The sequence below is a fragment of the Coregonus clupeaformis genome, chromosome 14 (assembly GCF_020615455.1).
Source record: "Coregonus clupeaformis isolate EN_2021a chromosome 14, ASM2061545v1, whole genome shotgun sequence".
NCBI lineage: Eukaryota > Metazoa > Chordata > Actinopteri > Salmoniformes > Salmonidae > Coregonus > Coregonus clupeaformis.
Window position 1 is genome coordinate 14021306 of NC_059205.1, and position 144179 is coordinate 14165484.

A 144179-nucleotide genomic window follows, 5' to 3' on the forward strand; every position below is an offset into this window, starting at 1 on the left:
TATGTTAGCACAGCTGAAAACTGTTGTGCTGATTAAAGAAGCAATAAAACTGGCCTTCTTGAGACTAGTTGAGTATCTGGAGCATCAGCAATTGTGGGTTCGATTACAGGCTCAAAATGGCCAGAAACAAATATCCTTCTTCTGAAACTCGTCAGTCTATTCTCATTCTGAGAAATGAAGGCTATTCCATGCAAGAAATTGCCAAGAAACTGAAGATCTCATACAACGCTGTATACTACTCCCTTCACAGAACAGCCCAAAATGGCTCTAACCAGAATAGAAAGAGGAGTGGGAGGCCCCAGTGCACAACTGAGCAAGAGGACAAATACATTAGAGTGTCTAGTTTGAGAAACAGGCGCCTCACAGGTCCTCAACTGGCAGCTTCATTAAATACTACCCGCAAAACACCAGTCTCAACGTCAACAGTGAAGAGACGACTCAGGGATGCTGACCTTCTAGGCAGAGTTGCAAAGAAAAAGCCATATCTCAGACTGCCCTTCTTAATCTTTTATTTTTATTGGCCAGTCTGAGATATGGCTTTTTCTTTGCAACTCTGCCTAGAAGGTCTGTGTGTATGTGTGGAGAAATACCAAAAACCTAAATGTATTCAGCCACCAATTATTCTGTTCATACATGAACTATTCAAGAAAAAATACTTTATTTTTGTTAAATCTATTGGCATTTTCAACATAGAGTGGGCTTGCGAAAGTATTCACCCCCCTTGGCATTTTTCCTATTTTGTTGCCTTACAACCTGGAATTAAAATGGATTTTTGGGGGGTTTGTATCATTTGATTTACACAACATGCCTACCACTTTGAACATGCTAAATATTTTTTTGTGTGAAACAAACAAGAAATATGAGGGAAAAAAAGAAAACTTGAGCGTGCATAACTATTCACCCTCCAAAGTCAATACTTCGTAGAGCCACCTTTTGCAGCAATTACAGCTGCAAGTCTCTTGGGGTATGTCTCTACAAGCTTGGCACATCTAGCCACTGGGATTTTTGCCCATTCTTCAAGGCAAAACTGCTCCAGCTCCTTCAAGTTGGATGGGTTCCGCTGGTGTACAGCAATCTTTAAGTCATACCACAGATTCTCAATTGGATTGAGGTCTGGGCTTTGACTAGGCCATTCCAAGACATTTAAATGTTTCCCCTTAAACCACTCGAGTGTTGCTTTAGCAGTATGCTTAGGGTCATAGTCCTGCTCGAAGGTGACCCTCTGTCCCAGTCTCAAATCTCTGGAAGACTGAAACAGGTTTCCCTCAAGAATTTCCCTGTATTTAGCTCCATCCGTCATTCCTTCAATTCTGACCAGTTTCCCAGTCCCTGCCGATGAAAAACATCCCCACAGGATGGTGTTCTCAGGGTGAAGAGAGGTGTTGGGTTTGCACCAGACATAGCATTTTCCTTGATGGCCAAAATGCTCAATTTTAAACTCATCTGACCAGAGTACCTTCTTCCATATGTTTGGGGAGTCTCCCACATTACTTTTGGCGAACACCAAACGTGTTTGCTTTTTTTTTTCTTTAAGCATCTGTACTTCTCCACAACTTTGTCCCTGACCTGTTTGGAGAACTCCTAGGTCTTCATGGTGCCGCTTGCTTGATGCCGCTTGCTTGGTGGTGCCCCTTACTTAGTGGTGTTGCAGACTCTGGGGCCATTCATATATACTGAGATCAAGTGACAGATCATGTTACACTTAGATTGCACACAGGTGAACTTTATTTAACTAATTATGTGACTTCTGAAGGTAATTGGTTGCATCAGATCTTATTTAGGGGCTTAATAGCAAAGGGGGTGAATACATATGCACGCACAACTTTTCCGTTATTTATTTTTTTGAATTTTATGAAACAAGTTATTTTTTTCACTTCACCAATTTGGACTATTTTGTGTATGTCCATTACATGAAATCCAAATAAAAATCAATTTAAATTACACGTTGTAATGCAACAAAATAGGAAAAATGCCAAGGGGGATGAATACTTTTGCAAGGCACTGTAATACAAACCTGTGTGGCAGCCATTCTATCACGTCGGAGAGCCAAAAGTCTCTCCTCATCCTAATTTCTGTCTCTCTGCTGCCTGCCGCTGCTTGTCTGTCCTCTGCCCCTGGCTTTCCCTCTGCCCCTGCCTCTTGCCCTGCTAGTCGGACTACTACAATCAACATTGTCCAACGCAACCTGCGCATACAATGAATGACGTTAGATATTAGATGTCCTGCTATGTGAAATACTTTCCTACATACATTGGCTTTTACAAAACTATTTTAAAAGGTTGAAACTATTGGCTTTGGTTTAGCAAACGTTACAAATTGTACAACGTTGCTATTTGGTATTACAATCCAAATACTTTTTGGAGTTTAACGTTTTAGCAAACTTTAGCAAGGCTAGCAAGAGAACCGACAGAACACATCACGGAAACTTGACAAATTGTAAAACGTTGCTATATGGTATTACAATACAAATACTTTTTGGAGTTTAACGTTGTATTTCACCTCCTCACTCAACATTCTGTGTGTCCAGTGGTTAGCAAGTAGACTGCTGCTGTAGCTGTATGAAATGGCTGGCTGGCTGGCTGGCTGGCTGGCTAGCTAGCTAGCTAGTTATGCCTATGTAAACAAATCCACACGTTTTAGAATGAAAGGGAGAGAGCGTGCAAAGGGGAAAGTGACTCTAGGCTTGTTGAGAAAGGGGGTGGGGGAGGGGAGGGGGAGATTTGTTTCAAAATAGCCTAACTGTTGTTGTAATTCGCCAAGCTTCCACAATGTGGGAGAAAAACAGGGACATCTCCTTTAACCTCCATCAAATGTTATTATGGCATCCATATTGGATTTTGGATGCCATATCGGATTTAAGGCTAAATATAAAGATAATCTGTGATGGCTGAGCCCACTTGTTTTCCTTAGAGCCGATTACAATAGCTACAAAAAAAAATTATTTATTAACTGTATGCATTTTTGTCATGCAGGACCATACAGCTGAACGAGAGCAAATTTGACTTGAAAAGTTGTCTATTGAATAGCTACCAAAAAGTGAAGTTTACATTCATCATAAATATTCATAGTTGATATTTCTGCCTTTTGTATCTGTGTATTTACAGTTCTATATTTCCAAAATGCTTTAAGATATCCTAATGTTTGTTTCTGTATGAAACAAACATTACAGCTACAGGACTGTTTCGCTAGCACAGACTGGAATATGTTCCGGGATTCATCCGATGGCATTGAGGAGTTTAGCATATCAGTCACCGGCTTCATTAATAAGTGCATCTACAACGTTGTCCCCACAGTGACCATAAGTATCAATTCAAATCAAATGTTATTTGTCACATGCGCCGAATACAACAGGTGTAGTAGACCTTACCGTGAAATGCTTAATTACAAGCACTTAACCAACAATGCAGTTTTAAGAAAATAGATCATCTGCACTGAGCTAAAGGCTAGAGCTGCTGCTTACAAGGTACAGGACACTAATCCGGACGCTTATAAGAAATCCCGCTATGCCCTCCGACAAACCATCAAACAGGTAAAGAAAGCGTCAATACAGGACTAAGATCGAATCCTACTACACTGGCTCTGAAGCTCGTCAGATGTGGCAGGGCTTGCAAACTATCATGGATTACAAAGGGAAACCCAACTGAGAGCTGCCCAGTGACACAAGCCTACCAGATGAGCTAAATGCCTTCTATGCTCACTTCGAGGCAAGCAACACTGAACCATGCGTGAGAGCACCAGCTGTTCCGGATGACTGTATGATCGCGCTCTCCGTAGCCGATGTGAGTAAGACCTTTAAACAGGTTATCATTCACAAGGCCGCAGGGCCAGACGGATTACCAGGACACGTACTCAGAGCATGCGCTGAACAGCTGGCAAGAGTCTTCAATGACATTTTCAACCTCTCTCTGACCCAGTTTGCAATACCTACATGTGTCAAGCAAACCACCATAGTCGGTGTGCCTAAGAACACCAAGGTAACCTGTAGCACTCATCTGTAGCCATGAAATGCTTTGAAAGGCTGGTCATGGCTCACATCAACACAATCATCCCCCAGACACCCTGGACCCACTCCAATTCGTATACCGCCCCAACAGATCCACAGATGACGCTATCTCTATTGCACTCCACACTGCTCTTTCCCACCTGGACAAAAGGAACACCTACGTGAGAATACTGTTCATTGACTACAGCTCAGCGTTCAACACCATAGCTCCCTCCAAGCTTATCACTAAGCTAAGGACCTTGGGACTGAACACCTTCCACTGCAACCGGATCCTGAACTTCCTGACGGGCCGCCCCCAGGTAGTGAGGGTAGGCAACAACACATCCGCCAATCTGACCCTCAACACGAGGGCCCCTCAGGGGTGCGTGCTTAGTTCCCTCCTGTACTCCCTGTTCACCCACGATTGCGTGGCTGCGCACGACTCCAACACCATCATTAAGTTTGCTGACGACACGACGGTGGTAGGCCTGATCACTGACAACGATGAGACAGCCTATAGGGAGGAGGTCAGAGACCTGGCAGTGTGGTGCCAGGACAACAACCTCTCCCTCAACGTGGGTAAGACAAAGGAGCTTACCGTGGATTAAAGGAAAGAGGGCCGAACACGCCCCCATTCACATCGACGGGGCTGTAGAGGAACAGGTCGTGAGTTTCAAGTTCCTCGGTGTCCACATCACTAAGGTCCTATCATGGTCCAAACACACCAACACAGTTGTGAAGAGGGCACGACAACGCCTCTCCCACTCAGGAGGCTGACAAGATTTGGCATGGGCCCTCAGATCCTCAAAAAGTTATACAGCTGCACCATTGAAAGCATCTTGACTAGCTGCATCACCACTTGGTATGGCAACTGCTTGGCATCCGACCGCAAGGCGCAACAGAGGGTGGTGCGTACGGCCCAGTACATCACCCTAAAAATTGTCAAAGACTCCAGCCACTCAAGTCATGGACTGTTCTCTCTGCTACTGTATGGCAAGCGGTACCGGAGCACCAAGTCTGGGACCAAAAGGCACCTGAACAGCTTCTACCCCCAAGCCATAAGACTGCTGAACAGTTAATCAAAGACTACCCAGACAATTTACATTTAGCCCTTTTATTATTTAATTATTTATCTTTATTGTTTTGCACTGACTCCCTTGAACTGGCTCTATGCACACTCACTACATTCTACCCACACACTCACACATACTACCCACACACTCACACATACTACACTGACACTCCAACACACACACACACACACTACATACGCTCACACACACAAATCACACATGCATATTGACGCCACACACAGTCACACTTTCACACTTCACATACGCTGCTGCTACTCTGTTTATTATATATCCTGATTGCGTAGTCACTTTTACCCCTACCCACGTGTACATACTGTATTACCTCAATTACCTCAACTACCTTGTACCCCTGCACATTGACTCGGTACTGGTACTCCTTGTATATAGCCTCGTTATTGTTTTTATTGTGTTACTATTTCCTTTTTTATTTAGCAAATATTTGTCTTACTTGTTAACTCTGCGTTGTTGGAAATGAGCTCGTAAGTGAGCATTTCATTGTAAAGTCTACACCTGTTGTATTCTGCGCATGTGACCAATAAAATGTGATTATGTATGTACGGCAGACAATTGACTACTTGTATTCCAAATTTTAGCAATATCAGAGCTTGCAATATTGGGTTACATGAGATTATGTGGCCCACCCCCACCTCCAGCAAGGCATTTTTCTGCACTGTTTGAGTTTAGGGGGTGTGTCACAATATCTATCAATTTAACCACTTTTGCAGTAAAAAAAATTACACAACCATCCATTTCATTTATGGGACCTTAGAGATATGGAAAAACATGGTTGTGTTATACCTCGGGTAGGGGTATCTCAACATTTTGGGGGCATTGCCCTTCTAGACCTGTCTGCTGCCTTTGATACTGTGAACCATCAGATCCTCCTCTCCACCCTCTCCGAGCTGGGCATCTCCGGCGCGGCTCACTCTTGGATTGCGTCCTACCTGACCGGTCGCTCCTACCAAGTGGCGTGGCGAGAAGCTGTCTCCGCACCACGTGCTCTCACCACTGGTGGCCCCCAGGGCTCAGTTCTAGGCCCTCTCCTATTCTCGCTATACACCAAGTCACTTGGCTCTGTCATATCCTCACATGGCCTCTCCTATCATTGCTACGCTGACGACACACAACTAATCTTCTCCTTTCCCCCTTCTGATAACCAGGTGGCGAATCGCATCTCTGCATGTCTGGCAGACATATCAGTATGGATGACGGATCACCACCTCAAGCTGAACCTCGGCAAGACGGAGCTGCTCTTCCTCCCGGGGAAGGACTGCCCGTTCCATGATCTCGCCATCACGGTTGACAACTCCGTTGTGTCCTCCTCCCAGAGTGCGAAGAGCCTTGGCGTGACCCTGGACAACACCCTGTCGTTCTCCGCTAACATCAAGGCGGTGACCCGATCCTGTAGGTTCATGCTCTACAACATTCGGAGAGTACGACCCTGCCTTACACAGGAAGCGGCACAGGTCCTAATCCAGGCACTTGTCATCTCCCGTCTGGATTACTGCAACTCGCTGTTGGCTGGGCTCCCTGCCTGTGCCATTAAACCCCTACAACTCATCCAGAATGCCGCAGCCCGTCTGGTGTTCAACCTTCCCAAGTTCTCTCACGTCACCCCGCTCCTCCGCACACTCCACTGGCTTCCTACGGAGCTGTGAGGGGAACGGCACCTCCGTACCTTCAGGCTCTGATCAGTCCCTACACCCAAACGAGGGCACTGCGTTCATCCACCTCTGGCCTGCTGGCTCCCCTACCTCTGCGGAAGCATAGTTCCCGCTCAGCCCAGTCAAAACTGTTCGCTGCTCTGGCACCCCAATGGTGGAACAAGCTCCCTCACGACGCCAGGACAGCGGAGTCACTCACCCCCTTCCGGAGACATTTGAAACCCCACCTCTTTAAGGAATACCTGGGATAGGATAAAGTAATCCTTCTACCCCCCCCCCCCCCCTTTACTCCAAACCCCCCCCACCCACCCCAAAAAAAAATATCCCACTGGCTATAAGGTGAATGGACCTATTTGTAAGTCGCTCTGGATAAGAGCGTCTGCTAAATGACGTAAATGTAAATGTAATTGCTACTACCCTAATAAGGGACCAGGGCTGGCAAAAGGGCTGTCTGGCCAGGACACCACCAGGGAAGCACCCCAGTCGAGCAAGACTTGAGCGCAAAAGATTAGTCAAAGAACAACCACAGTTGTTGTTACAACTGCTGCACCATGGCATTTTGCACTGTGACATGATCCAACAGAGATGATTTTGACACGTGAAAGAGTGCCCCCTGTTGGCACAAATAAAATTAGAATCTGGGAAAGGACATTTTCAAAATAATGTTTAGGTATCTTATTTATGCAAATTCACAGTGAATAGCGTTTATGGGTAACACTCCACCATCGAATGTATGAATAAAATCAAACTATGTAATAATTAAATTCAGTTTACACTTTGACTACTCAGACGTTGGTTGAAGGAAGGCGTTGCTGAAGCGAACTATTGAGGAAAGGGAAAATGGCGGACCTCGAAGACGTTACGCTGGACGGGAGGCCGCTACAATCTCTACGGGTGGCGGATTTGAAAGCTGCTTTAGAGGAGCGGGGGCTTCCTAAAAGCGGACAGAAAAATGCTCTCATTAAGAGGCTCAAAGGGGTGAGTTTTGTTAAGGATTTGAGACCGTTTATAACCTGCAGTCGCTAAACCTCGGTGTTGCTAGAGACTGGCCGATGCTTGTCTTGCAGGCCGGAGTGCTTGCCTAGTTTATAAAATAAAATAAAATAGCTACAGTGTGCTGTTTACTTTGTGTGGTCATGTTTTGTCGTCGTTGGAAGCTTTGTGCTATGTTGTACCATTTCAAATGGCTTGTTCGTTGAATAAGTTGTTAACCAAAGTTTAAATGGACGTGTGTTGTTTATGTGAGACACGGCTGGTAGCTAACGTTAGCTGCCAGCTAACAGTTACTGGTAGTTTTGTCGGCGGCGGCACGGTCCGCGCTTTGTTGGTGTGCACGAGTTGGGGGGAGGTTATACAACGTGGACGCGCCTGTAAAGTAGCTCGCTATCTACTGTACTAGAAGCTAGCAAGCTTTGGGAGGCACTAGTAAACAAAACAATTAATGAATGAATAAAAGTAATCTAAATGTTTTGGGGCCCCGGGTCTTCGATGAATTAGTACTTCATTGTATAATTAGAATATGTAATGTTAGCAATACAAGTGAATTGCAAGCAGCGTGAAATGCAACAGCTAGCTAGCAACCATTGTCGTTTTCAAGTCTAGTTAAATCAATCCTACTAGCTAGCGTTAGCTCTCAGTTGAAAATAAAAGTATTTGTATTTAGTCGATATCGGCCAGTATATGCTTCTGCTACTACGAATATTTTATCTTGACTTTGTTTTGAAGGAATAACTTGCATGGTTGTCTGCCCTGTTAATGTGAATGCTTTCTAATGAGTCCATCATGTAGCTAACTTAACAACATGATTATCAGATGCAATGCAACATACAACAATTAATAATAATTTAGCCAGTTTCCAATTTGTGTTTACTGTTTTGTGTGTGTGTGTGATCATTATGTTTGTGACAGGCTCTCATGCTGGAGAACCTCCAGAGAACCTCACACCATCACATAGGACTGCAGCCAAACTCCCAGGTGAGAGTTACAGTATGAAGAAGTTGCATGTTTTAGCATGAACCATAACAATTCAATCAGCTCCTTGTGTAGGTATTTGGCAGTTTCTCTAATTACTTCTTCAATATTTTTATTTCTTATGGATCCCCATTAGCTGTTGCCAAGGCAGCAGCTATTCTTCCTGGGGTCCAGCAAAATTAAGGCAGTTTATACAATTTAAAAAACATTACAATACATTCACAGATTTCACAGCACACTGTGTGCCCTCAGGCCCCTATTCCACCCACTACCACATATCTACAGTACAAAATCCATGTGTGTGTTTATAGTGCTTATGTTATCGTGTTTGTATGCATGTGTCTGTGCTTACGTTTGTGTTACTTCACAGTCCCCGCTGTTCCATAAGGTGTATTCTTATCTGTTGTTTAAATCTAATTTTACTGCTTGCATCAGTTACTTGATGTGGAATAGATAGTCATGGCTCTATGTAGTACTGTGCGCCTCCCATAGTCTTTTCTGGACTTGGGGACTGTGAAGAGACCTCTTGTGGCATGTCTTGTGGGGTATGCATGGGTGTCCGAGTTGTGCGCCAGTAGTCCAAACAGACAGCTAGGCGCATTCAACATGTCAATACCTCTCATAAATACAAGTAGTGATGAAGTCAATCTCTCCTCCACTTTGAGCCAGGAGAGATTGACATGCATATTATTAATATTAGCTCTCAGTATACATCAAAGGGCCAGCCGTGCTGCCCTGTTCTGAGCCAATTGCAATTTTCCTAAGTCCCTTTTTGTGGCACCTGACCACACGACTGAACAGTAGTCCAGGTGCGACAAAACTAGGGCCTGTAGGACCTGCCTTGTTGATAGTGCTGTTAAGAAGGTAGAGCAGTGCTTTATTATGGACAGACTTCTCCCCATCTTAGCTACTGTTGTATCAATATGTTTTGACCATGACAGTTTACAATCCAGGGTTACTCCAAGCAGTTTAGTCACCTCAACGTGCTCAATTTCCACATGATTTATTACAAGATTTAGTTGAGGTTTAGTGAATGATTTGGCCCAAATACAATGCTTTTAGTTTTAGAGATATTTAAGACTAACTTATTCCTTGCCACCCACTCTGAAACTAACTGCAGCTCTTTGTTAAGTGTTGCAGTCATTTCAGTCACTGTAGTAGCTGACATGTATAGTGTTGAGTCATCTGCATACATAGACACACAGGCTTTACTCAAAGCCAGTGGCATGTCATTAGTAAATATTTAAAAAAGTAAGGGGCCTAGACAGCTGTCCTGGGGAATTCCTGATTCTACCTGGATTATGTTGGTGAGGCTTCCATTAAAGAACACCCTCTGTGTTCTGTTAGACAGGTAACTCTTTATCCACAATATAGCAGGGGGTGTAAAGCCAATATGATGGTTATGGGCAAGGACTTTTTAAGTCTTATGGTCTGTCTGATTATTTCAGATTGGTGAAGAGATGAGCCAGAACAGCTTCATTAAGCAGTATCTGGCAAAACAGCAGGAGCTCTTGAGGCAGCGTCTGGAAAGAGAGGCCCGGGAAGCAGTCGAAGATGATGGTAAGTTGGCAGTGCACCCCCTCACCTTTACATGTTGGCTTGGGGTTTAAGCCTGTGTAGTTTACATGTCAGTTCCATGCCTGTGCTGAGCACGCTTCCTTTATAAATCAAATCAGGTCGGGTACTTTGCCTCATTACATATCACTACTATGTTTTTCCAGATACAGACCAAGAGGACCACACACAGGGCAATAACAGCTCTGCCTGTGCTGCCCCAGACCAGGTTAGTTGCAGACTAATCGCTGTATTCTTTCTGTTTTTAAGAGTCTCCAGGGTGGTAATCATTTTTCCGTTTGCATTCCATTTTATAACTATAAAGAGAGTTTCTATTGGGCAAATTCATCTAGGTCCCTCCCCGTTTTCCTTCCTTTTGCTTCCGTTTAAGAAACGTTTTGCAAACAGAATCTGTGTAATGAATACACCCCTGTTGTACAACATGCATGTTTGAGAGAAGCTTGCATGTCTGAGAATCTTGCATGATTAACACAATCTTGCATGCAATTTTAATGTATGCCTGAACAATTGCATGCATTGGAGATACTCTGGCATAGCCTTGCAACAAACTCAATCTCATCTCCCTTTCCGTCCTCATAAGGATGACGCACCCGTGTTGGTTGACCAACACAAGCCGCTTGGCCCCTCCGAGGGAGAGGGACTAGCAGGCCCGGCAAGCGAGGGAGAGGGACACAGGGCCAAAGACGGCCATGTGTCTGGTCCACCTGCCTCTACCTCGCCTACCTCTGCCCCTGCTGCCGTGGCCTCTCTGTCTGTGCGTGTAGCTGGTGGTGGGCAGCGACAGGAGAGAGTCCCAACCTCTAGCCAAGTCCCAGCAGATAGCGATGATGACAGCGACGGAGGTGACGAGGATGGTGAGGATGAGGACTGGAATAGCGGTGCCAGGAGGAGGAATCTAGGAGAGCCACCAAGAGGCCAGCTGGCAAGAGAGAGGTCTGAAGGATCCCGCCAACCCCCACAGCACATCCCTCCCCTGTTGTCTCCGCAGCTTCGACAGCCTACCCCTCCTCCCTCCCCTCCCCCAGAGTTATCATTCCCACTGCCTGATACCCCTAAACAAAGCCCCCCTAGTCCAGGTGAGCTCCCGGCTAGGCAGCGTACTTCCAGTACATCCAGCTCTGGCTCCTCTAGCAGTGGCAGTCGTAGTAGCAGTCCAGAACCACAAAGCAACGCAGAGCGCAAGCCTGGCCCACTGACCCTGCTGGCACGCAAGATGGCATCAGAAGGGGCTTTCTCTGGAGTTGGGTGGCATGGACGTGGGGAGGCAGAGAGGCAGGACAACAATGCTGCAACTGCAACAATATTTCCTGGTAGAGGTCCTCAAGAGGGCACAGTGTCTGCCATCACCCACACAGCCAATGCTGCAGCCAGTTTGCCCTTCCCCAGTCTGGTTCCAGTCACCAACCAGGGTGTACTTGGAGGCCATCTCCCCCACAGTCAAGTTCCTGTGAGTGTGCTTAGGCCCACTATAATGGAAGAGAGAGATGCTGCATGGCAACAAGAAAACAAGGAAAGGGAGCTGCAGGCAGAGAGGGAAAGAGAAAAAGCCCTTGAGCAAGAGAGACTTAGAGCCATGGAGCTGGAAAGACAGAGAATATTTGAGCAACAGCGTGCCATGGAGCAAGAGAGGGAAAGAGCTTTGAAATTAGAGAGGGAGGAGAGGGAGAAAGCATTGGAGGCAGAAAGGAAGGAGAGGGAAAGAGCTTTGGAGCAAGAGAGGGAGGAGAGGGAGAAAGCCTTGGAGGCAGAAAGGAAGGAGAGGGAAAGGGCTTTGGAGCGAGAGAGGGCGCAAGCTCTTGAACGAGAGAGGGAGGAAAGAGAGAAAGCTTTGGTGGAAGAGAGAGAGAAGTCTATGGCAAGAGAGAGGGCCCTTGAGCTTGAGAAAGAGAAGGCTATGGAGTTAGAAAGGCAGAGAGCCATGGAACGAGAGCGAGCTTTGCAGCAAGAGAGAGAGGAGAGGGAAAGAGCAATAGAAAAAGAAAGAGTTAAATCTTTTGAGCGGGAGGAGAGGGAAAGGGCTCTGGAGCGGGAGCGGGAGCAAGCTCTTGAACGAGAAAGGGTGGAGACAGCGAGAGCTTTGCAGCGAGAACGGCTGGAGAGGGAGAAAGCCTTGGATCAAGAACGGTTGGAGAGGGAGAAAGCTTTGGAGCTAGAGAGGCAGAAAGCTTTGAAACGGGAACAGGAGGAGAGGGAGAAAGCTTTAGAGCTAGAGCGTATAGAGAAGGAAAAGGCTTTGGAGCAAGAGCGAGTTGAGAAGGAGAAAGCTTTGGAGCTAGAGAGGCAGAAAGCTTTGAAACGGGAACAGGAGGAGAGGGAGAAAGCTTTAGAGCTAGAGCGTATAGAGAAGGAAAAGGCTTTGGAGCAAGAGCGAGTTGAGAAGGAGAAAGCTTTGGAGCTAGAGAGGCAGAAAGCTTTGAAACGGGAACAGGAGGAGAGGGAGAAAGCTTTAGAGCTAGAGCGTATAGAGAAGGAAAAGGCTTTGGAGCAAGAGCGAGTTGAGAAGGAGAAAGCTTTGGAGCTAGAGAGGCAGAAAGCTTTAAAACGGGAACAGGAGGAGAGGGAGAAAGCTTTAGAGCTAGAGCGTATAGAGAAGGAAAAGGCTTTGGAGCAAGAGCGAGTTGACAAGGAGAAAGCTTTGGAGCTAGAGAGGCAGAAAGCTTTGAAGCGGGAACAGGAGGAGAGGGAGAAAGCTTTAGAGCTAGAGCGTATAGAGAAGGAATTGGCTTTGGAGCAAGAGCGAGTTGAGCAGGAGAAAGCTTTAGAGCTAGAGAGGCAGAAAGCTTTAGAGCGGGAACGGGAGGAGAGGGCAAGGGCTTTGGAGCAAGAAAGAATTGAAAGGGAGAAAGCCCTTGATAAAGAAAGAGCCATGGAGAAAGAAAGAGTGGAGAGGGAAAAAGCTTTGGAACGTGAGAGAGAGGAGAAGGAGAGGGTTTTAGAACAGAAGGCCCTGCAGAGAGAAAAAGTGGAGAGGGAGAGCACTTTGGAACAAGATAAGGAAAGGGCTAAGGTGGCTGAGAGGGAGAGTCATCTTCCTCCATGGAAACGTGGTCGTGAGATTGGTCTTACCCCCCTGCCCACTCCTCCCCTCTCCACAGGAGCAGGTAGAATGGCGGCAACAGAGGAGGGTGGGAAGTCCCACGTGCCATCCCTACCCCAAACAGCATCGAGAGACAACCAGCCAGCTGAATCTGGTACGCCCCTGTCACCAACTATAGCAACGCCTCTGTCACCCCAGTCCTCCTTCAAGAAGTTCCGTTTCTTGAGAGACCCCCCAGTTCTATCCCAATCTTGCTCTGCATCCCTGGTCATCAAGAGGCCCCGTACGTTCTCTGACAGCCCCCATCCTCAGGCCTCAGCTCTCCAGTCCCCAAGAAAACCTGGGGAACAAGAGCAGGAAGGTACTCTGCAGGGGCCCAATCCTTCTGCTGGACAGGCAGTACCACAGATGCCTGCAAGACAGGGGGTCCTTGTTTCTGGACCACCTGCAGCAGACACGACAGGGCCAGAGACCCCAGTGATTGCCACGCTAGGCAAGAGTCCTGAAGAAGAAAAGGCTAAGGAGCTTGCGTCAGAGGAGCAGGTCCTAGCAGATAAGGAGGAGACAGACAAGCAGGAAGTGGGAGAGATGGCCAGAGGTGAAAAAGGGGTGGGTGCAGGAAACGTCCCCTCGGGTCGAGCAGAAGCTGTGGTACCTCCCTCACCCCCACCGGAAGAGGGCAATGTAGACCGGGGAAGGGAGAGAAGTCAAAAGAAAGAAGAGAAGCGGGGAAGACAGGCTTCCTCATCTAGTGACTCCTCAGATTCTGACTCTGGGTCATCCTCCTCACATTCGTCTGGTTCATCTTCGTCCTCCCAGGGCAAAACCCGCACCACTCCCAGTGGTAGAAAGGTGAGTGGTCTATAGGTGTTCTTTCACTCAATCCGTGAAACAACAATGATCAAACCCCAACAGCAATATGGGAAAGTAATGTTCATTAACCATGTAGTACTTGGGATTTTCTTTTTAGGTTTCTCTTTTGGTTGTTTTTGTTTTTTATTCTGTCAGGGCCTAGGTTTGACAGGACCACCCAAGCAGTGACAATCAATGGTACATTGGAGATCAGAATATGTTATTTCATTCATGTTCAAGGGAACCTTGTCCAAATGATCAAATCAATCTGTTCAAGATGTTTACAAGAACGGTTTCTGATTTATGAATAACATGGTTTTCTGTAGTAGTGAAAGATGGAGGCAAAATGATTTTTCAGTGAATATATGTTGTCACAAAGTACGTGGGATAGGCCTAGGTGTGCTTTTGCTGGGATCTCTTTAGGTCTACATGCTGCACTTGTATATCACACAATGAACATAAGAAACAATTTACCGCAAAACAATGGTGACAAAAGATTATATGATTATTAAGTCCATTGTCATGTACTGTATGTCTTACTTAATAGCCTAGTAGACAAGCAGAGACGTAACTTAAGGAGACCTAATGATGCTAAAACACAAACGCCCATAATTCTTATCGTAACAATATGTTGGTTAAATGACAGAGATGTGTGCTTATAACTGTGACTCGCCTGCTCAAATGTATGATATTTTGCCCAATACATAATTAATTGACCTGTTATCTATCCTTTAGCCTGAGAAACCTCAGACAAACACCATATCCCAGGATAAGGAGACAGTTAGTCAACCTGAGGATTCAACTGAGGCCCCAAAAGCCCCCCAGCGCAAAAATCGAGGATCTGGGGAGGAGGAAGAGAAGGACATGACCATCGATGGAGCCAGACACAGCAAGGTTAGCTGAGATTTAAACTGTAGTCTCTTTATTCTTTACAAATATCTAAATCTCTTTATATTTTCCCCATGTTTTTGCAAAATGGTTCTTCCCCTCTGTAACACTACTCCCCTTTATGACCATCAGAAACCGTTCCTTGGAAAACCTGCTGGAGAGGGCAATGAGCAGAAGAAGGACAGCGAGGGAGAGAAGGAAAAGACGAACACTACAAGGTCTGTTTACAAAATTGCTGCGAAAGACACACACACACACACATATATAAACTCAGCAAAAAAAGAAACGTCCTCTCACTGTCAACTGCGTTTATTTTCAGCAAACTTAACGTGTAAATATTTGTATGAACATAACAAGATTCAACAACTGAGACATAAACTGAACAAATTCCACAGACATGTGACTAACATAATTGGAATAATGTGTCCCTGAACAAAGGGGGGGTCAAAATCAAAAGTAACAGTCAGTATCTGGTGTGGCCACCAGCTGCATTAAGTACTGCAGTGCAGCTCCTCCTCATGGACTGCACCAGATTTGCCAGTTGCTGTGAGATGTTACCCCACTCTTCCACCAAGGCACCTTTAAGTTTCCGGACATTTCTGGGGAGAATGGCCCTAGCCCTCACCCTCCGATCCAACAGGTCCCAGACGTGCTCAATGGGATTGTGATCCGGGCTCTTCGCTGGCCATGGCAGAACACTGACATTCCTGTCTTGCAGGAAATCACGCACAGAATGAGCAGTTTGGCTGGTGGCATTGTCATGGCATTGTGGTCCTCTGTAGCTCAGCTGGTAGAGCACGGCGCTTGTAACGCCAGGGTAGTGGGTTCGATCCCCGGGACCACCCATACACAAAAATGTATGCACGCATGACTGTAAGTCGCTTTGGATAAAAGCGTCTGCTAAATGGCATATTATTATATTATTATTATATGTCAGGATGAGCCTGCAGGAAGGGTACCACATGAGGGAGGAAGATGTCTTCCCTGTAACGCACAGCGTTGAGATTGCCTGCAATGACAACAAGCTCAGTCCGATGATGCTGTGACACACTGCCCCAGACCATGACAGACCCTCCACCTCCAAATCGATCCCACTCCAGAGTACAGGCCTCGGTGTAACGCTCATTCCTTTGACGATAAACGCGAATCCGACAATCACCCCTGGTGAGACAAAACTGCGACTCTGGTGAGGACCTGCCTTACAACAGGCCTACAAGCCCTCAGTCCAGCCTCTCTCAGCCTTTTGCGGACAGTCTGAGCACTGATGGAGGGATTGTGCGTTCCTGGTGTAACTCGGGCAGTTGTTGTTGCCATCCTGTACCTGTCCCGCAGGTGTGATGTTCGGATGTACCGATCCTGTGCAGGTGTTGTTGCACGTGGTCTGCCACTGCGAGGACGATCAGCTGTCCGTCCTGTCTCCCTGTAGCACTGTCTTAGGCATCTCACAGTACAGACTGCAATTTATTGCCCTGGCCACATCTGCAGTCCTCATGCCTCCTTGCAGCATGCCTAAGGCACGTTCACGCAGATGAGCAGGGACCCTGGGAATCTTTCTTTTGGTGTTTTTCAGAGTCAGTAGAAAGGCCTCTTTAGTGTCCTAAGTTTTCATAACTGTGACCATAATTGCCTACCGTCTGTAAGCTGTTAGTGTCTTTTAAAGTTTTTGAAATGCTGTGCCATTATGCAGAATTTAAATTGTACGGCCTTTTAATTTGCAGGGATGGGCACTCTCGAATGTCTTAATTATAGACTGCCCTGACTTTCTGTCTCCTATTTCTATCATGTTAAATATTAGCCACATTCAGTATCGACCGTCAGTAGGCCTAATAACAACACATATTCGACTGCCAATTTACTGTTAGTTCCCTTCAGTTGGTATAGCCTACATTATCATTCTATTTAATTAGATTGTTTCGTGTTCCGTCATTTGCTTCCTCTGTAAATGCTGTCACAGCCATGTGGTTTTTGCTGATGATAATTTAGTAACAGTTAATAATATAAAAAAAGACATGGATAATGAAATCGGAGCGCAGACCAAGCCATAACAGTTTGAACCCCACGCATGGCGCAATACTTGGCTGTGTCATCGCTAGGGCTGTGGTGGTCATGACATTTTGTCAGACGGTGATTGTCAAGAAAATAACTGCCAGTCTCACGGTAATAAACACATTTAGCATATCCTGGCTTTCACGCATAGCCTACAAGCCACTGATGCAGACCTTTGGAACATCTACATTTAAAAAAGTCTAAATCCATTTAATATAACCTATACCATCACAATAAATCCATTATTTATTTTAGACAGGTCTAAAGAAACATGGTATGAAGAAAAATGAACTTCTGAAATAGACTACATTAACAGACAAGATTTGCTTAGAATTCCGTGGCATTATTTTAAAGTATGAAGAATACAATTGAACATAGCTGAATTAAATGGAAAGGATATTTTCTCCAAACGATTTGAGGGAGTGCGCACATGCAGTTATTCTGTGTTGAGCGGTTAACAAAAAAACAGATACTCCTATATGCTTAATTTAGAGTTATTCATGTACTTTACTTGTGATACAAATGTTGGGCTATATGTTACAATGTTTAATACCTTCTAAGGCTGCATGATGCGACCTAATGAAGATTTGAAAAAAGTTGCATGAAGGGCATGAGCTCTGCTTTGTTTTTTGCGCAGACTGTACACACTTCATCAGTCTCTCATTCACAATTTGACAAGCACTTGATAATACCTCAATTCCCGGCGGCATCCCCTTTGTGTGGACGTAATGCCCCCCCAAAAAATCCATGCCTTTTTTGGCCGTTGTGCCCTTGGGCTGAATATAATAATTATAATTCCCTTCTCCCGGCTGCGTGCCAAAGCACCTCTCACTCACATGGCTCTCTATCACATGATCGGGTCTTTCTCACAGGCTACAAGTGAAGACAGACGCATCGGAGACGCAACTGCACACGTCCTTATCCAATTCCGAGGCGCATATTGAAGATATTGGAAGAACTGTCCACATTCACTTTTCGTCAGCCAACAAGATGAGTAGGCCTAACGAACAGCAAAAGCAGTAGCCTACAGTGCCTTGCAAAAGTAGTTTTTCCTATTTTGTTGCATTACAACCGGTAATTTAAATGGATTTTTATTTGGAGTTCATGTAATGGACAAACACAAAATAGTCCAAATTGGTGAAGTGGAATGAAAAAAATTATACAAAATAAATAACTGAAAAGTGGTGCGTGCATATGTATTCACCCCCTTTGCTATGAAGCCCCTAAATGAGATCTGGTGCAACCAATTACCTTCAGAAGTCACATAATTAGTTAAATAAAGTACACCTGTGTGCAATCTGTGTCACATGATCTCAGTGTACAGTGGGGGGAAAAAGTAATTAGTCAGCCACCAATTGTGCAAGTTCTCCCACTTAAAAAGATGAGAGGCCTGTAATTTTCATCATAGGTACACGTCAACTATGACAGACAAAATGAGAATTTTTCCCCCCAGAAAATCACATTGTAGGATTTTTAATGAATTTATTTGCAAATTATGGTGGAAAATAAGTATTTGGTCAATAACAAAAGTTTCTCAATACTTTGTTATATACCCTTTGTTGGCAATGACACAGGTCAAACGTTTTCTGTAAGTCTTCACAAGGTTTTCACACACTGTTGCTGGTATTTTGGCCCATTCCTCCATGCAGATCTCCTCTAGAGCAGTGATGTTTTGGGGCTGTCGCTTGGGCAACACGGACTTTCAACTCCCTCCAAAGATTTTCTATGGGGTTGAGATCTGGAGACTGGCTAGGCCACTCCAGGACCTTGAAATGCTTCTTACGAAGCCTCTCCTTCGTTGCCCGGGCGGTGTGTTTGGGATCATTGTCATGCTGAAAGACCCAGCCACGTTTCATCTTCAATGCCCTTGCTGATGGAAGGAGGTTTTCACTCAAAATCTCACGATACATGGCCCCATTCATTCTTTCCTTTACACGGATCAGTCGTCCTGGTCATTTTGCAGAAAAACAGCCCCAAAGCATGATGTTCCCACCCCCATGCTTCACAGTAGGTATGGTGTTCTTTGGATGCAACTCAGCATTCTTTGTCCTCCAAACACGACAAGTTGAGTTTTTACCAAAAAGTTATATTTTGGTTTCATCTGACCATATGACATTCTCCCAATCCTCTTCTGGATCATCCAAATGCACTCTAGCAAACTTCAGACGGGCCTGGACATGTACTGGCTTAAGCAGGGGGACACGTCTGGCACTGCAGGATTTGAGTCCCTGGCGGCGTAGTGTGTTACTGATGGTAGGCTTTGTTACTTTGGTCCCAGTTCTCTGCAGGTCATTCACTAGGTCCCCCCATGTGGTTCTGGGATTTTTGCTCACCGTTCTTGTGATCATTTTGACCCCACGGGGTGAGATCTTGCGTGGAGCCCCAGATCGAGGGAGATTATCAGTGGTCTTGTATGTCTTCCATTTCCTAATAATTGCTCCCACAGTTGATTTCTTCAAACCAAGCTGCTTACCTATTGCAGATTCAGTCTTCCCAGCATGGTGCAGGTCTACAATTTTGTTTCTGGTGTCCTTTGACAGCACTTTGGTCTTGGCCATAGTGGAGTTTGGAGTGTGACTGTTTGAGGTTGTGGACAGGTGTCTTTTATACTGATAACAAGTTCAAACAGGTGCCATTAATACAGGTAACGAGTGGAGGACAGAGGAGCCTCTTAAAGAAGAAGTTACAGGTTTGTGAGAGCCAGAAATCTTGCTTGTTTGTAGGTGACCAAATTCTTATTTTCCACCATAATTTGCAAATAAATTCATTAAAAATCCTACAATGTGATTTTCTATATTCTTTTTCTCTCAATTTGTCTGTCATAGTTGACGTGTACCTATGATGAAAATTACAGGCCTCTCTCATCTTTTTAAGTGGGAGAACTTGAACAATTGGTGGCTGACTAAATACTTTTTTCCCCCACTGTATATATACACCTGTTCTGAAAGGCCCCAGAGTCTGCAACACCACTAAGCAAGGGGAACCACCAAGCAAGCGGCACCATGAAGACCAAGGAGCAAAGTACAGATCAGGGTTGGGTTATAAAAAAATATCCGAAACTTTGAACATCCCAAGGAGCACCATTAAATCCATTTTTTTTAAATGGAAAGAATATGGCACCACAACAAACTTGCCAAGAGAGGGCCGCCCACCAAAACTCACGGACCAGGCAAGGAGGGCATTAATCAGAGAGGCAACAAAGAGACCAAAGATAACCCTGAAGGAGCTGCAAAGCTCCACAGCGGAGATTGGAGTATCTGTCCATAGGACCACTTTAAGCCATACACTCCACAGAGCTGGGCTTTACGGAATAGTGGCCAGAAAAAAGCCATTGCTTAAAGAAAAAAATAAGCAAACACGTTTGGTGTTCGCCAAAAGGCATGTGGGAGACTCCCCAAACATGTGGAAGAAGGTACTCTGGTCAGATGAGACTAAAATTGAGCTTTTTGGCCATCATGGAAAACGCTATGTCTGGCGCAAACCCAACACCTCTCATCACCCCGAGAACACCATCCGATGTTTTTCATCGGCAGGGACTGGGAAACTGGTCAGAATTGAAGGAATGATGGATGGCGCTAAATACAGCGAAATTCTCTCTTCCAGAGATTTGAGACTGGGACGGAGGTTCACATTCCAGCAGGACAATGACCCTAAGCATACTGCTAAAGCAACACTTGAGTGGCTTAAGGGGAAACATTTAAATGTCTTGGAATGGCCTAGTCAAAGCCCAGACTTCAATCCAATTGAGAATCTGTTGTGTGACTTAAAGATTGCTGTACACCAGCGGAACCCATCCAACTTGAAGGAGCTGGAGCAGTTTTGCCTTGAAGAATGGGCAAAAATCCCAGTGGCTAGATGTGCCAAGCTTATAGAGACATACCCCAAGAGACTTGCAGCTGTAATTGCTGCAAAAGGTGGCTCTACAAAGTATTGACTTTGGGGTGGTGAATAGTTATGCACGCTCAAGTTTTCTGTTTTTTTTGTCTTATTTCTTGTTTGTTTCACACAAAAAAATATTTAGCATGTTCAAAGTGGTAGGCATGTTGTGTAAATCAATGATACAACCCCCCCCAAAATCTAATTTATTTCCAGGTTGTAAGGCAACAAAATAGGAAAAATGCCAAGGGGGGTGAATACTTTCGCAAGCCACTGTAAGTGGGAACTCCTTCAAGACTGTTGGAAAAGCATTCCAGGTGAAGTTGATTGAGAGAATGCCAAGAGTGTGCAAAGCTGTCATAAAGGCAAAGGGTGGCTATTTGAAGAATCTCAAATATAACATATTTTGATTTGTTTAACACTTTTATTTATTTTTTGGTACCATAAAATGTCTGCAGCATTTAAGGTCCCCAAGAACACAGTGGCCTCCATCATTCTTCAATGGAAAGAAGTTTGGAACCACCAAGACTCTTCCTAGAGCTGGCTGCCCGGCCAAACTGGGCAATCGGGGGAGAAGGGCCTTGGTCAGGGAGTAAAACAGTATGTAAACATTATTAAAGTGACCAGTGTTACATGTTTATGTACATAGGGCAGCAGCCTCTAAGGTGCAGGGTTGAGTAACCGGGTGGTAGCCGGCTAGTGATAGTGACTACATTCAGGGCAGGGTACTGGGTGGAGGCTGGCTAGTGATGGCTATTTAACAGTCTGATTGCCTTGAGATAGAAGCTTTTTTTCAGTCTCTCGGTCCCAGCTTTGATCCACCTGTACTGACCTCACCTTCTGGACGATAGCTGGGTGAACAGGCCATGGCTCGGGTGGTTGATGTACTTGATGATCTTTTTGGCCTTCCTGTGACATCGGGTGTTGTAGGTGATTGTCTGGAGTCCCTGACACACATGTCTCGTATCTAAGCCGTTGAATTGCGACTCCACTTTGTCTCTGTACTGACTTTTGTATTCAACCATATTCCCAGTCCACCTTGCTTTTGTATTCGACCATATTCCCAGTCACCTTGCCGTGGTTAAATGCAGTGGTTCGCGCTTTCAGTTTTGCGCGAATGCTGCCGTCTTTCCACGGTTTTTGGTTTGGGTAGGTTTTAATAGTCACAGTGGGAACAACATCCCCTATACACTTCCTGATGAACTCAGTCACTGTGTCAGTGTATACATCAATGTTACTCTGTGGCAACCCGGAACATATCCCAGTCGGCGTGATCAGAAAAAACAAATCGTGAAGCATGGATTCCAATTGGTCAGACCAGCTTTGAATAGACCTTAGCACGGGTACTTCCTGTTTGAGTTTTTCCTACAGGAAGGGAGGAGCAGAATGGAGTCGTGATCCAATTTGCCAACGGGAGAGTGGGTGAGGGCCTTGTAGCCATCCCGGAAGGGATAGTAACAATGGTCAAGAGTTTTTGAAGCGTGAGTACTACAGGCATTGTGTTGATAGAACTTCGGTAACGTTTTCCTCATATTTGCTTTGCTAAAGTTCCCAGCTACAATAAATGCGGCCTCAGGATGTGGTTATCATTTTGCACAAAGTCCAGTGTCGTTCCTTGAGGGCCGTCGTGGTATCTGCTTGAGGGGGAATATACACGGCAGTGACGATAACCGAAGATAATTCTCTTGGGAGGTAATACGGTCGGCATTTGAATGTGTATTCTCGGTTGGGTGAACAAAAGGACTTGAGTTCCTGTACTTTACCACAATCACACCATGAGTAGTTAATCATGAAACATACACCTCCGCCTTTCTTCTTCCCGGAGAGTTCTTTATTCCTGTCTGCGCGATGTACTGAAAACCCAGCTGGCTGTATGGACGGGCCAGTATATCCGGAGAGAGCCATGATTCCGTGAAACAGTATGTTAAAGTCCTGATGTCTCTCTGGAAGGAGATCCTCACCCTGTGCTCGTCTACTTTATTGTCCAGGGACTGAACATTAGTGAGTAATATACTCGGAAGTGGTGGACCCTGAGTCGGACCGGCGGAGAAAAGATATTCGGAGCGGACTTCTAGCCTCTGGGATAAGTTCAATTGCCTTGGGGGGTACGAACAAAGGATCCAATTCGGGAAAGTCGTATTTCTGGTCGGAATGCTTGTGCGTTACCGCCGCTCTGATATCCAAAAGTTATTTCCGGCTGTATGTAATAACAAAAAAAATACATTCTTACAATAATGTAAGAAATAACAAAATACTGCAGTTGCTTATGAGCAAGAAACAGAGCTGCCATGTCTATCGGCTGAACTTTTGTTGCTCCTAGACGTTTCCACTTAACACAATAACAGCACTTACAGTTGACCGGGGCAGCTCTAGCAGGGCAGAAATTTGACGAACTGGAAAAGGTAGCATCCTATGACGGTGCCACGTTGAAAGTCACTGAGTTCTTCAGTACGAGCCATTCTACTGCCATTGTTTGTTTATGGAGATTGCATGGCTGTGTGCTCGATCGTATACACCTGTCAATGGGTGTGGCTGAAATAACCAAATCCACTAATTTGATGGGGTGTCCACATACTTTTTCCATGCAGTGTATATATGACAATTTTATCAATATTAAAATTGTGTGATATGACAGCATTTTGAAAAAAAACGCTCTCCCCAGCGCCCCAAGTCGAATGGTTTTGACCGCTAAAGTTTTGCCTCACTACACACTCCACTGCTTTGATAGGTGTAACATTTAATTTGCTCCATGGCTCAGGCAGCCAAGTGGATACAACTTTGCAGCGGTTTCTGATCAATAAATAATGCCATGCTGGTGGGTGGTAACATTCAAATAAAACCCAGCCCTGAAACGGAACGTAGGCTGACATTTTTTTCATGTCATATCATAGGAAAAGACACCGCATTCACACACATTTGCACGAAGTAGGCAGTTCGGATTTGTCACTTCAAGCCCAAATATATCATACTTTGATTAAAACTATGATTTATTGACTTAAAATAGTTGTGCAACATCATGGGTAAGCTCTGGCCTTCGTCTTTCAGCTCGAAAAAGTGGATTTCTACTGGTGTGGGCATTTAAATCAAAATGCGTAAAAAAGGAAAAGATTTCCTAAGTCTGAATTGGGCCCTATGGGAATAGGATATACAAGCAATATGATAGTGTCCTGTCCATACATAAGGGCCTGCCTAACAGGGTGCTCCATACAGATTGGTGTAGAAGAGAAGAGCGCTGCAACATCTGCAGCAATTTATACATATGACTAAATAAGGCACAAATCCCTCATTTGCATAATTTGCTTTCTGAGCATAAAATATTAGACCTATATTTTGTGCTAAATCAAATCCCAGAAATTACTCTATTAGAATGTAATCATGATTGTTTAAACAAATAATTTGATATGAAATTAGGGGTAGGCTTACAAAATAGCCAACACATCAACATCTGTATGCTTATGATTGCCATTCGTGCTTTATCTATTTCCAATTCATGCAGATTCTGCAGTCTCTTTTTTGTTATAAGAAAAGCAGGGCATTTCGGAATATCCTACTCAAGCGCAATCCCCTTTCACTTGTATGATTCATTCCGTCTAGGAGCAGCACAGTACAATGAGAGCGGTGACCGAATGCCCCCATTACCACTCCCGTCCACATTGTACACACACACTAATACTTCACCCGGACATGATATAATTTGATACAAATCATTATATCATTCTGCCAGGTTAGGTTGGCCTACTTTGCAGTCAAAATTCATTGGGAAGACAGGGACTTCAATTAGGCCTATGGCACATCAAGGGAACTGTAGCCTACTGTTCAAACTGATATCATTTGGACATTTTGCAAAGAAAATCTTTCCAGTTTCTTTAGAGTTATTGCATTTTCTCCCCGGTCCCTAAATGTGTTTGCTCCGAGAAAGAAGCAGAGATGACAGAACTTTACCAATGTCAACTAGATAGAATGAATGCTTCAATTATGACATTCTGGTGAGCAAGGGTTTATTTTTATTCTTATAAGGCAACATAAGACAGAAGAGAAGCGGCATGTATCTAATTATAGACAAGTTGACTAACAAGCCTACCAAAATGTCGGAAATAACCAGAAATATCTAAATCAGGCAAAACAAATCCTGCACCCCCTGTAAAAAAAAATGTTCAGCCGTCTCTGACTGTAGCCTATATCGCATTTTCTTTATTAGCGTGTTAGGGCCTCCGATTTTCACTTTATCACAAATAGTCAGGTGGTTGCAGATGGATTATTAGCAATTGCGGGCGGGTTTCATCACCAACTGTTTCATCACCAATTGGTAGATTTAAAAATACTCTGATCTTGTAGATTATTTAGGGTTAGGAAAGTATTTATAAAAACGCACAAAAGAAACTAAACGGTGGTTTGATTTATTTAGAAAATTGACATTCATTTCTTTAACCCATGGTAATGTTGGAAGATTAAGGTACATGGAATTATAATAGGGAGCATAGTATACAATAGTAGGCTATACCCTTGTCTATTGCCTGCACTAACCATGGAACTGTGCGATGGCTAGGGCTGATACAATGACCGTATTACCACCACACCGGCGGTCACGAGTCATGATGGCAGTCAAATTCCATGTGACCGTTTAGTCACGGTAATTAGGCTTCTCCAAGCTCTGATGCTGCTGATGGTCATTAGTAGCCTACCAAACTTGCTAACTGCCTGGTACTCAGCACTCTATTGTCCCTCTAATCACTGACATAAATGCAAATGTTATAAAAAAAATCTAATCAAACACTGCATGTGAGCCCATGAGCTCATTCTACACTACCGGTCAAAAGTTTTAGAACACCTACTCATTCAAGGGTTAATCTTTATTTTTACTATTTTCTACATTATAGAATAATAGTGAAGACATCAAAACTATGAAATAACATATATGGAATCATGTAGTAACCAAAAAAGTGTTAAATAAATCAAAATATATTTTATCTTTGAGATTCTTCAAATAGCCACCCTTTGCCTTGATGACAGCTTTGCACACTCTTGGCATTCTCTCAACCAGCTTCACCTGGAATGCTTTTCCAACAGTCTTGAAGGAGTTCCCACATATGCTGAGCACTTGTTGGCTGCTTTTCCTTCACTCTGCAGTCCGACTCATCCCAAACCATCTCAATTTGGTTGAGGTTGGGGGATTGTGGAGGCCAGGTCATCTGATACAGCACTCCATCACTCTCCTTCTTGGTAAAATAGCCCTTACATAGCCTGGAGGTGTGTTGGGTCATTGTACTGTTGAAAAACAAATGATAGTCATTGCAGCTAAAGGTGGCACAACCAGTTATTGAGTGTAAGGGGGCAATTACTTTTTCACACAGGGGAATTGTGTGTTGCATAACTTGGTTTATGAAATAAATATGTAATTGTTGTGTTATTTGTTCACTAATGTTCCCTTTATCTAATAGTAGGTTTTGGTTGAAGATCTGATAACATTCAGTACCACAAATATGCAAAAGTAGAGAAAATTAGAAAGGGGGCAAATTGTTTTTCATAGCACTGTATGTATATGTATATATGTGTGTATATATATGGGTATATATATATGTGTGTATATGTATGTATGTCTATATATATGTGTGTATGTACAGTGAGGGGAAAAAAGTATTTGATTCCCTGCTGATTTTGTAAAAACAAAAAATGCAGAAAAATACGTGTCAAAAATGTTATAAATTGATTTGCATTTTAATGAGGGAAATAAGTATTTGACCCCCTCTCAATCAGAAAGATTTCTGACTCCCAGGTGTCTTTTATACAGGTAATGAGCTGAGATTAGGAGCACACTCTTAAAGGGAATGCTCCTAATCTCAGCTTGTTACCTGTATAAAAGACACCGGTCCACAGAAGCAATCAATCAATCAGATTCCAAACTCTCCACCATGGCCAAGACCAAAGAGCTCTCCAAGGATGTCAGGGACAAGATTGTAGACCTACACAAGGCTGGAATGGGCTACAAGACCATCGCCAAGCAGCTTGGTGAGAAGGTCACAACAGTTGGTGCGATTATTCGCAAATGGAAGAAACACAAAAGAACTGTCAATCTCCCTCGGCCTGGGGCTCCATGCAAGATCTCACCTCGTGGAGTTGCAATGATCATGAGAATGGTGAGGAATCAGCCCAGAACTACACGGGAGGATCTTGTCAATGATCTCAAGGCAGCTGGAACCATAGTCACCAAGAAAACAATTGGTAACACACTACGCCGTGAAGGACTGAAATCCTGCAGTTGCCCGCAAGGTCCCCCTGCTCAAGAAAGCACATATACACGTGGGTCTGAAGTTTGCCAATGAACATCTGAATGATTCAGAGGAGAACTGGGTGAAAGTGTTGTGGTCAGATGAGACCAAAATTGAGCTCTTTGGCATCAACTCAACTCGCCGTGTTTGGAGGAGGAGGAATGCTGCCTATGACCCCAAGAACACCATCCCCACCGTCAAACATGGAGGTGGAAACATTAGGCTTTGGGGGTGTTTTTCTGCTAAGGGGACAGGACAACTTCACCGCATCAAAGGGACGATGAACGGGGCCATGAACCGTCAAATCTTGGGTGAGAACCTCCTTCCCTCAGCCAGGGCATTGAAAATGGGTCGTGGATGGGTATTCCAGCATGACAATGACCCAAAACACACGGCCAAGGCAACAAAGGAGTGGCTCAAGAAGAAGCACATTAAGGTCCTGGAGTGGCCTACCCAGTCTCCAGACCTTAATCCCATAGAAAATCTGTGGAGGGAGCTGAAGGTTCGAGTTGCCAAACATCAGCCTCAAAACCTTAATGACTTGGAGAAGATCTGCAAAGAGGAGTGGGACAAAATCCCTCCTGAGATGTGTGCAAACCTGGTGGCCAACTACAAGAAACGTCCGACCTCTGTGAATGCCAACAAGGGTTTTGCCACCAAGTACTAAGTAATGTTTTGCAGAGGGGTCAAATACTTATTTCTCTCATTAAAATGCAAATCAATTTATAACATTTTTGACATGCGTTTTTCTGGATTTCATTGTTGTTATTCTGTCTCTCACTGTTCAAATAAACCTACCATTAAAATTATAGACTGATCATGTCTTTGTCAGTGGGCAAACGTACAAAATCAGCAGGGGATCAAAAACTTTTTTCCCTCACTGTATATATGTATATACATATATGTGTATATATATATATGTGTGTGTGTGTGCAATTTAGCAAACATTTCTAAAAATCTGTTTTCGGTTTGTCATTGTGGGGTATTGTGTGTAGATTGCTGAGGCAAAAAATGTATTTAATCCATTTTAGAATAAGGCTTTAATGTAACAATGTGGAAAAAGGGAAGGGGTCTGAATGCTTTCCGAATGCACTGTATATCTAGATAACGGGTTCAGAATATGGATCAATGAAGAAAGATGTAAATAATTGGTAGGTTAAAACAAATATTGTAAATTATTTAGGGTTAGGAAAGTATTTATAAATCATACATAAACAGGGTTGGAGAGCCTTTATATAGCACAAAATATATTGGTGAATCAAAAATAATGATTTGATTCATCCTGAAAGTTGCCATATTCAATTGTTCAATCCATGAAATATTGGAAGGCGAGAAGTGTACAATTGGGGTTGAAAAAAAAGTCAGTCGTCGTGAACCGTGTGCTAGGCTCCATGTTAAAACTGCTATGTATGGTCTGTGTTCCATAATGATTCAATTAGGCTACATGTCCCAAATTATTGCACAACTTGTAATACGTTAACCTAAGATGATCCACAATTGCTAGCGACTCTCAGGAACAACCACACAGACGTGACAGAGGAAAGAAAGGTATACTAACGATGTAATGGAATGATGCAAAGTGTAAGATACAAATTGATGGAAACTAACAGTCACTGCACTAAAGTGACATTCATTATGTATGTGGATATTATTGACTGTGGCTACTGATAGTGGAAAATATTTAATGTGATTAGAAATTGTAAAAAAAAAAAAAATCTGGGCATATAATAAAAAAATTATAGACCGCATAAATCAACTCTGTAGGTTCGGCTCTACGGTCAGTGCTCACTGGTTTCTATAGGTTACAGCCTCGGCCTGGGTCTCCAAATTTAAGCCCCGCAAATTATGAAGCCATAGGCTTACAATTCTGAATAATGACACAGCTATTTTTTTATTACATTTTTTAGTCATTTAGCAGATGCTCTTATCCAGAGTGAGTGCATACTTTTTTTGATTTTAATATATTGTTTTTCATACTTCACTGTGGAAAAGAGGCAGAAATACCTGTCATGTTGACATACCTTTCAGTTTGCTGAAATATGACTGGTTTCACATTTGTCTCCAGAGATCAAAAGGTAAAATAGATATAAAGTAATTGTCATTTATATTTACAATCCTCTTATCCAAACGGATTACTCATTTACCTAGCTCTTATTAATAGCTCTTACCAATTTATAAGTTACAGTGCATGGAGATTGGTGTTATTTCTATGTTCTCTTTCAGTAGACTTGGTTGGACATCTCACTATGGGACACGCCTTCTTTTGCAGGTTATTGGTTGGAGCCTTATTGAATCACGCCTAACAGGCCAATCAGAGCTCTGTTAGTGTACACCTCACTTGTCTATATAACACCCTGCAATGCTCTGGTTTCCTCATTCTTCACCTCTACACAAGTCTCTTTGGTTACTAGACCATTAAGCAGCTTTCTTCAGAAAACTAGCTCTCGACTTAACTGTTCCTTTCGGTGTGCGTTACCACCCCACCACTGATGGTTGAGAGGCTTCTTTTCTATTTTCAGGAATTCTGCTACCAAAAATAGCACGTGCAGTTGACTGGGGCAGCTCTAGCAGGGCAGATATTTGACGAACTGACTTGTTGGAATGGTGGCATCCTATGACGGTGCCACGTTGAAAGTCACTGAGCTCTTCAGTGAGGCCATTCTACTGCCAATGTTTGTCTATGGAGATTGCATGGCTGTGTGCTCAATTTTATACACCTGTCAGCAACGGGTGTGTGGCTGAAATAGCCGAATCTACTAATTTGAAGGGTTGTCCACATACCTTTGTATATGTAGTCTATGTAACCCCGGTTCTCTGAAGGAGATGAGGTAGACATCTCACCAGATTGCCCCTCTTGCACAACTCGTGTAGGAGGTAGTTCTTAGAATGAGGAATCCAGAGCATTGCAGGTTGTTATATAGACACACGAAGCTCACCCACAAAGCTCTGATAGGCGTGATTGAATAAGGCTTCAACCAATGATCCACAAAAGAGGGCGTGTCCAATAGTGAGATGTCTCCTTCGGAGAACCGGGGTTACATACCGTAACCCAAAGTTTTTGCACTTTGAACCGACAGGTTGCTCGACCTTATTCATCGTTTCTGTGCGCGTGAAGGTGGTGGAATTATGAGGGAATTAAGTTGAGGTCTGAATACAGCGTATCTGTAGACACCTCCATTTCTTTGATCACCACCCAAAACTCGTACCTTGTTGCCACTGACTTTTCCTCATGCGTAAATTCAAGGTCAACACGCTAGAGAGAAAGGTGCATAAAAAGGGAATATAGTTAAATTTACGCCCGCATGTGACTCGGGTCTGAAATCCCTCCATAATGCATATCTTTGGACCCCATTGTTCTGAATACCTTTTTGCAACTAACCGGAACCACACTTTACCCCCTCTTCATCCTTCTATCTCTCCATCACTCCTCTTCTTCATTTCTTTCATTCTCTCCATAGGGAGGTGAAGGAGGCTGCCATGACTGAGCCTGAGCGGGCTCCTGAAGGCAGTGAGGAGGTAAGGCCACGGAGGAACACTGGGACTTCCTCACTGTACCATGGCTCTCTAAAGAGGGGTGTGCTCCAGGCTTGGACTGTCACTGGCCAACCTGTGAGGAGACCTCCCTCCAGTTGTCAGCCATCAAACCTAACCACTTTAGTGAGAAATTAGGTGTTTGTTTTTGGTCATAGTTTTAGGTTGTGCTATTGGGCGCATCCATGCTCCATCTTCTCCAGTTAATGATGTCTCTCGTTTCCCTTTTGCTTTATACCCCATCCCATTGTAGACAATTAAGTGCTTTTAGGTCCTGAAAAATGCTTAGTGATAAGACATAAGAAGCACATTTCAAACATTTCTAGATGAAAACTAACAATCTGTTTTTTGTAATATTTACTTACTGGTTTGGTGACCCTGACCCTTTTTTAAAGAGATTTGATGAGCTAGTAAAACATTTTTTTTAGATGTGTTTTTGAACCTTTGCTGATGCTGTCTCAGACAGAAGCAGCAGGGGAGATGCTCTTACTGTGGCTGATGTTTAAAACCCCATTGATTGCTTTGTTATAAAGGTGCTCATGCCTCTTCCATTGCCCCTAATGGTACCTGCATACTACTTCTGCCACTACTACTGCTGCACCTGTTCCAATGTCCCCAAGAGCCCTGGGTATCCCACAGATAGGCCCCTGATTCTGCACTGCAGTGGAACAGCTGTGGCAACAAAGGCCATGGCACTTGATTGGACTAATGGGCTGAGGGTTTAGGATGACTGATCTCGTCTGTCTGTCACCAACGCCTGGCTCAACTGGCTCATACACCACCTGTATGGCCACATACAACCTTCACAGTGGGTCTGAGTGGAGATAAGGAGGCTGACACTCAATAAGACTGTTTCAAATCCTTCAATGACAAGCCTGTGGATGGCTTCGGATGGGGTTGCTGCAGTACATATCTCTTCTCACCACCTACAGATGAATATGCTGCTCGATGGACTTGCATGGACCGTTTAACTGGTCAATATTTTTTCTTTTTCTGGACTAAACCGTTTCTCTGAGAAAGGACAGTTTGGATGTTCTGAGTCATGAGGACAGCTTGGGTCTTCTCTTCGTGGCTGTTTTTCAAAGACATGATCTTGGACATTTTATAACTTTCTCAATGGCAGCATTTCTTTGGACTCACTACCAAACATGTCTGACTGTTAGCTGGAAAAGGTACTTGCCAATTGGGTCCCTTTTTTCTGCTACTACCTGGCACTCAACAGATGGTCTTCTGATGCCCCTGTGAAAGAGGGTGTCTGCTGAACTATGCCCCTGCTAGTTTTTGGAGTGACTCTTGTTCAACATTGACTATCCCATCTCCATTAAACCTCAGCCGGGCAGTATCCCAACAGAAAAGCATGACAAAGATCTGAAAGACTGATGCTTGAGCGCTAAGGACTTGACCCCAAAACGTTTCCAAAAGCCACTCAAGTCCTACCCCCACTGATCTACAGAGCCCATCCTGCCAACCAGCTGTCAGATTTCCACCCAAACTTCACAACCACCTTTGATTGGACCCTTGTTGCCTAGATACAGTACATGCAGTCGAGATTGGGCCATATCCAACCCAGTAAGGATCAGGTGTCAGTGGTACCAGGGAATAAGTAGTCATTTTCTCAATGTTATTTTCTACAAAGAAATACACAATATTTAGAAAATGTATAGTTTTAGTCAATTCCCTTCTCTTAGCCTAAAATGGGGGAATTGACTCCGACATAGTTGTCAAATGAATTAATTTACATATTTATGGCTACTGCCGTTTTGAATGAAACTTGTTGTAAACCACCCAATATTATAGTCTTGCTTTATGGCCCAGTAATCCTGGCAGCCACTTAGTTTACCAGCTACACCATTCAGATGTGCTGCTATGAAAGTTAAATGAAATGTGAGCCATTTAATTCTAAGGAATTTAAACTGCAGTATTGCCATCAGGCTACTATCTGTCTTTCTGTATGTGTGATAGAGACTGCGGCTCCATCCCCGAACACCTTTCTACACCAAACATAAACTGACATTTGGGGCCCCAGTCATTAATATTACTACATATCTTAAAGCCATGCACACAGTTTTGAGACCAAGCAAAGATGTTATCCTCTGTCTGCTCACTACAGTGTGCTATTGACAGCCATATATTGAGATTCAATATGACTGGTGCTATTCATTGTTTGACTATCATATGTTGAGATGGAAAGTGACCTAGACTGGAGTAGCAGTCTCTCTCACCTAGTTTCTCTTCCCTTGTTCACCCACACATTCTCTCTTGTCCTGTCTTCCCTTCAATCTGTCCATGCACCTCTCCATCTCTGCCTCTCACCTTTCCCCTGTACTTTGGGGTGTGTTTATTTATTTTTGTTTCAGAGTCTGACACCAAAGACATTCGCAGCCCGTAGGATCTCCCTTAGCAGTGAGTATACCTCCCTCTACCCGCTCATGCCTGTTTTGGTTCATTGTTTTCTTCAGCCCAGTAGGTAGACTTGGTTTTTAGTTTGAGTTTGCCCGTGTGAGTGAGAGACAATTATAGATGAGGTGCTTGCATTTGTGCGTTCGCGTTTGGCCATGGTGCAATCCCCCTTTGTCTTCCAGGTAGCAAGGCCTCTCCAGGTGTTGTCAGTGCCGAGGGCGAGGCAGAGTCTGGGGCCGGGCCCGGGAGGAAGAGGAGGTGGGGTTCCAGCACTGCAGTCACAGCCAAGAAACCATCCATCAGCCTCACCACAGACTCTCTGAAGGTACAGCATCATCATCACTACACTGCTAAATATACTGTTGGACATATTACAAACCATCTAAACACAGCATCATAATGAATACTAACAAACCTTTTACTATCTGTTCAGTCTTGAAGCTTCTCTCCTTCTCCCATCTGTAATATATTGATTGTGCGGCCCAGTCTCTGATCCCAGACATCAGGCTGAGTCCAGGCCAGGAGGCTGTAGTGGATCTGCACCCAGAGGAAACTCACCTCTCTGGGGGAGAGGAGGACAGGGAGCGGGGCGAGCAAGACTTCAAGATCAGACGCACAGTCACACAGGTCAGGGTTCTACTTCACTTGTTCTGTGGACTGTACATTTATCTTGATTCAAGAAGTAGTAATGTATTACGGGAAATTGGTTCTGCGGCGGTCATTCATAAAGGTGCATTCAGTAAGATTTACTATAACGGCTGACATTCGTAATTGACCCAAAGGTGTATTACATTGTGAATGTCTTATTAAAACATCTGTGTGTGCCGCCTCGTCTTCCCCACTCACTTCCAATGTACTGTGTGTAGGTGGTCCTGTCCGAGACCCAGGAGAATGGACCGAAGGAGTCAAAGAGGAGTGAACACAAGGATGAGGACAGAGAGGATGGAGGGGAGGTTAAAGGCGACAGAGAGAAGATGGACAACTTATTCCAGAGAGACTCCATGGAGACACAATCCCCCTCTCCTCCCATCCATGACATGGAGATGAACACAGGTGATAGATTGATCCAAAATGAAAGATCAACTTAATGATCTTATCAGATTCATCAAAACCTCTAACCCTGGGCTAGATTCTAGCCTTTGATATGTTGTGAGTTATCAGGTTGATGTATCTCTCTGGTCTCATCTGTTCAGTGAGCCCCAGTGACACCCTGATCCGTCGCTCCATCAGTCAGCAGAAGTCTGGCGTGTCCATCACCATAGACGATCCTGTCCGCACAGCCAAGCAGCCTTCTCCTCCACGAGGCAAAGTGTCCAACATCGTCCACTTGTCCAACCTGGTTCGGCCGTTCACCCTGGGTCAGCTAAAGGAGCTGCTCAGCAGGACTGGCACCATGCTGGAGGACGGCTTCTGGATTGACAAGATCAAATCTCACTGCTACGTCACAGTACGTCTCTGTCTGCTGGCCGTTATCCTGAATACAGGTCTGCGTCTCAACTGACATCCTATTCCCCGGATAGTGCACTACTTTTGACCAGCCATAGGAGGCTCAAAGCTGGTCGAGGCTGGTGCACTTGACTATAGGGTGTCATTTTAGATGCAGCCCGGAACTCCTCCTACATCTTCCTATTCTCTGTGTCTTATCTAAGGCAAGCCTCAATGTTCCTAATGGATACCCGGTTTTGCTCCCTTTTCTTTCAGTACTCCATTGCAGAGGAGGCAGTGGCCACTCGTGCAGCACTACATGGGGTGAAATGGCCTCAGAGCAACCCAAAGTTCCTCAGTGTGGACTTCAGTCAGCAAGAGGAGGTGAGACTAACTTTGCCCTTGTAGTTCTGCCCTACCTGATGATGTATATAATTTCCCAGTTCTCTAATATTTGAGTGATTATGATCTTCCTTATGTTAACCTTCCTCCTCGTGTGTGTGAGTGTAGCTTGACTTCCACAGAGGCTTGCCTCCCCCTGAGAGGGCTGGAGAGGAGGAGCGGGGGGCTGCGTCGATGCCTGGCCGAGGTCGGGGGGTGGCCCTGCCCCCTCTCCTGCCAGAGAGTGACCAGTGGGCGGAGCGAGAGCGTGAGATGGAGCGCAGGGAGAGGACCCGGGCGGAGAGGGAGTGGGACAGGGACAAGGTTCGGGACTTTGGCCCAGGAAAACCTGGAGAGGAGGCGGGCCCCAGACGATCGCGCTCCAGAGAGAGGAAGCGCAAGGAGATGGGCAAGAGCAAGGAGAGGAAGATGGACAAGAAAGGTGAAGAGTGAGGATGGAGAGATGGTGGTTTAGAGCTGTGCCCTGTTGGGTCAACTGTATGTTTACTCTTTCTGTTTGTGTTGTTTCTTCAGAGAAAGCTCCAGAGGAACCCCCTGCCAAACTGCTGGATGACCTGTTCAATAAAACCAAAGCAGCCCCTTGTATATACTGGCTCCCTCTCACAGAAGAGCAGGTCAGTTATATACACACACAACTCAACTATCTGAACAAGATTTCTTATTGATGATATGGGGTCCACATATCCTTCCTTACATTTGTTGAACGTGTTGATTTAAATTGTTTACAGTCCACTCTTAACATTCTCCCTTGTTCTGTCTCTTTCTGGCCAGTTTACACAGAGGGAAGCAGCCCGACAAGAGAGGATGAAGGAGCGAGAGAAGAGGAGGAAGGCGCAGCAAGAGGAGGAAGAGAAGAAAAGGGAGGAAGAGCGCAAAGAAAGGATAAAAGCAGGGAGTAGCGCATCTGGCGAAAGAGGCGAGGGGGACAGGGACAGAGAGCGAGACAGGGAGAGGGGCAGAGACAGGGACCGAGACAGAGAGGGTGACAAACGCAGAGAAGGCAGCCACCGCAGACCAGGGGGCAGCAGTGCAGGGGTGGGCAGACGCTCCCGCAGCCGCAGTGATCCTCCACCTCGTGACAGACGACGCTAGAGGGAATTGGTGTGGCTGGAACTGTCTAAAAATAACCCCCCATTCCCCATCACTATATGTACTTTGTTAGAACTAAGACCCTACAGAGGACCACACACACACACACACACACACACACACATAGGGACCATGGTTTGAGGAGTGTTTCCCCAGACTGCAGTCTGTCTTGCTCCTGTCTGAAAGTTTAGATTTTATTTGTGTTAATTTTGCCTAAGTGTATTCTTATTAGTTTTTTTTAATATTCTTGGCAGATTGGCAGTAAGGCAAACAACCCTTTTCCCCCAATTTCTCCCCCATGCATATCTGAAGCATAAGTGCTCTATGTGGAGGTCTATGCATACACACACATCAGTTTTTGTCCTTCCCCTGTGTTGTGTATTCCACAACTGGTTTCTGTGGGGTGCTTCGTCATGGCTGCATGCTGTCCAAGTCTGCCGTCCTCCGCCTTGATTCCTGGGGAGGACTGACGGTGTTGCGCAGAGTTCTGTCTTTGTTTAGTTTGATGGATGAGAGACTATATTCTCTGCAAGAGATTAGAAATGACACAGGCCTCACTGATCTGTCTCTTAATCTTCAATACGCTTCTTTCTGTCCATCCTTTGCCTTCTCCCCTCCCCCCCACCCCCCCTCTGGTCAACGCAGGCAGGAAAAGGGGTGCGTATTAAAACGCCACACAAACGGTTTTAATATTGTTTTTTAATCATTATTAAAGTTTACTTTGTTATTGTTTTCTTTTCTTTTTTTTGATTACTCCTGTAAGTGGTGAATGTACAAATAAATAAAAAATACGTTTGAAAAAGCTTTTGCACTTGTTTTCTGCAAGATAACTTATATCAGTAGGAGATGCACTTATTTTAGATGATCATTGTAACAAAACAAAAACTGAGTTTAATGAAATTACACACATTACATGTTCCAGGTAACTTAGCCATTTCTTAGTCATTATTACTATGCCGCAGGAAAAAAAAAAGATGCAGTAATATTGGAGATCCACAAGGTGTCAGTGATGCACAATAGGGCTTCATAATTGTACACATTTGTTGGAAGGGCTCTGCAGTGAAGTAGATGAAGAAAGGCTGATGAAGGTGAGTAATGAATAGTAATGAAAGGTTTTCTGACGTAAATGTGCCTTTTACTTTATTACTGAACGCAAAAAGCTCTAGATGAGAAATGTCATGGTGAGTCAATTGAGAGGCTGCAATGGAAACTTATTTTAATCTCTCCCTCTGAATGTTTTAAAAACATAACCTCTTACTCACCCAATTTCCTCTCTCACCCTTCCTCTTTTTCTATAGTGCATCGTGAGGTGCTCTCTCTTCCTCTGGCCAATCCCTGCACCTTCTCTCAGGCCTTGACTTTCTTCCTACTGAGCTCAGCAGAGCTCCTCTATAATTAAAGCACTCTGGTCGCTGAGCGGAACATTTTTGTGCCCTGATGCAACTCTGTGCCGGGTGGCTCAAGTGAACTGGGCTGACCCTCCTGTCTCCGGCACCCAGGCCCAGCCAGCACACGCTATGGAGAAACACTTTAGAAATTCGAGAATTGTGTATGACACATATCTTTAAATGAAGTAGTTAACTAAAGGGACAGTGTTTTACTCGATTAACAACCCCGCCACGTGTGCTCATTTATGTATGAAGACTGAAGGATGAGATGAGAACTTGTTCGTAATTACCAATATTAGCAGATGAGTGTTGTGTGTGTGTGTATTTGGAAGTAGCAGTAGAGAAAGATTTGAGGTTAAAGGTAGGGCAAAGTGTTGACAGTGATGGTGGGTGTGGACATTTGTAGTTTTGTGTCCCTGCGGTTTTGACTAGAACAAATAGATTTTGTCCGATTTGACTTTTCGTAACAGGTTAAGAGAACTTACAAAACAGGTTAGGAGAATTAACGTAGCTGGTTAGGATAATTAGGTTAAGGTTAGGAAAAGGGTTAGGGTTAGCTAAAATGCAAAATAAAAATCAACTTATGACTTTAATTTGACAAAAGCTGTACCCGTTCTAGCCATGACATGTGCCTGGAGCCTGTTGCATGAGACAATAGTTAGTGAGCCTGGGAGAGTTTGGCAAAGTAAACCTCTGTGGAGAGAGGGAGTGAAGAGGACAAGGAACTAGGCCCGCTGGCCAAGTAGGCTAAGTGCTACAGGATAGAGCGCTGACCGGCCACGAGGACGAAATGGATACTTGGCTATTTTCGCCCTGTGGGTTGCCAGTAGGCTGACTCGGTTTAGTTCCCTGAGCACAGCAACTTTCTGGTGTGGGAAGAAGGAGCTCAAATGCATGGCTCTCTGGTTGTAGCTAGGTCTAGCAGAACCTCTGCCCACCTCTGTCTGGGGTATACTCCGGTCAGTACAGGCCCCTCCAGTCCTCCCTGGAGACTGAGCTGAGCCAGATCAGTCCATGCTGATGACTGGGCAGTAAAAACACAGTTTAGGCCCTGTAAGCAGCCTCCCCGGCTCAATGAAACCACATGGCCCTTTGTGTTCAGACCAGCTCTCACAGGAACATGAAACTGACAGGGGCCCCTGGCTCCATTTTCAAAGGCTACCTCTGATGTGGCTTCTCAGAACTTTCTCTCAATAGGATGTCAGGACAAAACAGAGATAAGGAGCAGACAACTTGAAAGACAGTGATATCTGGGTAATCGGTTGTCTTTGCCACATATACACGAGATCTAATGCACCAAAAATAAATGTTCACTGTGTGTATGCACTCATTGTATACCTATTACCTTCTCTGCCTCCTGTTCTTTGTCTCTCCCCCGCAACTTAGTGATGAGAACCAGATGTGGGCTATTGCATTAAAGTGGAGGTGGAGGAGACAGAATAACTGACTGAGCACAAGGTTGTAACGCAGTTCATTAACTAACGAGAGAGAGAGGTGGAAGGGTGGTAGAAACAGCATGAGGTAAAAGGGGTCTCTCTGCCCTCTCATATGGTCTAGACTAACATTGTGTGTATATTTAGCTGCCAGATTCAAAGTGCCAGTCGTCCAGACCAGGCCCAGATTGAAGCAGGGGGGTTTCCTAACGGATGTGACTGGGTCAGAACGAGGATGGCTGGGGTTTGGGGGAGGAGGGAAGGAGAGAGAGTCTGATTCAGCAGCTCCTTATGGGAAGTCTCTTCCTGCTCAGTTTGGGGATAAATGCACGATGGGGTTAGAAGAGTATACACTGTAGAAGAACCTACGTGTAGAAGAACCTGTATTATTTTCACACAATACTTTTGGCTATATAAGAGCTCACCACACACTAGTCAAAGTGCAGACAGACAGTATGACTTTAATTAATGCAGCTGTTTCGCCCATACCAAGATAGCTGTATGCAGATTCAGCACTGGTGGGAGAGAGACATACTGTATCACAAAGGAAAACAGAGAAACTATTAGAAATCAAACAGTTGGTAAGGAGATATGAAGTTCTTGAATTGGAGAAAAAAAGGAAGATTAGCACAGCTGCAAGAACACACACACACATGCAGGCATGGACACGCACGCACACACACACACACAAACACACACACACACACACATACATAAAATGCAGGCATCCAAGTGAGCGAAAGAGTACATTTTCCCAGTTATTTTTCCAGTGAAACTAATAGAATACTTAATAGAAGACTTGCAAGAGAAATGAAGCGAGACAAAAGGAGTGTATATTAGACATCTCATCTTTCTTTCCCATCCTCTTTCCGCCCTTTTTCTTTTCCATTGAGTCCAGCTACACACCACAAATACTGTATGCACACAGAGCAAATACCATACAAACAAGTGTAGGTGTCTTTGTTTCTGTGTGTGTAAGCGTTTTTGTGTCAGTGTGTCTGTGCGTGTGAATGAATACGTGTTCGTAATATCAGAGCTTGTGCAGGATGTGACTTGGCTGTGTGAAATTGAAGCCATGTGTAGCCTATATACTCACTCACTACCAAGGGCTTTTACCCTGTGTAAGTACTGGAGGAGAGGTTTGGGATACACTGTATAAGTACAGTAAATTCTATTAGTTATATCTCAGGATAGTTAACAGTAATGGCGGGGTACTCAAGTACTATTTGAGAAGGTTTGGTCACACACAGTTCTTAGGTGGCAAAGGTCAGAATGGATAATGTCATTTATCGGCGTAGTAACAAAGCCCCACCTCACAACCCAAACTGCCCACTGGGCACACACTGATTGAATCAACGTTCTTTCCACGTAATTTCAATGAAATTACGTTGAACGAAAGTGGAATAGACGTTGAATTGACATCTGTGCCCCGTGGGTGTTCAAACTGTTCACACCCCTTTTGTTGGCGGAGAGAAAATGTTGCAGTTTTAAAGCAAATTTCCTGCAATTCTACACATTTTGCCATGTCTTATGTGTGTTCATATCATACCAGTGGTTGAAGCACGACTGATTTCCTAAACAAAAGACAAAATAATTTGTATTATTACACCTGTTGAGTATTGCTGCATTAATGGTTAATGAGTAGGGCCTTGAGTTTTCCTGACCAATTGACCTGACCAAAACAACTTCAGTTCCTAGGTATAGCCTACGACTAGGGCCTGAGTTTTTCCTGGTCAAGTCTTGTGGTCAGCAAAACCTCTGGGTCCTATTCATGTTTCGTCTGGCCAGACTGTGATGTCACACTGTGGGCAGACAGAGTGTGACTTCCTCATCACCAAGGCCCATTCATTAGCAGGTCAGCTGCACAGCAACTAAAACAGCCACAGGAAGTCTCTCCTGGAGAGATAGAGAGACTGGGAAAATAGAGGGAAAGCAAAAAAAAGGGAGAGCAGAGACACTGTCTGGGGTGCATATGATGTGGGTTGGTGTTGGACTGCAAGAAACGTAGGCTCCATAGAGAGGGAAGAGAGATGGGTGGATAGGAGAGGGGGATTAAGAAAATAGTGTGTTTTCATCAAATTGGAAAGAGGTGAAGAGAGAGATGAGAGATGTATGATGAAAGAGGGTTGAGTGAGGAGGAGGTATTGAGCGGAGTGGTCTTTGTTAAGACTTGTGAAAAAAAGTGAGTCATTTAGCAGAAAGGGAAGAAACTGTCTCCAGTTACACAGAGAAAGAGAGAGGAAGAAGAAAAGAGGAGGAGAGAGAGGGAGAGAGAGAGGGAGATGTGGGGAGGAATATGCTGAGGTTGTTTTTCATACTGCAGAATTAGCTGGGAAAAGAGAATGTGCACCCACACACACAAAAACACACACAAATGCATGCGCACACACGTCTGACAAGGACAAAGCACTCTGGGTAGTATGTGTTTTATGTTCTCCATGCCTTGCTAACTTGTCAGACGTGTATGCGCATGTATTTGTGTGTGTGTGTGTGTGTGTGTGTGTTTGTGTGTGTATGTGTTTGTGTGTGTGTGTTTGTGTGTGTATGTGTTTGTGTGTGTGTGTGTGTTTGTGTGTGTGTGTATGTGTGCACATTCTCTTTTCCCAGCTAATTCTGCAGTTAGTATAGCAAGATACAGTCATAAACTCAACATACACAATGGAAATACCCACTCCAACCCCCCATCCTGTTGTCCTGCTGGGTGTCTGGCAGTTCAGATGCAGTCAGAATTCCAGATGTTGTTCATGGAATTCTGAATCATCTCTGGCTTCCAAATGTGACTTAACCCTCCCTCCCCCTCCCAACTGAGTGAGCCTCGTGACTCTCTCCCCAGTCCAAAACTCAACTCCACAACATACTGTAGCAGATGGAAAGGCTGGTCGACCTAAATCATTTTAACACAATAGGAAAATACAGTACCTCATCAACGTAATTGCGGCATGTTTTAATCATAAGATATCATATGTTAACTAGTAATTTTCTCTCTCTTTCTGCCCTCTCCCATGCACATCAGCTGTTTGTCAAAGGCCCATTAGCTGAGAGGAAACGCCTTAGCCTGTTGCTTCGAGATTTGATTGCCTGCTTTATTGGCTCATATAACACATGCACACACACACACACACACACACACACACACACACACACACACACACACACACACACACACACACACACACTATAGCCAAGATAAGTTTTCCTGCTGTGAACGCCAAAGGGTTTACACAATCCTCTTCATTCCTGGTTTCACTTAATCCTTGGACAGAGCCTTTATTTTCCGACCCAGTTTCAGGCCTGCCAGTTTCCAAGCACCAGTGGAGCTTTCGGGGAGCAAGAACCCTGGAGGTAAAGGAAGAGCGAGTATGATAGTAAGGTGGATAAGGAAGTGCTATGTTAAGAGGTAACGGTGAATACAATACCAAGGCGATATTGAGCTTCAGTTAGGATTTTACTTGCGTATGTTTTTACAAAGTAATTTGTTAAAGGGCCTCGGAGTGTGTGTGTGTGTGTGTGTCTGTGACTGACCACTTAGTGCTGAAAACCAAAATAAAGAACAGATATAGCTAGAACTTTTGAAAACATTTTATTTTAAAGAAAAGTATCAAAGTGAAAAAGACAGGCACAATTTTATTCAAATAGTTTAGATAGTTATCATTATTATCATACAAATTAATATAATTATTATTGTTTTAACTACTAGTAAACCCTCTCATCCCTGAAAAATAAAAAAACAGCACCATGAATTGAGAACTGTAAACAAGTGCATTGACAAAAAGGAGTCATTTTCATATCTTCAATTTATTGCATTGAGATGGAAAAACAATCAAGTTTCAAAAATAATATCCCCATCCCATTCACTTCCCCCAAAATGAAATATAAAATTAAGGCCACTTTCTAAATGTAGTTCCCTGTCCAGCAGGACATTTAATGACAATGTACACAGACACATTCTATACATGGAGAACAACAATAACAATAGTAATAGACATAATAATAATGACAACATCGTTGATAATAATAATCATAATAATCATTAAAACACTGCATGACATAAAGGAATATTAATGACACAGACAAATTGCTCAGCTTTCAAATTAGTGTTATACATGCTTCATTAGGACACTGTTAGTGTATCCTTTCCCTTTAATGTTCCATACTGGCTCTCTTAAATCGAGATATCAAATTGTGGTAAGGATGGACTGGGGGCACGCATAGACTCTTATCTGATATATACCCCCTCTCTCTTCAGACTGTTCATAGTTCATGTGATATAACTGAGATATAGGAGACAACACTTAACGGGTAAAAGACTTTGACAGAATCTAGCATAATCTACTATCATGGAGCAGAACATTACATGACATGGAATGATGCTGATTGCATTTTTTAACACATTAGACACTAAAATGGGCAGATGGAGGCACTGAACATAATTATGTTCAAAGCTGAAATTCGCAAGGACACAAACACTGACGACATCCACTAAAAAATGACATTTAAAAAGGCTAAACAAACTGCGATGAGCTGGAGTCAACAACCACAAAGAGAGCGAGAGAGAAAGGAGGGAAGAGAAGAGGGGACGGAAATGGAAGAATAGAGTGGGAGTGAAAGAGCAAAAGGAATCTCTTCCATGTTTAAGTTGGTAGTGGTAGGAATATTTTAACTATAGCTAACAAGTATATCTTGCTCTGGCTAACCCTCGTTCACAGTCCACAGATCAGTTGACTTTAGTTCTCTCTCTTTTTATCTCCACTAGCATTACTCTCCATTTGCTCTCTTCTCTCCCATACAGTCCCTCTCAACTCTTCAGCCTCCTCTCTCTCCTCTCTCTCCTCCCTTTCTCTCCTCTCCCTCTCCTCCCCCTCTACACCTTGTCCAGTAGGGAGCGTTGGCAGTAGAGGAGATGGCGTGGGGTGCCGTACCTGCGGAAGAACAGCAGTGCCCCCAGAGTGAGGATCACACACACCAGCAGCATGAGGGGCACCACCACCGCCGCCGCGCCCGCCCCTCCGCCAGATCCTCCTTCCTCCTCCACCTCGATGATGATGACCTCTGTCTCATCTCTATCCTCCTCTCTGTCTTCCCGGTCATGTCCTCCACCCCCTCTTCCTCCGTCGGTCTTGGGGTCTTCCTCTGGACAGCCCATCCAGTCTTTAAGAGCAGACTTGGGGTATCCAGGCTCAACACGAAGCTTATGGTTGTTGAACTTCCAATACTTATTGGCTTTGTAGAAGTAGGTGTGTCCTGAGAGCCAAATACAGTGGGGAGATAAAGATGTAAAATAAGAAATACAGAGTTGGGATAACTTTATCCATTGAAATAATTTTTTTAATTTTTTTTTAAACGTTGTTTTCTTTAGATTAGGACATATAAAAGACACGCACAAAAACACACAGGAAGGTTACCTTGGTCCCTGCTCATGATGCCAGCTTTAATATTGTCTGGGACGCCCTGCCACACATTGATGGGTTTGGGGTATTCAGCGTCCACAGAGCGTGAGTCCTCATTGTAGCGATAGTACCTAACATGGGGAGAGACAGACATTTTTCAGTGTAACATGAGTGCATCCGCATATCTCCAAACCTCTGGTCTGTGCTGACCACACACCTACAGGTCTATTATTCTTCCAAAGATGTGGCTGCTCAGCTGGTGTGGTCTGAGTTATGAGATGTAGGCTAGGTGGGCCACTGAAAGACCAAACCTCCCGGAGACAGAATTATGTTCTGGTTCTCTTAGCTAAGCCTCTTAATTAACTGAGTTCAGCAGGATAACCAATATGCAATGAATAGTATCATTGTATCATTTCTGTGTTTCTCATTGCTGGTTTTGATTTCTTCATCTCAAATGTCAGAGACCTCTTACAAGCAAAAGTGGCAGTACTTATTTTGGGAAATTTGCAAACATCTTTTGGCCAAATAGCAATTTGTGACAGAGAAATATGATGTTCCCTTTCAGTCAGTCAACTTTTGTACAACATACAGTGAGGGAAAAAAGTGCTCCTAATCTCAGCCTGTTACCTGTATAAAAGACACCTGTCCACAGAAGCAATCAATAAATCAGATTCCAAACTCTCCACCATGGCCAAGACCAAAGAGCTCTCCAAGGATGTCAGGGACAAGATTGTAGACCTACACAAGGCTGGAATGGGCTACAAGACCATCGCCAAGCAGCTTGGTGAGAAGGTGACAACAGTTGGTGCGATTATCCGCAAATGGAAGAAACACAAAATAACTGTCAATCTCCCTCGGCCTGGGGCTCCATGCAAGATCTCACCTTGTGGAGTTGCAATGATCATGAGAACGGGGAGGAATCAGCCCAAAACTACAAGAGAGGATCTTGTCAATGATCTCAAGGCAGCTGGGACCATAGTCACCAAGAAAACAATTAGTAACACACTACGCCGTGAAGGACTGAAATCCTGCAGCGCCTACAAAGGTCCCCCTGCTCAAGAAAGCACATATACAGGCCCGTCTGAAGTTTGCCAATGAACATCTGAATGATTCAGAGGAGAACTGGGTGAAAGTGTTGTGGTCAGATGAGACCAAAATCGAGCTCTTTGGCATCAACTCAACTCGCCGTGTTTAGAGGAGGAATGCTGCCTATGACCCCAAGAACACCATCCCCACCGTCAAACATAGAGGTGGAAACATTATGCTTTGAGGGTGTTTTTCTGCTAAGGGGACAGGACAACTTCACCGCATCAAAGGGACGATGGATGGGGCCATGTACCGTCAAATCTTGGGTGAGAACCTCCTTCCCTCAGCCAGGGCATTGAACATTGGTTTTGCCACCAAGTACTAAGTCATGTTTTGCAGAGGGGTCAAATACTTATTTCCCTCATTAAAATGCAAATCAATTTATAACATTTTTGACATGCGTTTTTCTGGATTTTGTTGTTGTTATTCTGTCTCTCACTGTTCAAATAAACCTACCATTCAAATTATAGACTGATCATGTCTTTGTCAGTGAGCAAACGTACAAAATCAGCAGGGGATCAAATACTTTTTTCCCTCACTGTACTATGTGGAGTCGTACGCTGGCGACTTCGGTTGAAGGATCTACAATCACGCCTGACAATGAAATCCATGCCTCACTGGAAGCCCCGCCTTCGACAGGTGATAAGCGTGAGGCTCGGATTCATTCTTTCAATTATTTCGCTCTTCACCTCGGTGTGAACAGGAACGATTCACGCTACTAAAACAAACAATTGGAAAACAAGACTGTATTACGTTGCGCCAACTAAACTGTCTCATAGTGGTAGAGCGTGCTCACCCCCTGGTTGTTGGGTGCTGAAGTTTGTACTTGTTCTCATACATTTCCTAATCAAGAACAATTAGTTACTCTTCAATTTGCTGGTGCAATGACTAAGATGGCTAAGAAAGCGACCGAGAAGACGATGGCGAAGCCAGGTTTGGGGTTGAGATCATGCCCCCAGTCATGCGGTTATAGCATTTCTCTAAAAGATACTTACGATTACCGATGGCGACTTTCCTTTCCCAAATGCTGGTACCTCGGCTGGGACCGAGGTGCAGGAAGCAGAGAGAGACTTGGAGCTGTGGTCAGAACAGGTGGAACTAGCATCCCAACAGTGAGACGGCTGGTTACATACAGGACCCAGGTTCAGATGACGACTTGGTGTCTCTGGACGGCTCCGGGGACGAAGAGGACTTAGTTCTGGGATAGCCACCTCCTCTCGCTACGGGAGTAGCGGTGGAAAACTTAGTATCCAACGCATCGTTCATAGAACTGTGCCGCAGGACGACTATGTGTTTGGAGGTGAAGTGGGCATGTTCATCCCTGCAGTAGAAGGCATCAAGGTTCGGTTGGAAGTACCTACCCCCTGTGGCTGCCACAGTCAAGCACCACCTACCCCTGTTTCCTGATTTCGTCAAAGAATTGACAACAACCTGGTCCAAACCGCATTCAGCTAAGCTGATGCTGCATGGGTGTGCCCCCTTCATGGATCTGGAAAGGATGGAAGGGACAGGGCTGGTGCACACGCCTCAGTTGGATGGCAAGCTAGCTGGCTACCTATCCCCGTTGGCTAACAAGGGCGTGGCTAATGCGAATCCTACGCTCCCTAACAACCACTGTTTCGGCTGCTCAGCTGGAGAAGGTGTATAGTGCAGAGGGGGTGGATGCCTGATCCCTGTTGTCTATCACTATGCTGCAGGTTTACCAGACCGAGTTTCTGGAGGATCTGGGCATGGCTTTGGCCGCAGGAGAGCCCCACGCAGAGCTCCTCGATATCCGTGTTACGGTCGACTTCATTCTGCACATGTCCCGGAGCACCGTTCTAGCGCTCAGGAAGAGAATGGGAGCTACTGTGGTGGCACAGCATCATCTTTGACTGACGCTCTCGCAGGTGCCGGAGAGTGACAAACAGATGTACCTTGATGAGCTGATTTCTCCCACAGGGTTGTTCAGTTCGGCCCTGGAGGCTATGCAGGCCCAGTTCGAGGCCAAAAATAAGCAGGAAGAGAAGAAGTTGCACGCTTATCTCCCTCGGAGGTCCTTTCGGGATGCTGAGGGGGAACCTTCCGGAAGGCTGACAGGCGGAGCTCCGTCGGCTAAGCAGGCTGCCCCGGGGGCCGAGGATAGATGATACAGCCTGTATTCCCTGGTTCCGAAAAGAAATGTTGGTTTACGCCCAATTCTAGTAATGTGTGCCCTGAACAACCATCTCAGAGTTCACAAATTCAAGATGCTCACAAACCAGAGGCTTTTACGATCCGTGCATCCCGACAATTGGTTCACTACCATCGACCTTCAGGATGCGTACTTTCATGTGCCCATGTACCCCAGTCACAGAAAGTTCCTGAGATTCCATCACGAGGCGATAGCCTACGAGTTTTTGGTACTCCCGTTCGACTTGTCCCTCTCGCCTCATGTTTTTTCGAAGGTGGTGGAGGCAGCTCTGGCACCCATGAGGGGCCAGGGACTGAGGGTATTGGCCTATCTGGATGATTCAAGGGAGTCAAGGGAACAAGCGGTGTTACACACATCCATGACATCACGTCGTGATTGACCAATCAAAGTTCAGTATGGTTTCCAGCCCCTACTGGATTGGCTGTTGATACCTAGCACTACCTAGCCTGCTTGCTAGCACTAACATGAGGGCGAAGCAAGAGTCGCTATCCGAATTTACACGTTAAAAGGATCTCGGCCATAACCCTTTTGCAGCGCATTCCATTCCTGGGTCTCGAGTTAAACTCGTGTGTAAATCGTGCTTTTCTATCCTTGGAGAGGGGGTCTGGGTTCCAGCTCTGCTAGGCCCAATTTTGGATGGGGCGCACAATACATTTTCGCCAGTTCCTGAGCCTACTGGGGATAATGGTTCTATGATTGTGGTCCTTCCCCTGGGACTATTATTGATGCCGGCCGTTCCAGCGCTGGGTGCTAGCAACGTGCTTGGATGCATCTCGCCACCTAAGCCAGTAGATTCAGGTGTCCCCGACATGCCTTCGTGCACTGGCCCAGTGGAGGGATCCCTGGCTGTTGTCACAAGAGGTTCTCATGGGCCAGGTGTTGTTTGTCCCGCAAGGTGGTCATGACAGATGCGTCCCCCCCAAGGGTGGCGCGCACTGTGCGAGGGTTACTCAATTCGGGGAGTATGGACGGTGTCACAGAGTGCCCGGCATATCAATTACCTGGAACTTCTGACGGTGTACTTAGCGCTTAGGCGCCTCCCGCGTTTGTCGGGCCGGCATGTGCTGGTCAGATCCGACAACACGATGATGGTGGCATACATCAACAGATGGGGTGGACTTGGTTCCTCCCCCTCCTCACCTTGGCTCGCTCCCTGTTGCTGTGGAACAGTGTGCATTTGCTCTCACTTTGGGTGGTGAATGTTCCCGGTTGCCTCAACTCGGGTAGGATCTGTAATCAAGGGGGCCCTTCTTCCTCAGGAGTGGAGACTATACCCATGGGTGGTTGCCCAAATATGGGAGAGGTTTGGCAGGGCCGACGTAGATCTTTATGCATCACGAGAAAATGCACAGTGTCATCTATGTTTCTCGATGAGGGACCCGAGTACCCCATTGGAAACGGACACTCTGGCGCCCGAGTGGCCTCGGACTCTCCTTTCCACGTTTCCGCCAGTGGATCTGATTCAGCCCACGTTGGAGAGGGTGCGCCGGGAGTGCTTATCATTAATTCTTGTGGCTCCCTGTTGGCCCAGGCAGCCTTGGCTTGCAGAGATCATTCGCCTTTTAGGCGCGGACCCGTGACAACTCTCGTTGCGCAGGGACCTGTTGTCCCAGGCGCATGGACAGGTTTGGCACTGAGAGGCCGGAGATTTAGTTTTTTTGGGCCCCTGGGAGGGCCAATCTGATGGCTAGTGTTTTACCTCCGAATGGTATTGCTACCATTCAGTCTGCATGGGCAACCTCCACGAGAGGGCTGTATGCGTATAATTGGCAAGCGTTTGAGCTCTGGTGCCAAGATAAAGGACTTGTTCTTTTTCAATGCTCTGTGTGGACAATCCTTATGTTCCTACAGGAGCTTTTTCGAGCAGGGAAGTGAATTCTCCACGTTGAAAGTGTACATGGTCGCTATCTCAGCATGTCATGTGGGAATTGACTGAGCTTCACTGGAGGTTCTCCCCCTGGTGATGCGGTTCCTGAAAAGTTTACATTGTCTCAGACGGGTATCTAAATCTATTGCTCAGACATGGGACTTGTCGCTGGTATTGGAGGTGCAGTGTGTGGCCTCATTTGAGCCTCTGGAGTCGGTGGATCTGAAGATCCCCTCCTTTAAAACCTCCCTGCTCATGGCTGTGGCCTCGTCTAAAAGGGTTAGGGACCTCCACGCATTATCCGTACAACCTTCAGGGCGACTCTAAGGTGACATACATTCAGCTTTACGCACATATATTGAACTGACCCGGTATACCCGGTTATGTGACCAGCTTTTTGTCTGTTTTGCTAATCCTGCTAGCGGCAGGGCGCTCTCTAAGCAGTGTCTCTCTCACTGGCATATATCAGCATTGGGCAAGGGTTAACTAGCGTGCCCACTCCACCAGGGGTTTGACAGCGTCTTGGGCATTGTTTAAAGGGTTGATCAGAGTACACAACAGAACAGTGTACTGCCTACACTCGGTTTGTTGTTTTTATTAAACAGTTTTCATTAAAGCGTTAAAGCGTTTGTATTGCTACTGATTCCGCGACGCGGTCAGCCTTTACGGTTGGGACCGCAAGTTTGTGTCCCGGATTCCTGTTAAGTAGCAGTTTGCTGCTAGCCATCATGAAAATGGAGCAGGCTAACGCTATCAGTGCTAGCCCACTGGTGTTTATATCCACGGCTGGACGCAAATGCTTTAGGTGTGAGATGATTTCCACACAATCACAAGATGAAGAACTGGAAAATGGACAGGGATTTGTCTGCCCTAAATGCACCACCATCAAGCATCTTAGGGAAGAGATCATCGTCTTAGCTCGGCTGCGAGAAAAGGAAAACCTGCTTTCTAAGTACACCGACCTTGCTGTAACCCAGGCAAACCGAATCTCAGTTTTAAATGCCTCCTATAGCAAAGCTGTCGATTAGTCGGGAGGCGTTGATCTGTCCCAATCCAACAAACAGATGTTAAGCTCAACTCCGCGGCCCATGGGAGACTGGACATCCGTAAGGCGTAGGAGATCGGGGAGGCAGTCTGGCCACCCATCTATCCAAGAAGATCAGATCCAGCTATCAAACAGCTTTGCCCAGCTTGAGACGGACCTACCAGCCCCGGGAGTCAGCACGGATCCTGGGTGTATACCAACAGCCGGCGGCCACCCAGTGGCATCCTCCCCCAAGGCCACCACAGTTCAGCAGGTCGTTTCCTCATCAGATTCTGATAAATTGGAGACTGTCAGAAAATGTGGTTGTAACGTTAACAATTTGGTTGTTATTCTATTAGTTACCCTCAGGCAGATGCCCCATGGGCAGAGTGGCCCACACTCATTGAATATGGCACTTTTAAATGTTAGAGCAATCACTAGTAAAACCTTTTTGTGAATGACCTCTTTACTGAGCACAGAGTTGATTGCATGTTTCTCACTGAAACATGGCTGTCTTCAGACTGTAGTGCCGTTCTTATTGAAGCCTCCCCCCGGACTAAAGCTTTTCATACTCTATCAGAAATGGGAAAAAGGGTAGAGCATCTCATCAGGTCTTGCTTTTTTTACTAATGCTCTCAGATGTAAGGACATTTCATTTGGCGACTTTGGGTCTTTTGAGCATCATGCTATACTGTTTAAATGTCAGCCACCAGGGCTGGCCATAACCCTGTATAGGCCACCAAAGCACTTTCTTTACTGATTTCTCTGAACTATTGTCTATTGTCCTTGAGAACTATGATAAAATCATTGTGTTGGGTGATTTTAATATTCATGTTAACAAAGAGGCTGACTCCAAAGCCATTGAATTTCTGAATCTTTGAGCTCTATGGACTTTATCCAACATGTTACTGTGCCCACCCATAACCGCGGCCATACTCTGGACCTGATTATTACCAAGGGGCTTTCTATTGACATAGCCTCTATTGAGTGTATGAACAATACTCCATCACCTATTCTGCCTTCCTCTTGTGATGATTTAGTTGATAACTTTAATAGCAAATTAGGGGCAACAATTGATGCCATAGCTCCAGTAAAGTTGAAAAAGGCCACATCCAAACGGAGAGAAATTGCAGAAAGGCAGAGCAGAAGTATAACAAGGCAATTAGAAATGCCAGATGGGCTCATTTTTCTAACTTGATCACTAATAATCAGAATAATTCGAGTGCTCTTTTTGACCATTGTTGGCTTGATAAATCCTACCCCTGCAAATCTATGTGAACTTTCCTCCACATCTAAATGTGATGAGTTTGTGGCATATTTCAGAGATAAGATAACAAACATTAGGCTGGGTATCAGTCAAGCAAGACCTGATGAGATGTTTGATGATATGTGCCCTAGCCTACCACGCACTCTGGATGTATTTCCCCTGGTTGACACAGACTGCCCCTGGTTGACACAGGTTGCTCAGGAAAGTGATATAACAACTTAAGCCTTCTACCTGCCTTCTCGATCCACCTTCTTCAAAACAGTTTTTAATTGTATATCTGAAGAAGTACAAGCTATTGTTAATCACTCCCTGTTCACAGGCACTTTCCCCACTGCACTAAAAAATGGCTATGGAGAAAACCCTTCTGAAGAAAAGTAATCTAGATTATTCAGCTCTTTGCAATTTTTGGCCAATCTCCAACCTTCCACACTTAAGCAAAATTCTGGAGAAATTGGTTTTCAAACAGCAAAATTATTTTTTAAGTGCCAACTGTATTTTTGAAAAATTCCAATCTGGTTTTCGGGCCCACCACAGCACAGAGACAGCTTTAGTTAAAGTGGTAAATGATCTTAGAGCCAACACAGATGCCAAACAGCTCTCTGTCCTTGTACTCTTGGATTTAAGTGCTGCATTCGACACTGTTGACCATGATGTCCTTCTGGACAGACTGGAGAGGTTGGTTGGCCTCTCTGGTCCAGTTCTAAATTGGTTAAGGACCTATTTAACCGGTCAAGAGTTTTTTGTCACCTTTGGTGAACATAACTCAGAGAAAATACATATCACATGTGGCGTTCCACAAGGTTAGATTTTGGGTCCGGTACTGTTCAGTTTATATACGTTACCCCTTGGCAGCATTATCAGAAAGCACAGCATTGATTTTCACACGACTTTACATTTCTGTGTCACCAGAGGATTTTAGCTCAACAAATGATTAGCCTGTATTAGTGATTTAAATACTTGGATGGCTTACAACTTCCTCCAGCTAAATCAAGACCGAGGTACTTATTGTTGGAGCCAAAGCACAGAGAGAGAATTTGGCTGCACATTTTTAATTCACAGGCAATAAAGATAAAACACCATGTAAAAAACCTAGCTGTTATTTTAGATTCTGAACTCAATTTCGAATCACACATTAGGAATGTGACCAAAATAGCTTTTTACCACCAGAGGAACATTGCCAAGGTGAGGCTGTTTCTCTCTCAGGCTGATACAGAGAGACTCATCCATGCTTTTATTACAAGCAGGCTTGACTACTGTAATGCTCTCCTGTCTGGTCTACCCAAGAAAGCCATTGGTCAACTGCAAAACATACAGAATGCTGCAGCACGGGTACTGACCAAGACCAGACGGAGAGCACACATTACACCGGTTTTAAGGTTTCTGCACTGGCTGCCTGAGAGTTTTAGAATTCATTTTAAGATTATTCTATTGGTTTTTAAATCAATACACAATTGTGCACCCCAATACATGTCAGACATGCTTTTAAGTTATGTACCCAGTAGGTCCCTCAGGTCCTCTGGCACCGGCCTTTTAACTATCCCAAAGCCTAGGACCAAGAGGCATGGAGAGGCAGACTTTAGTTACTATGTCCCCAGCCTCTGGAATAGCCTGCCAGAGAACCTGAGGGGGGCCGAAACTGTGGACATTTTTTAAAGAGATCTTAAAACACACCTTTTTAGCTTTGCTTTTCCTCAGGGTGCTTTTTAGTCGTTCAAATGTATTGTTATTCTTTTGTTTTTTATCTTCTTATGTTTGTTGTGCAGTAAATATTTCACTTTTTATTTTCATTGTTTTTAGTAGTTTTTTCCTGTGAAGCACATTGTGTTGCATTCCATGTCTGAAATGTGCTGTATAAATAAAGCTTGATTTGATTTGATTTCACTATAGGAGATATTTGTGCTGCGGCGAGTTGGGCATCACCACACACTTTAGTGAGGTTTTATTGCTTGGATGTCACTGCTCCCAGTGTAGCGCACAGTGTGCTTAATGCTGGGACAAGTAACTAGGCAGCGCGCCATGTGCACAATACCCAGACTGCTGCATCTGGCGGGGTCAGGTCTGGGTGGTCTGCCATGGGCCATTTCATTTAGTATCCGTTGGGGTCGGCTTGGGGCGTGATTATATTTCCCCATAGTATGTTGTACCGAAGTTGACTGACTGAAAGGGAATATAACATTAAGACTATAACTACTGTTCCCTGAAGGAGGGAAGCAAGGTACAACACCTGTTAGGCCCCGCACCGCCCGTTCCTGGGCTCTGTGAAGAGCAGTATTAAATTGAAAGAATGAATCAACGCCTCAAGCTTATCAACTGTGGAAGGCGGGGCTTCCAGCGAGGCACGGATTTCATTGGCCTTGTCAGGCATGATTGTAGATTCTTCAACCAAAGTCGCGAGAGTGCGACTCCCATAGTATGTTGTATTTCGTTTCCCTCCTTCAGGGAACAGTAGTTCATGTCATAATGTTATGTTTTCAACGTTCTTTAGTTTAGTGTATACATTTCCACTCTACTCAGTCATGTCATGTTGATGTATACAAACACACACAGAGACATTCAGATGCGAAGAGACTGACTTGTTTCCTCTGAAGAAGTATGTCTTGCCGGTGGGGGTGTAGAAGAGGGCGGCATCTATTTTGTCTTTGGGTAGACCACTGCCCATCTCCTTTAGAGACTTGGGGTAGCCATCCTCCAGAAGAGATTCCTTGAAAACCCAGTGCCTGTCTCCTACACAGAGAGAGAGAGAGAATCTGAATGAGTGGTTTTCCTCAGTAAGAATTACAATGATGTCTTCTACATATACAGGTCTATAGAATAGTATTGTGAGTGGGTGGTAACAGAGTAAAGAGTAAAGACAGATTTACCCTTGAAAAATACAAAGTTGCCATCATCCCTTTCATAAGCAGCATTGATGTTTGATGGCAGGCCTCTCCAGAAATGGCCTATTGGCATTGGGTATCCGTCCAGAACCGCGTTGTTACGGACTCTCCAGAACCACTTATCCTGAAGGAGAGAGAGACATGGTTAATACCTGTACAAACTAAATATATGTATATATATATTTAGGCAATACGGCCCGTTGTTACGGACTCTCCAGAACCACTTCTCCTGAAGGAGAGAGAGACATGGTTAATAACTGTATATGGCCAATATACCACGGCTAAGGGTTGTTCTTATGCACGACGCAATGCAGAGTGCCTGGACACAGCCCTTAGCCGTGGTATATTGGCCATATACCACAACCCCCCGAGGTGCCTTATTGCAATTATAAACAGCTTACCAACATAATTAGAGCAGTAAAAATAAATGTTTTGTCATACCCGTGGTATACGGTCTGATATACCACGGCTGTCAGCCAATAAGCATTCAGGGCTCAAACCACCCAGTTTATAAATATATATATATATATACATATATATACACAACGACAAAGCTAATTTCAGCTATACATATCTGTAATTAATTACCTTGAAGACAAACATTTCTCCTCGGAGGATGGCGATGGTGTCAAAGTGTCCCTCACAGATGTCAGGGCCAAAGCGAGGGTTGTATGGGGTGTGAGTGGGTTTGGGCGGGTGGTGAGGGGAGCGTGGGGTAGGTGGAGGAGGGCGGGGGCCACCACCTGATCTACCACCTGCACGGTAGAGGAAGAGAGTAATGTAATCCTCTACTACTATCATTACCTTGGCCCTTCATCTTTTTTTGTGATCTGACTAAAATGAAATTTGGGCCCTAGTTATAGCCTAGATACAGTATAACAACTAACAGTAATTATAATGAATTTCCTCTTAGCCTGTGCTCACCATAGATTTGCTGTATCCCCCTGAGGTCATCTTCAGGCAGCTGGAAGTTCTCTGTGTCCATCCACTGGTAGAATGGAGCCATGATGGCCGAGGGGTCGTTGGAGTGCTCCAGACCCAGGGCATGACCCAACTCATGTACCGACACCAGGAACACGTCATTACCTAAGACCAACAGAACCATGTCATCACCATCACATTAAATTGTCCCATGAAATTCAAGCTTGTTATAACAATGGTATGTGTGCATCTATAAAAAAAAAAAGCACTATTCAAATTGAACTGACTGGGAACATCTAATGTATTGACAAGCTATCCCTGTGGTTTTAAATAGCAGGCCTCTATCTCACCATCAAAACGAAAGAAAACTGTATATCATGCATTTTCCCCACACAAACACGCCCTGGGGATAAGTTCCAAAACACACACATTGGGGCCTGCTGATGGTGTGTTTTTGTGGCCTGCTGCTCACAACTGCCTGAGGAGCATGGTAACTCCCAACCCAGTGAATTTCCCATCATAACATCCCTCTCCCTCTTCCAAACACTCAAGGTCACTCACCTGACAGATCACTGTTGCCGACCGTCCAAGGCTCTGCAGAGTCAAAGTGAGTGTCTCCCCCTATGCCGTTACCGGGGAAGTAGGCATGTGCCAAGAAGCCCCCCTCGCCGTCGAAGGGACTGGAGTCGCCATGGAAACCCTCACCAAAGAAGAGCATGATGTCGGCAAAGTCCTCCACCTTGTCCCGTATGTGACTGTAGGGGATCTCCCGGAAGCGTAGAGGGGTCACACTCTCCCATACCTTGAAGGCCTTCCTGATAGCCTCATGGGTCTCATACTCCCCCACCTTAGGGGTGTAGTTCTGTATACTAAGAGGGAAAGAGGGAGCACCGTTAGAGAGAGAAGAGCACAGTTTGTGACAGAAAAATATAGAAATTGAGGGAGTAAGGAGAAGACGGGGAGTAAAGAGGGAAAACAGTGATAAACTTTACGGCATAATAATAAACACTTTACATAACTTCACCATATGGGTTGTGGCTGTTCTTTTCATTGTTACCCTACACATGCAATTGGAGTTGGAGGCATAACTTACCAGAAGGTGAGATCAGTCTTATCCCATTTCAGGCCCTGGATAGCGTAGCGCTTCTTTCTCAGGTTGCTCTTCAGCTCAGTGCCGAACTTGTCTGGAACGCCACATCGTGGCCGCTTCATTGCCCTGGCAAACACAATTCAGGGACTGGTCACACAGAGTCGAATAGAATCTCTGTCTTGGAAACCCGCCTTTGATTACGATAACCCTGAATCAGTGATTTCACACAAGTAAGGCTATTCGTTTTTAATGGCCTAGTTATAAGCTCCTGGTCCTACAAACAGGGTAATATGGTCCTGAACCAGCAACAGTTGTTTAGCGTGAGAGGCACTCACTCTACAGTGTTGGTGTCGATGGAGCCGGTGATGGTCAAGCCGTAGAACCTCTGCATGGCTGTGATGGCCGTGGTGATGGAGTGAGGGGAACGGGCAGCGTGTGTCCGCAGGTCACCTGGGGGCAGGTAGCCATACTGCTGCAGCCACACCTAAAAGATGGAACAGGAAGAGGTTGTAATGTTAAAACATGTCCTGGATGGTTGTAGAATGAATATAATACAGATAAGTCAGAAATACTGTATACGGTAAAGTATATGGATTCTGCTTCAACATCTATCTTTGCATCTGTAGGATATGAATGTTGGCAAATAAGGCTGAGTAGACTTGATGTACATTCCACAATGACATAAACAACAAATAATCTCAAATGTATGTTTTCATATGTTTTGGCTTGCGTGAGAAGCACAAGGTCCACAAACTGGCGATGGTCATTCCAATGAGTAACTATAAAAGTATTCAAACATAAACAGTATTCTTCAGTGACTGTGTCCAGACCAATGAAAGTAAGGCCAATTTGACAGAAGCTGACACACTGAAACCAAACCAGGACAAAATGGCCCCGTACAAAGACAGCTCAGATTTCACTAAAGCCCTTGTAGGGAAAAGCCCAAATCTTGGTAGACAAAACTTAACAGTGAAACTAAAAACATTCTGTAGGTAAAAGATTAACCTACATCCCTATAGGTCTAGACTGGCCTCGCTTTCCAGGCTTCTACTTGTGCGATTACAGTGTCTGGCTGCACTAGAGAAGGGGCCAGATGATTACAGTATATATTTGACCTTGCATTTCCCTGAAAGCTCATCACTCTGGTGCCTCCCACTCTTTATCTGTGGCAGAACCAGTGGCTGGGTTCCAAACCTCTCCCACACAATTTCAGCTCTACCCCCCCCAAACAGGAGTTGGAAACAACACTGTGGCTATTGTGAGGTAGGTAAACCTGAGACCCACCCCTCTGATATTCTCTACTGAACACGCCCTGACTCGAACATTGTCAATAAGCTAGCACACACCCAGGAGGTGTTTTTCACAACTTTAAAATATGCTTTGTTTGGCTGCATGTTTGACCTTCAACTATTCAGCTCTTTTGTTGCGTTAACAATGTCAGTCTCTTGCGAAACAACACAGTCAGTCAGTAATTGTACTGGGAATTTCTCTGTGATCCCATCCAAACCTCAAAGTCAAACCCCCCCCAGATTCCCGTCTCTCTGTCCTCTTCTCTCCACACTCCTCCTCCCACTCTCCCTCTCTTTTCTCTTACGGAAAACCCAGAGCCCTGAGGGTAAATAATTGTGAACAACCACACCCAGTGCACAGTTAGTACATCGGTTGTGTACAGTAACTGCCTGGTAGGTTGTTGTACATGTTCCAGGAACATAATGAATATAATGAACACAAAAACAATACTTTTAAATGAACTAGTCATTATGTAATTTTAGAATTTTCTCTGTATCAAACTGTACTACAGTGATATGTCAGCAGTTTCATTATACTGTAGCGGGTGATGTTGGACGTAGTCAGGCGCAGGAGAGGAAATCACTGAATAAATGGTTTATTCAAATAAACAGAGGTACGCAGCTATGCGTAATATACACCAATGCGGTAAACGGCGTACTGGGGAAGACAAGGCACACGGGTGAACATCCCGGCGATACACAATACAAATCTAGCTCAACTGAGCTATATATCCTCTACATTGAACAATCACACTCAAAGACAAGGGGGCAGAGGGAACACTTATACAGGTACTGATGAGGGGATATGAACCAGGTGTGTGTAATAAACAAGACAAAACAAATGGAATGATGAGATGAGGAGCGGCAGTGGCTAGAAGGCCGGTGACGATGAACGCCGAAGCCTGCCCGAACAAGGAGAGGAGGCAGCCTCGGAGGAAGTCGTGACATATACTGTGTGTGTGGGTGGGGGGAACTCACTGTATTACAGTATTGTAAATACGTATGAAGGAGTGAGGTGGAGAGAGGTAGAGGAGCGTCATGAAAGAGAGGGGGATGGTGAAGTGTGTAATTAATGGATTATGATTATATAAATATAATGGAGGTGGGAGGACATGTCTAGAGGAAGAGTTTGTTTCAGGACAAGTTTCAATTCTATGTTTGGTATAAGGCCACAGCAGCTCTTTCTGAGGCCACTATACCTTTCGTTCGAGTCTTTTATCTGGGTCATTCATAGTGTAAAAAATTTAAATAATGTAAACAAGTGTAAAAAATGGATGTATGCGCAAAAGAGCCATTCAGTAAAACGGAACACTTGTTTCAACCATAAGCCTAGTGAGTCCCACTCCTCCCATACATGGTCCCATTGGTGGATCCGTAAAAAAACGTCTTCAAGTGTTATTCACTGTAAGGGTATGCTACTTCTAACTGTAGCACTTTTGATCACTGAAGCCTAAAGAGTGGGCAGTTATAGTGGTCACTTTATTTACTTTAGTTGAGTGAGTCAGACCTAGTATTTAGACTTTTTACATAGACAAAGTAACAAACTAATAGGCCTACACATTTTAGAGGTAAGGATATGACTTCCCTGACCTTAAAAATGAGAGTTCGAAGGATGTGTGTGTGTGTGTGTGTGTGTGTGTGTGTGTGTGTGTGTGTGTGTGTGTGTGCGCGCGCACTGGCACCCCTGCCTAGAAATAGAGAAAGATGACTGAATTACATTTCAAAGAAGAAGAAAAACAAACATTTTCTCTTGGCCAATGGAAATAAAACTCTGGTCAACAGTGCTCCAGATTACTGATCGACTTAGTGTGCCCCAATGACTACACACAAACATAACAACAGATCATAAGAATGAAGGCTCATTGCTCATAGCTAGAGTTGAAGTCTGAAGTTTATATACACCTTAGCCAAATACATTTAAACTCAGTTTTTCACAATTCCTGACATTTAATCCCAGTAAAAATTCCCTGTCTTAGGTCAGGTAGGATCACCACTTTATTTTAAGAATGTGAAATGTCAGAATAATAGTAGAGAGCTTTTATTTCTTTCATCACATTCCCAGTGGGTCAGAAGTTTACATACACTCAATTAGTATTTGGTAGCATTGCCTTTAAATTGTTTAACTTGGGTCAAACGATTCGGGTAGCCTTCCACAAGCTTCCCACAATAAGTTGGGTGAATTTTGGCCCATTCCTCCTGACAGAGCTGGTGTAACTGAGTCATGTTTGTAGGCCTCCGTGCTCGCACACACTTTTTCAGTTCTGCCCACACATTTTCTATAGGATTGAGGTCAGGGCTTTGTGATGGCCACTCCAATACCTTGACTTTGTTGTCCTTAAGACATTTTGGCACAACTTTGGAAGTATGCTTGGGGTCATTGTCCATTTGGAAGACCCATTTGCGACCAAGCTTTTACCTCAAGACTGATGTCTTGAGATGTTTCTTCAATATATCCACATCATTTTCCTTCCTCATGACGCCATCTATTTTGTGAAGTGCACCAGTCCTTTTTTGTGGCGGTTTTGGAGCAGTGGCTTCTTCCTTGCTGAGCGGCCTTTCAGGTTATGTCGATATAGGACTCGTTTTACTGTGGATATAGATACTTTTGTACCTGTTTCCTCCAGCATCTTCACAAGGTCCTTTGCTGTTGTTCTGGGATTGATTTGCACTTTTTACACCAAAGTACGTTCATCTCTAGGAGACAGAACGCGTCTCTTCCCTGAGCGGTTTGACGGCTGCGTGGTCCCATGGTGTTTATACTTGCGTACTATTGTTTGTACAGATGAACGTGGTACCTTCAGGAGTTTGGAAATTGCTCCCAAGGATGAACCAGACTTGTGGAGGTCTACCATTTTTTTCTGAGGTCTTGGCTGATTTCGTTTCATTTTCCCATGATGTCAAACAAAGAGGCACTGAGTTTGAAGGTAGGCCTTGAAATACATCCACAGGTACATCTCCAATTGACTCAAATTATGTCAACTAGTCTATCAAAAGCTTCTAAAGCCATGACATCATTTTCTGGAATTTTCCAAGCTGTTTAAAGGCACAGTCAACTTAGTGTATGTAAACGTCTGACCCACTAGAATTGTGATACAGTGAATTATAAGTGAAATAATCTGTCTATAAACAATTGTTGGAAAAATTACTTGTGTCATGCACAAGGTAATGTCCTAACCGACTTGCCAAAACTATAGTTTGTTAACAAGAAATTTGTGGAGTGGTTGAAAAACAAGTTTTAATGACTCCAACCTAAGTGTATGTAAACTTCCGACTTCAACTGTAGATACGCAATATACTGACACAATGATCTGGCCCACACAAGACACTTGGCTTAGGAGCTACTGAACACACTATGACAAATCACAACACACACACATCATCAGAGTCATTCATCATAAATGTGTGTGTCTGGGTGGTGTTGCAACATTATCATCATAAATATTCTATGTGGATGTTACTGATAAACCTCCCTGACCTCTGACTCTTCTCTACCTAAGTGTGTATGGGATTACCAGCGGTTGTCTATGCAAACAGTCCTCTAGCTAGCCAACATCAACAAGATTTTTTAAAGTCATTTAGCAGACGCTCTTATCTTTTTTTTTCTTCATACTTATTGCCACAGTGAGACCAATACAAGGTGTTTTCAAGCAAAGAGGAAATCCTCTGCCACTTTCTTGCTCTCACTGAGGCCACTGGATATGAAACACCTACCTTCCATGCTCTGACTGGTACTATGGTCTTTAAACAGCTGCATTGAGCCCAGTCTAATTGGCTATGACACAGAGCTGCAGATCTTGATTTACTGTTCACTTAGGGTATTATCTCTCTCTCAATACTAGTGAGCGTTCTGGTGCAAAGATTATGGCCAAACATCACTCAAATTACCGGTAGTATTATATGTGCTTTGTTGGGCTCCGGGCAGCCGAGCGGAAATGGAGGAAAACTAGACTCCCTGCGGACCTGGCATCTTTTCACTCCCTCTTCTCTACATTTTCTTCATCTGTTTCTGCTGCTAAAGCCACTTTCTACCACTCTAAATTCCAAGCATCTGCCTCTAACCCTAGGAAGCTCTTTGCCACCTTCTCCTCCCTGCTGAATCCCCCCCCCCTCCTCCCTCTCTGTGGATGACTTCATCAACCATTTTGAAAAGAAGGTTGACGACATCCGATCCTCGTTTGTTAAGTCAAATGACACTGCTGGTCCTGCTCACACTGCCCTACCCTATGCTTTGACTTCTTTCTCCTCTCTCTCTCCAGATAAAATCTTGCGACTTGTGAGGGCCGGCCGCCCAACAACCTGCCCGCTTGACCCTATCCCCTCCTCTCTTCTCCAGACCATCTCCGGTGACCTTCTCCCTTACCTCACCTCGCTCATCAACTCATCCTTGACCGCTGGCTATGTCCCTTCCGTCTTCAAGAGAGCGAGAGTTTCACCCCTTCTCAAAAAACCAACACTCGATCCCTCTGATGTCAACAACTACAGACCAGTATCCCTTCTTTCTTTTCTCTCCAAAACTCTTGAGCGTGCCGTCTTTAGCCAACTCTCTTGCTATCTCTCTCAGAATGACCTTCTTGATTCAAACCAGTCAGGTTTCAAGACTGGTCATTCAACTGAGACTGCTCTTCTCTGTGTCACGGAGGCTCTCCGCACTGCTAAAGCTAACTCTCTCTCCTCTGCTCTTGTCCTTCTAGACCTGTCTGCTGCCTTTGATACTGTGAACCATCAGATCCTCTTCTCCACCCTCTCCGAGCTGGGCATCTCCGGCACGGCTCACTCTTGGATTGCGTCCTACCTGACCGGTCGCTCCTACCAAGTGGCGTGGCGAGAGTCTGTCTCCGCACCACGTGCTCTCACCACTGGTGTCCCCCAGGGCTCAGTTCTAGGCCCTCTCCTATTCTCGCTATACACCAAGTCACTTGGCTCTGTCATATCCTCACATGGCCTGTCCTATCATTGCTACGCAGACAACACACAACTAATCTTCTCCTTTCCCCCTTCTGATAACCAGGTGGCGAATCGCATCTCTGCATGTCTGGCAGACATATCAGTGTGGATGACGGATCACCACCTCAAGCTGAACCTCAGCAAGACGGAGCTGCTCTTCCTCCCGGGGAAGGACTGCCCGTTCCATGATCTCGCCATCACGGTTGACAACTCCGTTGTGTCCTCCTCATAGAGTGCGAAGAGCCTTGACGTGACCCTGGACAACACCCTGTCGTTCTCCGCTAACATCAAAGCGGTGACCCCATCCTGTAGGTTCATGCTCTACAACATTCAGAGAGTTTGACCCTGCCTTACACAGGAAGCGGCACAGGTCCTAATCCAGGCACTTGTCATCTCCCGTCTGGATTACTGCAACTCGCTGTTGGCTGGGCTCCCTGCCTGTGCCATTAAACCCCTACAACTCATCCAGAATGCCGCAGCCCGTCTGGTGTTCAACCTTCCCATGTTCTCTCACGTCACCCCGCTCCTCCGCACACTCCACTGGCTTACAGTTGAAGCTCGCATCTGCTACAAGACCATGGTGCTTGCCTACGGAGCTGTGAGGGGAACGGCACCGCCGTACCTTCAGGCTCTGATCAGTCCCTACACCCAAACGAGGGCATTGCGTTCATCCACCTCTGCGGAAGCACAGTTCCCGCTCAGCCCAGTCAAAACTGTTCGCTGCTCTGGCACCCCAATGGTGGAACAAGCTCCCTCATGACGCCAGGACAGCGGAGTCACTCACCACCTTCCGGAGACACTTGAAACCCCACCTCTTTAAGGAATACCTGGGATAGGATAAAGTAATCATTCTACCTCCCCTTACCCCACCCCCCAAAAAAATTAAAAATAAAATATTGTAAAGTGGTTATCCCACTGGCTATAAGGTGAATGCACCAATTTGTAAGTCGCTCTGGATAAGAGCGTCTGCTAAATGACGTAAATGTAATGTAAAATGTTGGTGAGTTACCCCAAATGTAGAACAGAAGCAGTGAAAAGCTGTCAATTGGAACTGAGTTGATAGACTATAGCATTCCAAAAGTCTGATGGCACTGGCGCCCATATCACATATCGGCCAAATGTCAACAACAGGTGTGGCTGAAATAGCTGAATCCACTCATTTGAAGGGGTGTCCACATACTTTTGTGTATATAGTGTATATGCTTATTTTGCGGAATGTAAACCATTTACCTGTGTTACAAAAGGTTAATAAAATAATAAAAAAGTGTTAATGCTTGACAGACAGTATCTCTTTGCAATCATTACCAATTTGGCACTTTTAAGCTAAGAATATTGTATGTTTTTTGCACTTTTAAGGTAGGGCCTATTGCTTTATATCAGGTTAGAACATCACAATGCATATATTTTTTACAAAGTTTCAGAGAGGATATTGCCCCTCTAAATGTTCTAAAATTGATTGCTGCGTTCAAATGGGCAGAAGGTAGCCTAGCGGTTAGAGCGTTGTGCCAGTAATCTGAAAGGTTGCGAGTTCAATTCTGCGATGTGAAAAAGTTGTTGCTGTGCCCTTGAGCAAGGCACATAACCCCAATCGCTCCAGGGTAGCCGTTAACTGTAATGAATCTGGCAATAAGCTAACAATCCCTGTTATTTCTTTTCCAGTGACCTCCCAAGAGTTTGACTCACTCACCTCTGGTTTTGTGGCACCGCTCCTTGCATGCTCAGGTCCTATGCCAGCACGAGCAACAGCAGTCGGGCATACGCCTCTATCCAGAGTGCCATTCCTCGACCACGACACCCGCAAAAAACTACTAAAGAAAGGCCCTGTTTTTCCCCTGCATCATTTTTCCTTGATTCTTGAAGTAGCTACACCGGTAGGAAGAAGAGCTTCCAAATGCTAAATTATGGATCAAAAATATAATTGTTTAAACAGCCATTTTCATTGATGAAAGCTGCACATTCTTTACTTGCTTCTAAAGTAAAAAACAGATTTATCTGTCTAAATGGCAAACTCATTGACTGACATTATCAGTGCTTCAGTTCCCTCTGAGAGACATACTAGATTACTTTCTGCTAAATTGACAGTCTAATCTAGGTCAGGGAGGGGCAACTTTGATGGAGGTGGGGGCCACAAAAAATCTGAACTCATCATGAGGGGCCACAGTGACTTGTGGGTCTGCATACCCACATCCGTACCCACACATGCAGTCAGAGCCAGCCCTAGCCTTTTTTGTGGCCCTAAGCGAAATGTTGTTGCGGTTCAGGTTTCGTTCCGTTTGCTTCCATTTAAGAACGTTTTTCAACAGAATCGGCACAATGAATACACCCCTGATCACATGCAAACACAGTTCACTTTCATAGCAGCCACATACAAACAGCTTGTTGTATATATAATTCCTTCTAGCATCTATCTACACGCGCTCTCCTCTTCTCACCTTTTCCACTTTTTGTGGACTTCATTGCACAACACATCAGCTGTCTGTGACGAGGCAAAAAAACGTTTACAAGCCAAACCTTCATATCATGAACGCTAACCGCTACACACAGCCTACATCGTTGTCACGTCATAGTCAACATAGCTACTAGAACTAACATGTTAGTAAACCCACTACAATCATGCAGTACAGTGTACAGTCAGCAGCAAGCAGTTTAGCAGTTACACAGTTATACATTTATAAAACCAAAAGGTTACCTTGCCTTGGAAGAGTTTCAGTGTAAAATAACCATAGTCAGCTAGCTAACATAGCATCCCTCTCTGTTTGAGCCAGGTGTTTGAGTAGGGCAAACTAGCTAGTTGCATTCGATGCTAGCTAAGTAAGTGAAAGTGAAAAATATACTACAAAATATTGATAGCTCTCTCTCGCTTCTCCTAAATATTGGAATAAATTAATTTGTTCAGAACTGTTCAACTGTCTTTCTCTCTCTTTGAGTCAACTACTCACCACATGTTATGCACTTCAGTGCTAGCTACTGTAGCTGTAGCTTATGCTTTCAGTACTAGATTCATTCTCTGATCCTTTGATTGGGTGGACATATCAGTTCATGCTGCAAGAGCTCTGATTGGTTGGAATACATCCTCCAGAAGTTGTCATAATTACTGTGTAAGTCTATGGAAGGGGGTGAGAACCATGAGTTGCCTAGGTTTTGTATTGAAGTCAACGTACCCAGAGGACAGAAGCTAGCTGTCTTCCGGCTACACCATGGTGCTACCCTACAGAGTGCTGCTGAGGCTACCGTAGACCTTCATTGCAAAACAGTGTGTTTTAATCAATTATTTGGTGACGTGAATATATTTAGTATAGTTTTATCTAAAAAGGATAACTTTTTTAATGTTTCACTATTTGTATTTTTCTGAAATTCACTGAGGAGGATGGTCCTCCCCTTCCTCCTCTGAGGAGCCTATACTGGTCTCTTAGTACATTTAGCAAGCTAACTAGCCATCTAACTAGCGATTAGCATTAGCGGCTAACAATACTTATTTTAGTCATAACTTGCTAAGAAAATACAAACTAGCAAACAGTAAGATACACAAATAGTGTAATTGTTAAATGCTTGTGAAAATCAGCATTCTTTTCACCAACATCTTGTTGCATCTACCTGACCATGCAGACTGCAGAGTGAATGGCAAGAAAGTGTTTGTGACTCCGAGCAACTGATCTCTCCTTGAGTGACAGGGAGCAGGGCTTGGTGTGGGAAGCGGCATGCAGGAGGGAGAAAGACGACTCAACTAGCCAACGGAGTAAACTGTAAAAACGGACATTACACCCCGATTTGCGTATCACATTTAACAAACCAAACATTGAAATACCGTTATAGAAGGTAAAGTAAAAACCCAAACTGGTCCATGTATCAATACCGGTATATAGTAAAATACGGTATACGCCCAGCCCAAGGTGAGAGAAAAAAAGTACATTTAACAGCTAATTTCATGCAATTCTACAACTTTTGCCATAGGGTGGAGAGAAATGTTTGCAGTTTTTAATATGATATCTGACTGACAATGACTAACAAAATCAATGGGGGCCCCCCGGTCAGTAATTCGACCATGATTACTACAAGTTTAGATAGCTGGCCGCTATACTAATTTACCATTCTGAAAAATGTTAGCTGACATGGGCTACTTGAGTGACTGTCAGTGACTGACATAACAAGAGGAAAACTGCTGATGCAAACCCGATTTCGAAATTGCAACTTGTGTATTCTACTATTCCCAACTGAGTTCCAAAATGTTTTATTATTATTTTATTTAGAAATTGTTCCGTGGGCCTACAAATGGCAGTTTCCCATCCCTGATGTAGTTAAATTATTCTTTCCATTTGCACAGCTGGAAATGCAATTCAGGCCCCTACAGTATGCTCAGATTACAGTTCAGGCGCCAGCAGTCAGATTAAAAACATCAAAAGGACATTTGACATCTACAGTGATGTAGTCAGAGCTTCATGTGATATGATCTAGCTTACTGTGTTTTCCTAAATGATAGATGTCTGTCAGTAGGAGTATAGGTTGCGTGGGGCTTTAACATGATGGTGACTTCCTGTAGTCGAAAAACAAAGGAACTTAATCTCTCTCTGACTGGGATACTGACCGCTGGTGAGTCCTCCTCCACTGCTGACCATCAGACTATCATCTCTTCAGACACAGCCCTTCTCTCTGTAAAATTCCCTTCCCCCAGTTCAACCCTAACTCAGCACAGATGTCAACAATTATATTTCCGCATGTCTTTGAACTTGGATCCTACCCGCAACTCTAAATCCCCTCTCCTTTCAGAAAGTGCCTCTGTACCTGACCACAATACAGAGACCATGGTATTTCTCCCCATTTGTCTTCTTCTTCTTCTCTTTTTCTTTTATTTTGCCTCCTCAGCATTTCTAAATGTTGTCATGTGAGCCATCATCATTGTGGTTTGCTTCCTTTAGCTGAGCTCAGATCCATCCCACATCCCCCCAGTTCTACTAACAGTCTATCATCCCAGACCTGGGAAATGATTTCCTTGCTTTTGGGGTACAACTTTTTTTTACCCTAAAAGCGCCAACAGGGGTAAATTCTGACCCCAAGAGGTCTGAAATGTAACAACTTCAAAACTCTATTTATCCTTCTGAAACTAGTTACCAACCACAAAAACACCTTACCATGATTTCTGTGTTAATATGGAGGAATTCAAAATTATATATTGTGTATACTAGTGGTGCATGGGCTAAGCTGAAAATGTGAACTCAATAGAAAACGTTGTGATAAAAGCACCAAATTTGCCACAGAGGTAGATCTATGTACCCTGAAAAGATATAGGCATGGAGCCACCCCAGATTTGCCCCCTGGGTCATGGCTGCCACTATAACTAAAAGATAACTCTAAAATGTAAATACATATTTAGCTTCCTGTCAATGTCTCTATACCAAGTCGAGAGTCTCATCTTTCAGATGCAATTGGAACTGAGTTGATAGACTATAGCGTTCCAAAAGTCTGATGGCATATCGCATATAGCCCATATAGGTGACATCTTAGGTCATACCGGTAGGCTATATATCAGATTAGCTCAATTGCCAATTTCTCAGCTCTGGGTATCACAGAAACACAACACTTTAAATGAATAATACACAAACGTTTATAAAAAGGCTATGGGGGAAATGTATCAAAATATCTGTTCAAAACATACAAAAACGTCTATTTTGAAACATCAATTTTGACTATAAATTTGTGAACAGTTTAAAATATATGCTTATTTGGTGGATTTTAAACCATTTACTTGTGTTACAAAATAATCAAATAAAAAGTGTTACTGCTTGACAGACAGTGTCTCTTTGCAATCATTACCAATTTGCCACTTTTAAAATAAGAATATGTTATTTGCGATTTTAAGGTTAACAGTAGGGCCTATTGGTATACATCAGGTTAAAACATCACGATGCATATTCTTATTTTTGTATATTTCTTTTCGTTTTAAAAAATATTTTTTTTACATAGTTTGCCCATCTAACTTTTCAAAGATTGATTGCGGTGTTCAAATGTAGCGGTTAACCTAGCGTTGTACCCGTAATCTGGAAGGTTGTGAGTTCGACTCCGGGAGCCGACAAGGTGAAAAATCTGTCGCTGTGCCCTTGAGCAAGGCATATCGTTTCAGGGTAGCCGTTAACTCTGATGAATCTGGCAACAAACCAACAATCCCTGCTAATTATTTTCGAGTGACCTACCAAGACTAGGGTATGACTCACTCACCTCTGGTTTTACATCTTGTTGCGCCGCTCCTTGCACGCTCAGGTCCCATGCCAACACGAGCAACAGCAGTTGGGCATATGCCTCTACTCGGAGTGCCATTCCTCGACCACGACACCGGTTAAAAACTACCAAAAAGGCCCTATTTTCCCCTGTATCACTTTTCCTTGATTCTTGAAGTAGCTACACCGGTAGGAAGTACGCTTCCAAATGCAAAATTATGGATCAAAAATATAATTGTTTAAACAGCAATTTGCATTGATGAAAGCCGGACATTCTTTACTTGCTTCTAAAATCAAAACCAGATGTATTTGTAAACATAAACTGAGGAGTAACTTGATTAAAGAGCTGCGAGAGGTTGCATCAATAATTTGGCATTCAACGTTTTAACAGCTCATATTCCACAATAATTACAGTCGACGACCTTGTTTCTCTTTGTCGCAGTCTCAACGTTTTAGGCCTATATATTTATTTGCTGCTTTCCCTGAATTTTCCTTCTGTCGGTATGGTCGGGATGTTTTGATTCCTCTTTCTTCACCCCTCTCTCTCTCACACAGCTACTGCTAGTTTGATAGTCCCGCGAGGCCTTTACTGGAAAATAGTAAAACCTCCCCCTTCAACATTGGCCCTTCCCTTCTGTTTTTGCATGAAGGGGTATGGTCAAATTTTTAGCTGATGACCTTGGCAGAGAAGTTTGGCTGTCTTCTGCTAGGGAAAATGGTGCCCAGTCAGCCTCTGTAAGCCTACCTCTGAGTAATTACTTTATAAAGGAGTTATTACGAGTTAGTAAGCATATCACCAACACTGTCTACAGTCACACATGAGGTCATTCCATAAAAGTATCAATACATGAGATAATTGTTTATGTATTTAAAAGATTATGCAAATAGGCCTATTGATGAATAAGACTCTCACATTCTTTCTGAAATGTTCATCAGTAGCCTAGTCTGGGGACATGCTCAAATGTCCTGTGGTAGAAGATTGTTGCTCCCAGTTGAATGACACAGTTATCATCAGGCAGGCGTACACAATGGTAGGTACTATGGGCCACTGGTTAATGAAAGAGGGTAGAGGGGTCACCTCAGCCTCACCCTCTGTGGGTTCGAAACAACTGGATGCATCCGGGTTTCAGGGGAAATGGAAAGAGAGCCTGCAACAAGACTTCCGCTTTTGGACATTAAAAAGATGATCAAGTAATGTTGTATACTTATTAGCTAGTAGTTTTGAAGGTAGCACTCACAAGTCAAAAGTGGTCCCCGAAAATTGCAAGGGTTTTTCTTTATGAGCCAATCAGTTGTGTTGTGACAAGGTAGACAGAAGATGGCCCTATTTGGTAAAAGACCAAGTCCATAAAAATATATTACTGGTTAAAATGCAACAAAATAGGAAAAACACCAAGGGGGAAGAATACTTTTGCAAGGCATTGTAGGCCAATTCCCTTGAGTGTAAAGTGTTAACAAGGCAACACGCCATGTTAACTCCTCCACATTTACTGGATTGGTTCAACAATTCAGAAGAGAACCTTCCCAGACAGTTTTTTTGTCATCAGGACCAGAAAGAGAGAAATGCTGCTAGTTAGGTTACCTCAGCCCAAATGGGTCAGTTAGCTCAGTTGGTCAATCCAACAGGTTCTCATGTTGAAGGCCTAACACTGTCACCTGGTGGCTTTAACCAGTAATATATTATTTAACTATATAACTACATGAAAAAAATCCTGAAGGTTTTGTATAACACTGTATATCCAGTCATAGTTTTTTTTACATAGTTGGTTTTTCATCGCCCAAACCCTCCAAGTCAAGTGACACATTACAATAATGCCCCGATAGTCATACTTTAGGGTATTCTATGGGCTGTTTCGTCCACCACTTCCACTCCTCCTTTCTCCTCTTTGTCTGGAGTCTGGACCAGCATCTGAAACTGTGCACACTGCCACCTGCTGTACAGACATACTAAACCTTTCTACTTAGTATACTTATTATGCATGTGGTGATCAGTTGTTTGGCACATGCACCAATGTTCTTTAGTAAGTGGTTAGATGAATTGGCACCAGCTAAATAGATCCACACAGATACCAAACCCACAGAATATTCAGTACCTGTGTGTGTTTAGTTGCACTCACACTCTAGAATTGTAATGAATTAATGCTTACACCTTGGCTATCCTTGCGAACCCTCAATGGCCAGTGACCACCATCTGAGCTATCAGCCCCCTCCTGACCTTTCACACAGAGATTCAGGTTTAATTCACAATGCATGTGCAGCACACACACACACACACACACACACACACACACACACATACATACACACAGGGACTCTGTGTGGCTGCTCTGGTTGTCATGGCTGAGGAGATTAGGGGCTGAAGTGGGGACAGCTGGCCTCTTCCCCTCGGTTGATGTGACAGACACAAAAGAAGGCAGAGGAGTTTAATTGTGTTGAAAGAGAGCAGGGATTAGTGACGCCTGTGTGTGAGGAAACCTGCCAAGATGAAGGCAGTTAGGGTCTACACACTGCTGTGCCAACACGCACGCACGGTCACACACCTGCACAAAGAAATGCCCACAAGCACACACTATGTGTGTGCATGTAGGCATTTATTTGATGTCACTAACAGCAGTGTGTGCCACACACATATTTATGTCACAAATCAACAAAACACACAGCTCTACAGCAGAATGTATAACATGCATGATAGGCATCCAAAACACAAAAAAATTGTCATCTGTTTGCCAGTTGTTGTTTTCTATCTGTTTCTTTTTTTTTATCAATCTTAATTCTCTGGCATACACTGAAAGTACAACTCACAACAATATCAGACGTATACCTCTGATTATTTTCATTTTTTGTTATAAAGATACAACATGAACCAAAGACAACGAGTTACAGAGAACGGACATCACTGTGAGACCAAACAACAATCAGCTTATTCATAAGATCCAAAGGAAAGGGTCACACAGGAAACTGTCTCTCTCTCTCTCTCTCTTTCTCCACCTGGCACACCACAACCCAATCTACTCTGTGCGTCTCTGTCCGTCAGTTGGAAGAAGAGTCTGGAGTAATCTAGAGTTATTCACGATGACATAAAATATTAGGTTTTGTACAGTAGTAGGATGAGAGACTGCATCTCTATAGACTGTCAGGGTTGAAGCTACTGTACAAGTTTAGTTTAGTGACCCCTCCCATTCTGTTCCACCTACCTTACATTTTTTTGTTTGAATGAAGGAATTGTTTATGTGTGAACAGTGTTACATCCTCTCTACCTTGCCTCCTTTTCCAATACATGTCTTTATTAGAGATTCTATCTATCAAATAAACATTGAGTCAGACTCTGTTCAGGAAAATGACCTCTAAAGCTAGCTAAAGAAGAGCTCTGTCTAACAGAGCTCTCGTTTTAGAAACCAGCACCAACTCTCAACGTTTTGACAGTGACTTCTGGCCTCCTCAAGCTCTCAATCCTGGAGTCATGTCATCTGTTTGCATCTTTCAGCTTCCTCCTCTTTTAAAACAAAAGGCCAGGATGGCCAACTTACAGATTTCACAAACTAACTAAACAATTTACTCACGGACTACCAAAACGACAGACTACTCAAATTATTTTGGAAGCAATACAATACAAAAGTCCATATGGTTTGACCCAAAGGAACAGTGAATGTCCATTGAGAGCACCAGAGCATCACCAAGCCAATCACATTGACTCTAGAGTAGGCCCTTCATCAGATCCCTCTCCTGAGCCCCTCCCAGTGGTCGGCTCCTTCGACAGCTGGGATCTAACAGGAGATTCAGCCAATCGGGGCATCTCTCCATCCTCTCCTTGGCTGCCACTGGTCGGGCCATGTGCCGGGTCGTCTGCCGGGTCGTTGCTGGTGTTGAGGAAGGCTTGGTACTGGTTCCAGAAGCCCACGTTGCTCCTGGTGGCTGGGGGGGTGGAGGACGTTGTAAGTGAGTTAGCAGGAAGTCGCTCAGATGCTGAGCGACCGCTTCGTACAGGGGGACGTGTTGCCTTGACAACCCCTCCATGATGCTTCATGTGTCCCTGTGGATGAACATGAAAATAACAGATTTCATAAATGCCACTCCGACCAACCTCTGAGTCACCCTGGCTGGAAATAACATTTATATCACAAACATTTAGCTTGACTGATTCACCTCAGTCTGTACGGAGCCTTCTCATCAGTGAATGTTTCAGTTAAATGTAACCTGAAAACCAACTATTGGATCAAAATAGTTTTAGAAGTAATGTCAAGTTCATTGGTTGCAACGTTTTGAACATCTAATGTACAATTCCACAGATTAATAAACAACTTCAATGTAGCTATCATGAAGTCCATAAACATGTAGTCCATAAGAGAGGATCACATTTTTTACCAACCCCACACCAATCTATACCCACATCATTCTCTCCCCCATTTTCTTACCTTCAGTCCACTGCGGCTGGCATACTCTTTCCCACACTCGACACAGCTGTAGGTCTTCTTCTCAGGGCGAGACATGGGAGAGGGGAGAGTGGGAGCCAGACTGATTGGAACAGTGCTTTCCAGTCGGTCTCTGACACCACCCATCCCATCCTCCTTCCCATAGGAGCTGAGGTATGCCCCCTGCCTCGTCTCCCTGGTGTAGGGGACAGCTTTCTGGGGAACATCCCTAGCCTCAGTGTCGCCTGTCTCTGTAGTCTCTGATAGTTGTGCCATTCTGGGGTCCATATCAAGCACAGGGGCTTGCTTTGGTGTTGCAGGTGGGGAGGTTTCAACCCTGTCTTCCTCTGTGGGCTCCGGGGTGTGGGGTTTAGGGGGCTGTTCTGGGTCTAGTGTGGGTGCTAGGTAGGTTTTAGGGTGCTCTGGGCTAAGGACAGAGGTAAAGGAGGGGGCTGGGCTGGGGTGTGCTACTGGGGCACCAAGGGTTGGAGTGCTCAGTAGATCTTCCAGGTTTGATCTTGGGCCGGGGAAGAAGACATCGAGAGGAAGGGAATTCTCACCCAATAGACAGTCTGACATCATGAGACTGGACAAGGAGGTGGTTTTGAGAACACTGGAGGAAGTGTGAGCAGGGCTTGTCTTACTGGCTGGAGTATCAATGGTTGTATCAAGGAGTTCAGCATGTTTTTCATCACTGACTGGGGAGCTTGAATCTCCCAGGGCTGGAGATGGGGAGGGCACGCTGACACACAGGACCGGGGGGTCGGCGCTGCCAGGCGGAGGGGTATGTGAGGTGGGGTTTAGGAAGGGGTCAGGGCTGAGGTCAGAGGGCGGGATCAGTTCAGGGCTGGAGGAGTGAGATCTGCTCGGCTCCCCAACACATGCTGGTGATGTCACACTGACAGATATGGGGGCAGAGCCTCCTACTAGGGTTTGAATGTGGGTGGACGCTGCTGAGCTCTTTGACTGGCTGCCTGAGGCTGCAGTGAAGCTCTCAGTAGACACATTGGGGGTGTAATTGGGCTGGGGCTGGGACTGGGAGATAGAGTCTGGATCTGCTAAGGGCTCTGACAGAGACTCCGGAGCGCCCTCCGGTGGCAGCTGCCCTCCCAGGTGCATGCGGATGTGGTGTTGCAGCACCAGTGCGTTGGTGAACTTGCGCTGGCACAGTGGGCAGGAGTTTTGGGCGCGGGAGTTGGGCGGGCGGGCACGGTGGGTGGCCAGGTGGGACCGCAGGCTGCCTTTGGTGGAGAAGGAGCGTCCACACAGTTTACACGGGAAGGGGCGCTCACCCAGGTGGGTGGCCTGGTGCAGACGCAGTGCCCTGGGGCAGCTCAGCACACGTAGACATACCCCACACTGGTTTGGGGCCAGGGAGCCAGTGCTTATGATGCCCAGGCCGGGGAGCATAGCGCCTGCCAGAGCGCTGCCCCCATTGGCACTCATGCCCAGAGCGGCCACCATCTCTCTGGTGAAGTTGGAGACAGAGGTGGGGGCGTGGGTGGAGGATGGTGGGGAGGCCATCACGTAGGTGCTGGAGGTACTAGCGCCCATGAGGCCGCTGCTGAACAACCCAGCGGAGGCCATGCTGCTGTGAGAGGTCTCACCTGAGGAGGAGGCCCAGGGAGAGGAGGTGGGAGGCTCCTTCTCCAGCTTTTCCACCAACCTCTGCAGCTTGGAGGTGTCTGAGGAGGGGGTGGAGGAGGAGGTGGAGGGGGAGGAGGTGAAGGCCTGGGCTTTGGGGTAGTGGGAGAAAGGGAAGGAGAGCTGAGAGTGGGCAGATAGGTGGGAAGAGCCTGGAGCAGGGGGTGGAGGGCGGAGTAGGCCCAAGGCAGGGTGATGGTGGGGGGAACCAGAGGGGAAGAGGAGTTTAGGGAGGTGGGCTAGCTGGGAATAAGCAGCGTGAGACATCATGGGAAGGTGAGGGGGCGTGTTCTCATCAAAGCACTGCTGCTTGGCCCCCTTAAAGAACCCAGCAATGGCGGAGGCGGACGAGGAGGGGACAGAGAGGTGGGAGGAGGCGAGGGAGGAGGACGCAGAGGAGGAAGAAGAGGATGTGAGTGAGGAAGCAGCAGAGGATATGGAGGCAGCGGCAGCTGCAGCAGCGGCTTGGTTGAGCCGCAGGAGGGAGTGGGCGGTGGAGATGAGGGCCAGGTCCACACTGGGGGGCAGGGGGAGTGAAGAGGGGGGAGCACCAGTGGACACCCCCAGAGAGAAGCCCCCTCCGGCACCATCCACCTCCATACCGTCTCCATACGGGTCATCCTCAGCCCGTCGTTTACGACGCCTCTGAGCATGCGCTGCGCTTACGCTCAGACCAGTGCTGCTCATTGGCTGACCATGGAGCTCAGACCCCCCCGCTGGTCCCATACCCGTCCCAAACAGGGAGGGGGGGAGGAGGGAGAGCGAGAGCTCTGGGTTCTGCTCGCGGTGGCGGAGGAAGTGCACCTTTAGGTTGCCGCGGGTGGTGAAGCGGCTGAGGCAGACAGGGCACTGGTAGGGCCTCTCGCCTGTGTGGGAGCGCAGGTGGATCTGCAGGGACGAGTCACTGCTGAACAGCTTCCCACAGAACCGACAGGCATGCTGCAGACGCCCCAGGGAGGAGGACAAGGACCCTGCTGAGGAGACAGACAGGTGGGGCTCCTGAGAGGAGGGGGGTGCCATAGAAGCAGTGGTGGGCAGGGACGGGGTGAGGAAGGACAGACCACTGTGGCTGCTGGCTAAGGTGGTGTTGGTGGATTTCTCATGGAGGAAACGAGTGGGCAAGGCCAGGGAGAGGGCCAGGGGGTAGTTGGAGGAAGCCATGGTGGAGATGGCAGACGAGGCAGAGGAGGAAGAAGAGGAGGAGGAAGGGCGGACACTGGTCCCAGGGTAAAGATAAGACCCAGTAGCCCCTCCTGCACCCTCCATCTGAGGCTTGTGTGGACGCAGGACATGGGACAGGGTGTGGCTGGGCTTGGAGGGCTTGGAGGCAGGCTGGGGAGGGAGCAGGGCGGAGAAGCATGCCAGGAGAGGGGCTACAGAGTTAGGAGGCTGGGTGGGTGTAGGCTGGGGGGGACTGGAGGTCCTCTCACTGCCCTCCAGACAGAGCTGGGGCAGAGGAGGCAGGATCTGGGGCACCTCCAGGGCACAGGAGGCCCCACCCAACCGCAGCACCTGCCTGCAGATCTCCTCCGTCATCTGCATCTGGTGGATTTGCCTCTGCTGCAGCACCCGCAGCTCCTCCAGGATCACTGCAATGCTAAGGTGGGCACGGGGTGGAGGGGCAGAGGCAGTGCCCGGGCTTGGGGAGGGTGTCACGGGGCTGGGGGGGCCCTCTGGCACAGGGCTAGGGCTGCCAGGGTGGGGCGGGGGACAGAGGGAGGCTGATGAAGAGGAGGAGGAGGAGGAGGTGGTAGTGGCTGACACGCCTAGCTTGGGAGAGGCCATGAGAGAGCGGGGAGGGTGGGTCTGACTGGAAGGTGACGTGGAGGTGATGTTGGGGAGGCTCCGGACTGTCTGGGAGGAGAGGGAGGGATCGGGGAAGTCAGGGGAGAAGGAGGACTGGGGGTCTGTGAGGGAGATGGGGCAGGGAGTGGTCTGGCAGGGGGAGCGGGAGAGGGGGGAGCCCTCGCTAGGTAGAGAGGGGGTGTGAAGCCTCCCGAAGTAGGGACCTTGAGCCAGGGGGGGGTGGTAGCTCTGAGGAGAGGAGGAAGATGAGGAGGAGGAGGAGTCTGTGGTCAGAGGAAAGGAAAATGACTTCACTGCCAACTGGTCATCTGAATTTTTTTTTAGAAAGAAGACAAGAGAGAAAGTTGACTTAATTATTGTAATATTGAGCAAGACAAAGCTTTGAATCTACTTAACACACTTTTACCACTTTCGGTTCATAAAAATCTATTTGAGCACTACTCAGAATGCCCTTTTGAGAGTGTTTTCCACCGGTCAACCTTATCTGACAGTGAGTGTTGACACACCAATGATGATCAGTGGATAGCAAGGAAAAGCAACTGAATCAAATCCATCATAGAGGTAACAACTACGAGTAAATAAAATGCCTCTGTCCCTCTGAGAATTGTGATTTTGCAAGTAGTAGCAGATAGGACTGAAGCCCTCAGATAACATCTATACATTTGGAGACCATGCTGTCAGGTGAACACCAGATCCAGGCCCAGTTTGCCTCTTTGTTCTCTTCTCCACCACCTCATCATCCAAACTCCCCCTCTCTTTCCTCTTCACTTCACTCCTTATCGTCTCTGTCCTTGTCAACCCCCCCCCCCCACACACCCAAATTCCCCTGGCTTGCAAGACTACACCTTCCAGCATGAGCTGTCTACCTTGTTTCCACAGCAACGCCGGACAGAGGACAATGGACCCTAAAACCTCTTACAACCCTGAAAAAAAAGACACGCATATACAGTGGGGAAAAAAAGTATTTAGTCAGTCACCAATTGTGCAAGTTCTCCCACTTAAGAAGATGAGAGGATTTTTAATGAATTTATTTGCAAATTATGGTGGAAAATAAGTATTTGGTCAATAACAAAAGTTTCTCAATACTTTGTTATATACCCTTTGTTGGCAATGACACAGGTCAAACATTTTCTGTAAGTCTTAACAAGGTTTTCACACACTGTTGCTGGTATTTTGGCCCATTCCTCAATGCAGATCTCCTCTAAAGCAGTGATGTTTTGGGGCTGTCGCTGGGAAACACGGACTTTCAACTCCCTCCAAAGATTTTCTATGGGGTTGAGATCTGGAGACTGGCTAGGCCACTCCAGGACCTTGAAATGCTTCTTACGAAGCCACTCCTTCGTTGCCCGGGCGGTGTGTTTGGGATCATTGTCATGCTGAAAGACCCAGCCATGTTTCATCTTCAATGCCCTTGCTGATGGAAGGAGGTTTTCACTCAAAATCTCATGATACATGGCCCCATTCATTCTTTCCTTTACACGGATCAGTCGTCCTGGTCCCTTTGCAGAAAAACAGCCCCAAAGCATGATGTTTCCACCCCCCATGCTTCACAGTAGGTATGGTGTTCTTTGGATGCAACTCAGCATTCTTTGTCCTCCAAACACGACGAGTTGAGTTTTTACCAAAAAAGTTATATTTTGGTTTCATCTGACCATATGACATTCTCCCAATCCTCTTCTGGATCATCCAAATGCACTCTAGCAAACTTCAGACGGGCCTGGACATGTACTGGCTTAAGCAGGGGGACACGTCTGGCACTGCAGGATTTGAGTCCCTGGCGGCGTAGTGTGTTACTGATGGTAGGCTTTGTTACTTTGGTCCCAGCTCTCTGCAGGTCATTCACTAGGTCCCCCGTGTGGTTCTGGGATTTTTGCTCACAGTTCTTGTGATCATTTTGACCCCACGGGGTGAGATCTTGCGTGGAGCCCCAGATCGAGGGAGATTATCAGTGGTCTTGTATGTCTTCCATTTCCTAATAATTGCTCCCACAGTTGATTTCTTCAAACCAAGCTGCTTACCTATTGCAGATTCAGTCTTCCCAGCCTGGTGCAGGTCTACAATTTTGTTTCTGGTGTCCTTTGACAGCTCTTTGGTCTTGGCCATAGTGGAGTGTGGAGTGTGACTGTTTGAGGTTGTGGACAGGTGTCTTTTATACTGATAACAAGTTCAAACAGGTGCCATTAATACAGGTAACAAGTGGAGGACAGAGGAGCCTCTTAAAGAAGAAGTTACAGGTCTGTGAGAGCCAGAAATCTTGCTTGTTTGTAAGTGACCAAATACTTATTTTCCACCATAATTTGCAAATAAATTCATAAAAAATCCTACAATGTGATTTTCTGGATTTTTTTCTCTCAATTTGTCTGTCATAGTTGACGTGTACCTATGATGAAAATTACAGGCCTCTCTCATCTTTTTAAGTGGGAGAACTTGCACAATTGGTGGCTGACTAAATACTTTTTTCCCACACTGTATAGACATGCTCTCTCTCTCTCTCTCTCTCTCTCTCTCTCTCTCTCTCTCTCTCTCTCTCTCTCTCTCTCTCTCTCTCTCTCTCTCTCTCTCTCTCTCTCTCTCTCTCTCTCTCTCTCTCTCTCTCTCTCTCTCTCTCTCTCTCTCTCTCTCTCTCTCTCTCTCTCTCTCTCTCTCTCTCTCTCTCTCTCTCTCTCTCTCTCTCTCTCTCTCTCTCTCTCTCTCTCTCTCTCTCTCTCTCTCTCTCTCTCTCTCTCTCTCTCTCTCTCTCTCTCTCTCTCTCGCTCTCTCTCCATTTGTTCTGTCTTTCATCTCTTGATGCACCCTTCCCCCATTACCCAGTAGGGTGTCAGGGTCAGGCAGACGTGATTGGCAGGCAGACATGACCTTAAGAACACTGGGGTCACACATTTATTCTAGTTCTGGGCAGGCAGAGGAAGAGGTGGGGCCAAAAGAAAACAAACAGGCTACCAGACATGATGACTCACAAACCATCAAGACCACACTTCACTACCAAAACACACACACACAAACACACACACACACACACACACAGACCTACACTACCAGTCAAAAGTTTGGACACACCTACTCATTCAAGGATTTTTCTTTATTTGTACTATTTTTTACATTGTAGAATAATAGTGAAGACATCAAAACTATGAAATAACACATATGGAATCATGTAGTAACCAAAAAAGTGTTAAACAAATCAAAATATATTTGATATTTGAGATTCTTCAAATAGCCACCCTTTGCCTTGATGACAGCTTTGCACACTCTTGGCATTCTCTCAACCAGTTTCATGAGGTAGTCACCTGGAATGCATTTCAATTAACAGGTGTGCCTTCTTAAAAGTTAATTTGTGGAATTTATTTCCTTCTTAATTTGTTTGAGCCAATCAGTTGTGTTGTGACAAGGTAGGGGGGGTATACAGAAGATAGCCCTATTTGGTAAAATACCAAGTCCATATTATGGCAAGAACAGCTCAAATAAGCAAAGAGAAACGACAGTCCATAATTAGTTTAAGACTTGAAGGTCAATCAATAAGGAACATTTCAATAACTTTTAAAGTTTCTTCAAGTGCAGTCGCAGAAACCATCAAGCTCTATGATGAAACTGGCTCTCATGAGGACTGCCACAGGAATGGAAGACCCAGAGTTACCTCTGCTGCAGAGGATACGTTCATTTGAGTTACCAGCCTCAGAAATTGCAGCCCTAATAAATGCTTCACAGAATTCAAGTCACAGACACATCTCAACATCAACTGTTCAAATGAAATGAAATGAATAAAATAAAATAACAGTAGGGAGACTATATACAGCGGGGTACCGGTGCAGAGTCAATGTGCGGGGTCACCGGCTAGTTGAGGTAGTTGAGGTAGTTGAGGTAATATGTACATGTGGGTAGAGTTAAAGTGACTATGCATAAATAATTAACAGAGTAGCAGCAGCGTAAAAGAGGGGGTGGGGTGGGGTGGGGTGTAGGGGGGACAATGCAAATAGTCCGGGTAGCCATGATTAGCTGTTCAGGAGTCTTATGGCTTGGGGGTAGAAGCTGTTGAGAAGCCTTTTGGACCTAGACTTGGCGCTCCGGTACCGCTTGCCTTGCGGTAGCAGAGAGAACAGTCTATGACTAGGGTGGCTGGAGTCTTTGACAATGTTGAGGGCCTTCCTCTGACACCGCCTGGTATAGAGGTCCTGGATGGCAGGAAGCTTGGCCCCAGTGATATAGTGGGCCGTACGCACTACTCTCTGTAGTGCCTTGCGGTAGGAGGCCGAGCAATTACCATACCAGGCGGTGATGCAACCAGTCAGGATGCTCTCGATGGTGCAGCTGTAGAACTTTTTGAGGATCTGAGGACCCATGCCAAATCTTTTCAGTCTCCTGAGGGGGAATAGGCTTTGTCGTGCCCTCTTCACAACTGTCTTGGTGCGTTTGGACCATGATAGTTTGTTGGTGATGTGAACACCAAGGAACTTGAAGCTCTCAACCTGTTCCACTACAGCCCCGTCGATGAGAATGGGGGCATGCTCAGTCCTCTTTTTTTTCCTGTAGTCCACAATCATCTCCTTTGTCTTGGTCACGTTGAGGGAGAGGTTGTTATCCTGGCACCACACGGCCAGGTCTCTGACCTCCTCCCTATAGGCTGTCTCATCGTTGTCGGTGATCAGGCCTACCACCGTTGTGTCGTCGGCAAACTTAATGATGGTGTTGGAGTCGTGCCTGGCCATGCAGTCATGGGTGAACAGGGAGTACAGGAGAGGACTGAGCACGCACCCCTGAGGGGCCCCCGTGTTGAGGATCAGCGTGGCAGATGTGTTGTTACCTACCCTTACCACGTCAGGAAGTCCAGGATCCAGTTGCAGAGGGAGGTGTTTAGTCCCAGGATCCTTAGCTTAGTGATGAGATTTGAGGGCACTATGGTGTTGAACGCTGAGCTGTAGTCAATGAATAGCATTCTCACGTAGGTGTTCCTCTTGTCCAGGTGGGAAAGGGCAGTGTGGAGTGCAATAGAGATTGCATCATCTGTGGATCTGTTGGGGCGGTATGCAAATTGGAGTGGGTCTAGGGTTTCTGGGATAATGGTGTTGATGTGAGCCATGACCAGCCTTTCAAAGCACTTGATGGCTACAGACGTCAGTGCTACGGGTCGGTAGTCATTTAGGCAGGTTATCTTAGTGTCCTTGGGCACGGGGACTATGGTGGTCTGCTTGAAACATGTTGGTATTACAGACTCAGTCAGGGACATGTTGAAAATGTCAGTGAAGACACTTGCCAGTTGGTCAGCACATGCTCGGAGTACACGTCCTGGTAATCCGTCTGGCCCTGTGGCCTTGTGAAAGTTGACCTGCTTAAAAGTCTTACTCACATCGGCCACGGAGAGTGTGATCACATAGTCATCCGGAACAGCTGGTGCTCTCATGCATGCTTCAGTTTTGCTTGCCTCGAAGCGAGCATAGAAGTGGTTTAGCTCATCTGGTAAGCTTGTGTCACTGGGCAGCTCGCGGCTGTGCTTTGTAGTCTGTAATAGTTTTCAAGCCCTGCCACATCCGACGAGGGTCAGAGCCGGTGTAGTACGATTCAATCTTAGTCCTGTATTGACTCTTTGCCTGTTTGATGGTTCGTCGGAGGGCATAGCGGGATTTCTTATAAACGTCCGGGTTAGAGTCCCGCTCCTTGAAAGTGGCAGCTCTACCCTTTAGCTCAGTGCGGATGTTGCCTGTAATCCATGGCTTCTGGTTGGAGTATGTACGTACGGTCACTGTGGGGACGACGTCATCGATGCACTTATTGATGAAGCCAGTGACTGATGTGGTGTACTCCTCAATGCTATCTGAAGAATCCCGGAACATGTTCCAGTCTGTGCTAGCAAAACAGTCCTGTAGCTTAGCATCTGCGTCATCTGACCACTTTTTTATTAACAGAGTCACTGGTGCTTCCTGCTTTAGTTTTTGCTTATACGGTCAAATTGCTGCAAAGAAACCACTACTAAATGACACCAATAAGAAGAAGAGACCTGCTTGGGCCAAGAAACACGAGCAATGGACATTAGACCGGTGGAAATGTGTCCAAATTTGAGATTTTTGGTTCCAACTGCCGTGTCTTTGTGATACGCGGTGTGGGTGAACGGATGATCTCTGCATGTGTAGTTCCCACCATAAAGCATGGAGGAGGAGGTGTTATGGTGTGGGGGTGCTTTGCTTGTGACACTGTCTGTGATTTATTTAGAATTCAAGGCACACTTAACCAGCATGGCTACCACAGCATTCTGCAGTGATACGCCATCCCATCTGGTTTGGGCTTAGTGGGACTATAATTTGTTTTTCAACAGGACAATGACCCAACACACCTCCAGGCGGTGTAAAGGCTATTTTACCAAGAAGGAGAGTGATGGAGTGCTGCATCAGATGACCTGGTCTCCGCAATCCCCCGACCTCAACTCAATTGAGATGGTTTGGGATAAGTCAGACCGCAGAGTGAAGGACAAGCAGCCAACAAGTGCTCAGCATATGTGGGAACTCCTTCAAGACTGTTGGAAAAGCATTCCAGGTGAAGCTGGTTGAGAGAATGCCAAGAGTGTGCAAAGCTGTCATCAAGGCAAAGGGTGGCTATTTGAAGAATATCAAATATAACATTTATTTTGATTTGTTTAACACTTTTTTGGTTACTAAATGATTCCATATGTGTTGTTTCATAGTTTTGATGTCTTCACTATTATTCTACAATGTAAAATAGTAAAAATAAAGAAAAAACCTTGAATGAGTAGGTGTGTCCAAACTTTTGACTGGTACTGTACATTAACAAACACAATATTACTACACTATATCACCACAATGTTACTAAACTATTACACCTAACTATACTGGTCGCAGACCTACAAACGCATATAAACACATACAGTACATTCGGAAAGTATTCAGACCCCTTGACTTTTTCCACATTTTCATACGTTACAGTTTTCGCTTTGTAATTATGGGGTATTGTGTGTAGATTGATGAGGATTTGAATTTTTTAAATAAGGCTGTAACGTAACAAAATGTGGAAAAAGTCAACGGGTCCAAATACACTGTATAGCAGGGATCATCAATTTTTTCTTGAGTGGCTGGTCGGGGGGCCGGAACATATATATTTTTATTTTTTTAGTTAACCTTTATTTAACTAGGCAAGTCAGTTAAGAACACATTTTTATTTACAATGACGGCCTACACCGGCCAAACCCAGACGATGCTGGGCCAATTGTGCGCCGCCCTATGGGACTCCCAATCACGGCCGGTTGTGATACAGCCTGGAATCGAACCAGGGGGTCTGTAGTGACACCTCAAGCACTGCGATGCAGTGCCTTAGACCGCTGCGCCACTCAGGAGCCCATAATAACATAATAAAACAAATATTTTTTGATTGCAAATTGACCGCAAGAAGCCTAAACAAATATAATATTTGACTAAAGCATAATCATTTCAAACCTTGATTATATTTTGGGGACATTGCCTTGCGTAATGTGCCGTCCTTCGGATGGGACGTTAAAACGGGTGTCCTGACTCTGTGGTCATTCAAAATCCCATGGCACTTATTGTAAAAGTATGGGTATTCACCCCGATGTCATGGCTAAATTCCCAACCTGGCCACATTCCATCATGGCCACCTAATCATCCCCCTCATTCCTAATTGGCATAGATCACTCCTCCCCTCTCCACCTGATAGCTGATGTGTGGTGAGCGTTCTGGAACAAAAATGGTCGCCGTGCATCACTGAGGTGTGTGCTACACATTGATGGTGGATGAGGTGAGTTTCCCCCTACTATGTAAACAGTGTTGTAAAGTACTTGAAAGTAAGTCATTTTTGGGTGTATCTGTACTTTACTATATATATTTTTGACAACTTTTACTTCACTACATTCCTAAAGAAAATAATAAACTTTTTAATCCATACATTTTCCCTGACTCCCAAAAGTACTCGTTACATTTTGAATGTTTACCAGGACAGGAAAATTGTCCAATTCACTCACTTATCAAGAGAACATCCCTGGTCTTCCCTACTGCCTCTGATTTGGCGGACTCACTAAACACATGCTTCATTTGTAAATGATATCAGTGTTAGAGTGTGCCCCTGGCTATCCATACATTTGAAGAAAAAAATAAAATGGTGCTGTCTGATATATATAATATAAGGAATATGAAATGATTTATACTTTTACTTTTAAAACTTAAGTATATTTGAGCAATTACTGTACATTTACTTTTGATACTTAAGTATATTTAAAACCAAATACTTTTAGACTTTTACTCAAGTAGTATTTTACTGGGTGACTTTTACTTTTACCTGAGTCATTTTCTATTAAGGTATTTTTACTTTTACTCAAGTATGACAATTTGGTACTTTCTCCACCACTGTATGTGAACCGCTATGAGTACCTCAGTTGGTAGAAAAGCGCTATATAAATCCAATCAATTATGATTTATTATTATTATTTGTATATGATCACATCTCTCTATTATGCGTGGGAATACTTGGGAACATATTTCCAAAATAAAAATAACTTGGAGCTGATTTCCTGGTGTTTTTACAGTCTTATGTACAACAACGAAAATTCAACAAAAAAATGTATACATTTATATAAACTGTATATATACGTATATATATATATTTATTTTGCTCAGACAACTTGGGTGCCAAATAAAACCGCCCGTGAGCCGCCAGTTGGGGAATCCTGACATATAGACACATACACACACACACACACACACACACACACACACACACACACACACACACACACACACACACACACACACACACACACACACACACACATTACACACACACACACACACACACACACACACACACACAGAGACAAGCACATGCACACACACACACATACGCACACACACCACACACAATATTACTAAAACCTACCACTACAATGTTACTACATTATTACACCTAATTAGCCCTCTGTGACTGGTCGTAGACCTACAAACGCATATAAACACACATACACACACACACACACATCGAGATTCACACTAGTTCTTGGGTATGTTTATGCCTCACTACTCAACGACAAAGCCCCAGAGGGACAATGGGATTGCATGCTATTGCAGTTACAACACCTTATAAAGCACCTCTCGCGGTCATCAGTTCCTCTACCATCTCCCTCTCATCTCCTAAATGGCGTTCCAAAATCGAAATACGCATATTTGGAATGATAGAGTTTCTAAGACTTTTCCGTGTAACACTGTAACATCTTCTCTACACTGTATTGCCTCTACGTTTTCATCTTTCCTCCTCTTTATATGCCCACTAACTGGGTGGTCTGTGTCTTTGAATCTGCCAATACAAGGAGGGTTGGTGAGGGCAGTGAGAAGGAAAAAGCAAATACACTAATAAATAGGATCAGAAAGCAGAAAACAACAGACTCCTATAACACAATAAATGCAATATTATGACACTATTGCTGACATATTAAAAGGAGCATCATAGCATCCCCAAAACTTTAGACTTTGAACTGTCAGAGATAGGGTCAACATTTTCAATAAAACTATCGCCAAAACTTTCCAGGTGACAGGTAGTATATACACAATCACTGTTCTGTAGAGGAAATAAAGGTATTAACTACCCAGAAAAATATATTTCCAAAATACAGCATAACAACTTGGCCTATTTATTTGAAAAACCTGTTAATCTATATTTTGAATAACACAAATGGAGAAAAACTAACATTTGACAACACAATACAAAAAGTTAATTATTTCCATACTAATAGCTATTGTATTCAGTTGTTGACCTGCATATCAATAATAGTCAATTCCTCACCATGCTCTAGTATTGGAGAGGCGGCAGGGAGCGGGCTCATGAGCTGCTGGGGTCGTTTCTGTTTCCGACGAGACATGCTTCAGCAGGACGCGACTGATGCAGCGGTACATGGGCCAACAGAATGCTTAGATTTTTTTCTCCCTGCACACTGAAAAAGTGGTTAACTAAATTACGCGAATTAGAAGAGAAGCACAGGTGAATTTTCCGACACAAATGTCCAACTCCGTTGGTGGCATCGTGGTGCAAAAGTGAAAACCTTGTGAAGACTACAGGCATGTGTGTCAATTTCTTCTCTCAACAAGTCTTCTTTTCTCAAACTCACCATTAGACCCCCCTCCCCTTCTCCCACAAAACACACACACACACATAGTCCTCTTGTTCAACCACTACATTTGCATTCAAATGGCGAATGAACACCACTTCTTTTGAGCCATGACTCCCTCCTCACTCCTCTTGCCTCCACCTCACCCACAAAAGCCCATCACGTTCTGTCTTTCAGACAAATACAATCATGTGTACCCCAAAAATGTCAGTCCATTGATTTCAGTAAATACTAAAGTTTTACGTCCACATGACGCAAATAAAACTTAAATACTGTACTACATTTTATTTTAGTCTGTATAGCCTACATTTGATGAAGAACAGTAGGCCAATTACTTTACACCTCTCAATTGATTTGATTTGTCTCTTTGTGTCTGTCTACAAGTTTTACTATACTTGTGAGTACCAGAAGTCACAAGAATAGTAAACCAACTAAAATTCAGAGAAGTGAGGACATTTTTGCGGTCCTCACTTGTAAAAAGGCTATCTTAGGGGTTAGGTTTAGGGTTGGGGTTAGAATTAGGGTTAGGGTTAGAATTAGGGTTAAGGTTAGGGGTTAGTGGTTAAGGGTTGGAGTTGGGGTTAAGTTTAGGGTTAAGGTTAGGGGTTAGGGAAAATAGGATTTTGAATCGAAATCAATTGGTCCCCAAAAAGTCCTCATAAGTATAGTAAGACATAGCTGTGTGTGTATGTGTGTGTGTGTGTGTGTGTGTGTGTGTGTGTGTGTGTGTGTGTGTGTGTGTGTGTGTGTGTGTGTGTGTGTGTGTGTGTGTGTGTGTGTGTGTGTGTGTGTGTGTGTGTGTGTGTGTGTGTGTGTGTGTGTGTGTGTGTGTGTGTGCGTGTGTGTGTGTGTGTGTGTGTGTGTGTGGGTACGAGTAGGTCCAGTAAGAAACTATTTTAAAAAATCTCTCACTCTGGCTGTCCCTCCCTTTCATTACCTCTCCACGTGGTAAGAAGTAGAGCCGGATGTTGAAAAGGAAGCATTGTGCTTCGCGTCAGTGGTCCTGTGTATTCGAGAGGCTCGCGGAGGGTGATGCTCACTCAGCTGTGTCCTAGCGCCATTGTTGCGAATTCCTGTTCATTCAGTGGCCTGTTAATGGAGCTTTTGCATCGGAACGCTGGTAGGGAGGTAGTTGGAATTCCAAGTTGGGGTTCCACCAACAGATTGGTTGGGCACCGCTGCTCACCGTCCGTCAATCATCCATTACAAGGACTTGACTGGACTCACCTCTTTGAATAGTATATCCATAATCAAGGGAGGATGCTATTTTGTGGGTAGGCCTACCTGTACCCAAACATGCGCGCACACGCTCACACAACCACACAGACACACACACATGTTTGTTTTACTATCCTTGTGGGGACCAAACAATTGATTCCCATTCAAAATCTTATTTTCCCTAACCCCTAACCCTTAACCCTAAACCTTTAATTGAACCCTAACCTTAACCCTAACCTTAACCCTAAACCTAACCTTAACTCCTAACCCTAACCCCTAACCCTAATTTTAACCCTAATTGTAACCCTAACCCTAAACCTGACCCCTAGGCCTAAAATAGCCTTTTTCCTTGTGGGGACAGGCAAAATGCCCCCACTTGTCCAAATTTTTCTTGATTTACTATCCCTGTGAGGACTTCTGGTCCCCACAAGGATAGTAAAACTAAAAACACACACACACATACACGCTGTCTTATTTTTCTAATGGGGTTTACAAGCTTCTGAATCTGGCAGGTAAATGGTGCCAGGAGATGGTGATGTTTCAAAACACTATCACTAGCTATCTAGTCTAGACTGGTTGCCTCCCACAATGTAACAATGTTCCAACCATAGAGATGTATAGAGATCGCAACTGTGTATCTGTCCCATTATGGCGTCTGTAACCTCGTCCCCATGCTCGACTTGCTGGTGCATAGAGCCTGGTAACAGTGTGGGACTGTTTGGGACTGTTTGGGGTGTGGACTTACTGGGTGACATGATAATCAATTCAAATATTGCCGTTCATGCTAATACGTAGCTAGCCAGTGTAACTCTGCTAGACGTCCTGTAACATGTTTGAATGGATTCAGTTGTGCAACTGACTATGTATCCCCTTTTCCTTCCCTTCCCTTCAAATAGAAAAGGTAAAGACACGCCATCAAAGGCAGAATGATGTATGTCGTAGTTGTGCAGAACACTATCCCAGTAAAAAGTACAAGCACAGTCTTTTCAGTACCAATGGCAATGATGCAGAACGCTACGACTTCTGTAAAGCACTGGAGGAGATTGTTGGACACATCTCTGTGATACTACAAATGCAGCTTTGAATTGGCGAGAATAGGCCATTTATTTCGAGAAAGAGAATATCCATATTGCGCGAGCTAACCAAGTTCTCTTTGTTGCACACAAACACAAAAACAATACTGGCTCCCAAATGCAGCACACTTCGGGGGAGGTTCTAAGGGTTGCACTAGATAGTGATGGACTGAGAGATCAGCCAATTAAAACCAGTGGTTGTTTCGTCCGCTCCTGCCATAGGCTTCAAGTCAACTCCAGTTCTGAGGCACTTGGAAACCAGACGGTTCAACAGAGGCTGGTGGGTGAGATTATGGCGTCTGTGAGCACACGGGCACACCATTGAGGCCATCTCCATTTTGAAGTAGTCTATTATCTTCTTCTACTACTTCTATGAGTTGGTAAACAAACTGAAAGGGTGCATACTGCCACCTGGAGTGTGTTGTTTGAATAAGTATAAAGCCAAGGTTGGCGATTTACTGCCACCTGCAGTTATGGAATATTTGCTCACAAGTATAATTAATTGGCTGATCCCTTCTGATGACCTGGGCCCGCCATTGAGGTTATCTTCATTTTAAAGTAGTCCGTTTTCTTCTTCTTTTGATGTTTGAAAAAAGTGTAAAGCTAATTTTGGTGACTAACCACCACCTGCAGTGCTGGAGTCTTGAACCAAATCTTGTGTGTAATTTATTTATTGTGCCCACTAGATGGCGGTCATATAGCTTAAAGCCATTTACAAACTAGGCAAACCAATTTGAAGAAGAAGACAATGCTCTGATCACTGGCTAATCACTCCCAACCCATAGGAATCCCCACCCAGTTGACTACATTACAATGGTGGAAGAATGGGTTATTTCCATGTAATTATCTCTATACATCTCTATGGAACAGGGAAGCACGTCACTGGCTTATCCGGTGACGTCACAGCTTTATCCGCTTGTTGCCCTAGCGTCAACATTCCCGTCGGACACAAATTAGTAGCTAGCTAGTTAGCGAGATGGAAAAAGCGGAGGTTATTTTTAATAAGTGCATTTCGCAAGTGGCTAGTTTGCATCATCTACCTTCACTAAAACCAATGCAAAGGTTTTGCCCCTCCAGTGAGTTTTTTTCTTCTCCAAAATGTCCAAGAGAATCTGACATCCTCCCCATACCTAGAGCTGTTTCTCTAGGCCTGGGATTTCCGAGACTACTAGCTATCACTAGCTAACAGGGAAGAAATACAACCTTAAACACATAAATGGTTCCTAGCCTCCCATGCATACACTTCTTTCTGTCCCTAACTGTTACGAATTCCCTGCCGGTGACTGTTGTTATCACCTCACAACCCTGAGCTGCACACTCCACTCTCCATCCCCCACAACCAGATCCTGAGAGTCTAGGGGGTACCATAAACCTGCCTCTCAAACTCTCTCTGACCTGTGTCCTGATAGGTTGCTAGGGAGTTTACTAGGGGGCCAGACATCTGTCCATCCTCTTGACTATACAGGTCACAAAATACTTGGAGTCTCCCTCAGGCAGTGGCAGAGAGCAACATCTCTGTCTCAGCCCATTAACAACTGGACTCATTTATATCTCTGGACTTGTGGGATGGTGTGTGTGCCCAAAGTGAGTTGTGTGACATTTGTATATTGTTCTTCATAGTTAGTTACTACTATTGCCTATTGTATGTTGCCCCTCTGAGTTTACTGTGTTATGTAATACTCTGCAGGTGACATATGCAATCTATACTGTCCTTACTGCTAAGATTCTGTATCTGTGCATTTGTGCCCTGGTGTATTCATTGGGTATGTGTGTATTCATTACCTCTGTTTCTGTCCATTACAGCACCACTACCTTTCCCACTTTTCATCCCCATGTACATCTCCAGCGTGTGTAAATAAAGTTATTGTGTGTGTCAACTCTTGGCGGTGTCAGTGGGTCACAAACCAGTAGAATACTCTTTTCACTAACACTAAAACTGAAACTAAATAATGTAAAAACGAAATAGGAATGTTTTTATCAAACTAAAACGGAATAAAAACTAGTAAATCAATTCGGGAAACTAAACTGAATTTAAAATAAAATCGAAAAAACTAATAAAATAAAAACTAATATAAAAACTGAAAACTATAATAACATTGAATCACATACTAATCCACCTAGGCGTGTTTTCAACTCTTTTACGATTATAAGCCATGAGTTGCTACTGCTGGGTGGAGAGACCTTACCTTACCACACACACATTTTACATCAAGGCCATAATTGCATACGCACATAATATAGGCTATATTGCAGGCCTGCCAAACAATCGAGTTGCATGACAAGTTTACACAAAACAAACAGAAAACGATACAGTAGACCTAAAGAAATTAAAGGCCTTTATACGCACGTTTAGCCTACTACATAGCTGCAGTGCCCACAAAGCTGGGCAGCTTGCTCTTCATTTATTTTATAGGATACTTAGTTCCCTGTGTTGCACTTGCACTTACATCACATTATGGCCAACATGAAACCCTTTCATAATTGTACAGTACGCTATAGTGCATCATATCATGTGTGAACATGATTGTGCACAATTGTGCCATTTTCTGCACAAAATGCACCTTTCTTTGCCCTGATTTTGACCGTATCCTCCTGTTCTCCACAGGCCCGCACATCTGGTACGCACATCACCACCCCAAACCAGTTTTAAAAAACCTTTAAAAATCGATTGATATAAACATACATCTTGTAAATCTCAATCAATTTAAATATAATTTTGTATTGTGGATTGTCGGCCTACAAATATCTGAACATTAAAATAAGAAAGCCAGTTATTCACCAAGCCTATTTAGGGTTACCTCTAAAATAGGTTTCCCATTCACAGACCCCTTTACAGTTGTCATCCTTGCCTCCCATAATTTGGGCATTGAATGTATATCTTAATTGTGTTGGATCATCGTGTCTGCTGCCAGACAGTGATGTATAGGCCTATCCTGATTTGACTGTTTGATGTGGCCTACACGTATACATTTTAGAATTCGCTTTTCAGAGACTTACGATATATTTAGACAACCTTTCAGCTCTAGAAACAGTGTTTTATGGTTAAAAAACGAAGAATAAATCAAATCCGTTGTTCGTGTATCGCAAACTATTTAATTATATTTAAACATAGCCTATTGTGCCAACAAAGCATTTGTGTTTTTCGTACCATCGCACCATGACATTTAAATCGACGATCTAACATTTTATAAACGTTTGAGAACAGCGCTATAACTTCTGCTGTCCCGCTACTGTACCGGCGACCTGTTGCATGCCTGCGCGCGCACTGATCATAACAAGTTATGATTTCATAAATTATTATGACTGCCCTAAAATATCGCTACAAATTGCTCACATCCCTCGTTTGCGTCGTCGACATAAATAAAATAACGGAATTACTCACCATGTTAGAATCGATGATATTTGACAGTGGTTTACAAAATGATAAAATATGTTGGGCAAATCTCCAGTCGGGACATCGACATAGCCTTTTCCGGCATTCAGCCACGAAGATGCGCAGTCGTCCCTTAGACAGACGGGCGGAACACCGCATTGGCAAATTATTTATTTATATCGTCGCCGTGTAGAGGGACTATTTAATATCTTAAATGTATCAATTCATTGTTTTTACTGACCCAGACAAAGAGGCGGGGTAGGGTGAAGATAGGCTAGCCTACTATGCGGTAATGAAAGGGAATTGGATTAGTATTCCTGTCACCCCCCTCCCCTTCCCTTTTCAATCCTCTTTGTAGGCTATTTGGCGAGGGCGGCTTGCTTCTTGGCCTGTGTCTGTGGTTTCTGCGGCAGTGGCGGCTGTCTGTTCGTCGGTCTGTTCGTCCTATCCGGACACTGTCCCACTATAATTAATGACATTAATCGCAACCATGACTTGTCCTATAGGACACAGTCTGACCAAGACTAGACTAGCCTACCGACTGAACATTTTTTACCGACTCACATATTGCTTGATCTTCCCCGTATAAAATCCATGGTGGCATTGTGCAAATCTCGTGTAGGCCTAACACCCAGGAATAATTTGAATAGGGCCTGTCCTAACCTAGAAGTTCCAATGCAGGACTGTTATTTTTCCACCTGGCTATCATTTTTGTCAACTACTAGACTATCACATTATAAGGTTCCTATATGTCTCTTTTCCTATTCTATTCATAGAATAGGAAAAGATGCTTAGGCCTTTATGGAAATAATGCTTAGGCCTTTATCAAAAAATGCAGCACATAAATGGCATATGAAGAATGTTTACAACAGTCAGTGACACATTTTTAGCAGTCAAAATGTCACCCAACATCTCACACACAGGTCTATAAAAAATATAATGCTCATAGTCAGTCTTCTGTCAGGCATGTTGGCCTACTGAACTCCCCACCAACACAACTGTTATCAGGCTGTGTATGTGTTATTTTCAGACCCAGCGTATAGTCTCTCATTGTGTTTTAGAGAGTAGTCACACTTCAAGGCACATAAGAGATAGCAAGTGTATGTTTTAGGTGACTGTATCTTAGTCTGACCCAGCCAGCACTGATGGCAACCAAGAACCTCTTGCAACAAGTTCTAACATCTGACATACTGTACCTTCATGAAGATGTAGAGGAATGAGTCCACTAGGGGGCTCACTAATACCAAAAACAAGGTCGTGTGGCAGGCCAGTGAATGCATTCGCTTTAGCTCACCAGGTAGCTGACTCTAGTTGGGCATATACAATGAGTGTACAAAACATTAAGAACACATTCCTAAAATTGAGTTGCCCTCAGAACAGCCTCAATTCGTCGGGGCATGGACTCTACAAGGTGTCGAAAGCGTTCCACAGGGATGCTGGCCCATGTTGACTGCAATGCTTCCCACAGTTGTGTCAAGTTGGCTGGATGTCTTTTGGGTGGTGAACCATTCTTGATACACACAGGAAACTGTTGAGAGTGAAACACAGCAGCGTTGCAGTTCTTGACACAAACCGGTACGCCTGGCAGCTACTACCATACCCTGTTCAAAGGCACTTAAATATTTTATTTTACCTCATTCACCCTGTGGATGGCACGCATACACAATCCATGTCTCAATTGTCTCAAGGCTTAAAAATCCTTCTTTAACCTGTCTCCTGCCTTCATCTACACTGATTGAAGTTGATTTAACAAGTGAAATAAATAAGGGATCATAGTTTTGACCTGGATTCACCTGATCAGTCTATGTCATGGAAAGAGCATGTGTTCTTAATGTTTTGTACACTTAGTGTATACAATTTCAAAACATTTGGAAATCAATTCATCCGCCATCACTAACAAAATGGAAAAATAAAATGATTTATAATTGAAATATTGAAATAGCAAGGGTGACTGAGAAAAACGAATTAGTACAATTTAAGGCCATGTGGCAAACAATAATGCAGGCACCAGGGATGGAGGTGTGAGCATGCGGGTCTGGGCAGAGGAGATGTAGTCGTTGTTTGTGTGCATCTGTAAGTTGTTAGTATGTTTATGTTTGTATTTGGTGTGAAGAAAAAGGGAAAAACTGAAATGTATACAAAATAAAAAGAAATGGTCTAAAATGAATGTAGTGATACCAGCGATAGGCTGGTAATTCACAACTCTTAACTCACATATTTACAAATGCAGTGATGGAGAACCATACAGACACTTTGCAGGAACAACTTTATTTATCTGTAGCCTACTATACAGTACTTGAGTATGCCAATACTTTCTGTTTCAACTGAGTCTATGTTATTAATATCAATATCTCTACGATGCTCAACAAATGATGTACATCTTCCCACATAAAATTGTTGTAAATTATTCATGGCACTGACCCTGTTATATAGCTTACAATCTCATGTTTCTCTTATTTCTCATGTGTTTATTTACTTTATATTATTTTACCTTTATATTGAATATGACATTTTTGGGAAAGAGCTTGCAAGTAAGCATTTCACTGTAATGTTTAACACCTGCTGTATCCTGTGCACGTGACAAATACAGTGCCTTCAGAAACTTTTCATACCCCTTGACTCCACATTTTGTTGTGTTACAGCCTGAATAAATAAAAATCGATTAAATGTATTTATTTTCTCACCAATCTACACACAATACCCAATAATGACAAAGTGAAAACATGTTTTTAGTAATCTTTGCAAATTTATTGAAAATGAAATACAGAAATATCTAATTTACATAAATATTCCCACCCCTGAGTCAATACATCTTAGAATCACCTTTGGCAGCGATTACAGCTGTGAGTATTTCTGGGTAAGTCTCTAAGAGCTTTGAACACCTGGATTGTACAATATTTACCCACTATTCTTTTCAGAATTCTTCAAGCTCTGTCAAATTGGTTGCTGATCATTGCTAGACCACCATTTTAAAGTCTTGCCATAGATTTTCAAGCAGATTTAAGTCAAAACTGTAATTTGGCTACTTAAGAACATTCACTGTCTTCTTGGTAAGCAACTCCAGTGTATATTTGGCCTTATGTTTTAAGTTATTGTCCTGCTGAAAGGTGAATTAATCTCCCAGTGTCTAGTGGAAAGTGGACTGAACCAGGATTTCCTCTAGGATTTTGCCTGTGCTTAGCTCCATTCCGTTTATTTTTTATCATGAAAATCTCCCCAGTCCTTAACGATTACAAGCATACCCATAACATGATGCAGCCACCACTATGCTTGAAAATATCGAGAGTGGTACTCAGTAATGTGTTGTATTGGATTAGCCCCAAACATAACACTTTTATTATTATATATATTTTTTTATACACATACACATACATATACATATACATACACATACAGTGAGGGAAAAAAGTATTTGACGCCCCTGCTGTTTTTGTATGTTTTCCCACTGACAAAGACATGATCAGTCTATAATTTTAATGGTAGGTTTATTTGAACAGTGAGAGACAGAATAACAACAAAAAAATCCAGAAAAACGCATGTCAAAAATGTTATTAATTGATTTGCATTTTAATGAGGGAAATAAGTATTTGACCCCTCTGCAAAACATGACTTAGTACTTGGTGGCAAAACCCTTGCTGGCAATCACAGAGGTCAGACGTTTCTTGTAGTTGGCCACCAGGTTTGCACACATCTCAGGAGGGATTTTGTTCCACTCCTCTTTGCAGATCTTCTCCAAGTCATTAAGGTTTCGAGGCTGACGTTTGGCAACTCGAACCTTCAGCTCCCTCCACAGATTTTCTATGAGATTAAGGTCTGGAGACTGGCTAGGCCACTCCAGGACCTTAATGTGCTTCTTCTTGAGCCACTCCTTTGTTGCCTTGGCCGTGTGTTTTGGGTCATTGTCATGCTGGAATACCCATCCACGACCCATTTTCAATGCCCTGGCTGAGGGAAGGAGGTTCTCACCCAAAATGTGATGGTACATGGCCCCATCCATCGTCCCTTTGATGCGGTGACGTTGTCCTGTCCCCTTAGCAGAAAAACACCCCCAAAGCATAATGTTTCCACCTCCATGTTTGACGGTGGGGATGGTGTTCTTGGGGTCATAGGCAGCATTCCTCCTCCTCCAAACACGGCGAGTTGAGTTGATGCCAAAGAGCTCGATTTTGGTCTCATCTGACCACAACACTTTCACCCAGTTCTCCTCTGAATCATTCAGATGTTCATTGGCAAACTTCAGACGGCCCTGTATATGTGCTTTCTTGAGCAGGGGGACCTTGCGGGCGCTGCAGGATTTCAGTTCTTCACGGCGTAGTGTGTTACCAATTGTTTTCTTGGTGACTATGGTCCCAGCTGCCTTGAGATCATTGACAAGATCCTCCCGTGTAGTTCTGGGCTGATTCCTCACCGTTCTCATGATCATTGCAACTCCACGAGGTGAGATCTTGCATGGAGCCCCAGGCCGAGGGAGATTGACAGTTATTTTGTGTTTCTTCCATTTGCGAATAATCGCACCAACTGTTGTCACCTTCTCACCAAGCTGCTTTGCAATGGTCTTGTAGCCCATTCCAGCCTTGTGTAGGTCTACGATCTTGTCCCTGACATCCTTGGAGAGCTCTTTGGTCTTGGCCATGGTGGAGAGTTTGGAATCTGATTGATTGATTGCTTCTGTGGACAGGTGTCTTTTATACATGTAACAAACTGAGATTAGGAGCACTCCCTTTAAGAGTGTGCTCCTAATCTCAGCTCGTTACCTGTATAAAAGACACCTGGGAGCCAGAAATCTTTCTGATTTAGAGGGGGTCAAATACTTATTTCCCTCATTAAAATGCAAATCAATTTATAACATTTTTGACATGCGTTTTTCTGGATTTTGTTGTTGTTATTCTGTCTCTCACTGTTCAAATAAACATACCATTAAAATTATAGACTGATCATTTCTTTGTCAGTGGGCAAACGTACAAAATCAGCAGGGGATCAAATACTTTTTTCCCTCACTGTATATACACATGTACACACATACACACACACATACACACATTCATACATACACATACTTATCCTTTAAAAAAAAATATATTCCCCTTTATTACTTTCCAACCCCGCCACCCTTTCCCTACTTGGAGTAAACTAGTGAACAACAATGCTTAGGCCTCTACTTCCAGCTTATACTTACTATCTACATTTTATGGACACAGTCAATTTTACAATAATTATATTTTGTTAGTTTTTTCTCCTGAACTTCTTCTACTCTCAACCTCTCCGATCATTTTCATGATGTCCATCTGGTTTGCTTCTATATGCCATATCTTTCTAACTGTGCTCTTTCACAAAAGCTCCCAACCTACAACCTATATACTTATTATGGACACAGTATGCTTACATTATTAGTTATCTTGTTATTATTTGTTGTTAGTTGTTATTAGTCCCATCCTTCAATTCCATTCAACACCTCCCATCTATCTCTTAACACCATCCATATAGGATTTATATTTCCCATATATATTTCAACTGTACTGTGATGTCTTACAAAAGTTCTGAACCTTTGAATTCTCATTGTTTCTACAGATTGTGAATTGAAAATAAACATTTTTGCTAAAAGTATTATTATAACATAACACTTTGTATTCAGGACAAAAAGTGAATTGCTTTGCCACATTTTTTGCAGTATTACTTTAGTGCCTTGTTGCATACAGGATGCATGTTTTGGAATATTTTTATTTTTGACAGGCATTGGAAAACCTCCCTGGTCTTTGTGGTTTAATCTGTGTTTGAAATTCACTGCTCGACTAAACAATGCATACAGATGCCTTTTATACAATGAACAAAAATATAAACTCAACATGCAACACTTTCAAAGATTTTACTGAGTTACAGTTCATATAAGGAAATCAGTCAATTGAAATAAATAAATTAGGCCCTAATCTATGGATTTCACATGACTGGGAATACAGATATGCATATGTTGGTCATGGATACCTTAAAAAAGATTGGGGCATGGATCAGAAAACCAGTCAGTATCTGTTGTGACCACCATTTGCCTTATGCAGCGCAACACATCTAGAGCTGATCAGGCTGTTGATTGTGGTCTGTGGAATGTTGGACCACTCCTCTTCAATGGCTGTGTGAAGTTGCTGGATATTGGCGGGAACTGGAACACGCTGACATACATGTTGATCCAGAGCATCCCAAACATGCTCAATGGGTTACATGTATGGTGAGTATGCAGGCCATGGAAGAACTGGGACATTTTCAGCTTCCAGGAATTGTGTACAGATCCTTGAGACATGGGGCCCTGCATTATCATATTGAAATATGAGGTGATTGGCATAACAATGGGCCTCAGGATCTCGTCATCGCATTCAAATTGCCAATCGATAAAATGCAATTGTTTTTGTTGTCCATAGCTTATGCCTGCCCATATCATAACCCCACAACCACCATGGGGCACTCTGTTCACAACGTTGACATCAGCAAACCACTCGCCAACACAATGCCTGCCATCTGCCCGGTACAGTTGAAATCGGGATTAATTTGTGAAGAGCACACTTCTCCAGCGTACCAGTGACCATCGAAGGTGAGCATTTGCCCACTGAAGTCAGTTACGATGCCGAACTACAGTCAGGTCAAGACCCTGGTGAGGATGATGAGCACGCAGATGAGCTTCCCTGAGACGGTTTCTGACAGTTTGTGCAGAACTACTTTGGTTGTGCAAACCCAAAGTTTCATCAGCTGTCCGGGTGGGTGGTCTCAGACGATCCCCAGGTGAAGAAGCCAGATGTGGAGGTCCTGGGCTGGCGTAGTTACACATGATCTGTGGTTGTGAGGCTGGTTGGACGTACTGCCAAATTCTCTAAAACTATGTTTGAGGCAGCTTATGAACATTCAATTCTCTGGCAACAGCTCTGGTGGACATTCCTGCAGTCAGTATGCCAATTGCACGCTCCCTCAAAACTTGAGACATCTGTGGCATTGTGTTGTGTGACAAAACTGCATATTTTAAAGTGGCCTTTTATTGTTCCCAGCACAAGGTGCACCTGTGTAATGATCATGCTGTTTATTCAGCTTCTTGATATGCCACACCTGGATGGATTATCTTGGCAAAGGAGAAATGCTCACTAATAGGGATGTAAACACATTTATGCACAAAATAGGAGATAAATAAGCTTTTTGTGCATATGGAACATTTCTGGGATCTTTTATTTCAGCTCATGAAACATGGGACCAAGACTTTACATGTTGCATTTATATTTTTGTTCAGTGTACATACCATAACATACACTACATTACCAAAATTATGTGGACACCTGCTCGTCGAACATCTCATTGCAAGATCATGGGCATTAATATGGAGTTGGTCCCCCCTTTGCTGCTATAACAGCCTCTACTCTTCTGGGAAGGCTTTCCACTAGATGTTGGAACATTGCTGCGGGGAGCATTAGTGAGGTCGGGCACTGATGTTGGGCGATTAGCCCTGGCTCGCAGTCGGCGTTCCAATTCATCCCAAAGGTGTTCGATAGGGTTGAGGTCAGGGCTCTGGGCAGGCCAGTCAACTTCTTCCACACCAATCTCGACAAACCATTTCTGTATGGACCTCGCTTTGTGCACGGGGGCATTGTCATGCTGAAACAGGAAAGGGCCTTCCCCAAACTGTTGCCACAAAGTTGGAAGCACAGAATCGTCTAGAATGTAATTGTATGCTGTAGCGTTAAGATTTCCCTTCATTTCCCGACACTTTGGTGCGGCTGGCTTCCAGTTTAAGCGAGCAGTGTGTCAAGAAGCAGTGCGGCTTGGCGGGTCGAGTTTCGGCGGACGCATGGCTCTCAATCTTCGCCTCTCCCGAGTCCGTACGGGAGTTGCAGTGATGGGACAAGACTGTAACTACCAATTGGGGAGAAAAAAGGAGTAAAAAGTACACACTAAAAATAAATGTAAAAAAGCCCGAACCATGAGAAACAGCCCCAGACCGTTATTCCTCCTCTACCAAACTTTACATTCTATGCATTCGGGCAGGTAGCGTTCTCTTGGCATCCGGCAAACCCAGATTTGTCCGTTGGACTGCCAGATGGTGAATCGTGATTCATCACTCCAGAGAACGCGTTTCCACTACTCCAGAGTCCAATGGCAGCAAACTTTACACCACTCCAGCCGACGCTTGGCATTGCGTATGGTGATCTTAGGCTTGTGTGCAGCTGCTCAGCCATGGAAACCCATTTCATGAAGCTCCCTACGAACAGTTATTGTGCTGACTTTGTTTCCAGAGGCAGTTTGGAACTCAATAGTGAGTGTTGCAACCGAGGACAGCCGATTTTAATGCGCTACGCGCTTCAGCACTCAGTGGTCCCGTTCTGTGAGCTTGTGTGGCCTTCCACTTCGCAGTTGAGCCGTTGTTGCTCCTAGACGTTTCCACTTCACAATAACAGCACTTACAGTTGACCGCAGCCGCTCTACCAGGGCAGAAATTTGACGAACTGACTTGTTGGAAAGGTGGCATCCTGTGACAGTGCCACGTTGAAAGTCACTGAGCTCTTCAGTATGGCCATTCTACTGCCAATGTTTGTCTATGGAGATTACATGGCTGTGTGCTCGATTTTATACACGTCAGCAACGGGTGTGGCTGAAATAGCCGAATCCACTAATTTGAAGAGGTGACCACATACTTTTGTATATATAGTGTATAAACATCTGACTTGAAGGAAATATGAAATTATATATTCATCAATGACACAAAACAGGGACATCGAAGAGCACCATATCAACTATTATTATTATTATTATTATAATCTAAGAGCGCACAGATTCTTCTGCTTTTTCATTTTCGGAATTAGACCAGCACAAATAACATAAAATGTAAAACAGCATATTGTGATTTTTGGTGGGTGAGTCACAAATGGAGAAACAACTGGATGCGTATGGTAGGTTTAATATAAAATACTAGGTCAACTCCAGCAGAATGAGAAACAGAAATGCACACTCAACAGAATTAAAACAAGGAAGCCAAGCCTAAACACAGTTATATCAACACCCTTCTTGTCAATTTAACAGGTCCATGTTGCTGCTGTCAATTTAACAGGTCCATGTTCCTGCTGTGGCCTGCTTTCTGTGTGTGTACTGACATGTACAGGATATGTAACTGATAGATTCATACACACGCACACTACATGTTAATGATTTAAATGTAATTTGTAAAGCCTTTTGACTGTAATGTATTTTTCGTTATGTGTCGGACCCGAGTAAGATTAGCTGTCGCCAGTGGTGTAAAAATACTTTAAAGTACTACTTAAGTAGGTTTTTTGGGTATCTGTACTTTACTGTACTATTCATATTTTTGACAACTTTTACTTCTACTTCACTAGATTCCTAAAGAAAATTATGTACTTTCTACCCCATACATTTTCCCTGACACCCAAAAGTCCCTACTGCCGCTGATCTGGCGGACTCACTAAACACAAATGCTTTATTTGTAAATTATGTCTGAGTGTTGGCCTGTGACCCTGTCTATCCGTAAATACAGACATTTGTGCCGTCTGGTTTGCTTAATATAAGGAATTTTGAATTATTCATACTTTTACTTTTGATACTTACAGTGGGGGAAAAAAGTATTTAGTCAGCCACCAATTGTGCAAGTTCTCCCACTTAAAAAGATGAGAGAGGCCTGTAATTTTCATCATAGGTACACGTCAACTATGACAGACAAAATGAGAAACATTTTTCGAGAAAATCACATTGTAGGATTTTTTATGAATTTATTTGCAAATTATGGTGGAAAATAAGTATTTGGTCAATAACAAAAGTTTCTCAATACTTTGTTATATACCCTTTGTTGGCAATGACACAGGTCAAACGTTTTCTGTAAGTCTTCACAAGGTTTTCACACACTGTTGCTGGTATTTTGGCCCATTCCTCCATACAGATCTCCTCTAGAGCAGTGATGTTTTGGGGCTGTCGCTGGGCAACACAGACTTTCAACTCCCTCCAAAGATTTTCTATGGGGTTGAGATCTGGAGACCGGCTAGGCCACTCCAGGACCTTGAAATGCTTCTTACGAAGCCACTCCTTCGTAGTTGACGTGTACCTATGATGAAAATTACAGGCCTCTCTCATCTTTTTAAGTGGGAGAACTTGCACAATTGGTGGCTGACTAAATACTTTTTTTCCCCACTGTAAGTATATTTTAGCAACTACATTTACTTTTGATACTTAAGTATATTTAAAACCAAAGATTTTTAGACTTTTACTCAAGTAGTATTTTACTGCATGACTTTGACTTTTACTTGAGTCATTTTCTGTTAAGGTATCTTTACTTTTACTCAAGTATGAGAATTGCGTACTTTTTCCACCACTAACAGGGATCCTAATAAAATCCCAATAAAAAAAATTGTGAGCAGCACATTTACCACTGCATTAAGTCTGAACCCCAGAATAAGCAAGAGGACAGCATTACACAGGTGCGCCCGTCATCTCACACCTGTCTAAATTGTAGATTTGTTTTTATTTAACAAAATTACAGTAACCCTCCTTTTTAATTTCCACATATAGCAAGCATATGGTAGTAGGTGAGTCAGACAGGCAATATAGTTGTCATCAGTGGTGTCGTGTCATTCAGGGCAGGTGGGGCAGAGCCACCTGTTTTTTTTCTTCCTGTTTTGCATGTTCTTTTTGCATTAATACGTGTCACATATCAGTTTGCAAACAGTGTAAAAAAATAAATAATAATAATAATAAAGCTGCATACAAACATGGTCTCTTTTTTGCTTTCTTGAGTAAGGCAGCTCAAAAATGCAGGTGTTTCAGCCTAGCTCAGTGCTTTCTGTGATGGTGGGGCAGCCAGCGGAAAATACGGAGCGTAGGGGTTGGTAATGCTCTCTAGTTGCGCCGTGATTGGCTCAGTGTTCTGTCACTCATGGGGACACTACGTCACTGCAAAATCTACGGGTAGAGCTCGGAAATTCAAGCCCCTTGGGTGCTACCATACTTACATTAGAAGTGCCCATCCAAGAAGGCTCACGATCATTGGCACAGATAAAATGACATCAAATCATGTCAACATCATACTTTCAAAATCTTAGCTAGCAAACTAGCAGTCATCATCATGCATCAAGTCAGCAATCTACTGGCAAATCCTTTTCAATCCTTGTCATATGAAGAAAAATGATCGGTGCTCATCGGCCGTTGGACATAAACATTACACAACAAATTGGAAATCGCAAATTCAACGATGACTGCTAAGGCGCCACTGCAACCCTGGGTTCGATCCCAGGCTGTGTCACAGCTGTACGAGACCGGGAGACCCATGGGACGGCGCACAATTGGCCCAGTGTCATCCGGGCTAGGGGAGGGTTTGGCCGGCCGGGATCAAATCAAATCAAATCAAATTGTATTTGTCACATGCGCCGATTACAACATGCTTACTTACAAGCCCTTAACCAACAATGCAGTTCAAGAAATAGAGTTAAGAATATATTTACTAAATAAACTAAAGTAAAAAATACAGTGGGGAAAAAAAGTATTTAGTCAGCCACCAATTGTGCAAGTTCTCCCACTTAAAAACATGAGAGAGGCCTGTAATTTTCATCATAGGTACACGTCAACTATGACAGACAAAATGAGAAAAGAAAATCCAGAAAATCACATTGTAGGACTTTTTATGAATTTATTTGCAAATTATGGTGGAAAATAAGTATTTGGTCAATAACAAAAGTTTCTCAATACTTTGTTATATAACCTTTGTTGGCAATGACACAGGTCAAACGTTTTCTGTAAGTCTTCACAAGGTTTTCACACACTGTTGCTGGTATTTTGGCCCATTCCTCCATGCAGATCTCCTCTAGAGCAGTGATGTTTTGGGGCTGTCGCTGGGCAACACGGACTTTCAACTCCCTCCAAAGATGTTCTATGGGGTTGAGATCTGGAGACTGGCTAGGCCACTCCAGGACCTTGAAATGCTTCTTACGAAGCCACTCCTTCGTTGCCCGGGCGGTGTGTTTGGGATCATTGTCATGCTGAAAGACCCAGCCACGTTTCATCTTCAATGCCCTTGCTTATGGAAGGAGGTTTTCACTCAAAATCTCACGATACATGGCCCCATTCATCCTTTCCTTTACACAGATCAGTTGTCCTGGTCCCTTTGCAGAAAAACAGCCCCAAAGCATGATGTTTCCACCCCCATGCTTCACAGTAAGTATGGTGTTCTTTGGATGCAACTCAGCATTCTTTGTCCTCCAAACCCGACGAGTTGAGTTTTTACCAAAAAGTTATATTTTGGTTTCATCTGACCATATGACATTCTCCCAATCCTCTTCTGGATCATCCAAATGCACTAGCAAACTTCAGACGGGCCTGGACATGTACTGGCTTAAGCAGGGGGACACGTCTGGCACTGCAGGATTTGAGTCCCTGGCGGCGTAGTGTGTTACTGATGGTAGGCTTTGTTACTTTGGTCCCAGCTCTCTGCAGGTTGTCGTATCGAGTGAGTGGTGACAATTATTGCTGATGAACAAAAGGAGTCTGCTCATACTGAACGTTGATCATAAGGTTTATTCAGACCACAAGCTTCAGGATGAGTAACAGACTCGCGAGGTCTGGAGAGCAGTGTCCCCCAATTCTAATGGCTGCTCTGCCCTATCTTCTTCGTGTACCCCTATTTATAAACAATGCAACAAGATGGGCTCCCTCTTCTGGCCAATCACCAGTTTACAACACACTTCCTGTCTATTATATGTGACATTATACTAAACATTGCCTTTTGATACTAACATAACCAACATTCCATTTCTTCATGAAAAACATTTAACAAAGACATAATCTTAATACACTACAAGGTCATTCACTAGGTCCCCCCGTGTGGTTCTGGGATTTTTGCTCACCGTTCTTGTGATCATTTTGACCCCACGGGGTGAGATCTTGCGTGGAGCCCTAGATCGAGGGAGATTATCAGTGGTCTTGTATGTCTTCCATTTCCTAATAATTGCTCCCACAGTTGATTTCTTCAAACCATGCTGCTTACCTATTGCAAATTCAGTCTTCCCAGCCTGGTGCAGGTCTACAATTTTGTTTCTGGTGTCCTTTGACAGCTCTTTGGTCTTGGCCATAGTGGAGTTTGGAGTGTGACTGTTTGAGGTTGTGGACAGGTGTCTTTTATACTGATAACAAGTTCAAACAGGTGCCATTAATACAGGTAACGAGTGGAGGACAGAGGAGCCTCTTAAAGAAGAAGTTACAGGTCTGTGAGAGCCAGAAATCTTGCTTGTTTGTAGGTGACCAAATACTTATTTTCCACCATATTTTGCAAATAAATTCATTAAAAATCCTACAATGTGATTTTCTGGATTTTTTTTCTCAATTTGTCTGTCATAGTTGACGTGTACCTATGATGAAAATTACAGGCCTCTCTCATCTTTTTAAGTGGGAGAACTTGCACAATTGGTGGCTGACTAAATACTTTTTTCCCCACTGTAAAAAGTAACTCTGAATGTCCTTGAGTGGCCCTGCCAGAGCCCGGACTTGAACCCAATCTAAAATCTCTGAAGAGACCTGAAAATAGCTGTGCAGCAATGCTCCCTATCCAACCTGACAGCGCTTGAGAGGATCTGCAGAGAAGAATGGGAGAAACTCCCCAAATACAGGTGTGCCAAGCATGTAGCATCATACCCAAGAAGACTCGAGGCTGTAATTGCTGCCAAAGGTGCTTCAACAAAGTACTGAGTAAAGGGTCTGAATAATTATGTAAATGTGATATTTCAGTTTTCAGTTTTTATAAATTTGTAGAAATGTCTAAAAACCTGTTTTTGCTTTGTCATTATGGGGTATTATTGTGTGTACATTGATGAGAGGAAAAAACAATTTAATCGATTTTAGAATAAGGTTGTAACATAACAAAATATGGAAAAAGTCAAGGAATCTGAATACTTTCCAAATGCACTGTATGCCCCCTTTATATATACACTTTAAAAATTAGGGGTTCAACAAGGATTCTCCTAAGATCCTCAAAGTTCTTCGAAGAACCTTAGGGTTCTTGGCACTGAAAATGGCCCCCAAAAGGTTATTCCAAGAAATGTAAAGATCTCCTCAATTTAAGGTAAGGTTTGTCCCTTGTATGATCTAAATTGATATTGTTTTATGATGATACCATCTATCTTTTCATATATGTGCAAATCTTTCTAGAACAGAAAATGGACACAATTCAATGGATATCAATCAATAAAGAGGTAAGAATATGTAGGCTATAAGAATATGTTGAAGGCTAGCTGTATTGGGTGCAGATGACTGAACTGTTCACTTTTGTGTCTGCAGGTATTCAGATGAGGAGGCATACAAAGGTATGTCAATTTGTATTGGTATGTTATGCTGATCACATTTACCATCCTCCTCCCTTACCTCTTCAATGAATATCCCATAGGCCTCTACATTATGGACAAGGTATGTGTATGAAAACCATTATCAAAACAGTTTTCACATTCACCACAAAGAACAAGGTATGAATTGTGTGCATTTTTTGTTAATCATCTTTATAATTACAATTATTTTGGATTCACAGACTTCACCCTCCCTACACCTCTGATGAATATAACAGAAAACCTGTTTGATCACCATGCACTGCAACATTATTCTGGCTATGGATACGGAGAACATCGACACATTAACATCAACACGCCAGAGGATATATCCATTGGACTTGGGGCTCTGCTGGGAGTTTACCTCATTTAGATTTTTTTTATTCTGCTTTGCCACTAAAATCATAATAAACACTGAGAACAAAATAATTATGTTATTGTTGTTATTGTTATGCGTATTATTAATAATATTAATAATGATAATAGGGGAGGGGGGGTAGTTCAAAACTTAACCCCAAACGGTTCTTCAAAAAGGTTCTTCAAGGATCCATTAAAAGGGGTTCTTTGAAGTTAGTTACTGCCATCAATTGTTGTTGCGTTATCATCATATTTAGCCTATTCCACTGTTTGTAGAATTCATACTGGCATTTGAAAATAGCGCGGGAAAAGGGAATCCGGACACTGTGGACACGGTAGACACATTTAAATGTAGGTGTAGATGCATGATGCGTTCGGAATTCCATGATCAGAATACTAAAGCTGAATGAACTGTCAAGTCTAGACATGGCTTGGGGGAGGGGAGGCCCCAAACTCCGACATTGCGGGGGTCCAGAGAAACTGCACTACTCCAGTGAGCTAGAGGGATGGTTGGCCATGGAATAAACATCAACGGGGTGCTGGTGTGCTTCTGCACCCCTTTTAGGTCGTTGTCACAAATATCCGGCCCATGTTCAGTCATACTCAGGGTCTCTGCGTGTCCCTTAACGTCTCAGTTGCAGGATTCAAATCATGGTCAACGTGCATCTGTGAATCACAACATTAAAAACGATGAGTGACAATGAGCATCTACCCCCAAGCCATAAAACTGCTAAATAGTTAACTAAATAGCTGCCAGACTGTCTACATTGACCCTTTTTACACTAAGTCGTTTGACTCATCACATATGCTGCTGCTACTGTTTATTATCTATCCTGTTGCCTAGTCACTTAATCCCAACCTATATGTATGGGGATTTTCCAATCTTCCATTATTTTTTATTTTATTTTTTTATTTAACCTTTATTTAACCAGGTAAGCCAGTTGAGAATAAGTTCTCATTTACAACTGCGACCTGGCCAAGATAAAGCAAAGCAGTGCGATAAAAACAACAACACAGAGTTACATATGGGGTAAAAAAAACATAAGGTCATAAAATACAACAGAAAATATATATACAGTGTGTGCAAATGTAGCAAGTTATGGAGGTAAGGCAATAAATAGGCTATAGTGCAAAATAATTACAATTAGTATTAACACTGGAATGCTAGATGTGCAAGAGATTATGTGCAAATAGAGATACTGGGGTGCAAAAGAGCAAAATAAATAACAATATAGGGATGAGGTAGTTGGGTGGGCTAATTTCAGATGGGCTGTGTACAGGTGCAGTGATCGGTAATGTGCTCTGACAACTGATGCTTAAAGTTAGTGAGGGAGATAAGAGTCTCCAGCTTCAGAGATTTTTGCAATTCGTTCCAGTCATTGGCAGCAGAGAACTGGAAGGAATGGCGGCCAAAGGAGGTGTTGGCTTAGGGGATGACCAGTGAGATATACCTGCTGGAGCGCAGACTACGGGTGGGTGCTGCTATGGTGACCAATGAGCTAAGATAAGGCGGGGATTTGCCTAGCAGTGATTTATAGATGGCCTGGAGCCAGTGGGTTTGACGACGAACATGTAGTGAGGACCAGCCAACAAGAGCGTACAGGTCACAGTGGTGGGTAGTGTATGGGGCTTTGGAGACAAAACGGATGGCACTGTGATAGACTACATCCAATTTGCTGAGTAGAGTGTTGGAGGCTATTTTGTAAATGACATCGCCGAAGTCAAGGATCGGTAGGATAGTCCGTTTTACGAGGGCATGTTTGGCAGCATGAGTGAAGGAGGCTTTGTTGCGAAATAGGAAGCCGATTCTAGATTTAACTTTGGATTGGAGATTCTTAATGTGAGTCTGGAAGGAGAGTTTACAGTCTAACCAGACACCTAGGTATTTGTAGTTGTCCACATACTCTAGGTCAGACCCGTCGAGAGTGGTGATTCTAGTCGGGTGGGCGGGTGCCAGCAGCGTTCGATTGAAGAGCATGCATTTAGTTTTACTAGTGTTTAAGAGCAGTTGGAGGCTACTGAAGGAGTGTTGTATGGCATTGAAGCTTGTTTGGAGGTTTGTTAACACAGTGTCCAATGAAGGGCCAGATGTATACAAAATGGTGTCGTCTGCGTAGAGGTGGATCTGAGAGTCACCAGCAGCAAGAGCGACATCATTGATATACACAGAGAAAAGAGTCGGCCCAAGAATTGAACCCTGTGGCACCCCCATAGAGACTGCCATAGGTCCAGACAACAGGCCCTCCGATTTCACACATTGAACTCTATCTGAGAAGTAGTTGGTGAACCAGGCGAGGCAGTCATTTGAGAAACCAAGGCTATTTAGTCTGCCAATAAGAATGCGGTGGTTGACAGAGTCGAAAGCCTTGGCCAGGTCGATGAAGACGGCTGCACAGTACTGTCTATTATCGATCGCGGTTATAATATTGTTTAGGACCTTGAGCGTGGCTGAAGTGCACCCATGACCAGCTTGGAAACCGGATTGCATAGCGGAGAAGGTACGGTGGGATTCGAAATGGTTGGTGATCTGTTTGTTAACTTGGCTTTCAAATACTTTCGAAAGGCAGGGCAGGATGGATATAGGTCTGTAACAGTTTGGATCTAGAGTGTCACCCCCTTTGAAGAGGGGGATGACCGCGGCAGCTTTCCAATCTCTGGGGATCGCAGACGTTACGAAAGAGAGGTTGAACAGGCTAGTAATAGGGGTTGCGACAATTTTGGCGGCTAGTTTTAGAAAGAAAGGGTCCAGATTGTCTAGCCCAGATGATTTGTAGGGGTCCAGATTTTGCAGCTCTTTCAGAACATCAGCTGTCTGAATTTGTGTGAAGGAGAAGCGGGGGGGGCATGGGCAAGTTGCAGCGGAGGGTGCAGAGTTGGTGGCCGGGGTAGTGGTAGCCAGGTGGAAAGCATGGCCAGCCGTAGCAAAATGCTTGTTGAAATTCTCGATTATTGTAGATTTATCGGTGGTGATAGTGTTTCCTAGCCTCAGTGCAGTGGGCAGCTGGGAGGAAGTGCTCTTATTCTCCATGGACTTTACAGTGTCCCAAAACTTTTTGGAGTTAGTGCTACAGGATGCACATTTCTGTTTGAAAAAGTTAGCCTTTGCTTTCCTGGCTGCTTGTGTATATTGGTTCCTAACTTCCCTGAAAAGTTGCATATCGCGGGGGCTATTTGATGCTAATGCAGTACGCCACAGGATGTTTTTGTGCTGGTCAAGGGCAGTCAAGTCTGAGGAGAACCAGGGGCTATATCGGTTCTTAGTTCTGTATTTTTTGAATGGGGCATGTTTATTTAAGATTGAGAGGAAATTACTTTTAAAGAACAACCAGGCATCCTCTACTGACGGAATGAGATCTATATCCATCCAGGATACCTGGGCCAGGTCAATTAGGAAGGCCTGCTCGCTAAAGTGTTTTAGGGAGCGTTTGACAGTGATGAGGGGTGGTCGTTTGACCGCGGACCCGTTACGGACGCAGGCAATAAGGCAGTGATCGCTGAGATCCTGGTTGAAGACAGCGGAGGTGTATTTAGAGGGTAAGTTAGTCAGGATGATATCTATGAGGGTACCCATGTTTACGGATTTAGGGTTGTACCTGGTAGGTTTGTTGATAATTTGTGTGAGATTGAGGGCATCTAGTTTGGATTGTAGGATGGCCGGGGTGTTAAGCATATCCCAATTTAGGTCACCAAGCAGTACGAACTCTGAGGATAAATGGGGGGCAATCAATTCACATATGGTATCCAGGGCACAGCTGGGGGCTGAGGGGGGTCTGTAGCAAGCGGCAACAGTGAGAGACTTATTTCTGGAAAGGTGGATTTTTAGAAGTAGAAGCTTAAACTGTTTGGGCACAGACCTGGATAGTATGATAGAGCTCTGCAGGCTATCTCTACAGTAGATTGCAACTCCACCCCCTTTGGCAGTTCTATCTAGACGGAAAATGTTATAGTTGGGGATGGAAATATCAGAATTTTTGGTGGCCTTCCTAAGCCAGGATTCAGACACTGCTAGAACATCAGGGTTGGCGGAGTGTGCTAACGCAGTGAATAACTCAAACTTAGGAAGTAGACTTCTGATATTTACGTGCAAGAAACCAAGACTTTTGCGATTACAGAAGTCAGCAAATGATAGCGCCTGGGGAGTAGGAGTGATGCTGAGGGCTGCAGGGCCTGGGTTAGCCTCTACATCACCAGAGGAACAGAGGAGGACTAGAATAAGGATACGGCTAAAGGCTTTAAGAACTGGTCTTCTAGTGCGTTGGGTACATAGAATAAAGGGGGCAGATTTCCGGGCGTTGTAGAAAAGATTCAGGGCATTATGTACAGACAAGGATATGGAAGGATATGAGTAAAGTGGAGGTAAACCTAAGCGTTGGGTAACAATGAAAGAGATAGCATCACTGGAGGCACCAATTGAGTCGGTCTCCGCGTGTATGGGGGGTGGGACAAAGGAGCTATCTAAGGCAGGTTTAGCTGGGCTGGGGGATCTACAGTGAAATAGTACAATTAGAAATAACCGAAACAACAATAAGCTAACCATATTGACAAGGGAGAGAGGCATAAAGCAATCAAGGTGTAATTTGAGAGAGCTAAGACAACAGCTGGTAATGACAACACAGTTTGGGCTGAGGCTAAACATAAACAGGATGCAGTACCGTAAAAAGGAACAGTCCAGCAGACATCAGCTGTATAGCTGAGTTATCAACGTCCATTTTGTTGCAGCTATCTGGTAGCGATGAATCCGGAGTTAAAGGTCCAGTGATTCAGTGATTCCGGCAGAAAAACTGACATTACTCGGACCCCTCTCCATGCCACCCTGTTGTGGAGTGAGCAGGCCAAATCTCTCCGGGTGCTTTATCGGCGCTACCTTGGTGTCAGAGCTGGGAATCTCCACTCAACCCCTCTCCATTTTCATGGATGTCAGAGTGCTGGATGGGCGCTCAATTGGCAGAGTGACCCACAATACGGTTCCTATCAACCTACGAGTTTCAGGAAATCACAGTGAGTGTATGCAGTTCCTGCTCATAGAATCTCCCCATGTACCCGTGGTTTTGGGGTATTCATGGCTCCAGAAGCACAATAAAAAAATTGTCTGGGCTACTGGTTCTATCGTGGGTTGGAGCCTGTTCTGCCATGCGCATTGTCTTAAGTCGGCACAGCCTGCCCCGGGACGTCTTCCTGCAGGCTTGGGAGAAGCCTCGGATCTCTCCGCCATTCCCGCGGAGTACCTGGACCTCCGGGAGGTCTTCAACAAGGCCTGCACTAGGTCTCTCTCTCCGCATCAACCCTAGGACTGCACCGTTGACCTTCTCCCGGGCACTACACCACATCGGGGGCGGCCTTACTCCCTGTCTGGTCCGGAGACCAAGGCTATCGAGGAGTACATTGAGGACTCTCTCGCTGCAGGGAGTATTTGTCCATCTGCCTCTCCCGCCGGTGCAGGGTCCTTCTTTGTGGAGAAGAAGGACAAAACCCTGTGCCCGTGTATCGACTACCGGGGCCTTAATGACATCACAGTTAAAAAACGTTACCCTCTACCACTCATCTCCTCCGCTTTCGAACCGCTTCAGGCAGCGACCATCTTCTCAAAGTTGAACATTCAGAACACCTACCATTTGGTTTGGATACGGGAAGGAGACGAGTGGAAGACAGCCTTTAACACAGCTAGCGGCACTATGAGTACTTGGCTATGCCATTCGGACTGACCAACGCTCCTGCTGTGTTCCAGGCCCTGGTCAATGATGTGCTCCGGGACATGCTGAACCGGTTCGTGTTTGTCTACCTCGACGACATCCTTGTCTTTTCCCATTCAGCTCAAGAGCACGTCCTCCACGTCCGACAGGTCCTTCAGCGTCTCCTGGAGAACCAGCTTTTCATTAAAGTGGAGAAGTGTGAATTCCATCGCTCCACCATCTCCTTCCTAGGATACGTCATCGCTGCAGGACATATACAGATGGATCCAGACATTGTATGAACGGTGGTGGATTGGCCTCAACCCACATCCAGAGTGCTGCTGCATCGTATCCTGGGATTTGCTAACTTCTACCGCAGCTTCATCCGGGGTTACAGCACCCAGGCTTCCCCCCAGGCTTCCCACAAACTCTCACGTTTGTATAGCCCCGCTGCTACTCCGTCTGACCCAGAGACCATCCTCCCTACCTCTTGTCTAGCGGCTGCACTCGTCTGGGGTATAGAGAGCTGATAAAGAAATGTGTGAGTAAGATATGACTAAAATGTCACACTCTCAGTTAAACTAATAATGTATGACTAATTAGTAGACTAGAGGTTAGAGAGTTAATCAAATGTGTTTATATCACAGCAACAGAGTATTTGTGTCTTGTAACTAGGCAAGCAGAAGTGCAAAACGATTGAAACCAATAACAGGAGACTGGTTCCCAAAACACACAGGGAAAGGGGAGTGAAAAAAGCCTTGCAGGATATTGTGAGGAGGGCGATAACTAAAGAATGCAGCCTGCCCGAGCAAGGAGTAGACTATGATAAGAACATGTGTGTGTGTGTGTGTGTGTGTGTGTGTGTGTGTGTGTGTGTGTGTGTGTGTGTGTATGTGTGTGTGTGTGTGTGACAGGAGAGCAGAGGAAAATCACATGAGCTAAACCCAGGTGTGAGCTTACAAGATGTGTACAGTGGAAAAATACAGCCCGCCTAAAGCGGGGTGGGATTTCTGTATGACGTGTGTGTATAAAAGATGGACTCTGAAATTGTGATAACAGAATTCTCTGGGCAGAATTCTCTGAATAAAGACGACCTGACTATTGCAGACTGGGAGCTCTGTCCGTTTCTTGATCCAAAAGCCTTACAACCTTTTGGGAGACGCACAGAGACACTGAAATAGTTAGTTAATAAATTATCTTAACAAGAGCCTGGTCCATAAGGGGGGGTCAGGCTAACTGGATGTTTGTCCCGTACTCTGCCCGTTTCCCGGACTGACCTGCCATCCAGGCTCCCGTCGGACCCTGGCTTTCATCTGACAATGCTTTTGGTGGCCTTCCATGGTTCCTGATGTCTCCGCATTCGTCGCCTCCTGCACTGTGTGTGCACAAAATAAGACTCCGCGGCAAGCTTCGGCTGGCCTTCTTCAACCACTCCCTGTTCCTCACCACCCCTGGTCCCATATATCCCTGGACTTTATTACTGGTCTTCCTCCGTCAGATGGCAACACCACTATGCTGACGGTGGTGGATAGGTTTTCTAAAGCTCCCATTTTATTCCCCTTCCCAAGTTACCCTCATCAAGGAGACAGCTCAGCTCATGGTGCGTCTTCCGGATCCATGGACTTCCGGTTGACATGGTTTCCGATAGTGGTCCTCAGTTCTCGTCCCGGTTCTGGAAAGCGTTCTGCACCCTCATTGCGTCGTCGGCCAGCCTGTCCTCTGGTTTTCACCCCCAATCTAACGGCCAGTCGGAGCGAGCCAGTGTCTGCATCTGGGTCATATCCTGAGTCGTGTTAATAAATGCGGCCTCAGGATATGTGATTTCCAGTTTGCACAAAGTTCAGTGTAGTTCCTTTAGGGCCGTCGTGGTTTTGGCCTGTGGGGAAATATACACGGCTGTGACTATAACCGAAGAGAATTCTCTTGGGAAGTAATACAGTCTGCATTTGATTGTGAGGTTTTCTAGGTCGGGTGAACAAAAGGACTTTAGTTCCTGTACTTTATCACAATCACACCATGAGTAGTTAATCATGAAACATACATCTCCGCTTTTCTTCTTCCCTGAGAGTTTTTTATTCCTGTCTGCGCAATGTACTGAGAAGCCAGCTGGCTGTATGGATGGGGACAGTATATCCGGAGAGAGCCATTATTTCGTGAAACAGAGTATGTTACAGTCCCTGATGTTTCTCTGGAAGGAGATCCTCACCCTGAGCTCGTCTACTTCATTGTCCAGGGACTGAACATTAGCGAGTAATATACTTGGAAGCAGTGGATGTGTGCACGCCTCCTGAGTCGGACTAGAAGTCCACTCAGAATATCTCTTCTCTGCCGGCGGTGTCTTGGAGCAGCCTCTGGGATAAATTAAATTGCCTTGGGAGGTGCGAACAAAGGATCCAATTAGGGAAAGTCGTATTTCTAGTCGGAGTTACCGCCACTCTGAGATCCAAAAGTAATTTCTGGCTGTATGTAATAACACAAAAAACGTTCTGGACTAATAATGTAAGAAATAACACACACAAAGAAATACTCCAATGTTGCTTAGGAGCTAGAAGGAGAGCTTCCATGTCTGTCAGCGCCTACAGAGTGCTGCTGAGGCTACTGTAGACTTCATTGCAAAGCAGTGCGTTTTAATCAATTATTTGGTGACGTGAATATATTTAGTACAGTTTTTTCTAAAAAGGATAACTTTTTTAATGTTTCACTATTATAATTTTTTTCAATTCACTGAGGAGGTAGTTGAGGAGGTCATCCTGGAGAAATGACTAGCATGTTTGCTTCAAGAAGTAATAAACAACAGCTGTGTAAGAGAGGACTGTATGGAAGTAGCTACATATGCTAACTGGAAATAACACATTAGAGGTATTAGCAGCAGAGCTACAGAGCTAAGATATATAATGAAGTAATAGCTACAGAATACTAACAGAGGCATACAAAGCCTAGCTAAACAACAACCATAACAACCTACTTTGTGTTCACACATCCCATGCACATTATTCGATAACACCATCAGGCTCAGGGCAATACTTTTACACTTGCGGGAGTGTGCAATGGACCTGTCTGACCAGTGCAGGGCTAGCTATGAGCATCTGACCAATGTAAACAAACAACACACATGCTGGAAATTAGTCCTACAGCGCCCCCAGCAGGGGGGTTCTGAAGCAGCCACCCCTAAATATGTGCAGCATATTTATAAAATAAAATAATTCCCATGCCGGAATGCCAGTAGTGGCGGTCCCCGCCACCCTGTTTAGTCACCCCATCAGCGACAGGTCGTGAGCAGCCAGGGAACAGAGTCCTGAGGGTGTCTATACAGATGACACGTCAGAGTAGGGCCAGCCCACTGTAACAAGTCAGGTGGCGGGGTGGGGGTGGGGGGGGGCTGTGACCAGGGCCAGGGAGGAGAGCAGCCCCAGCGGCGGCAGCTCCTCAACTGAGGCAGACCGTACCTCAGCAGAGAAGAGCAGATGTGCCCCCTTGGCAGGGGCAGCAGAGGAGAACAGGCCCAGCGGCAGAGGCTCTCCAACTGAGGTGGGCCGTGCCCCAGCAGAGGAGAGCTGGCGCTTCAGTGGTGGATCCCCCATAGAGGTGGGCTGTACCCCAGCAGAGGAGAACAGACGCGGTGGAGGTGGTTACCCCACAGAGGTGGGCTGTGCCCCAGCAGAGCATAGTAGGCATGGTGGTTGTGGTCCCCCTCAGAGGGAGTCTGTTCCCCAGCAGAGGTGAGCAGGCGTGGCGGCGGTGGCTCAACAACTGAGGCAGGCAGGTCCCTGATAGCAGGAACCGGAGGTGGGCCCAGATCAGGAGGTAATGGTAGTAAGTCCAGTGCCGATGGCGGATCAGGCTCAACCCCAGGAGCAGGAACAGGTAGTACCCCTGGGACAGGACACTGGGGGGCGAGGTCTGGATGGTCACCCCTGGTGAGGTCTGGTGTGTCCCCCACAGTCAGGTCGGGGGTTGAGTCCAGCGGAAGCAGGACCAGGACTGGAGCTGGGTTAGGTGGTGTATGCTGGGCAGGGGTATATTGGACACCCCGAACGGGACCCAGGTCCATGGCTGGATCAGGTGAAGCTGTAATATTAGTAGCTGTCGACAGTGGTGTGGCTGAGTCCACCGATAGGCCCAGGTCAGCGCTGGACCGGTCATCGGAGGTAGCAGCAGGTGGGTTCGGTGCTGCTGGATGGTCCCCTAGTGCAGGGACAGGCAGAGAGTCAGAGGCAGACAGGACCATTGTCGCTGGTGATGGCCCGCCAGGTAGCTTTGGCTGGTGATGATCTGGTGGTGGTGAGGAACAGGGTCCAGTCAGCAACATAGGCTCACTACCGCGTGGCGATGCTGCTGGAGTCACATAGGCCGCCCAAGCCGGAGAGAGGGTTCCCCCAGACTCCACATCTGGTGTGGAATCAGTCTCCGTAACAGGCAACTCCTGAGGACCAGCGGGGGCTGGGGACATGACGTGTCCCTGCGATAACGGTGCCAGGGCTGGAGAGGCAATATAGTCACACCCGATGGTCACAGTCACACCTGGCAACGGTGCCGGGGCCGAAGAGACAACTTCTTGCTGCTGTCCTCCACATGACTGTCCCATGTCCTCCACTGCAACCTGTCCGAGACGGTTCCTCTGACAGGAGAAAGCTCAGGATCCAACCTGCTGTTGTATACCGCAGATTAGGAACTCCTCAAACTTCTGCATTATGCGATAAAACATTTACTCCAAACTGTATGATTCCTGTACCCCACCGGTTGGGGACGAACAGGGGGCATAATCCGTGCACAGAGGAGTCCTCAGTGCAACAAAAGCATCCAGAGAGGGGTCCAACCTGTCCGAGAGGGCTCCTCTGACAGGAGAAAGCCCAGGATCCAACTTGCTGTTGCATACCGCAGATTAGGAACTCCTCAAACTTCTGCATTATGCGATAAAAAATGTACTCCAAACTGTATGATTCCTGTACCCCACCGGTTGGAGACAAACAGGGGGCATAATCCGTGCACGGAGGAGTCCTCAGTGCAAAAAAAGCATCCAGAGAGGGGTCCAACCTGTCCGAGACGGTTCCTCTGACAGGAGAAAGCCCAGGATCCAACCTGCTGTTGCATGCCGCAGATTAGGAACTCCTCGAACTTCTGCATTATGCGATAAAATATTTACTCCAAACTGTTTGATTCCTGTACCGTTGGGGACGAACACAGGGCATAATCCGTGCACGGAGGTGTCCTCAGTTCAATAAAAGCATCCAGAGAGGGGTCTCCCATGCAGAGGTATCCTACTCCGGACCGCAGGTAGGCAGTGTGGAAAATAGTCTGTGGACCGCCATACTGTAGTGGTGTCAGCAAATTCACAAATCTGGTGAGACAAAGGACCTTGAAAGAGAGCAACCCGGCTCTACGTATTCTACAGGTTTGTGACCCACTGACACCGTCCCCGGTTAGAGGGGAACAAGACAGTCCAAGAGTTGACACACACAGGAACTCTATTCACATACACAAGAGATGTACATGGTGATGGTTCTGTAACGGTACAGAAAAAGGAATAATGAATAGTCACATAAAGGATGGATGGAGCAGAGTAGTGAATGGACATGAATAAGCTACAACATTGTGACAGCATGATAAACAACATCAATAGCATAATAGGAAAGGACTGTAACTAGAAGCCACGAGCTTGGGGTGATCAGTATCTCTTAAATGAGGGGGAAAGCTAGACTACGTGGCACCAGCCAGATGTAAACAAAGTACACACACTCTGGAAATTAGTCCTACAGCGCCCTCGGCAGGGGGATTCTATAACACAAATGATAAACTAAGCAATACGATGCAACAAACTACTACACATATGGAAGACTGTACCACACAGGCCAGTACAATAGCCTACACATAGAGAGGACACATACAGTGCCAACTGAATCAAATCCAATGTATTCATTAAGCCCTTTTTACATCAGCAGATGTCACAAAGTGCTTATACAGAAACCCAGCCTAAAACCCCAAAATGCAAGCAATGCAGATGTAGAAGCACGGTGGCTAGGAAAGACTCCCTAGAAAGGCAGGAGCCTAGGAAGAAACCTAGAGAGGAACCAGGCTCTGAGGGGTGGCCTGTCCTCTTCTGATTGTGCCGGGTGGAGATTATAAGAGTACATGGCCATTAAGGCCAGATTGTTCTTCAAGATGTTCAAACATTCATAGATGACATACATTATTATAAAATAATAATCAGTGGTTGTAGAGGGTGCAACAGGTCAGTACCACAGGAGTAAATGTCAGTTGGCTTTTCATAGCCGAGCATTCAGAGGTCGAGACATCAGCTGCAGTAGAGAGAGAGAGGGAGAGAGAGGGAGGGAGAGAGAGAGGGAGAGGGAGAGGGAGAGTCGAAAACAGCAGGTCTGGGACAAGGTAGCACGTCCGGTGAACAGGTCAGGGTTCCATAGCCGCAGGCAGAACATTTGAAACTGGAGACAGCAGCACGACCAGGTGGACTGTGGACAGCCAGGAGTCATCAGGCCAGGTAGTCCTGAGGCATGGTCCTAGGGCTCAGATCCTCCAGGAGGGGAGGGACAGAGAGAAAATTAGAGGGAGCATTCTTAAATTCACACAGGACACCAGATAAGACAGGAGAATTACACCAGATATAACAGACTGACCCTAGCCCCCCGGCACATAGACTATTGCAGCATAGATACTGGAGGCTGAGACGGGGGGTGGTGGGGTGGGGGGGGGCCCGTTCAACGATACCCCTGGACATGGCCAACCAGGCAGGATATAACCCCACCCACCTTGTCAAAGCACAGCCCCCACACCACTAGAGGGATATCAACAGACCACCAACTTACTACCCTGAGACAAGGCTGAGTATAGCCCACAAAGATCTCCTCCACCGCACGAGCCCGAGGGGGTGCAAAACCGGACAGGAAGATCACGTCAGTGACTCAACCCACTCAAGTGATGCACCCCTCCTAGGGATGGCATGGAAGAGCACTAGTAAGCCAGTGACTCAGCCCCCGTAATAGGGTCAGAGGCAGAGAATCCCAGTGGAGAGAGGGGAGCCAGCCAGGCAGAGACAACAAGGGTGGTTCTTCGCTCCAGTGCCTTGCCGTTCACCTTCGCACCCCTGGGCCAGACTACACTCAATCATAGGACCTACTGAAGAGACGAGTCTTCAGTAAAGAAGACCGAGTGTGCGTCTCTCACATGGATAGGCAGACCATTCCATACAAATGGAGCTCTTTAGGAGAAAGCCCAGCCTCCAGCTGTTTGCTTAGACATTTTAGGGACAATAAGGAGGCCTGCGTCTTGTGATCGTAGCGTACGTGTAGGTATGTACGGCAGGACCAAATCGGAGAGATAGGTAGAATATCTACAAATTCTATATTTTGGGAGGGGCAGAAAACAGTTTTCATCCAGCGATTGTGTTGTGAGACTCGGCTGTAGAGCTCATCACTCCCCCTAACTGGGAGGGGGCCAGAGACAATTACTTGATGCCGACACATCTTTCTAGCTAATTTACACGCTGAAGCTATGTTGCGCTTGGTGACGCTTTTTACTATCTGTACTTACTGGTGGCACAGACGCTTTATCATCCTTTCCTACACTTAAATTGCCCTTGCCTAACGATTGCATCTACAACTCGGCTATCCTCACCATTAGCCGATAGTTCTCCTGTATATTATGAGTACAGCGACTGCAATTAGATGGCATAGCGTTAGCGTTACTACTTTGCTTTCTCGGCTGGTGGAGGTCCTGTAGAACCATGTCCAGATAAAGCGTCCGGGGTGACTTAAAAGGGTGGACAGCTCCAGATCTGAACGGCAGGAGTGTTTATAAGCTTTTGTTCCAGCCCAGCTCAGGCACACCCATTGGTTCTAGAATAGCGAAGGTGCAAATAAGATTTGCAATTTGGCATCAATAACATGACAGTAGTTCTACCTAAAAAACAGACGTGTGAATACCAAATCATTTAAACCCACCATAGCAGGTGGGATTAAACAAGGTTACATAACCTTGCGTACTAGCTAGCTATACTAATGATCTGCTGTCCAGAGGGTAACAGCAAACAGACCCATGTCTTCCCGCAGTAAAGTAAGCACACTGTTGACTCAAGAGAGGAGGCTAATCAGTCCATCTCTGAAACTGCTAAAAAAGCCTGACCAAAATAATACAGCTAGCTAGGGTAGCTACAAGTCAAGTAGTACTTGAAGTAGTCTACCCACCCTCACCCACAGACACAAACAAACATTATCAAGAACGCCTAGCTTCACCATCTAAGTTAGCTAGCTATTTAACTAGCAATCTAGACTGTTGGTTTATCAATGCCAAAGAAAGCTAAACTCATACCAAGGATCATTTTGCTATTTGATTTTGTATTTTAAGACCCCTTGAAGTATCAAACATTTTTATTTATTTATGATTTGATTAAACATTTTATTTGGCCGTACTGCTATTAGACCATACAAAAGCATTGAATAACAGATTCACTACATGGAACAACAGATAGTCACCCCCAAAAATCTGAAGTGTCTGTCCTATATCTGAGAGATATAAGAAAGACCACAAAACATTTATTGTTGTTTTTTACATGTATTTAAACCCTTATTTTTGGCACTAGTCTCCATACAGTGCCTTCAGAAAGTATTCCTACCCCTTGACTTATTCCACATTTTGTTGTGTTACAGCCTGAATTCAAAATGTATTAAATATATGTTTTTTTTTCTCACCCATCTACACACAATACCCCATAATTACAAAGTGAAAACATGCTTTTAGAATTTTTTACAAATGTATGGAAAATGAAATACAGAAATATCTCATTTACATACAGTAAGTATTCACACCCCTGAGTCAATACTATGTAGAAGCACCTTTGGCATTGATTACAGCTGTGAGTCTTTCTGGGTAAGTCTCTAAGAGCTTTCCACACCTGGATTGTGCAAAATTTGACATGATTTTTTCAAAATTATCCAAGCTCTGTCAAATTGGTTGTTGATCATTGCTGGGACCACCCATACGTAAAATTTATGCACGCATGACTGTAAGTCGCTTTGGATAAAAGCGTCTGCTAAATGGCATATACAGTTGAAGTTGGAAGTTTACATACACTTAGTTTGGAGTCATTAAAACTTGTTTTTCAACCACTCCACAAATGTATTGTTAACAAACTATAGTTTTAGGACATCAACTTTGTGGATGACACAAGTAATTTTTCCAACAATTGTTTACAGACAGATTATTTCACTTATAATTCACTGTATCACAATTCCAGTGGGTCAGAAGTTTACATACACTAAGTTGACTGTGCCTTTAAACAGCTTGGAAAATTCCAGAAAATGATGTCATGGCTTTAGAAGTTTATGATAGGCTAATTGACATAATTTGAGTCAATTGGAGGTGTACCTGTGGATGTATTTCACGGCCTACCTTCAAACTCAGTGCCTCTTTGCTTGACATCATGGGAAAATCAAAAGAAATCAGCCAAGACCTCAGAAAAAAAATTGTAGACCTCCACAAGTCTGGTTCATCCTTGGGAGCAATTTCCAAACGCCTGAAGGTACCACGTTCATCTGTACAAACAATAGTACGCAAGTATAAACACCATGGGACCACGCAGACGTCATACCGCTCAGGAAGGAGACACGTTCTGTCTCCTAGAGATGAACGTACTTTGGTGCGAAAAGTGCAAATCAATCCCAGAACAACAGCAAATGACCTTGTGAAGATGCTGGAGGAAACAGGTACAAAGTATCTATATCCACAGTAAAACGAGTCCTACATCGACATAACCTGAAAGGTCGCTCAGCAAGGAAGAAGCCACTGCTCCAAAACCGCCATAAAAAAAGCCAGACTACGGTTTGCAACTGCACATGGGGACAAAGATCGTACTTTTTGGAGAAATGTCCTCTGGTCTGATGAAACAAAAATAGAACTGTTTAGCCATAATGACCATCGTTATGTTTCGAGGAAAAAGGGGGTCCCTTGCAAGCCGAAGAACACCATCCCAACCGTGAAGCATGGGGGTGGCAGCATCATGCTGTGGGGGTGCTTTGCTGCAGCAGGGACTGGTGCACTTCACAAAATAGATGGCATCATGAGGAAGCAAAATTATGTAGATATATTGAAGCAACATCTCAAGACATCAGTCAGGAAGTTAAAGCTTGGTCGCAAATGGGTCTTGTATTGGATTTGCCCCAAACATAACACTTTGTATTCAGGACAAAAAGTTAATTGCTTAACCACATTTTTTGCAGTATTACTTTAGTGCCTTGTTGAAAACAGGATGCATGTTTTGAAGTATTTGTATTCTGTACAGGCTTCCTTTTCATTGTCAATTAGGTTAGTATTGTAGAGTAACTACAATGTTGTTGATCCATCCTCCGTTATCTCCTATCACAGCCATTAAACTCTGTAATTGTTTTAAAGTCACCATTGGCCTCATGGTGAAATCCCTGAGTGGTTTCCTTCCTCTCCGGCAACTGAGTTAGGAAGGATGCCTGTATTTTTGCAGTGACTGGTTGTATTGATACACCATCCAAATTGTAATGAATAACTTCACCATGCTCAAAGGGATATTCAATGTCTGCTTTTATTAATTTTTTACCCATCTACCAATAGGTGCCCTTCTTTGCGAGGCATTGGAAAACCTCCCTGGTCTTTGTGGTTGAATCTGTGTTTGAAATTCACTGCTCGACTGAGGGACCTTACAGATAATTGTATGTGTGAGGTAGAGATGAAGTAGTCATTCAAAAATCATGTTAAACACTATTATTGCACACATAGTGAGTCTGTGCAACTTATTATGTGACTTGTTAAGCACATTTATACTCCTGAACTTATTTAGGCTTGCCATAACATATAGGTTGAATACTTATTGACTAAAGACATTTCAGCTTTACATTTTTAATACATTTGTAAAAAATTATATAAAAACATAATTCCACTTTGACATTAAGGGGTATTGTGTGTAGACCAGTGACCAAAAATCTACATTTAATCCATTTTAAATTCAGGCTGTAACACATCAAAATGTGGAAAAAGTCAAGGGGTGTGAATACTTTCTGAAGGCACTTTATATACTTCCATTCCTTTTTTTCAACTGGTACCAGGAGACCTTCATAAGAGTCTTGTGAGGCCTGTGGGCGTCATAGAGCAAAACGAGTCTCACCTTTCCACAGAGGGGTCATATTAGAATGTAGCCCAAACTTTTCGGACACTCATGGTCTGACAAACACCGCTTTAGCGCTGTCAACTTTCTCTGCAGATGCGGAAGTGTGACATAGGCGGATGCAGTGGATTGAGACTCATCCAGATATCTCTAGCTTAAATTGACAGATTTTTATGTGGATTTTCTTATTATGCTAATTATATCTATGTGGGGGCGTGGACATCGACCTTAGGGGGTAAATTCTGGTGCCGCTCTGCACACACAAGCTTGTTAGCTAGCTAGCTCTGGTCCAACGTTAAGCCAATTCTTGGAAGTTCAAAGACATTCAAAGTTCCTTCATAGAAGCCGCTCCTCCGTAGGTGTAATTCTGTGGGCCTTATTCAGATAATGCATGTCATAACAAGATGCCCAGCGCTTCAAGCCACGCCTCCTCCTCCATCCTTTCTCGCTCTCTCCCCACCCACAAAATTTCAGTCGCATCTCGCGCCTTCACCTGTCTGTCCAATGCATGTAAACAACTGTTATAGCTTGCCCATTGCCGAGAGGGTATATGACTGGCTGAGAGAGGGACAAGGTCTGTATGTACAATATATACAAATATTTTCTCTATGAATTCGCAGCTCGTATTTCATGTATTTTTATTGAAAAGTTGCATAATGTTCTTTCTACATGTACAGCGATTACATGGTTTGCTTGCCATGATTTTCTGTGATTTTACATTTACGTTTGACATTTTAGTCAATTAGCAGATGCTGTTTTCCAGTGTAAATTACAATTAGGGCATTCATCTTAAGCTGTGGGATTTATTTAAGATACTCTTTGAAGAGGTAGGGTTTCAGACGTTTTCGGAAGATGGACTGGGACTCCGCTGTCCTGACGTTAGGGGAAAGCTTTTTCCACCATTGGGGTTCCAGGAGGACAGAGAATAGCTTTCACTGGGCTGAGCGGGAGCTGACCCCATGTAATGGTGGGAGGGCCAAGAGACTAGAGGTGGCAGAACGGAGTGCTCGGGTTGGGGTGTAGGGTTTGAGCATCGCCTGAAGGTAGGGAGTGTCAGTTCCCCTTGCAGCTCCGTAGGCAAGCACCAGTCTCTTAAAGTGGATGCGAGCTTCAACTGGAAGCCAGGCGGGCTGCAGCGTTCTGGATAACTTGCAGGGGTTTGATGGCAAGAGCGGGGAGTCCAGCCAACAGAGACTTGCAATAGTCCAGATGGGAGATGACAAGCGCCTGGATTAGGACCTGCTTCCTGTGTGAGGTAAGGTTGTATTCTACGGATGTTGTAGAGCATGAACCTGGAGGAGCTAGTCACTGCTTTGATGTTTGCAGAAAACTACAGGGTGTTGTCCAGGGTCACGCAAAGGTTCTTTGCACTCTGGGAGGGGGACACCGTGGAGCTGTCAACCGTGATGGAGAGGTTATAGAACAAAAATAAGTTGATGCTGGATAGTAAACAATGCAGAAAAAGCCTTTGTGCAACCAAACGTTCAGAAGTAATCAAAGCACTCTCATGTAGTGGAAAAATGTAAAGCCTTATTGTTTACGGCTTAGCAAGAATAAAAAACGCTCTGATGCGTTGCGGCTACAACAGCCTTCATCAGGGTAACCAACCTCCAAGAGGTCTTGGAGTGGGCAGGCCTTCCCCAGGAGGAAGAGCAGCTCCGTCATGTTGAGGTTGAGCTTGAGGTGGTGGGATGTCTGAGATGTCGGCCAAGCACGCAGAGATGCATGACATCACCTGGGTATCAGAAGGGGGGACGGAGAAAAGTAGTTGAGTGTCATCCGTATAGCAATGATAGGAGAGACCATGTGAGGATATGACGGAGCCAAATTACTTGGTGTATAGAGAGAAGAGGAGAGGGCCTAGAACTGAGCCCATGGGGACAACAGTAGTGAGCGCACATGGTGCAGACACAGATCCTCTGTGCACTTCATTTGGTGAACATCATAAAGATATTGTAACACACTAACGAGAACAAGTAAATGACAATTAAACATAAACTGAGTTAAAACAGAAAGTATTGGAATACTCAGCTATTGTATATCAGTATGGCTGATATATGGTTGTATACTGTATACTATGGCTGTAAAATAATAACAAGATGTATGTACACTGCATTCGGAAAGTATACAGACCCCTTGGCTTTACTTTACAGCCTTATTCTAAAATTGATCGAATATTTTTTTCCCATATCAATCTACACACAATACCCCATAATGACAAATTGAAAACAGGTTTTAATAAATTTTAGCAAATGTATTAAAAATAAAAAACAGAAATACCTTATTTCAATAAGTATTCAGACCCTTTGCTACGAGACTTCGAAATTTAGCTCAGGTGCATCCTCTGTCACGCACGTTGACTGATGACTCGTGGAACCAAGGCGCAGCGTGATAAGCGTACATCTTTATTGATACACAACACACGAACAAAACAACAAAACGAAACGATACGTGAAGTCCTGAGGTTACACACACCAAACCTTTACGGATCAAGATCCCACAAACTAACTGGTGCCAACAGGCTGCCTAAGTATGGTCCCCAATCAGAGACAACGAGCTACAGCTGCCTCTGATTGGGAACCACCCTGGCCAACATAGATCTAAACGATCTAGAACAAAAAACATAGAAAACTAAACATAGAAAAATCCACACCCTGGCTCAACATTTAAGAGTCCCCAGAGCCAGGGCGTGACATCCTCTTTCCATTGATCATCCTTGAAATGTTTCTACAACTTGATTGGAGTCCACCTGTGGTACATTCAATTGATTTGACATGATTTGGAAAGGTACACATCTGTCTATGTAAGGTCCCACAGCTGACAGTGCATGTCAGAGCAAAAACCAAGCCATGAGGTCGAAGGAATTGTCCGTAGAGGATTATGTCGAGGCACTGATCTGGGGAAGGGTACCAAAACATTTCTGCAGCATTGAAGGTACCCAAGAACACAGTGGCCTGCATCATTCTTAAATGGAAGAAGTTTGGAACCACCAAGACTCTTCCTAGAGCAGTCCGCCCGGACAAACAGAGCAATCAGGGGAGAAGGGCCTTGGTCAGATAGGTGACCAAGAACCCGATGGTCACTCTGACAGAGCTTCAGAGATCCTCTGTGGAGATGGGAGAACCTTCCAAAAGGACAACAATCTCTGCAGCACTCCACCAATCAGGCCTTTATGGTAGAGTGGCCAGATGGAAGCCACTCCTCAGTAAAAGGCACATGTCAGCCCGCTTGGAGTTTGCCAAAAGGCACCTAAAGGACTAAGACCATGAGAAACAAGATTCTCTGGTCTGATGAAACCAAGATGGAACTCTTTGGCCTGAATGCCATGCGTCACATCTGGAGGAAACCTGGCACCATGCTGTGGGGATGTTTTTCAGCAGCAGGGACTGGGAGACTAGTCAGGATCGAGGGAAAGATGAACAGAGCAAAGTACAGAGAGATCCTTGATGAAAACCTGCTCCAGAGCGCTCAGGACCTCAGACTTGGGCGAAGGTTCACCTTCCAACAGGACAACGACCCTAAGCACACAGCCAAGACAACACAGGAGTGGCTTTGGGACAAGTCTCTGAATGACCTTGAGTGGCCCAGCCAGAGCCCGGACTTGAACCCGATCTAACATCTCTTGAGAGACCTGAAAATAGCTGTGCAGCGACGCTCCCCATCCAACCTGACAGAGCTTGAGAGGATCTGCAGACAATAATGGGAGAAACTCCCCAAATACAGGTGTGCCAAGCTTCATACCCAAGAAAGCTCGAGGCTGTAATCGTTTTTTAATTTTATACAGTTTCTAAAATTTCTTTTTTTTTAAATGTTTTTGCTTTGTCATTATGCGGTATTGTGTGTAGATTGATGAGGATTTTTATTTATTTTTTAATCCATTTTAGAATAAGGGTGTAACTTAACAAAATGTGGAAAAAGTCAAGGGGTCTGAATACTTTCCGAATGCACTGTATGACAGTAAATGTAAATTCTTAATTGTCTTGTGATACAAAATAGATGTAAATGGTAACCACGTTCCCATCCACAGTTTATATGCGAGTAAAGGCTGGTGCAGAGGCCCAGGCAGACAAAGAACCTGGAGAGGCAGTGGGCCTTCATGAAGGGCAGACATGGTGACAAAGAACCTATTGAGAATGAAGACCAACGTGATGGCAATCTGGAAAAGGTCTGAGATAAGCAGGTTGATCAGGTAGATGGGACCAGACTGAACAGAGCATAACTTGCCAGGCAAACGTCAGGAAGTCCTATGAAGAATATGACTTAGTCCTCCACGATACCTATCATGTGTGTGTAGTAGGATCCAGACCACATGGAAAGGCACTGGTGTTGTTAATGGCAGCCATCTGATCACCGTTAAGTAGAATATGCCTTGAGCTCAGTCGCGAAGTGGTAGGCCACACAAGCTCACAGAATGGGACCACTGAGTGCTGAAGCACGTAGCATGTAAAAATCGTCTGTCCTCGGTTGGAACACTCACTACCGAGTTCCAAACTGCCTCTGGAAGCAATGTCAGCACAATAGCTTAATGAAATGGGTTTCCATGGCCAAACAGCCTCACACAAGCCTAAGATCACCATTCGCAATGCCAAGTGTCGGCTGGAGTGGTGTAAAGCTTACCGCCATTGGACTCTGGAGCAGTGGAAACGTGTTCTCTGGAGTGATGAATCACGCTTCACCATCTGGCAGTCCGATGGACTAATCTGGATTTGGCGGATGCCAGGAGAACGCTACCTGCCCGAATGCATAGTGCCAACTGTAAAGTTTGGTGGAGGAGGAATAATGGTCTGGGGCTGTTTTTCATGGTTTGAGCTAGGCCCCTTAGCTCCAGTGAAGGGAAATCTTAACGCTACAGCATACAATTACATTCTAGACTATTCTGTGCTTCCAACTTTGTGGCAACAGTTTGGGGAAGGCCCTTTCCTGTTTCAGCATGACAATGCCCCCGTGCACAAAGCGAGGTCCATACAGAAATGGTTTGTCGAGATCGGTGTGGAAGAACTTGACTGGCCTGCACAGAGCCCTGACCTCAACCCCATCGAACACCTTTGGGATAAATTGGAACGCCGACTGCGAGCCAGGCCTAATCGCCCAACATCAGTGCCCGACCTCACTAATGCTCTTGTGGCTGAATGGAAGCAGGTCCCCACAGCAATGTTCCAACATCTAGTGGAAAGCCTTCCCAGAAGAGTAGAGACTGTTATAGCAGCAAAGGGGGGACCAACTCCATATTACTGCCCATGATTTTGGAATGAGATGTTCGACGAGCAGGTGTCCACATACCTTTGGTCACGTAGTGCATGTCATGGGGGCTAACATCACTCTGTCTGCTGCACTTCCTTCCTATTCATCTCTCTCAGCCTATCAGGTTAGATTAATTGTTTCATATTCAATTTGTGAGTACTGTAAAACATTGACACCAATTCATTCTGGTCAGCCTAACAAAATGATAACGTGTATAATGATGCCATAAAGCAGGTGCCATAAAACAGATGATGAGCATATGGAAATGCATAAACAAACAAAGCCTATATAATGACCAAATGCTCATCCCTACTGTTAAATATCTCACACCATGGCCACAAGGCACATCTCAAAGCTGAATGGTGAGCTTTGAAAAACAGCAGGGAGTCTCAGGCTGTAGTTGTAAAGTGCCACAAATGTGGTGACTTAGGGCAGCCGTCACGCACACACTCTCTCTCTCTCTCTCTCTCTCTCTCTCTCTCTCTCTCTCTCTCTCTCTCTCTCTCTCTCTCTCTCTCTCTCTCTCTCTCTCTCTCTCTCGCTGGGTCCATCTCAACAGGCTAAAGTGTTTTTCAGCTCTCATCCGAAAACCCAAGATAGGTAAGCAATATCGTGGTTGCCTACTGGAGAGTTGCTTACACTCCTACACTTCCTTCATAGCAGTGCAGATTAAGGAAAGGAGATGAGGAGAGGAAGCCTCCTCAGAGTCTTGAGATGCACCCTCGCTCTCTGTAGGTCACATGACTATGTGCTATCCGAGGTCAGTCCCTCTGTTTAAAGCAGACATTTTTATGGGATTAGCCGGTTTCTACACACACTAACAGCACTACAACCAACGATGGCCACACTCTGACAGACCTGGGACACAAACAGGTAAGGGGAATCTATACTTTATTGTGGACCTTTGAACAATCTGAAAAAAGACACAAGAAAGACGTATCAGAATGTGTATAGGACAGTTGTAAACAAGATAGGAAGAGCACATGAGACAGGCAGGTGGGCAGGGAGGATGATGTTTTGATCCCTCCATAGCAACAGGCTATAGGCACAAGGTGCAGGTCAAGCAGTGTAACAACTCCTCCATAGCACGAGAATAAACTCAGTGATGCGGGTTATACCAGTTAACTAGAGAAGAAGTAGTCATGTCTGACACTTAAGACAATTGGAAGATCTTATAAACAGGCTTAATGGTTGATAAGTAGGTAGATAAATAGAGGAGTTGGAGCCGGTGAAGTGGACTGACCAAGCCCTGTTCCTAATACCTAATTCCTAGTATTCATTTTTACAAAAGTGACTTTGGCGTGAACTATGAGTAAACAGTTTTACTAACCAGTGTTGGGGAGTAGTGAACTACATGTAGTTCAACTAGTAATTTAACTACATTTTGCAGTAGCTTGGTGGTAGTTTAACTAAATTCAAATGTAGGGAGTGTTTGCGGTAGTGGTGTAGCTAACTACTGGAAGTATGGAACACTATGTTGTCAAAAATAAAATAAATGATGGTGAAACTAGGCAATAATTACACATTGTGTTAAAATATGACCCCAAAGTAATCTGTTCTTGCAATTTGTCGTCTACGACATTTCAGATTTTTAACGAAGTAGTTTGGATGTAGTGAACTACTTTTTCAAAGTTAACTTTAGTTAAGTAAAGTATATTTTTTTATAAAGGGTAGCTTTAGTTTAGCTTAACTTCTTCCAGTGTGAAGTAATTGGTTGCTTGGTAGACTATATTTTCAGAGTAGCTTCCCCAACACTGTCACTAACTCACTGACCACTGTACTGTAAACCTGACCCCAGGACTCACAGCTTATAGCGATCATGAAGTGGCTTGAAAATAAGACGTTGGCCATTAAGACTGGGAATTAAGATGATTTCAACTGCTCAATATTTTGACAACTTGACAATGATTTTGACATTATTTATATATTTTTGTGTGCAAAGGTGCCTTTTCCCATTTTGTGTTCCCTGGTGACAAATTAGATTTGCCATGGCGTCCCTGGAGGAGGACTTGACCTGTTCGTTGTGCCGCGATGTCTTCAGCCAGGCCCAGCCCCTGCTGTGTGGCCACAGCTTCTGCCCGGCCTGCGTGCGGGACGCCTGGGGGCACGGGGAGGCTTGGGTCAGGGGTCGCTTCACCTGCGCACAGTGCCAGGAGGAACAAGGGGTGGTGGCGTGTGACTGCTGCCCACCTGTGGGGGACGAGGACCAGGCGGAGACCACCATGGCAGTGAAGACCTGCCTGCGCTGTGAGGTGTCTCTGTGTGCAGAGCACCTGCAGCCCCACCTGGAGCGGCCCACCTTCAAGACACACCTGCTGGTGGAACCCCTGGGAGATCTGTCTCACCGCAGGTGTCCCGCCCACAAGGAGATGTTCCTCTACTACTGTGCTGACGAACGGGTGTACGTGTGTTCAGAGTGCCTATTGGAAGGTGGCCATGCACAGCACCGCATTAAAGGACTTAGGATGATGGAGGATGACCTCAAGGTCAGAAAACAACCTGTAGTTCCCTACAGCTGGTGTTATAGTGTGGCTATAACAGTTCTAAATATGTGTGTTTCCACAGGTCATCCTCAAAAGCCTTCTCCAGAAAGCAGATGAAAAGCTGAATGAAGGTGAACGGATCCTCCAAGAGCACCAGAACACTGACCTCACTATGACAGTGAGTAACCACACACACATGCTTATAGCAGTCCATCAATTTACTGGTCATGCTTATATTAGTCTATCCGAGGTTCTATTCTGCCTTAACGCTGAGTCCTGTTATGACCATAGAGTCTGAATAATGGTTGTTGTCCCCCTGCAGGACTTGTCTGTGGCAGATGACTCCCAGGTGGAACGTATGGGTATAGACCTGCGGCTGCAGGTGGAGAGGCTAGTGCTGGCCCTGAGGGAGAGCACCTGGAGGGAGAGGCAGAAGGCCATGGAGCGCCTGCAGAACGACTGCAGCAGGGTGAGGGAGGACCTGAGTCAGACCCAGGATATCCACCACTACCTGGGATCCTTGCTGGAGGAGACAGACCCCTTCCTGCTCATCTGGGTGAGATGTTTATTATTAACCCTTTTACCAGATACCAAGATGACTAGAGAGCGGAGAGGGTTTGAAGGAGCCAATTGGAATCTGGGGATGATTTGGATACCATGGTAGTAAGAGCAGACAGGTTGGATATTCCGCCAGGGTAGTGGAGTTAACACCCTACTTTTGGGACAAGTGCCATGGGGTCATTAGTGACCACGCAAGAGTTAGGACCTCAGTTTTGCAATAAAGCAATACATAACCAACTTCACAGTAACCATTTCAGGCAGTTAATCTCTGTGCATTAGACACAACCTTTGAGTATCTTCAAACAAACCAAATTGATCAAAGCCATCCTCTCAAATCATTGGATGGCATAGGTCACTATTCTGGTAATTCTGAATCTGAACATTCACTTCTGTACTGTAATGCAATGTTTTAACCACCTATTTATTTACAAGACAGCATATGTTGTACACTGCATAACAGAGGATTTCAACTAATCTGTTTACCTCCCTGTCCATCTGGGGGTAATTCACAGTGCCATTCATGCAGGATTTGTACTATGGCATTAAAGGCTTTGTGCTTTTATTGATTAGCCGTCAATGAATGTCTCTTTTCTTGAGATAGTACATTTGATTAACTTTATTAACAGTTTTGTGTTATTGTCTTATAACCGTGAATGACAGTGAATTCCACATTTTGTTACGTTACAGCCTTATTCTAAAATGGATTAAATAGTTGTTTCCCCTCATCAATTTACACACAATACCCCATAATGACAAAGCAAAAACAGGTTTTTAGAATTGTTTGCAAATGTATATAAAAAAAAAAAAACGGAAATATGACATTTACATAAGTATTCAGACTGTTTCCTCAGTACTTTGTTGAAGCACCTCAGGCTCTGTCAGGTTGGATGGGGAGTGTCGCTGCACAGATATTTTCAGGTCTCTCCAGAGATGTTAGATCGGGTTCAAGTCCGAGCTCTGGCTGGCCCACTCAAGGACATTCAGAGACTTGTCCCGAAGCCACTCCTGTGTTGTCTTGGCTGTGTGCTTATGGTCGTTGTCCTGTTGGAAGGTGAATCTTCACCCCGGTCTGAGGTCCTGAGCACTCTGGAGCAGGTTACCATCAAGGATCTCTCTGTACTTTGCTCCGTTCATCTTTCCCTCGATCCTGACTAGTCTCCCAGTCCCTGCCGCTGAAAAACATCCCCACAGCATGATGCTGACACCACCATGCTTCACCATAGAGATTGTGTCAGGTTTCCTCCAGACGTGACGAGTTCAATCTTGGTTTCATCAGACCAGAGTATCTTGTTTCTCATGTTCTGAGAGTCCTTTAGGTGCCTTTTGACAAATTCCAAGCGGGCTGTCATGTGCCTTTTACTGAGGAGTGGCTTCCGTCTGGCCACTCTACCATAAAGGCCTGATTGGTGGTGTGCTGCAGAGATGGTTGTCCTTTTGGAAGGTTCTCCCATATCCAGAGAGGATCTCTGGAGCTCTGTCAGAGTGACCATCGGGTTCTTGGTCACCTCCCTGACCAAGGCCCTTCTCCCCCGATTGCTCAGTTTGGCCATGTGACCAGCTCTAGGAAGAGTCTTGGTGGTTCCAAACTTCTTCCATTTAAGAATTATGGAGGCCACTGTGTTCTTGAGGACCTTCAATGCTGCTGAATTTTTTTGGTACCCTTCCCCAGATCTGTGCCTCGACACAATCCTGTCTCGGAGCTCTACGGACAATTCCTTCGACCTCATGGCTTGGTTTTTGCTCTGACATGCACTGTCAACTGTGGGACTTTATATAGACAAGTGTGTGTCTTTCCAAATCATGTCCAATCAATTGAATTTACCACAGGTGGACTCCAATTAAGTTGTACCTGGGCTCAATTTCTAGTCTCATAGCAAACGGTCTGAGTACTTATGTAAATAAGGTATTTTTGTTTTTTATTTTTTATAAATTGGCAAAAAATTCTAACAACCTGTTTTTGCTTTGTCATTATGTGGTATTGTGTGTAGATTGATTAGAAAAATATATATTTGATCAATTTTAGAATAAGGCTGTAATGTAACAAAATGTGGAAAATGTCAAGGGGTCTGAATACTTTCCGAAATGCACTGTATAAGTATTATCACAGTCTTATAACAGTCCTTGGCTTCTTTTCATTGTTCTGTCCACAGGCATTTCAATCTGATGACTCAAGGTAAATAAGAAATAGGTATTCATTAGTATGATATTGTGTGTGTCTGTTTGTGTGAGTGTGTGTGTGTGTGTGTGTGTGTGTGTGTGTGTGTGTGTGTGTGTGTGTGTGTGTGTGTGTGTGTGTGCGCGCGCGCGCGCTTGTGTATGTGCGTATGTTTGAGTATAATATGATTTGTGTCTAACCTGCAACCTGCTGTGCTCTGTAACAGGCTGCTTGCGGACCTGAACTGCCCCCTGTTCACCCCTGACCCTCTCAGCCTGGACAGGAAGTACATTGTGGAGGACATTGAGAGCAAGCACAGACAGTTCGTCACCGAGACGCTGCACTGTCTCACCAAACTCAAGAGAGAGCTCTGTGAGTGCACAGGCTGAACCTTCAACCCTTATATCTGAGATGCAATGAATTCAGGTTTATTCATTCATATTTACTTTCTCTCTGTGCGTCATGTCTCAGTCTGTGCTTTCTATGTCTCTTTCTCATTTTCCATAGTGACAAGTCCGTTGACTCTGGACACTAACTCTGCCCATCCTCTCCTGAGCATTTCTGATGGCCTGCGGTCAGCCATGCGGGTCAAACACCGCCTTCCATGTGCCACTCACCCTGACCGCTTCGATCACTGGGCTCAAGTCCTGACCGTCCAGACATTCTCCTCAGGAACCCATTACTGGGAGCTGGAGGCAGAGGGCTTCTGGGACATTGCGGTGTCCTACCGGAGCATCGGGCGGAAGGGGAAGGTGGGCAATGCCTTTGGAAATAACAAGGTACATTATTATCACTGTTCTTCTACATGTAGTCTTTAATAATAGTAAGAACTGTGGTAATAAGACTAACATGACATGTTAGTTGTCATCTCTGTAAACTGATAGGTCTGGAAGCTGATCATTAGCTAGGTTTCCATCCAATTGGCGACAGATTTCCATGCAAATATAAAAAAATATGCATAAAGAAAATATGCACATTTTCCCACCAGTCAAATCAGTGCGTGATGATGTAGTGCACAAAACATTTTACTTTTTCGCTTAAGGTTTCATGTACAGAATAAAACTCTAAAGTCCATCGCACTTGTCACAAAAACTGTTGCTTTAAATAGCAAATGTGCCTACTCTGGCACGTGCGCTCTAGCCAACAGCTCGCAGATAGCCTACAGCAGGGTAGACTGTGTGGGTAGGCTAGTCTACATGATGAGATTATTATGCATAAGAGCGAGAATATTTTTGGGTGGGTTTAGAAAATGACATTTCCTTGGAACCTTAAACAACTAAACACATCTCTACAGCCAAAAAACACTTCCAGGTCAGTTTTTTTGTACTTACATCGCTCAAAACCACTTTTTGTTGATAACTCGTGGAAACATGGTCAGACTGGGCTGCTTTTTTTGCAGGGAGGTTGTCCTCCGCATTAGGAATGTGCTGAATTCACTCCGGCATTCTAGCTTCTGTCTTATCTGAGAAGATGGACGTGTTATTTTTGCCCCAGTGTTACTTTCGTACCGGCTCTCCCATATTATATCAATATTTGCACAATCATTTCTCGCATAATTAATTTGACTGACACAAAAAGATCCCACTATTTCAAACAATCAAATTATCTGTCGGCATTTATAAAACTGTACCGAAACGTACTGTTTCCATCACAACTGTTATGCATTTTTTTTATATGGTATGACTTTACTCCAGGGGTGTAGGCACCCACTGGGGAGCCAGGCCCACCCACTCAGATTGAGCAAAAAAAATTATATATAGATATTTTTATTATTTTTTATGCTCTTTACTTGTCAGTGTTCCAAATGGGACATTCTTTTTCTTTTTTTATTTAACCTTTATTTAACAAGGCAAGTCAGCTAACAAATTATTATTTACAATGACGGCCTACCCTGGCCAAACCCGGACGATGCTGGGCCAATTGTGCGCCGCGATATGGGACTCCCAATCACAGCCGGATTGTAATATAGCCTGGAATCGAACCAGGGTCTGTAGTGACGCCTCTAGCACTGAGATGCAGCGCCTTAGACCGCTGCGCCACTCGGAAGTTTTTTCCTGAAACACCGTCAGATAGAATTCATAGCAAGCAGTGCACTGGGTTAGTCAAATTTGATGAAATATAACAGAACAGATGACCTGGAATGACATTCACTCTCACGGGATGGGTTGCCAAAAATAACAAACTGAAAGCCACACCCCCCAATAACTTACAAAGAATGACTGCATTGAGGCATATGTCACTGTGCTTCTATGGCTATATGCACCATGCCATTGCCTATTTCATTTGTTCATTTAGCAAACAAGACAGCTCATCATCCAGTGCCTTCATCACAGTCATCATACCTATATTTTAGCTTTAATTAGCTTTAAAAATGCTAACTTTTCTCTCAGCCTCATGGCAAAATGTGTAGAATAGCATGAGATTAGCTATAAAACGGCAACATTTTCTCCTTGCCCCATGGCAAAGAAATGCACCCACATTTCTGCAGGCCCACCCACCAACGAAGTTCTGGCTACGCCACTGCTTTAGTCGCATAAAAACTGTGGATAGAAACGTGGTTAATTACTTTAATTGGTCTCTTTGAATGTAACTTTTATCACGAGAAAAAATGTGTGATAAAAAATGTAATGGTTGGTTTTCTATATTGACTGCTAGATGATGGATGATGTTTTGACTTGCAGATGTCTTGGAGCTTGACACAGCAGCATGACAGAAAGCTGGCTGCCTGGCACAACTGCAGGAAGACACGCATCTCCAGCCGAATGTCGGGCAACCGTGTTGGCGTGGCCTTGGACTATGGTGCAGGCACCATCACCTTCTCCGAGGTGGGGCCATCCAACACCCTGACCCACCTGCACAACTTCACCACCTCCTTCAGCCAGCCCGTGTGCCTGGGCTTTGGCCTCTACAAAGCTGAGCTTCAGAGCAGAATCTTCATAGTGACGGTGTGAGAGATCATCAGGGACCAGATAATTAGAATGGGGTGGGAGCTCAAGGATGGAGACTTTGTGGGAGGTTTCCTTCTGGAACATCTCCCAGGACCTCATGAGGGATTGGACTATGAACAGTAGAGCTTGTGTGAGCATGGCGAATGGTAAGACTACATTCTTACAGAGTTCAGGACTCGAAGTACTATGAACTATGACTTTGAATCAGTAAGGAATGGATGTGTATGTCCTACTTTTGTCACAGTTTTTGGGCACCCAAGCAACTTGGACCCAAGCAACTTGGACCCAAGGGAGAGCTTTTTAAAATCAAATACAACCAAACTACAGGACAATATTCTAAAAGAGTTAGAAAATTAAACATTCAGTGGATAGTTCTAGATTCTTATGATGTAACATAGCCATGGGGTCCCATTCCCTTTTCTGAGTTTGTATAGACTATTTTGTATGCATATCATAATCAACATGGGTTCTATGGGGCACTCATGTACCAAGCTAAATACCCCAAATAATGTTGAGAAAAAAGAGATGGAAGGTGTGTGGACTGAACCATATTGTAGTATAGATGACAAAATCATCAGGCATTAGAATCTTTCACAAAAGTGAAATTATGTAGGCCATTATATTGAAAAGGATTCACTTGAAGATGCTCAAGGTAGATTCATAGGCTATAAATCAATGTCAAAGATCGTGTCAGACTGAACAATGTCACAAAATGACCAAAATGACATCTCAGATGCAATACTTTCCCTGCCACTTTTCATTGTTAGAGAGACAATTAGTAGGTGGGTAAGTGACAGAGAATTAGAGAGAGAGAGAGAGAGAGAGAGAGAGAGAGAGAGAGAGAGAGAGAGAGAGAGAGAGAGAGAGAGAGAGAGAGAGAGAGAGAGAGAGAGAGAGAGAGAGAGAGAGAGAGAGAGAGAGAGAGAGAGAGAGAGAGAGATTATAACGCAGTGGGTCCTCTGGCATGGCCATTTAGATCCCTGTTTCAAAGGGAGGTCTCTGTGATACTGTAGAATGTGAAAGAACAGAGAAGAGGTTATGAGGAATTTGTGACTATCACTCCATCTCCAAGGAACAACAATTTACTTCACTTGATATGAAAAATAAGGAGGACACCTTTCAAACTGAAACAGGTGATACTCTCAACTATTTCTCTATGAACTTAAAGCTAGACTACAGGATTGCATGACAAGTCCTGCAATTTGCTTGTGTTAACATCTTGGATTGTTCAGGAAAACTGTTAATCTTCTGACTGTTTATTGAATATTGGGGACCAACTCTCTAAAACAAACCATGTCAGGTTGGTGTGAGAGAGTGCGTCAATGTGTGTTTGAAGAAAGAGTGTGTGGTGGTTTTATAAGGTTGTTTATAACAGCGTTAATCACTAAATGTCATAGAGAGTGTGATCATCAGAGATGTGTCAGAGTGTCTTTTTGCACTTGAATTGACGACATGTAGAGATTATTTTAGAAGGAAAGAGAAAATCACATTATGAAGAGAGGGTACAGTCTAAAATGTTGTTCTGTCTATAATATCAATAGAGGATGAAGTGCTTTCTTCTCTGTGTTATATACAGTAACCATTTATGTAGTTGTGAAAAGATAAACACCTAAGGAATTTGTAAGAAAATACAAGAGGAGGATGGAGAAACTAAGTGCGAACATGGTGGGTGTGAGGAAGGGGGGGGCATGTTGTGGAACGTCAGGAGGTACAGAGCGCGTGTGAAAGACAGATGGTCTCTCAGTGGAGTTGTTCCCCCACTCCCTCTTTCTTTCTCACTCCCTCCTGGATTCTACATCCTCCCCTGACACTGGTCCAGAACGTTACCTCATTCCCTCTTCCTCCCCCTAACAATATCCTCATCTTCATAATCCTCTTCATCAGCTTCTATGGTAGCCGAGATTCCTCACAAGTACTCTACCTTTCTTCATCTATCCCTCCCTCCCTCTCTTTCTCCTTCCCTCTCTCAGGTCCTGTATGATGATGCAGTAGATTGGAACACACTCAAACGTCTATTTGTCCATGCTATCCTGCCCTACTGCCACTGTTGCAAACCAGCACAGAATCACAGGAGAGACATCCATGGGAACAGAGTGAGGGAGAGAGGGAAGGACAGACAGATAGTGTTGGGGGAGATAGGGGGAGCGACTATGTTCTGACTTTGTCTCCTTCTGCTGAACACGGATAACTCCAAACGCTCCTGGTTGTCAGTCTGTGAGTCCTACCTGTTGACATGCCTCTATATTTATTACTGGGAGACTTCCTACATCGCATCTACACTAGGAGGTGGGATAGGAGACTGCTGTCATAGAACAGGGTGGTGGACCAAGTTCAACCAATTGAGGACCCTAATGATCCTGCTAAATATCAGTTACAACATAAATTGTGAGACATTTAGGACCTGAGTGAGCAGAGAGAATATCTAGCTTTTTAAAAGTCTGACACCTATTTTTCCTGGGCATGTTTATCTATGTCTGTAATCTTTCAAAGTGACTCTCCTCCATACTAGAATGAATAACAGATATACGATCAAAACAAAGCCACTTAAAAGCATGTATCCCAGGGTGGTTTGTCCATCCACTTTAGAGCCCATAGTGTTGCTGGGGCTGCTGCTCCTATGGGGGCCTCTAAGGGCCCAGGCCCAGAATGACACAGAGCCTATCGTCTTGGAAGGGAAGTGTTTGGTGATCTGTGACTCCACTCCCAACTCTGAGCCAGCGGGAAATGCCCTGGGCATGTCAGTACGCTCAGGCACTGGCCGGGTGGCCTTCTCTGCCACCCGCCAGACCAACCACGAGCCCACAGACATGAGCAACCGTACCATGATCATCTATTTCGACCAGGTGAGCAAATGCAAAGAAACGTTGACCATATAAAGTAGTACATCAACAGGTGAAGTTGACCAATGTTTTCTGATTAATTAATTATATTTGATTGATGGTTGATTGATTTCTCTTTGACTGATTTGTTTATCTTTGATTGATCATTGATGAATGATTTCTATACATCACTCCCTATCTCTCTTATCCTCCTGTGTTCATTCTCTCACTTTCTCTTCATACCGCAGATCCTGGTGAATGTGGGCAATCACTTTGACCAGGAGAGCAGTGTCTTCCTAGCCCCCAGGAGGGGAGTCTACAGCTTCAACTTCCATGTAGTGAAGGCCTACAATAGACAAACTATCCAGGTGAGAGAGACATACTGTAAATGCCGTAAACATAGAGCATGTAGCATAGCATCCATGCATGTCCCACACATGGTTAGTTGTTTGACATTGAGACAAACCCTGTGGTTGTTTCCAGGTTAGTCTGATGTTGAATGGGTGGCCAACGATCTCAGCCTTCGCTGGGGACATGGATGTGACGCGGGAGGCAGCCACCAACGCAGGCCTAGTGATCATGGAGAGGGGAGACAAGGCCTACCTCAAACTAGAGAGGGGAAACCTGATGGGTGGCTGGAAGTATTCCACCTTCTCCGGCTTCTTGGTTTTCCCCCTATAGGGAGACAGCCTGCAGGAGGGAGAGAGGAGGACAGAGGGAAAAACGGAGAGAAAGAGGAATGGGGAGGGAAAAGGGTGAGACTGAAAAATATATATAATTTAATGTCTGAGAGAGACAATAAAAGATGAGGGGTGGAGGGAAACACAAAGACAGAATTTGCATGGTAGATATGTGAATTGTCTCATGTGTCCAGTTTGTGTGTAAATTGTCCTTTAGGGTGGAGGATCGAGATACTATTTTTGTTCAGACACCAGAGTTGATGCGCACTATGGCACAAAAATAGAAATATGCAATCAATTTGTAGTATCTTTTTCATTTTCACTTTTAAACATAAATCCTGTAGCCCCTTAAAATATGGCAAGACCTGAATACAACATTTCATTAACTTTTGAATCTCTGGCATTTTTGCCTGCCATTCTGGCTAGCCCCCCTGGCTTACTGCTTTGTTTAACCTGTTTGTCCTGTGACTAATTATATTCCCTATTTACCAGTATGTATTCTGCAGTGTGCACACCTCTTAGGAAGATATATATAAACAGGTCATATTAAAATGAATATATACATTAGCCTTTTGTCTCTTTTTGGTGAGTATTTGTTAAGTCTATAGTGGTACAATGTGAATCAGATTTGTTTTTTCATTGTTGGTAGTTTGCATATTTTGACAATTACATTAGGCTACAAGGTATCAATATTCACTCTTTTACTCCTGCTTTTCTTTGAACCAGTATCATGACAACTGTTGTAAATATAGCTCTCACCACCAGAGTTGGCATGGTGGCAGGGCATTGGCAAGGGGGGAGAGCATAAGCATAGTGAATAACGGACACTCCTCATAGGGCTACCAGTCGCGCACAAACAGATGGAGGCTTTGGAGAGCACACGAGCACGTCTTCGCCGGACTCCTGTGGCTCAAGTGTGGTGTGCTGTCACAACTAGTCAGTCACGCTTCCTTAATTCATGATAGACAGTAAGACACGGAGTTAGAAAAGATAGAGGGTGCGCTTTTAAAAAAAAGACTGATTAGTGTGCATATAAAGTCAACTGGGTGGGACTGACCTTTTTCAAGACAATGAGGAAAAGTCTTGCTATGTAGGCCTATCACCTCCTCTATAGGTAGCAACCATTTGCATTACATTTTGTGCTCTGCCACTCCCGACTATACCAGGCGGTATCAGAGGAAGGCCCTAAAAATTGTTAAAGACTCCAACCAACGAAGTCATAGACGGTTCTCTCTACTACCGCACGGTAAGTGATACCGGAGCACCAAGTCCGGGATCAAAAGGCTTCTTAACAGCTTCTGCCCCCAAGCCATAAGACTGCTGAACAGTTTATTTTGCACTGACTCGATGTACACTTACTGGACTCTAACCACACACACTCACACATACTACACTGACACTCCAAACACACAGACGGACACACATGCATATTGACAACACACACAGTGCATTTGGAACCAAAACTTCTTCCATTTAAGAATGATTGAGGCCACTGTGTTCTTAGAGACCTTCAAAATTCTGCAGAAAATGTTTGGTACCGTTCCCCAGATCTGTGCCTCGACACAATCCTGTCTCGGAGCTCTACAGACAATTCCTTTGACCTCATGGCTTGGTTTTTGCTCTGACATGCGCTGTCAACTGTGGGACCTTATATAGACAGGTGTGTTCCTTTCCAAATCATGTCCAATCAATTGAATTTACCACAGGTGGACTCCAATCAAGTTGTAGAAACATGTCAAGGATAATCAATGGAAACAGGATGCACCTGAGCTCAATTTCGAGTCTCATAGCAAAGGGTCTGAATACTTAATAAATAATGTATTTTTCATTTTTAATACATTTGCAAAAATGTCTAAAAACCTGTTTTTGCTTTGTTATTATGGGGTATTGTGTGTAGATTGATGAGGATTTGTATTTATTTAATGCATTTTAGAATAAGGCTGTAACATAACAAAATGTGGAAAAAGGGAAGTGGTCTGAATACATTCCTTCACACTCTTCACATATTAGTTGATTTAGCAAATTTTTCATACTTACATTTTTTAAACTCAGTTGTTGGTTAAGGGCTCATAAGTAAGCATTTACTTGGTTAGAAAGCAACCAATTGTAGTAACGCATTACAAGTAATCCAGATTAGGTCGTTACGTAATCAGACCATCGCAGTGCGCTTTGTCTGGGGTGTATTCATTACGTCTTGCAACGGAAACCGTTTACCGTTTAAAAGAACCAAACAGCGGCAAACGGAACGAAACGGGAGGGACCTACCTGAATTTCTCCAATAGAAAGTCTCGTTTTCGTTAAAAAACGTTTTCAGTTTGAAGTTAACGGTTTCTGTTGCAACAGACGAAACGTTTTGCAACAGAATCGGCGTAATGACTACACCCCTGTTTAAACGCTTGCAGTCTCGCACTAAATACGACACATTGTACGGATAATTTCTTTAAAATGGATGCCGGTGCTCTTGCCACATCTTTCCATGTCTGGCAATATAGACATCATTTCATTTTCAAGGAGTTAAGAGACAAAAATATGACCGTAGAGTGTGTTCTATGCAAACCCAAAATCCGCATGCTGTCTACCTCCAAGAACTCGACATCAAATCTGAAGAAACATTTAGAGGTGAGTTGAATGTTTTCAATGAACATGTTATATGGGGGGTTAAAAATGCAGGTCGTTTGTAAAACATGTGGCCAAAGCCCGTACCAACTTTATAAACCACCTTTGGCCTAACTACTAACGTTCTTTCACAATAAAATAATGACGGCTTTACTGTGTTTTGATTGGGTGGCGGTACATCTCATCGAGTGTAGACTGACATTTCATTGGCGTCGCCATATTCTTTTCCCCCTCATGCAATCACACAAGATTAGGGCTATCTGTGATCCTTGGGACGTCCCTACCCTAATCTAACCTAATAAACCTTACCCTAACCATTTTACAGTTCAACGGCAATGGAGTAGGGACGTCCCAAGGATTCAGTATAGCATGGACCAATCAGGCAAAAAAAAGTCACTTGGAAATGGAATTCTAACATTTAATATAAATTACATTCAAACATTGCAATGCATCATCATTTTTACCTACTCGAAAACTGCAACAACAAA

At 44.5% G+C, this 144179-nt stretch overlaps 6 protein-coding genes across 8 annotated transcripts in view; 4 read left to right on the top strand and 2 right to left on the bottom strand.

The window, feature by feature from the left end:
* The first annotated feature begins 7548 nt into the window (after nucleotides 1–7548).
* acin1a (apoptotic chromatin condensation inducer 1a) lies at nucleotides 7549–36901 on the top strand. Its single transcript, XM_041896524.2, has 17 exons — nucleotides 7549–7718; nucleotides 8649–8714; nucleotides 10160–10271; nucleotides 10433–10494; nucleotides 10867–14175; nucleotides 14911–15069; nucleotides 15196–15281; nucleotides 30710–30767; nucleotides 33140–33185; nucleotides 33365–33507; nucleotides 33669–33809; nucleotides 34049–34235; nucleotides 34376–34629; nucleotides 34884–34991; nucleotides 35118–35430; nucleotides 35523–35623; nucleotides 35781–36901. Exons 1-17 carry the CDS (start codon nucleotides 7581–7583, stop codon nucleotides 36099–36101), a joined length of 5604 nt encoding a protein of 1867 aa, XP_041752458.2. The 5' UTR covers nucleotides 7549–7580; the 3' UTR covers nucleotides 36102–36901.
* Nucleotides 36902–42695: 5794 nt separating this feature from the next.
* Nucleotides 42696–69622, bottom strand: mmp14b (matrix metallopeptidase 14b (membrane-inserted)). The gene is made up of 10 exons (XM_041896525.2): nucleotides 69054–69622; nucleotides 56946–57094; nucleotides 56614–56736; nucleotides 56082–56389; nucleotides 55524–55685; nucleotides 55188–55354; nucleotides 54585–54723; nucleotides 54297–54447; nucleotides 44322–44437; nucleotides 42696–44160 (listed from the first exon to the last, which is right to left on the bottom strand). Exons 1-10 carry the CDS (start codon nucleotides 69150–69152, stop codon nucleotides 43781–43783), a joined length of 1794 nt encoding a protein of 597 aa, XP_041752459.1. The 5' UTR covers nucleotides 69153–69622; the 3' UTR covers nucleotides 42696–43780.
* Nucleotides 69623–71385: 1763 nt separating this feature from the next.
* LOC121581131 (sal-like protein 1) lies at nucleotides 71386–92988 on the bottom strand. Of its 2 annotated transcripts, XM_041896527.2 has the most exons (4): nucleotides 92696–92988; nucleotides 86701–86848; nucleotides 73465–77219; nucleotides 71386–73082 (listed from the first exon to the last, which is right to left on the bottom strand). In XM_041896527.2, exons 2-4 carry the CDS (start codon nucleotides 86774–86776, stop codon nucleotides 72735–72737), a joined length of 4179 nt encoding a protein of 1392 aa, XP_041752461.2. In that variant the 5' UTR covers nucleotides 86777–86848; nucleotides 92696–92988; the 3' UTR covers nucleotides 71386–72734. The 2 variants fall into 2 exon arrangements, with proteins under 2 accessions (XP_041752461.2, XP_041752460.2); XM_041896526.2 differs by lacking the exon at nucleotides 92696–92988 and having other exon boundaries at nucleotides 86701–87098.
* A 37236-nt stretch (nucleotides 92989–130224) lies between these two features.
* Nucleotides 130225–138413, top strand: LOC121581132 (E3 ubiquitin-protein ligase TRIM11). 2 transcript variants are annotated; one of them, XM_041896529.2, is made up of 8 exons: nucleotides 130225–130302; nucleotides 131411–131915; nucleotides 131995–132090; nucleotides 132235–132468; nucleotides 134624–134646; nucleotides 134855–135000; nucleotides 135136–135407; nucleotides 137310–138413. In XM_041896529.2, exons 2-8 carry the CDS (start codon nucleotides 131418–131420, stop codon nucleotides 137577–137579), a joined length of 1539 nt encoding a protein of 512 aa, XP_041752463.2. In that variant the 5' UTR covers nucleotides 130225–130302; nucleotides 131411–131417; the 3' UTR covers nucleotides 137580–138413. The 2 variants fall into 2 exon arrangements, with proteins under 2 accessions (XP_041752463.2, XP_041752464.2); XM_041896530.2 differs by having other exon boundaries at nucleotides 135136–135380.
* A 97-nt stretch (nucleotides 138414–138510) lies between these two features.
* Nucleotides 138511–141642, top strand: LOC123480968 (cerebellin-1-like). The gene is made up of 4 exons (XM_041896531.2): nucleotides 138511–138709; nucleotides 139547–140419; nucleotides 140644–140763; nucleotides 140879–141642. The coding sequence occupies exons 2-4, from the start codon at nucleotides 140087–140089 to the stop codon at nucleotides 141074–141076; spliced, it is 651 nt and encodes a 216-aa protein (XP_041752465.1). The 5' UTR covers nucleotides 138511–138709; nucleotides 139547–140086; the 3' UTR covers nucleotides 141077–141642.
* A 1634-nt stretch (nucleotides 141643–143276) lies between these two features.
* The window catches only part of LOC121581557 (zinc finger BED domain-containing protein 4-like), a 4184-nt gene continuing 3281 nt past the window's right edge, over nucleotides 143277–144179 (top strand). The window contains exon 1 of the mRNA XM_041897055.2: nucleotides 143277–143694. Within this exon, the coding sequence (XP_041752989.2) occupies nucleotides 143521–143694 (174 nt within the window). The 5' untranslated portion in view covers nucleotides 143277–143520. The remainder of the gene's footprint in view (nucleotides 143695–144179) is intronic.

Bases quoted from the DNA above. Each gene is read 5' to 3' on its own strand.
- acin1a (XM_041896524.2), top strand. From the start codon at position 7,581: ATGGCGGACCTCGAAGACGTTACGCTGGACGGGAGGCCGCTACAATCT. The intron at 14,176-14,910 runs GTGAGTGGTCTA...TCTATCCTTTAG, and splicing joins CCACTCCCAGTGGTAGAAAG to CCTGAGAAACCTCAGACAAA. The intron at 30,768-33,139 runs GTAAGGCCACGG...TTTTTGTTTCAG, and splicing joins CTCCTGAAGGCAGTGAGGAG to AGTCTGACACCAAAGACATT.
- LOC121581132 (XM_041896529.2), top strand. From the start codon at position 131,418: ATGGCGTCCCTGGAGGAGGACTTGACCTGTTCGTTGTGCCGCGATGTC. The intron at 134,647-134,854 runs GTAAATAAGAAA...GCTCTGTAACAG, and splicing joins TTTCAATCTGATGACTCAAG to GCTGCTTGCGGACCTGAACT. The intron at 135,001-135,135 runs GTGAGTGCACAG...CATTTTCCATAG, and splicing joins CAAACTCAAGAGAGAGCTCT to TGACAAGTCCGTTGACTCTG.
- mmp14b (XM_041896525.2), bottom strand. From the start codon at position 69,152: ATGGCACTCCGAGTAGAGGCATATGCCCAACTGCTGTTGCTCGTGTTG. The intron at 56,737-56,945 runs GTGAGTGCCTCT...TGTGTTTGCCAG, and splicing joins ATCGACACCAACACTGTAGA to GGCAATGAAGCGGCCACGAT. The intron at 44,161-44,321 runs GTAACCTTCCTG...TTTGGCTCTCAG, and splicing joins CATCATGAGCAGGGACCAAG to GACACACCTACTTCTACAAA.
- LOC121581131 (XM_041896527.2), bottom strand. From the start codon at position 86,776: ATGTCTCGTCGGAAACAGAAACGACCCCAGCAGCTCATGAGCCCGCTC. The intron at 77,220-86,700 runs GTGAGGAATTGA...AAAAAAATTCAG, and splicing joins CTCTCCAATACTAGAGCATG to ATGACCAGTTGGCAGTGAAG. The intron at 73,083-73,464 runs GTAAGAAAATGG...GTTCATCCACAG, and splicing joins CCAGCCGCAGTGGACTGAAG to GGACACATGAAGCATCATGG.
- LOC123480968 (XM_041896531.2), top strand. From the start codon at position 140,087: ATGAATAACAGATATACGATCAAAACAAAGCCACTTAAAAGCATGTAT. The intron at 140,420-140,643 runs GTGAGCAAATGC...TTCATACCGCAG, and splicing joins TGATCATCTATTTCGACCAG to ATCCTGGTGAATGTGGGCAA. The intron at 140,764-140,878 runs GTGAGAGAGACA...GGTTGTTTCCAG, and splicing joins ACAATAGACAAACTATCCAG to GTTAGTCTGATGTTGAATGG.